A 122076-nucleotide genomic window follows, 5' to 3' on the forward strand; every position below is an offset into this window, starting at 1 on the left:
TCAACCTGGAGCCCGCCCCCGGCTTCTCCGCCAACCCCCGCGCCTGGGGCCGCTTTGACAGCGCGGTCACCGGCCCCAATGGCGCCTGCCTCCCCGCCTTCTGCGACGCCGAACGGCCGGACGCCTACACCGCCCTGGTCACCGCCACCCTGGGCGGCGAGGAGCTGGAGCCGGCCCCTTCCCTGCCCCGCCCACTCCCGGCCACCGTGGGCGTCACCCAGCCCTACCTGGACAGGCTGGGGTACCGTCGGACGGACCACGACGATCCCGCCTTCAAGCGTAACGGCTTCCGCATCAACCTCGCCAAGCCCAGGCCAGGTGACCCCGCCGAGGCCAATGGGCCTGTGTACCCGTGGCGCAGCCTGCGGGAATGCCAGGGGGCCCCGGTGACCGCCAGCCACTTCCGCTTCGCCAGGGTGGAGGCGGACAAGTACGAGTACAACGTGGTCCCCTTCCGAGAGGGCACGCCCGCCTCCTGGACTGGCGATCTCCTGGCCTGGTGGCCCAACCCGCAGGAGTTCCGGGCCTGCTTCCTCAAGGTGAAGATCCAGGGTCCCCAGGAGTACATGGTCCGCTCCCACAACGCAGGCGGCAGCCACCCGCGCACCCGCGGCCAGCTCTACGGACTTCGGGATGCCCGGAGCGTGCGAGACCCCGAGCGTCCGGGCACCTCGGCAGCCTGCGTGGAGTTCAAGTGCAGCGGGATGCTGTTCGACCAGCGGCAGGTGGACAGGACGCTGGTGACCATTATGCCCCAGGGCAGCTGCCGGCGCGTGGCCGTCAACGGGCTCCTTCGGGATTACCTGGCCCGGCACCCCCCGCCGGTGCCCGCGGAGGACCCAGCTGCCTTCTCCATGCTGGCCCCCCTAGACCCTCTGGGCCACAACTATGGCGTCTACACTGTCACTGACCAGAGCCCACGGCTGGCCAAGGAGATCGCCATTGGCCGCTGCTTTGATGGTTCCTCTGACGGCTTCTCCAGAGAGATGAAGGCTGATGCCGGCACAGCCGTCACCTTCCAGTGCCGGGAGCCATCGGCCGGACGACCCAGCCTCTTTCAGAGGCTGCTGGAGTCCCCGGCGACAGCACTTGGTGACATCCGCAGGGAGATGAGTGAGGTGGCACAGGCACAGGCCCGGGCCTCAGGTCCCCTCCGCACCCGCCGGGGCAGGGTCCGGCAGTGACCTGGGCCAGGGCCTCGCTTTCCCGCCTCCCTCCAGACTCCTCTGACCCCAGGAAGTTTTGCCCCTCCTTGTTCTCCAGACAGCCCCCTCCCCAGGTGTCTGGGCCCCCTTTCTCCTCCCCTTTCCAGAACTCAGAGTCAGACAAGAACCCAGAGCATCCGATGGTAGAAACACCAGGGAGACAATTGTTGCTGTGTGGTATGGAATGGAGTTTGCTGTGACTCTGGGGCCAGCACCCTGGGGACGATGTTCAACCCTAGCCTGAAGGGACCTGCTCCCAGCTCAGAAGCCGTCTCTGACTTTTCGTGCGTATTTTGACCCTGATTTCAATCTTCTACCCTTGGGAGTTCTGACGTTCGGCACAAAGTCCGCTCTGCCTGTTTGGAGCTCAGTGCTAGACCGGGTCCCCTGCCCCGAGCTTTGTTTTTGGGGTTATTTATTGAAACAAAGCATGGGGAGCTGGTTGTGGGTGTGAGTGGGGGTGCGGGGTCCAGGATGGGCCCAGTGAAAAGGAGGAAGGGGTTCCCATGTAGGGGAGGCTCTGGGGCTGAGGGGAACAATTCTCACGTGTTTGGTGCTTAGAGACCTGCCCGGGGCGTTGGGATGGATGTTCCTGCCCTCCGGGGGCTCAATTAAAAATGCTTTATTTCCAACTCATGGTGTCAGGCTCTAGGGAGGAAGGATAGAGGCTGGGGCTGCCTGGCCCAGATACACCTTTGCAGGCAGAAACACGCGGAGGCACATGCGGGTACCAGGGGCAAGAAGTGCGGGCGGCGGTGACCGCTGAACACAGTAGCAGCCACTGCTCTGGCCTGGCCTCCTTGGCTGTGCCTGGCTGTGTGCCCCGGGGCTACAGCAGGCAGGGAGGGGCCCTGGCAGGGGAGCCTCTGGGGCAGGCAACAGCGAGCCAGGCCACCCTGGACCTCCTCAGTCGAGTCCAGAGCAGCCCCACCCTGGGCCCCACCCACCTGAACCCCAGCCACACCTCGGTCATGTGGTGTCGGGGCTGCCCGAGGCCAGGGCTTTCTGACCTTGCCAGGACCCTAGGTCCGGAGGCGGCAGAATCACGGCTGGCTGGCGGTCTGTGTGCACGTGTGTCCTCCTGGCGCTCCACAGGCCGGTGCTGTTCTGACCACACCCCCACTGTGCAGACAGAAAAACTGAAGTCCTGGGGTGTGGCATGAATCCCAGCAGGTTTGAGCCCCCTATAGCTCTAGGTGTGTGATTCCCCAGGGTCTGGGGATGAAGGCTTCAATGTGGCAAGACTGGAGTGGCCTCCAGGGCACCTGGGATGGGAGACTTGTCCCTGGCTGACACCCCCCAGGGAGTGGGGGTGTGGAGCGTCCCTTAGCTTAGGGGGCAACCACCCACTTCCTCTTCAATCTCCCACCCATCCACTGGCCCCCCTCCCCAGACCCCCTGATCCCATCATCCACCCATCCAGCATTTAGAGGCATGAGCTCTGCGCTAGCAACTTCAGGGGCCCTGAGAGAGCCTATCTCTCTAGGGGGAGATAGGCTCACAGGTGCAGACCCCAACATGCCCTGGGGCCAGTGCTCCACCCAGAGGGTCCCTGGCTTTTGTCTACTGGCCACATCCCCGCTTTGGCTGAGGTCTTGGCAAATCCGAACCTCCGCACAGCTCTCACCCTTTCAGTCAGGGAAACACTTCCTTTGCCTGAGGGTGGACTCGGGGGCCTGGAGGCACGGGGAGAAGCCCAAAATGCGAGGCGTCACCCCTGGTCTCTGAAGGTGGGCCCCAGGGCTCTGCTGGAGTTTGTTTGGGCAGCCCCAGACATCAGCACCCCAGACTCACCCTCGATAGGCTGTGACAGGCAAGAGAGGCGAGATGCTTTGAGGTCCCTGAGGGAGCTGGCAGGGCTTGGGAGAACACACATTTATCCAGAACTTACTGTCTCTACACCCCTAGCTGATAGGCTCAGAGGCACAGGCCCCCCTCCCAAGGCAACCTAGGTTCCCGGCCTGCCTGACGCAGAGCCCTGCTTAGGGCTGCCTGGTGGGGGTCCTGGGGAGGGGCGGGAATGGGGGCACTCCCATTTGCAGCGGGCAAAGCTGGCTGCAGCTTTCCAGGCGGAGGGTGATGAGGTGTCAGGCTCCAAGGCCAAATACCTTTCACTGAGAAAGTGTTGGGGCCTCCAACGCTGCCAGGCTAGGGCGGCCAGCCAGGCATGGGGCGGGCAGCTGGCCCAGCCCTGTCCCCTTCCCTAGGGTGGGGCAGGGGTGGACGGGCATCCTCCTGAAGCCCCCTCCCCAGTCACCATGCCTGGGCCAGGAAGGGCATTTCAGGAGGAGGACATGGCTGAAGCAAAAGCTGGGCAGGGCACGGGGGCTAGAGTCCAGCTCCTCCCCATCCCTGCTGATAACTCTGCAAGAGGGCAGCGTTTGGCCACAATTTCCAGATGAGGAAACTGAGGCTCCAAGAGAAGGAAGCCATCAACCTGAGTCAACAGCCTTGTGCCTCTTGACACTGCCTGTCTCCCCCAACTGCAGCCCTCAAGCCAGGAATCCCACCCCCTCCCTCCTGGAACCTGGGCTACCGTCCGCCTCCTGGTAAATCCATTGTCTACCCCCCAACCAAATTGGGGCTGCCAGACCACACCCCCTCAGTTTGGGAGGAGTAGGGGGCAGGGGACCCCCCAGAAGAGACCCCCAGCTGCAGCCACCCTGGGTCAGCTCAGGGCACAAACAGGCCCTTAGTCCCGCCCACGGCATTTTAGACTTTTATAATTTTAGAACCAGGGGTTCTTAAAATTCCTAGCACCATGATGGGGAAAAAATCTTGGAACAGTAAAATGTTTAAAACAAGAGTCTTAAAACCACAGAATCCAAGAGGAGGGAGATAAAAATGAACACACATTGAGCGTTGACTGACTGTAAGCCCTCCAAGCCATCCCCCGCAAAGCCTAATTCACTTTAAGGGCATTTAGTGTAAATCTGTTGCCTTGGGATCCCCAAAATATGCTTTTAGGGAGGATGATTTTTACCCCCATTCCACAGCTGAAGGAATGTTCTCAGGGTCAGACAGCAAATGGGGGTACTGTGGGCTGGGGGAAGAGCAATGTTTCCTGGAGAAGGGGACATAAGCACTGGGTCTTGAAGGATGTGTAGGAGTTTGCTGGGTGGCCAAGGCAGGAAGGGCATACCAGGGAGCTGGAAAGGTGAACGTGAAAGCTGGAGGAGGGAGAGCCACGGAGGGCGGCGGTAGAAGGGAGACACAAAAAGGAGGTGAGCAGGGGCTCAAATGCTGAGTGAGAAGCCTGAGTTCTCTGGTGAGCAATAGGGAGCTATGGGTTGTGCTGAAGCAGGAGAGGGTTACACAATATCTCGTGACAAAGCCTCCCCTGGAGCTGGTGCAGGACTGAGCTTCTTAAAACATGCTTCTTTCACGGAACTGGGGTCTTCTCCCTCCCACTTGGGGGCCCCTCCAGGGTCCAAACCCTGCAGACCAGTGCCCTCTCCCCCCCAGCTGCCTCCCGTCCTGGCTGAACATCCCTGGCTCCTCCATTGGGGCCTCGTGGACCTGGCGTGGCCACCCACCACTTCCCCAGCCCCGTCTGTCTCTCTCATCAGCCCTCAGAGTTGGGTCTGACCCAGCCTCAGACCCCAAAGACTGGAGCCAGCCTGGCGGGGAGACCTGGCTTTGGTCAGGTGGGGGAAGTGCTTGTGCTTTAATGGTGGAAACAAAGGCAGGATGCCACAGGGCAAGAGCAGACCAGGCGAATGCCATCTCCCGATGCCTCAGCCCTCCCAGGGCAGGAGCTAAGGCTAGACCCCTGGGCCGAGGGTGGAGGATGTCTGGGCAGGCAGGAGGGAAGAGACCCCAGCTGTCAGGGAATCAGCAGACCCTGATGTTTGGAGGTGGATGCAGAGAAACAAACACTACCCTAGGCAGGGCGAGTGTGTCACACAGAACCAGACACACCTGTCATCAATCTCGAGGTCACACTGCCCTCATCACGCCCCATCTCTGTCCCCTGTAGTCAGGGGCATGACTCCCTCCTTCCCATACTTCCTAGCCAACTTCTCGTCACCTGATTGGTGACACTGTCAACCTCAGGAGAGCCACATAGGCAGTTGCACTCGAAAAGAGCATGAAGCCAGACACACCAGACCCATGGGACACGCTGGACACTGTCCCCCCTCATCATAGCAGCACGGGCAGACAGATGCACCCTCAACACAGAGAAAGGCCCATGCTTAGGGTCAGGTAGCGGTGCTTGCAGCTGTGTGCACCTGTGCATACCTGTGCACACCTGTGCACACCTGTGCCCAGCTCCCCCTTGACCCACCCATCATCACTCCACACATCGGGACACACTTGACCCCCAGACTCCCAGCTGGCCTGAGTCAGGGCCAATCTCAAGCCCCCACGACCCTCCACAATTCAGCCCCACTGGGCACATGAAGCCATGTGGAGCACAGGCAGCACCTCCCACTCTCTCGGGGTTCTGGGGAGCAGGTCGGCCCCGGGGCTGGGGACTGGCGGGAGGCCTCAAGGTCCCAGCCGCTTTTCCAGGGAAGTCCTGAATCCCTTCCTGCTGACTCAGCCCTGGGGGCTGGCTAGGCTGGGGGCTGCCAAACCTCAGGTATGTCCTTGAAGGCTGCCTGGCGGGGCCTCTGAGGCGGGGGCGGGGGCTCCCACTCGGGACTCAGTCCTTCCCTGGGCCCCAGCCTCCCTCCTTGTCCCAGATGGAGCTGCAGCTTTAACCGTGGCGTTCAGGGCATGCGGCCAGCAGGATGGAACCTGAGGCCGGCTGCTCCCACCCCAGTTCTTCCCGGCTGAGGATTGGTGGAAGAATAAGCTCCCAGCTGAGCCAGAGTATCCCAGCCTGACTGTGGCCTCATAAAGACGGCACTGTCTGGTGGGAGATGGCCTGGCTGCTCATCCTGGGGCCCAGCACAGGGACCCATGCACACACAGTGGGCACACACATGCACCCATGTGATGGCCACATGCAGACCTGTGGATACAGATGTGCGTCATCAGACACAAACTCAGCCCCAGGACTGGCCCCCACAGAACCCCAGTCAGGAGGAGGAGGCAGCACTGGCCACAGATACCCCAGCCTGCAGGGCCAAGGTTGGCCCAGCCCAAAGGCCAGGGGCTGGGAAAACCCAGAGGAGGGCCCAGGGAAGGCTTTCTGGAAGAGAGGGCATTTTGACTTGGGCTTTGAAGGGTGAGTAGGAGTTTACCAAACCAAGCTCAGATGTCCAAAAGTCTTGAATGCTGATTTTGAGGTTTACCTTTTGTCTGTGAGGATGTTGAGCAGGGGAGGGAGACAGACAAACCCCAATTCACTACCTCCTTTTAAGGACCCAGCCTCTGCCCTCAGGGAGCTTCCAGTCAGATAGGGGAGGCAGCACTGACTCAGCCAGGAGGGATAGAAGATACCTCAGCTTTGTGAAGCACCTGTCGTGCGTTGGGTTGGATCCTGTCAAAAACCCATAGGGCAAATTCTATTATGATCCCCATTTTATAGCTGAGAAAACTGAGGCTGAGAGCGGGACATACCTTGCTCAGGGCCCACAGGGAAGCAGAGCTGTTCACACACAGCCCTGGTCGCTGACGTGCAATTGTGGCTGCTGACCTGGTTCCAAACTGACTCGAAAGTTTGCGGGCCAGAATGGTGCAGCTCAAAGAAGTCTGCATTGGCAAAAGTTGCATCTTTGCACCTGGAGTCCTGGCCAGCCTGGGAGGCCCCTCCTCCCAGGACATACAAGATCCCCCTGGGACTTTTCAGCGAGATCATCCCCTGTCCTTTGTTATCTGGCTGCTGAGTGGCGTTCACGGGTGGGGGCTTCTAGGCAGAGGGATGTTGGAGTGAGGGCCTGGGGGTGCTTCGCTAGGACTTCTGGGAGGCCTGGGTCCCCAGCCTTGGCCCCGCTTGCCATCTGGCCCAGCTGAACACAAACACTTGGACATGGCCGACCCAACGGAATCTGGGTTGTGGTCAGGCCGTGGCTGAAAAAGCCACTGGAAAAACACGCAGCCCACGGGGCCAGGCCCAGCTTACATTTCACCAGGCAGGAGTGGCCTGCTCGGCACCCAGAGCCGAGGAATGTCCGTTCTCTAACCCTTTGGAACTTGTTGTCTGACTGGGGAATCCAGCAGCTAGGCGGTGCCATCCTCAGTGCCCTCTGGTCAGGCTGTGGCTTACCTCCTGCTGTGTTCTTGGAGAATCAGGCCTCTTGGCATGGCCCCCTGGCCCAGCCCCTGGCCAGCCGCTGCTGAAGACCCCTTGTCAGCTTGCACACCCCTGAAGATGGAGGGCTCACTCTCTTCCAGCTGTCATGCCAGGCAGCCGGAAGCCTGTAATTAGGCTGATTTTTTTTTTTTTTTTTTTGAGATGGAGTCTTGCTATCGCCTAGGCGGGAGTGCAGTGGCGCGATCTCGGCTCACTGCAGGCTCTGCCCCCTGGGGTTCACGCCATTCTCCTGCCTCAGCCTCCCGAGTAGCTGGGACTACAGGCGCCCGCCACCTCGCCTGGCTAATTTTTTGTATTTTTAGTAGAGACGGGGTTTCACCGTGTTAGCCAGGGTGGTCTCGATCTCCTGACCTCGTGATCCGCCTGCCTCGGCCTCCCAAAGTGCTGGGATTACAGGTGTGAGCCACCACGCCCGGCCTAGGCTGATTTTTTATAGGAAATTTGGGCTTCCTTGGCCACACAGATGGGAGGCCCGTGCAGCCTGGGCATTCCCTCCTTTCCCTGGGGTCCCACCTCCTTCTGGATCTCTGGATGTCCCATCAGGCCCCTAGGATTCAGCAGGTCCCAGTGGACCCCAGTATCTCACCACAAAACATGTTCCCCCCTGTGTAGCCATGTCTCAGGGTTATCCATCTGTCTGTCTGCCCTGCGCCGCAGGCAGGGCTGGTGGCCCACACATCCACTGAGCGCCTACTGGATGCTGAAGCACCTTACTTGCATCTCCTCACTGACCTCTCCTGGTGAGGCTGGTCCCATTAGTGCCCCACTTTGCGGGGGGGCGTGTGTGGGGAAACAGAAGCTCAGGGGGTTTCTTTTACGTCCTGAAAATGTGGTGGCAGATTCTGGAAGTAGGAGCCAGTTCCCCATTGGCTCTAGGACAAGGGCCTGGGAAACCTTGCTTGTCAGGCTGGGACGACGCCTGGTGGCCAAAGGGGGAGCTGCAGCCTGGGCCATGGGGGTGCCTGTTGCAGTGTCCCTAGCTTAAGGCTGGCTTGGGTTACTTCTCTGCTCACACACCCTCCATGGCTCCCGTAGTCTCCTCGGCGGGCACAGGGGTGCCAGATGAGCCCCTCCTGGGTCATTACAGAGACTCCTGACTACAAAACCTTGCCTCTTGGGTCAGACCTAAGCCCTGTCCTCACTCAGCCTCACAGCCTGTTTCCCCAGCTGGGGAATCAACCAACAATGGCCTCCGCCTCTTCAGGAATTGGTGACTGCAAGGCAGGCATGGGTTAGGTGCTCTGTAATTGCAATCGTCACCCTCAGTAACACACAGGAGAGGGGCAGGGACTTGAGCTGGGGTGTCCCAGGCAGCCTCAACCCCCTCCCTCAGCAATCGCTATCCGCCCCCACCCAGGACAAGGCATCTGAATCAGGGCCTCAATTTCCTCCCCAGAGTGTGGGGGCCTCCAAACTTTATCGAGGGTCCTACTGTGTTAGGTCTTGAAATGCCCCCTGGAGTGGTAGGGGAACAGAAATGTTCACTAGGGAGTGGGTATAGGGCCTTGACAAGCACTGATGAAGGGGCCCTAGAAACTTCCATCCTTTTTTTTTGAGACAGAGTCTGGCTCTGTCACCCAGGCTGGAGTGCAGTGGTGCAATCTCGGCTCACTGCAACCTCCACCTCCCGGATTCAAGTGATTCTCCTGCCTCAGCCTCTTGAGTAGCTGGGATTACAGGTGGGCGCCACCATGCCCAGCTATTTTTTGTATTTTAGTAGGGCTTCACCATGATGCCAGGCTGGTCTCGAACTCCTGACCTCAACTGATCTGCCCACCTCGGCCTCCCAAACTGCTGGGATTACAGGTGTGAGCCACCGCACCCTGCCAAAACTTTCATCTTAAAACTATGAGGGAGACCTCGACACTCTATGTGGGGGGAATTGAAACTGCATATGGGGGTCTTGAAGCTGCCACTGCACACCTTGCTTGGCCTGAGCATACCTGCAGGTTACTTCCACCTGTGACCCACGTGGGGAGACTGACGCCAGAGACCTCCTCCCCATACATCACGCTTCTCTTCATCCCTCAACCCTCTCCGGGACCCGCTTCCGTCCAAAAAACCCCCATGGGCCAGGCAGGCATAAGGTTGCGGCCCAGGGAGGGGCAGCCCGGTCCCTAGGGCCACACAGCCCAGCCCCTTACCCCGTTACTTGGGGCAGGGGTCGATTCCGGGCCAAGGGTCGGGGCGACGGACCTAGAGTGACTGGAGCTATGCCCATGGCTGCCTGAGTTGTCCCATCTCTATCCCAGGAGAGGGAACCAGTGCCAGGAGGAAGACCAGGCACCCACCCCTGCGGATGCCCCTAGCCCCTTGGCTAACGTCTCAGGACACCGGCTGGCGGTGAGGAGGGGGCAGCTCAGGGGAAAAGAAAGTGAGGGCCGGGGGCTCCGAGAGGTTTTAGGGAGGGGTACAGCAGTTAGCCAGGCGGAGGGAATGCCAGTGCAAAGGCCCTCCCTGCGGTGGGAATGAGCTTATTCAGGGGCAGTGAGGGGTCAGCAAAGAGGGAGATGCCCAGATCCTGTTCTGTTGTAAGATCGCCCCCTGGCGGCCCAGTAGAGAACGGGCGGGGAGATGGGGCTGGTCCAACCTCCCGTCTACCCTCTAGCTCTCCCAGCCCGGCAGATGAGTGGCCCCCTTCTTCCAGTCTGGATGTCCCCACAGGCAAGAAGGAAAAAGAGAATCCCAGACCTTTCGAGAGCACCCCTGCATGGACACAGCCGTCAGCGCCTTTCTGTGCTCATGGGATTGCCACCAAGCCCTTCGGGCAGGAGCACCCATGCCCATTTTACAGAGGGGCAAATGGGCTTAGGGAGAGAGGGCAGCACGCAGGGTGCAGAGGCAGGACTCAAACCCAGGACTCCGGCCCTGTCTGAGGCTCTGGCAGGTTGGGCTGGACCAGGTTGAGGGTGTCTGTTGGGAGCTGGAGGAGCCACTATGGGCCTGTGAGGGTCTCAGGTAGGTGGTCAAGGTGGGAGGCTGGGGAATTCAGAATGCGGGGGCAGGGGACTGTACACATCACCAGGGTTCCCTCTCTGTGCCTCGGTTTCCCTAGCACTTAGTTGAGGGAGGTGAGAACATCACTGACTCCCTCCTCAAATGGTCCCCCACTCGTTTTGGGATCTGCTGGGGATTCTTGCTTGAATTCACGTGCCCATGGGCCACTGGGAGTCCCTACAACGCTGCCAGTGGCCCCATTTAACATGCAGGTCCCAGGTCAGGTGTGGTGGCTCACACCTGTAATCCTAGCACTTTGAGAGGCCAAGGTGGGTGTATCACCTGAGGTCAGGAGTTCAAGACCAGCCTGGCCAACATGGCAAAACCCCATCTCTACAAAAATACAAAAATTAGCCGGGCATGAGGGCGGGCGCCTTAATCCCAGCTACTTGGGAGGCTGAGGTAGGAGAATCGCTTGAACCCGGGAGGCAGAGGTTGCAGTGAGCTGAGATCACGTCACTGCACTCCAGCCTGGGTGACAAAGCAAGACTCCATCTCAAAAAATTAAATAAAATGCAGGTCCCCAGCTCCCTCAGCTGAGGCTCCTACAGGTTTGTATGTGTCTAGAGATTGAAAGCATTATCCCTCACTTTCCAAATTCTTGCTGTTTCAAAATGAGGAAGGCTGAGAGCTGAAAGCCCACCATCCCGTCCCAGGTGGACCCACAATATGGGTGATGCGTGGTCCAAGGGCGGGCAGAGGCGGTTACCCCAGTCAGGATCACACACTCTAGGTGTTTAGCCACCATTTGCAAAACACTCTTGCTAGAGGTAGTGGTGCGTGTCTATAGTTCCAGATACTCAGGAGGCTGAGGCAGGAGGATCACTTGAGCCCAGGAGTTCGAGGCTGCAGTGAGCTATGTCACTGTACTCCAGCCTGGGCGACAGAGCAAGACCCTATGTCTAAGTAAGTAGGCCGACATGGTGGCTCAGTCCTGTAATCCTAGCACTTTGGGAGGCCGAGGCAGATGGATCACTTGAGGTCAGGAGTTCAAGACCAGCCTGGCCAACATGGCAAAACTCCATCTCTACTAAAAATACAATAATTAGCTGGGCCTGGTGGTGGGCGCCTGTAGTCCCAGCTACTCGGGAGGCTGAGGCAAGAGAATTGCTTGAACCTGGGAGGTGGAGGTTGCAGTGAGCTGAGATTCACGCCACTGCACTCCAGCCTGGGTGACAGAGCGAGACTCCGTCTCAAAAAATAATAATAAAAATAAATAGGCTGAGTGCAGTGGCTCATGCCTGTAATTCCAGCACTTTGGGAGGCCGAGGCGGGCAGGTCACCTGAGGTCAGGAGTTCGAGACCAGCCTGGCCAACATGGTGAAACCCTGTCTGTACTAAAAATACAAAAATTAGCCAGGCATGGTGGTACATGCCTGTAATCCCAGCTACTCGGGAGGTTGAGGCAGGAGAATCACGTGAACCTGGGAGGCAGAGGTTGCAGTGAGCTGAGATCGCACCACTGTACTTCAGCCTGGGCAACAGAGCAAGATTCTGTCTCAAAATAAATTAATTAAAATAAAATAAAATAAAAAGAAACACAAAAATTAGCCAGGAGTGGTGGCACATGGTTATAGTCCCAGCTACTCAGGAGGCTGAGGTGGAAGGATCGCTTGAGCGGAGGAGGTCAAGGCGGCAGTGAGCCACGATTGCACCAATGCACTCCAGCCTGGGTGACAGAGTGAGACCCTGTCTCAAAAAAAAAAAAATGGACGTGTTGCCGGGGGGGGTGGCGGCTCACGCCTGTAATCCCAGCACTTTGGGAGGCTGAGGCAGGCGGATCACTTAAGGTCAGGAGTTCAAGACCAGCCTGGCCAACATGGTAAAACCTCGTCTCTATAAAAACACAAAAATCAGCCGGACACGATGGCAGGTGTCTGTAATCCCAGCTACTCGAGAGGCTGGAGCAGGAGAATTGCTTGAACCTGGGAGGCAGAGGTTGCAGTGAGCCAAGATCACGCCATTGCACTCCAGCCTGGGCACCAGAGTAAGACTCCATCCTCCCTCCTCCCAAAAAAAAATCAGGAGGGGAATTGAGACTAAAGGGTACATGCATTCTCATTTTTTATAGAGATGGGCTATCACTCTGTCTCCCAGGCTGGAGTTCAGTGACATGACCACGGCTCACTGCAGCGTTGACCTCCTGGGCTCAAGTGATCCTCCCGCCTCAGCCTCCTGAGTAGCTATGGTGGCCATCACATATGGCTAATTTTAAAAAATGTTTATGAGACAGGGGTGTCACTATGTTGTCCAGGCTGGTCTTGAACTCCTGGCATCAAGCAATTTTCCCACCTTGGCCTCCCAAAGTGCTGGGATTACAGGCATGAACCACCATGCCCAGCCTCAACACGTCCACTTTTAATATGAATAGATTCTAGAAAATTGCCCTCCTGGGCGTCTGTACCAGACTGTACCCACCACCACTGCCTTCAGGCTGGGAGCCCTCCGCCCTAATGCTCCCTCCTATCTAGGGGTTCGGGGTGCAGGTCACAAAGCCTCTGAGCCTCATTGTCCCCACCTGTCACATGGAGATGCCTATCAGCACCCACGAAGCCAGCAGGCAGGTCAAGTCCCTGATGACTCCTGTGTCCCTGTAATCACCTTTATGGCTTGGTTACTATCATGCAGCCAACTTTTAGGCACATTTGAATACTGCAATATAAAATATTAATAAAGTGTGACTTTGTGTGCAGAATTTGACCTGGGTCGGCGCGAGGGGCCGGGCGCAGCAGCTCACACCTGTAATCTCAGCACTTTAGGAAGCCGAGGCGGACGGATCACTTGAGCCCAGGAGGTCGAGACCAGCCTGGCCAACATGGCAAAGTCCTGTCTCTAATAAAAATACAAAAATTAATGCCGGGCGCGGTGGCTCACGCTTGTAATCCCAGCACTTTGGGAGGCCGAGGCGGGCGGATCACGAGGTCAGGAGATCGAGACCAGGGTGAAACCCCGTCTCTACTAAAAATACAAAAAATTAGCCGGGCGTAGTGGCGGGCGCCTGCAGTCCCAGCTACTCGGAGAGGCTGAGGCAGGAGAATGGCGTGAACCTGGGAGGCGGAGCTTGCAGTGAGCCGAGATTGCGCCACTGCACCCCAGCCTGGGCAACAGAGTGAGACTCCATCTCAAAAAAAAAAAAAAAAAAGGCGGGGGGGAAGCTTTATGTTATGTACATTTTACCACAATTTAAAAGAAAAAAGATAAAAAAGGCCTTCTCTTGGAAACTGGCCCTGAACCCACCCCCCAACTTTTGCGTGTGTTTCTGATAACTTCTGTCTGGAATGTAGCTCACAAGAGCAGGGACATGCCCTGTCTGTGAGTCTCGGGCTGCAGGGGGCCATGAGGCAGGCAGACTAGATGTGACAACAGGAACTTAGGGTGGGGACGGGAGTTGCTTTCATCTCCTGGCTGCAAATGGTAGAAAGCCCAGCCACACCACTGTGGGGAGGGAATCCCATGCCAGGGCTGACTTGGTTATGAGCAGGGGGTGGGCAGAGGTACCATGACTCCAGGCTGCTAGTCCCTGGATGCTCTTCCCACCCAGTCACGCCTTGGGCCCTGCAACACCCCAGGCTGCAAAGAGCCCAGGGCCCTGGTTCTTGGCACCATCCAGCACCCAAACACGAACTGGGGGATGCCAAGCTCCAAGCCGTGCATAGCAGTGGGCCAACAGGACCTCAGGCACAGCATGCAGGAAAAGCGCTTGGGAAGTTTATCGTCTTAAATGACATTTCAACTGAAAACAGAAACCAGCTGGGAGCAGTGGCTCACACCTTTATAGGTAATCCCAGCACTTTGGGAGGCCAAGGCAGGTGGTTCACTTGAGGCCAGGAGTTTGAGACTAGCCTGGCCAACATGGTGAAACCCCATCTCTACTAATACAAAAAAAATTAGCTGGGCATGGTGGTGCGCATGCGTGTAATCTCAGCTACTCAGGAGGCTGAGGCAGGAGAATCGCTGGAACCCAGGAGGCGGAGGTTGCAATGAGCCAAGATGGCACTATTGCACTCCAGCCTGGGCGACAAGAGTGAAACTGTCTCAAAAAAACAAAAAAACAAAAAAACAGCAAAACAGCAAATAGAGCAAAACCCGAAAAAAGTGCAAAACTAATTCCCAGTAAAATTGAGCTCCGAACATAAAATAAATATATATAATTGAGACAGGTCTCACTCTGTCACCCAGGCTGGAGTGCAGTGGCGTGATCTCAGCTCACTGCAGCCTTAACATCCCGAGCTCAAGTGATTCTCCCACCTCAGCCTGTTGAGTAGCTGGGACTACAGGCATTTGCCACCATGCTCAGCTAATTAAAAAAATTTTGGGGGGTGGGGCGGGGGTCGGGTGTGCTGGCTCAAGCCTATAATCCCAGCACTCTGGGAGGCTGAGGTGCGCAGATCACTTGAGCTCAGGAGTTCGAGACCAGCCTGGCTAACGTCGTGAAACCCCATCTCTACCAAAAATACAAAAAATTAGCTGGGCATAGTGGCAGGCACCTGTAATCCCAGCTACTTGGGAGGCTGAGGCGGGAGAAAAGCTTGAACCTGGGAGGCAGAGGTTGTGGTGAGCCGAGATCACACCACCGCACTCCAGCATGGGTGACAGAGCGAGAATCTGTCTCAAAAAAAAAAAAAAAAAAAAAAAATCTGAAAGCAGAATTTTTTTGTAGAGACAAGGTCTCACTATGTTGCCCAGACTGGTCTCAAATTCCTGGGCTCAAGCAATCCTCCTACCTCGACCTCTCAAAGTGCTGGGATTACAGGCATGAGCCCCTGCACCCAGCCAGGACATTTTAAAATCAGAACAGAATGATACGATCCCACAGAAGATAGTGTTGGGAGTCGGTGACTGAGTGGCGCAGATGAGTGGCAGAATCACAGCACACATGACACTGCAGCTGTGACCGGTGTCAACTACCATCCAAAACAAATCTGGTGAACAGACATCGGAATTAAAATAAGTCAAAAATTTTAATGGAAAAATCTGTGCCAAATCCTAGAACAGACAATTCATAGCGTTACCATAAAATTACTATCAAAAAAATGAACTGAGGTGGGAGAATGAGTGGCATTTCAGGCCATCTTGAGTCCCAGCAGACACATGAGCCGGCGCCACTGGCCTGGCTGAGGAGCAGGGGCTCATGGGCACCACCACCCACCTGGGTTTTCTGAGGTCATCGGCAGCATGTTCAGTAACAAAGCAACGGCTGGCGATACACGGCAGCTCACACGGCACTCTTTCCTGCTTATCCCCAAAACTTAATTAGACGTACTGGAGTTGATGCTGCCAGGGTCTCCAGCAGGTGAGGCAGCTGCAGGTGGGGGGGTGGCCCCCTGCCAGCTACCCTGAGCCTGAAACGACAGAGACTGAGCATCAGAGTGGGCGGCCGTGAGACTGGTGACTACCTAGCCCACGTGTCGCAGGCGGAGCCTCCAGGGGTCCCTGGGAAGGCTTGGAAAAGATCCACAGATGACCTCCAGCTCAGTGGAGGAGGGAAGGGATGGAGGGGTCAGTCCTGGGTCACAGCTGGCCTTGCCACCTGACATGGGACATGGACGAGCTTCCCCGGCAGGAAAACTGGCCTCTAGTGGCTTCCCTGGGGCTTGGGCAAAGGACTGACTGGCATCAGATACAGCAAGGGCTCCTGCCCGGTGAGGGGCAGGGAGGCAAGGTCAGGCCTGGAGCCCATGATGACGCCCAGAGCGTCATGGTGAGACTCAGGGGGAAAAAGGGGCTCTGAAACCTGGCCCAACACTGGCCTGGCTGGGCAGCAAGGAGGGTGGGAGGCATCCACTTGTCATGAGGGGTGGGGGCTCTGTCTGCAGTGCAGAGATGGCGTCAGGTCCAAGGGTGCTAAGACGTTGGTCCACAGGACCCATCCCTACTATGGTGGGCACGGTACAGGCTAAGGAAGTGGCTGGGACTGCTCTGCCCATGAGTGTGGGAGCAACTCAGAGGGGTGCACCACCCAGGGGCGCTCTGCTCTGCACTGGGGTGGACACACAGCTGCTGGCACATAGTCAGGTCCCAGGGGTGCAAAGGGCAAGGTGAGGCCCCTCACGTGTGTCCCTGGCTGGGGGCTGCATAGTGATAGGGGGCAGCTGCCAGAGCAGGGCAGTGTGGGACATGCACTTCCCAGGACCAGGTGGGACCCCACAGACGGCACAGGAGGCATCTGTTCTCTGAGCCCCTGGGAGAGAGTGGTGAGTTGCGAGGGGCACCCGGCTCTGCAGGGCCCTGGCACACGCCGCACAGACTCATGCCTGTGCTGGGCACATCACACCTGGGCCTCCTGGGTGTCTTCAAGACGGTCCCCACTCGCGGCCTCCCCTGCCACTGGGGTCAGGCCCCTGTGGCCACCAAGGGGGAGTGGGAGGCCACGGGGCCTGGGTGGGGTGGGTATGTCAGCTGCCCCCGACCCGTGGCTCCTTTTCTTCTTGGTGGCCAAAACGAATCCTCACTGTGGTCAAGCAGGGTGACCTCAGTTCTGCATCAGAGCAGCAGGAGAGGAGGTACTGACGCAAAACCTGCCTTCCCAGCCAAGCTGCGGCACTGAGAGTGCCAGGTCTGAGTCCGAGGGAAGGCCCCATCTCTCCTCCGGCCTCCTCTGCTGGCTGCCTCCCTCTCCCTCTCGAGGGAAGGACACCATGTCCTCCCACAGTCCTCTAGGAGGTGCCCTTCCCCTCCACAGCCAAAATCCTCATCTTGGGGTTCATCCCCACTGACTGTTCCCAGCGGCTGCCGTGGTGGCAGGTGGAGGTGGGGGAGGGCACAGTCATTACAGAGTGGGGCCCTGCAGAGCTGTGCCCCAGAGGTGGCCGCGCAGCATGGCCTGTGTGGCTGCTGGGACCTCTGGGGAAGCTGCCCCAAGGTTGAGGGGTGGCTGACAAGATGACCCTTTCTGAGAACCTGTCACCCACCTGGGCGCTGTGGGACAGTGCCTGAGACTCACCTGGGACTGCAGGCAGCCTCCCCCAGGAGGAGGCTGGAGAGAGGCCAGAGTCCGCAGGGTGAGGAAGGCATCCCCAGCACTGGGCAGCGGGAAGGGTCCAGAGGAGCCTGGAAGAGATGGGAGCCCGGGTGGGCAGAGTCGTGGCACCTCCTCAGGTGGGACCCGCCCAGCCCCTCAGCTGGCAGGAGGCCTCAAATGTGGCTCCTGCTCCTCCTCAGCATCTGGCCTCTGCTCCTCAGCCCCCCACCCCAGGGAGGCCAGCAGGGCTCTTCCCACCACACTACTAATGTCCTTTTATGTCTTGTCTTGTCTTTTCTTTTTGAGACAGTCTCGCTCTGTCGCCCAGGCTGGAATGCAGTGGCGTGATCTCGGCTCACTGCAAGCTCTGCCTCCCAGGTTCACGCCATTCTCCTGCCTCAGCCTCCCAAGTAGCTGGGACTACAGGCGACCGCCACCACGCCCAGATAATTTTTTGTATTTTTAGTGGAGATGGGGTTTCACTGTGTTAGCCAGGATGGTCTCTATCTCCTGACCTCGTGATCCACCAGCCTCAGCCTGGGATTACAGGTGTGAGCCACTGCACCCAGCCCATGCCCAGCTAATTTTTTTTGTATTTTCAGTAGAGACAGGGTTTCACCATGTTGGCCAGGCTGGTCTCAAACTCCTGACCTCAGGTGATCCACTCACCTCGGCCTCCCAAAGTGCTGGGATTACAGGCGTGAGCCAATGCGCCCGGCCCTTTCATGTCTTTTCTTATTAGTATCGCCATTCTGTCCCCAAAGCACAGGTATCTGTTGGTTGGGATCATGGCCAAGAGGAACAGAACTCTCACAGTTGAAACAGAGGAAAGAGTTACACAACTGACCACTGGGGGAAGGGCGATGTGGTCCCACTGTGGCCTCCCCAGATGCAGCTCAGTGGCCGTCCACGTGGGTACAGATGACTGTCCCTGGGCCAGCCTCACTCACCGGAGCTGGGTGTTGGCAGGCAGTTGGCATGGTTCCCTGGGACCCCAACTTCCGTGGTATCCACAGCCGTTTTACCCATGTAAATAGTAGCCTCTTCTTGAAACTTCCCCATGTTCTTTTTATACCGGATTCTTTTGTTGCCAAACCAGTTAGAGACCTGTGGACACACAGGAATCACTGGAGGAGCTGACTCGGTGACTTCTGAGACACGACGCAGTCTGTGGGTTCCCTGGGGTGCCCGTTGCTCCCACTGCCTTAGAAGACAACACTGCACCCTGGGGCTGTGAAGAGTCTGGGACTGAGAAGGTGGTGCCCTCTGAACCACGGACCCAGGGAGATGTCCACATGGATTGAGGACACCCTGGAGCCAGCATCTCTTAGAACTCTGCTGCCTAAAACCGGGTGTTGCTGGAACCTGGACCTGGGAAGGGGTTGGAAGGAAAACAAGACTGTCTGAGATGGGCGGGGACAGAGACTCTGGCTGCCATTGCAGCAGGCGGCAGGTTACGTTCTGTGTTCTCTTCAGGAAAAGTGACAGCCAGGGAGACCTGGGGATCCAGTAACTGCGATCGAATCCCAAACTTATCAAATGAAAACAAGGTGAACTCTGAAGGGGTACTTGGAATGTACCAGGTGCTAGGCTAAGCACTCCTCATATATTCATATATTTTTCTTAATTTTAATTGAAAAAATGTTTTTTGACCGGGCGTGGTGGCTCACGTCTGTAATCCCAGCACTTTGGGAGGCTGAGGTGGGGGGATCATCTGAGATCAGCAGTTTGAGACCAGCCTGGACAACATGCAGAAACCCCATCTCTACTAATAATACAAATATTAGCTGGACACGGTGGCGCATGCCTGTAATCCCAGCTACTCGGGAGGCTGAGGCAGAAGAATCACTTGAACCTGGGAGGCAGAGGTTGCAGTGAGCCAAGATCGCACTACTGCAATTTAGCCTGGGCAACAAAGCGAGACTCTGTCTCAAAAAAAAATTTTTTTTTCTTTTTTTTAGAGATAGGGTCTCGCTCTGTTGCCCAGGCTGGTCTCAAACTCCTGGGCTTGAGAGTTCCTCCTGCCCTGGCCTCCCAAAATGCTGGGATTCCAGGCCCAGCCTCATCCTCATGAGGACCTGGGAGGCAGCTGTTATCGTCCCTGCTGTAAGAAAGCAGAGGCAGGAGAAAAAGGAGCTAGTCCACGGCCAAGGTGGAATCAGCCCAGCTCTGACTGCAAACTGGCACTGGAGTCCCCCAGGGAGGGGCTTGTCATCTTTGGTGGCACTGCTGATGCTTGGGCTCCATCTGCTCTGTGGCGGCCGTCCTGTGCACTGCAGGGTGCTGAGCGGCATCCCTGGCCTCCACCCACTGGGTGCCAGGAGCACTTCCCTCCTCTAGTCGTGACAACAAAAATGTCCCCTGGGCAGATTCACATGGGTGAGCACTCCAGGGCCAGTGCCTTCCTACAGGCATGGAGATGTCCTCAGATGCCCATCTAGGGCCACATTTCAGTATCCCAAAGCAAGCAAAATAAACACATAGTGTAATAACACACAGAAATGAAACAGCCGAGGAATGGAGGAGGATTGTGGATGACCTTTGCTACTTCAAACATTTTTTTCTCACTCTGTCACCCAGGCTGGAGTGCAGCAGTGTGATCTCAGCTCACTGCAACCTCTGCCTCCCAGATTCAAGTGATTCCCTTGCCTCAGCCTCACCAGTAGCTGGGACTACAGGCACATGCTACCAAGCCTGGCTAATTTTTGTACTTTTTTTTTTTTTCGGAGACGGAGTCTCACTCTGTCACCCAGGTTGGAGTGTGGAGTACAGTGGCACGATCTTGACTCACTGCAACCTCTGCCTCCCGGGTTCAAATGATTCTCCTGCCTCAGCCTCCCCAGTAGCTGGGATTGCAGGCACGTGCCACCAAGCCTGGCTAATTTTTGTATTTCCAGTAGCCACGGGGTTTCACCATGTTGGCCAGGCTGGTCTCGAACTCCTGACCTCAGGTGATTCGTCCGCCTTGGCCTCCAAAGTGCTGGGATTTCAGGCATGAGCCGCCATGCCTGGCCAACATTTGGTGTACTTACATTATCCTTGCAATGTTAACTATAAAATGAAGGATCCCTGTCTGTGTGCTCTCTGTTCCAAAAATAGTGTCAGCCTACCCCTGGGTTATGAGCAGCCTTCTCTTGATCCACGTGGGAGGCCCCAGAGGCTCCATCCTGGTTGAAGCGGCCCTGGTTGTCCTCCAGACAATTGTTCCTTGAGGGTCAAATGTCTCACGCTTCTCCAGGGGCCTTGAAGACCCAGAGGCGCGGCCCCTTGCTCCAGCTCTGGCCTTGTTTCTGACACCACAGCAGATCCCGATGAGCAAAGTGATATGTGACTATGACCCCAGGATGTTTTGCTGACTGCATGACCCCGAGGGGTTCCAATTGCTCTCTGTCACAGAGACTTGACTGGACTTAGCCTGGGTTGGGGCAGAGCATGGTGGTGAAGGACTAGAAACTCAGCCCCTCCAACTGCAAAGTAGGGAGGGCTGTGGTGACATGCAGCAAGCCACGCTGTGGGTCAACACCTGCCATTCCTGCTGCCATAGAGGCTGTGGGGCTGTGCCTGCCTGGGTGGGAGGGCGGCACCCAGGCCCTGTTCCACACACTCATGCTGCCGAGGGGGTATGGCCTGGACCTGGCTTGCTGCCGTAGGCTGCCTGGACTTACTGTTCCCATGTTAAAACCTTCAGAAATGTTTCTTAGCCTCTTGGTCTTAGTGTCTCCCTCCTTCACCCCCAGTTCCACAGAGGACACTGGTGGCTGCCTACCAGGCTATAGAGTCAGGGAGCTCACACTCTCTACCACGTCACCTCAGGGAGCTCACACTCCACAGCATCCCCCAGGGAACCCACACTCCATCTCAATCACCTCAGGGAGCTCACACTCCACAGCATCTCCCAGGGAACTCACACTCCATCTCAATCACCTCAGGGAGCTCACACTCCACCTCAGGGAGCTCACACTCCATCTGTATCCCTCAGGGAGCTCACACTTTGTCTGTATCCCTCAGGAAGCTCACACTCCGTCTGTATCCCTCAGGGAACTCACACTCCGTCTGTGTCCCTCAGGGAGCTCACACTCCGTCTGTGTCCCTCAGGGAACTCACACTCCGTCTGTGTCCCTCAGGAAGCTCACACTCCGTCTGTGTCCCTCAGGGAACTCACACTCCGTCTGTGTCCCTCAGGGAACTCACACTCCGTCTGTGTCCCTCAGGGAGCTCACACTCCACAGCATCACCTTTGGGACCTTGCATTCCATCTGCATCCCTCAGGAAGTCCCCAGGTCTCTCTGTGGGTACACTTGCACCCCTGCCTCACAGATGAACGGGGAGAGCGCCGGAGTCCCACATTTGTAATGCAGAGCCTGGATCTGAGCTGGCCTGGCTGACTCAGAGCCTGGAGACTTGGCTCCTGTACCACACTTTTTTTGTTTTTCAGAGATAGGATCTCACTCTGTCACCCAGGCTGGAATGCAGTGACGCCACCATAGCTCACTGCAGCCTCACCCTCCTGGGCTCAAGTGATCCTTCCACCTCAGCATCCCGAAGAGCTGGGACCACAGGTGCACACCACCAAGCCCGGCTAATTTTTAAAATTTTTTGTAGAGACAGTGTCTCACTATGTTTCCCAGGCTGGTCTCGAACTCCTGGCCTCAAGCGACCCTCCTACCTCATCCTCCCAAAGTGCTGGGATTCCAGCAGCCATGCCTGGCCTCTGCACACATTTAACAAACTTCCCTGGGTGTCCTCATGGGACCTAGTCATCCACTCCTCCCAGGCGTGGTGAGGCATGGCAGGAGAGAACGTCACCTGGGAGACGGTGATGCCGCCCTTCCTGGCCAGCTCTTCTTTGGCTTCTTCGCTGGGGTAAGGGTTGTTCAAATGGGAGTAAAAATACTCATTCAGCACTTCTGTCGCCTGCTTGCTGAAATTCCGCCGCTTGTGCCTGCAAAAACAGCCAGTCTTAGTAGGCGTTAATATACTGGGACTCCAGTACCACCCCCACCTCTAGTTGTGAGTATGATTTTCCAGTAGTTCTGAAAACAGCAATCACTTGAGGTCAGGAGTTCGAGACCAGCCTGGTCAACATAGTGAAATCCCATCTCTACTAAAAACACAAAAATTAGCTGGGCATGGTGGTGGGCGCCTGTAATCCCAGCTACTCGGGAGGCTGAAGCAGGAGAATCGCTTGAACCCGGGAGGCGGAGGTTGCAGTGAGTGGATGTCGCACTGCACCCACTGCACTCCAGCCTGGGCACGAGAGTGAGACTCAGTCTCGAATAAATAAATAAATAAACAAACAAACAAATAAATAAATAAATAAATAAATAAATAAAAACAAAATAAAATAAAAATGAAAACAGCAATACTTCAGGCCTTCTTCCCAAGAGGCTGTGAGGCCTCCAACCATGACTGCGGACACAGCCTCTAGGGCTGTCTTCAACCCAAGCCAGCACTACTTCCCTCCAGTCCCTCAGAGCTGGCCCTTGAGGTCTTGGGTGCGTACAGGCCCTGACCTGGCATTGAGCAGCCGCGAGCGCAGGGTCATCACTGCCTCACAGGTGCTCTGCTTCAACTGCATCTGGATGGTGCTGAACTTGCCGTGAATGGCGCTGACCATGCACTCAATCTCCTTAGGGGAGACAGGCCTCATCTTGCTCTGCTCCTGGAGGAGGTTGGTGACGTGCGTGGTGAACTCACGACAGGCCTGGGGTGGGAGCACAGACACGCCGGCCTATGACTAGGCAGCAGGGTGGCACAGGGCAGCAGGTTCCACAGCGGAGCGGCCGCCTGCCACCCCCTGTGGCTCACATACCAGCAGGTGACTGTTAAGTAAATGGAAAGGGCTTTTCAGTAACAATCGGCCACCTCTGCAGCGACCAGCTGCATGGACTCCCTGTTCTGCACCACGAAAGAAAGGTGGTTAGCGTTCCGTATTTCGCTTTGACAAATGCGCATTCACATGACAGAAACTCTTACATGCAGAAAGATCACCTGTTCATATTTCTCTAGCTCAGAGTGGTAAATCTGTCGGATCTGGGACAGCTTGGCCCTGTAGTCAGAGTGCTCAATGCTATTGTCATTTGGACAGCCACCTGGTGTTGCTGTGCCGGCCATGGCCACCGCTCCTCTTCTTCCTCTCTTCTCGGGCCTGCACACACCCTCGGCCAGCAGCATGTTATCCAGCCTCATGAGCTGGGCATCAGGGGGATCTTCGTCCTGAATGCCATGGATGCTTACCACTAGATAAGAGAGACGGGGACAAGTCACAGTTCATTTTCTGGAGAAAAAACAAACCATGAGAAAATGTGAGCCCTGGCATTATGTCTGAAGATTTTTGCATAGAACCCTTCGGGAGAAAGGAATACTCCACTTTATCACCAAATTGGATGATGGATACTGAGCACCCCGCTAAGACATGGGTCTAAGTGCCATCCTTAGAGCGCAGTCTGGGGAGGAATGGGGAGAGACAGGTCGCAGTTTGGCATAGCCCATGAGGGCAAACCTTGGTCACAGCTATGTGCACGCAGCAGGGCCAGGCAGGTGCCTGTTGCTGGGGACACCTGAACCCCTGAACCGAGTCTCAAGAAGTGCTGGGGAAGAGGGGGCACCCGAGATGCTGCATACTGATAAAGGCAAGTGGCAGGCTGGCATCGGGGTGGGGGTGCTGTTATAAAACTGGAGAGGAAAAGCCTGATGAAGAAAGTGCCAGAAAAGATGAAATAACCCACTGAAAGATTTTAAGCAGAGAAACAAGATAATGGGCCCTACAATTTGGAAAAGCCATCCCTGCTCTGCAGAGAGGGGACCTGCACAGGGGCAGGGCTGGACTGCAGGGGAAGCAGTCAAAGGGCAGCCACCGTCAAGGTATACATAGCTGTGGGGTCTGCAGGTCAGCTACAGGGCAGTCAGAGAACCCCCAGGATTCATGCCCCAGGACACGGGTGTCAGAGAAGGGAAGAGTCCAGGGTCATTCCCAGATTCCACCATGGGCAGCACAGCCAATGGCACCGCATTCTCCCAAGTAAAAAGCCTGGTGCTGCAGCTTGTGCAGGTATGGCTAGGTGAAAAGGTGGCTTCAAGGCCAGGCACAGTGGCTCACGCCTGTAATCCTAGCACTTCAGGAGGCTGAGGCGGGTGGATCACTTGAGGTCAGGAGTTCGAGATCAGCCTGGCCAACGTGGTGAAATCCCGTCTCTACTAAAAATACAAAAATTAGCCAAGCGTGGTGGTGCCTGCCTGTAATTCCAGCTACTTGGGGGGCTGAGGCAGGAGAATCGCTTGAACCCGGGAGGCAGAGGATGCAGTGAGCTGAGATCTTGCCACTGCACTCTAGCCTGGGGGACAGAGAGACCCTATCTCAAAAAAAAAAAAAAAAAAAAGTGTTCTCTTAGAGTCAGGCTTTTTCTTCTTCTTTTTTTTTTTTGAGATGGAATCCCACTCTGTCACCCAGGCTGGAGTGCAATGGTGTGGTCTCTGCTCACCGCAACCTCCGCCTCCCGGGTTCAAGTGATTCTCCTGCCTCAGCTCCCCAAGTAGCTGGGACTACAGGTGCGTGCCACCATGCCCGGCTAATTTTTGTATTTTTTGTAGAGACAAGGTTTCACTATGTTGGCCAGGCTGGTCTCAAACTCCCGACCTCATGATCCACCTACCTCAGCCTCCCAAAGTGCTGGGATTACAGGCATGACCCACTGTGCCCGGCCAGAATCAGACTCTCTTAACATGGTCAGCTACTAACTGAATTAGTGCTCAGATGACAATTCCGTTTGATTATATCATATAGATATTTAGTCATTTACAAGTGTCCCTTTCTTATTCCCTGCATAACAGTTGAATCTTTTCTGTCAAAAACTCACTAGTCAAAACTGAAGGAGCTCAAGCGATATCCTTGTAAGAATTTTCCTTAGAGATTTCCACTTCAGGCCGGGTGCAGTGGCTCACGCCTGTAATCCCAGCACTTTGGGAGGCCAAGGCGGGCGGATCACCTGAGGTCGGGAGTTTGAGACCAGCCTGGCCAACATGGAGAAACCCCATCTCTACTAAAAATACAAAATTAGCCGGGCATGGTGTCGGGCGCCTGTAATCCCAACTACTTGGGAGGCTGAGGCATGAGAATCGCTTGAACCTGGGAGACGGAGGTTGCAGTGAGCCGAGATCACGCCATTGCACTCCAGGCTGGGTGACAAGGGCGAGACTCTGTCTTGGAAAAAAAAAGAGATTTCCACTTCAACACTTAGTGCTAGTTTATTAAGTACACATGCAACAAATTTTATAAACCAGGATTTTGAACAAAAGACAAAAAAAATTAGCAACCAGATCCAAGGACTGACCACAAACCTGGTGCTTAATATAGGATAGTGTCAGCCAGGTGCGACGGCTCACGCCTGTAATCCCAGCACTTTGGGAGGCCGAGGTGGGTGGATCACCTAAGGTCAGGGGTTCGAGACCAGCCTGACCAACATGGAGAAACCCCATCTCTACTAAAAATACAAAATTAGCCGGGCATGATGGCGCATGCCTGTAATCCCAGCTACTCGGGAAGCTGAGGCAGGAGAATCACTTGAACTCAGGAGGTGGAGGTTTTGGTGAGTCGAGATCACACCACTGTACTCCAGCCTGGGCAACAAGAGTGAAACTCCATCTTCAAAAAAAAAAAAAAAAAAGTATGTATATATACACACATACACATATATATATACATACACATATATGTATATACAGGATAGTGTCCCACCTTCTCCAAAACATTTCTTACTCAATTAAAATTGGAAAAAGCAATATGAGAAAAATGGGAAGATTGCAAGAAGAATCCACACACCCTGTTAAACTTTCAAGGTAGAATAGATGGCGGCACAAAGTTGCAGACATGCAGAGACTTAACCACAAGTACTCAGGCAGTGCAGTGAATGTCCATGGCACAAATTAGTCATGCAAATTAGACATAAATTTGTCTAATTTGATAATAAGAACATAAACTTTAATAGAAACAGCCAAAATAGCTAATACATGAGATTGGTTAAGTAAATTATGATAGAACCATAAAATAAAGCCGCCAGCAACTCTATTTTCTTTTTTCTTTTTTTTTTTCTGAGATGGAGTCTTGCTCTGTCTCCCAGGCTGGAGTGCAGTGGTGCAATCTTGGCTCACTGCAACCTCCACCTCCCGGGTTCAAGCAATTCTTCTGCCTCAGCCCCCTGAGTAGCTGGGATTACAGGCGCTCGCCACCATGCCTGGCTAATTTTTGTATTTTTAGTAGAAATGGGGTTTCACCATGTTGGCCAGGCTAATGTCGAACTCCTGACCTCAAGTGATCCACCCGCCTTGGCCTCCCAATGTGCTGGGATTATAGGCGTGACTCACCACACCCAGCCTCACACCCAGATAATTTTTGTATTTTTAGCAGATATGGGGTTTCACCATGCTGCCCAGGCTAGTCTCGAACTCCTGAGCTCAAGCGATCCACCTGCCTCAGCCTCCCAAAGTGCTGGGATTACAAGCGTGAGCCACCGCACCTGGCCTGTTTCTAAAATTTCTATCACCAAGTCTATGAAAAATCATCACCAGGAATGAGGGCATCAGGATACATCCCCTTGGGAGGCTGAACTATATCAGAGTGGATATTCCTCAAACTGCTTTTGTGAATATCACTCAAGCTTGGCCCTGTCTCTTCACAGATGCCCTCCTCTGCCTCCACATACTTATTTAAGCAGAAACTTCAGGCTATACTTGGTGCCGGCTCCCTGCAGCCCGTGGCCACTGTGGCCCTTGGCCTCAGAGCTTCAGAAAACACCCCCTCTCCCTGAGTGCCAGGCTGAACTGCAGGTTCCCGCCACCTCACACTCAAGGTCCCTCCCCACTGGCTCACTCAGTCTCTTTGGACTGCACCGAGGCTCTTTCTGAAATGGCTGAAGGAAAAGTGTCCCTTTTATTGGCTGGCAGCCAGCCTTCCAGTTTGGTGGCCCAATTTCCCTTTTTTTCTTTCTTTTTTTTTTTTTTAAAGACAGAGTCTCTCTCTGTCGCCCAGACTTGAGTGCAGTGGTGCGATCTTAGCTCACCGCAGTCTCCACCTCCTGGGTTCAAGCGATTCTCCTACCTCAGCCTCCCGAGTAGCTGGGATTACAAGCATGCGCCACCACACCTGGCTAATTTTTTTTTAAGAGAATTAAATTGTTTATTGATTACAACTTTTGTATTTTTAGTAAAGACGGGGTTTCACCCTGTTGAACAGGCTGGTCTCGAACTCCTGACTTCAGGAGATCCACCCACCTCAGCCTCCCAAAGTGCTGGGATTACAGGTGTGAGCCACCACGCCCAGCCTGGAGACTCAATTTTCTAACAATCTTACTTTATCTTCAAGAAGCTCCACCATCCTGGCTAATGCGGTGAAACCCCGTCTCTAATAAAAATACAAAAAAAAAATTAGCTGGGCATGGTGGCGGGTGCCTGTAGTCCCAGCTACTTGGGAGGCTGAGGCAGGAGAATGGTGTGAACCCGGGAGGCGGAGCTTGCAGTGAGCCGAGATCGCGCCACTGCACTCCAGCCTGGGCAACAGAGCGAGACTCTGTCTCAAAAAAAAAAAAAAAAAAAAAAGAAGCTCCAGCTGTCTGTTTTAGTTCCTCCCACTGCCAGCATCCATGAGCGAGGACAGCCCACTTGGAATGATGCTCATGGGGTGCCGTGCCCACAATCTGGGCCTGACAGATCTGGGTGACAGTCACAGCAAGTGGACACCCTTGGACAGCCAGGTAAAGGCCGCTCCCAGAATTGGCCTGTGTTTGCCTATTCCTCGTAATGACCCTCCCCTCTCCTCCTAATCTCTCCTGGCTCAAAACAGACAACGGCTGTCCTCTCTGTGGTCCCTCTGTTTTCAAATCCTATTGATTCCGCCTCAACAATCAACTTTCCACTTACCCCTCCCTGGGCCCCTACTGTGCTAACCCTCTCCTGCCCTTTGTGACCTGTGGAGGAAAGTCTCTCCCCTCTCATCCCTCATACACACCTGCAGGCCAACCCTCCTCAAACACATCATGCCGCTCTTTTGTTCAAAAGAAACCCAGCCTCTAACATCCTTCTGGACCTGCCTTTGGAACCGTTCCCTCACGGAGCCTTGCACGGCCTCTGACAAGCACAGATGTCCCATGTGCCCCTGAATCTTGTTCAGCAGCTCCTTCCTGAGCACCTGTGGAGGTCGCGGCCAGGCGTCATGTGTGGGCGGAGGATACACAGGACCCAGTCCCTCCACAGAGGACCCCGGCATGCTCTGACAGCCGAGGTGAGGAAAGCCACCTCCACACCTTCCATTACAGGCCCAATTGAAATAGGGAAAGGAGCATGGTCAATGTTGGCACATGCAGCGTAATGAGTGTATTCATGTGGGTGTGAAATGCAGGGCTGCTGCAGAATATGTGGCATTCTTTCATTCATTCATTTATGTATTTAGGGGCCGGCAAGGTGGCTTATATCTATAATCCCAGCACTTTGGGAGGCTGAGGTGGTAGGATTGCTTGACCTCTGGAGTTCAAGACCAGCCTGGACAACATGGTGAGATCCTGTCTCCAAAAAAATTTTTTTTTTTTTTCTTGAGATGAAGTCTCGCTCTGTTGCCAGGCTGGAGTGCAGTGGCATGATCTTGGCTCACTGCAACCTCCGACTCCCTGGTTTAAGCGATTCTCCTGCCTCAGCCTCCCAAGTAGCTGGGATTACAGGCACACGCCACCATGCCCAGCTAATTTTTGTATATTTAGTAGAGATGGGTTTTCACCATGTTGGCCAGGATGGTCTCGATCTCCTGACCTCGTGATCCACGCACCTTGGCCTCCCAAAGTGCCGGGATTACAGGCATGAGCCACCGCGCCTGGCCAAAAAAAAAATTTTTTTTTTAAATCATTTACTTATCCAACAACAAACATCTGAGAGCCAGGTACCATACTAAGTGTTGAGGATTTTTATTGTATTTATTATTTTGGGGTCTGTCTTTGTTGCCTAGGGTGGAATATAGTAGCATCATCATAGCTTTCTGTAACCTCGACCTCCTGGGGTCAAGCGATCCTCCTGCCTCAGTTTCCTGAGTAATTGGAACTATACACATGCCACCACACCCGGCTAATTTTTTTATTTTTGTAGAGATGGGGTCTCACTATGTTGCCCAGGCTGGTCTCAAACTCCTGTCCTCAAGTGAGCCTCCACCTTGGCCTCCCAAAGTGCTTGGGATTATAGTTGTGAGTCACCACACCTGACCCGAGGATTTTAAAAAAATATACCAAAACCCACAGGACTTACTGTTCTCCAATTAAAACTCTCAAATTACAGTGAAAGGCTGAGGCGGGCGAATCACCTGAGGTCAAAAGTTCAAGACCAGCCTGGCCAAAATGGTGAAACACCATCTCTAGTAAAAATACAAAAATTAGCTGAGCATGGTGGTGAATGCCTGTAATCCCAGCCACTCTGGAGGCTGAGGCTGCGGTGGGCCAAGATCGTGCCACTGCACTCCAACCTGGGAAACAGAGCGAGACTCCATGTCAAAAAAAAAAAAAAAAAACAACTCTCAAAGTGAGAATACCTGTGCCTTTCCATTTACTCTTCATGGGGTATGCATTGTAGAGCATTTCTAGAGAAGAGTTTTGAGATGCTGGTTAACCTTGAAAAAGTGCATAATCTTTAATCTCCAAATTCCCATTCTGTACCTGGAATTTATCCTATAGGGGTACTGACACCTACAAACAAAGATGTATTTACAGGAGGCACAGTGTTTGTAATCGTGGGCGACCAGAAGGGTGCCGATGTGCACGAGTTTGGGCACAGACAGCATACCTGTCACCCTCGGGCCCTGTGGTGTCACCTGTGAGTCTCTTGAGGGTGCCATTATGAGGCAATCAGATGTGATAAGCCTTATTTCTTTAAGATTACACATTTCTGGCTGGGCTTGGTGGCTCACGCCTGCAATCCCAGCACTTTGGGAGGCAGGCGGATCTTGAGGTCAAGAGGTCGAGACCATCCTGGACAACATGGTGAAACCCCGTCTCTACTAAAAATACAAAAATCAGCCAAGCATGGTGGCGTGCGCCTGTAGTCCCCACTACTTGGGAGGCTGAGGCAGGGGAATCGCTTGGAACTGTGTGAGGCAGAGGTTACAGTGAGCTGAGATCGCGCCACTGCACTCCAGCCTGGCGACAGAGGGAGACTCGTCTAAAAAAATAATAATAATTAAAAAAAAAAAAGATTATGCTTTTGAGGCTGGGCACGGTGGCTCATGCCTATAATTCCAGCACTTTGGGAGGCTGAGGCAGGCTTGAGGCCAGGAGTTCGAGATTAGCCTGGCCAACATGGTGAAAACTCATCTCTACTAAAAAAAAAAAAAAAAAAAAATTAGCTGGGTGTGATGGCACAAGCCTGTAATCTCAGCTACTTGGGAGGCTGAGGCAGGAGAACTGCCTGAACCCAGGAGGTGGAGGTTGCAGTGAGCCAAGATCATGCCACTGCACTCCAGCCTGGGAAACAGTACAAGACTCCATCTCAAAATATATATATATATTCATTTTTACTATATATGTGTTATAAGCAAAAGCAAAACTTAAAAAGCTGTTACCAAGGAGAACCGCTGTGCCTTGGTTGCCACCATCAGTACATGCTGGGGACATCTGCCCTGCCAGCTGCCGCTTGGGTGGCGCCTACAACAGCTCCCTCAGCACCGTGCCTTTGTGCTCCCTGTACACTGCTGCCGGACTAATTATGGTCATTAGACATGCGTTACCATCAATTACAGCAAGCTCAGTTCCGGTGACTGTTCCAGAGCTTCTCAGCTGTGCTCCTCAGCTCCCCCAGGGCCCTTGACTGGCAGGCAGGGAGGCTGGAGGTACCAGAAGCTCGGTTCAGGGATACCATCTGTCGGAGGCACTCATATGGGGAAACAGACCTAAAACAAAGGTACCCCCCTCCTCAAACTGCCAGGTTTCCTTCTGTTCCTAACTTACTGTGTGTGACAGAAACTCCAGTAAATCAAACAATGACATAAAATAAAATTGGGATTATGTTTTTCTAAGAAACAATATGGCAATGCTGTGAGCCGAATGTTTGTGTCACCTCCAAATTCACGTTGAAGCCCTAACTCCCACGTGACTATTTGGAGGTGACGCTTTTAGGAGGCAATTAAGGTTAAATGAGGTCATAAGGATGTGGCTCTGATCTGATAGGATTAATGTCCTGATGGGCAGAGACCCCAGGGAGCTTGCTTTCCCTAAGAGGTCATGTGAGCTCACAGCAAGATGGCGGCCGCCTACAAGCCAAGAGAAAAGGCCTCATAATGGACTCTACCTGGCCAGCACCTTCGTCTGGGACTTTCTAGGCCCCAGAACTGTGAGAAATAAATTTCTGTTTTGTAAACCACCCAGTTTGGGCTGGGCATGGTGGCTCACATCTGTAATCCCAGCACTTTGGGAGGTCATGGCGGGTGGATCACAAGGTCAATAAATCGAGACCATCCTGGCCAACATGGTGAAACCCCATCTCTACTAAAAATACAAAAATTAGCTGGGCGTGGTGGCGCGTGCCTGTAATCTTAGCTACTCAGGAGGCTGAGGCAGAAGAATCGCTTAAACCCGGGAGGCGGAGGTTGCAGTGAGCCGGGATTAAGCCACTCCAGCCCGGCAACAGAGTGAGCCTCCGTCTCAAAAAAAAAAAAAAAATCACCCAGTCGGTGGCATTTTGTTAGGGTGGCCTGAGTGGACTAAGACAGTAACATAACCCCAAGTTGCTTTAATTTTTCTCCTCAGGAACAAAGATGTGGAGAAATGCAGAAGGCTCAGAGGGGACCCTCCTTTGCCCTGACTTCCCCAAGATGCTCACCTGCCCCCTCACCCACTCAGCAGTGCTCTTACTTGGCAGCAGGCTTTGCTCCTGCCTCCTTCCCACAGCAAGTGGGAGCCATCTCTGGGACCCCACAGGGAGAAGACTAACCCATGGATTAAATCAGATGCCCTGACTGACCCCTTGAGTCTGCCACTTTCCAATCATGTGGCTGTCAGTGGTCACTCCACTGGCTGCAGGCCCCAGTTGTGAATGGAGCTGCCCCAGGCACCTGACTGGATGGAATTACATAGAACCCGGCCCGGAGCCCATCAGGGTATGGGACTAAGCAAAACACTCACCTCAAGCTCTCCCTGCTGTCTCAAATCAGCAAGAAGCTGGCCCCTCAAAAGCAGAGGCAGGGCCTCCTGTGCCAATCAATCGATCATGGAGGCTGAGCCTCCTCCCCATCTCCCCCCACCATCCACAGCTGGAATGAACGTTGGAGATGGATTAAATTGTGGAATCTGGAACAGACAGAGGGTTGACGCCTTGTGAGAGGCAGCCAAATCTCTCTCTGAGGAGTCCTTTGGTGACAGAGAGCCCAAGCCTAGTGTGCCAACCTGAGTCGCAATGAATACCTATAGTCACAGCTTGCTCTGATCACACAGGCGCAGGCGCAGACAAGCATGTCCATCTGCCCTCGGGCCCACCCACCGAGTCTGGAACTGACAGTGCCGGTGACTCTGCACAGGTGAGAATCAACATTAAGGAGAAAAAATGGAGACTTCCTGCTTTCTAGAAACCTTTCGAGGCTTTTTCAGTCACTTACTGAGCACCTACTGAGTGCTGGACCTGAGCTTTGAGGATGACAAGTGGCTGCTGCTTGCCCTGGGGGGATAAGAACCAGGGTCTTGCTACTGCTACCGGGGTCTCCTGTGCTACTGGCCTCCTGACCAGTGACCCTTAGAAAGAACAAGGCCACTGGCCACAGTTCTGCCGGTGGGACCCAGCGTGGTAACTGGGACCTAGGCTGAGGTTAACTTTCATGTCCCGATTTTCAGAATGAGAGCTCAACTTCCATCAGCTCCAGCTTATCTTGTAGTCAAAGAGACAAAGGTAATACGGAAATGAGTTCTACAAGGCATTCTAGCAAGGTGCTCACCAGGAGCCACTTTCATTTGTTGTGAGGGTGTTTCCTCCCTAAACAAGGCCTCTGATATTGGAGGACAGGGATAAGGTAGGCAGGTGGTAAATAACCTTCTGTACTTAGATCCCAACTGCTTAAAAGAAAAAACACCAGCTATTGGGAAGGTCACTCAGGCAGGAGTGCAGTGGCATGCTGCAGCCTTGACTTCCTGGGCTCAAGTGATCCTCCCGCCTCAGCCTCCTGAGTAGCTGGGACTACAGGCATGCGCCACCCTGCCCAGCTAATTTTTATATTTTTTGTAGAGACGAGGTTTTGCCATGTTGCCCAGGCTGGTCTTGAACTCCTGGATTCAAGTGATCCTCCTGCCTTGGCCTCCCAAAATGCTAGGATTACAGGCATGAACCACTACACCCGACCAGATTTTACCTTGTTTAGAGTAGGACTCCTAGAAAGGTGATCTGTCCTCTGGGCCAGCACACACCTGTCACCTGCCTACAGCGAGGCCAGCACAGACACCAGCATCTGCACATGGAAATGTATTGCAATTTGACAGAGTAATTTGATGTCTATTGAATTTAACACAACTTTTGGCCTTACTGACTTGTATGTCTGTTTTATTTTTCCTTTCTTTTCCCCAGTAGTTCATCTTGCTTCTGTTTTACATGGCCACCATGCTGGGGTGGCCAAAACCCTGCCTGAGGCTGGAGGGGCCTGAAGGCTGAGCCTGAGCTGCTGCTGGGAGCTCTGATGAGCCTCTGAACCACCCCAGTCCAAAATCCAAACTCTCAGGGCCCATAAGAGCTGGGGTGGAACAGTCCAGAATTGAGAGTAAGCCTATTTCCTCGAACACATCTGTAGGATGCCTGCTTCCCCTCTGCGTCATTACTGTCTTTCGGGTGGTGGTGGCACTGCCACTCGGAAGGATCCGGCGTTCCGCGTTCCTGTGTCAGGGAGGTGATGACACAGGGCAGAGCGCCTGCTCCAGCGCTTCCAGTGGAGAAAACGCCAGGACACCAAATAAGGAAGGGGAGACAAAGGCCACGCTGCAGGAGGAGCAACCTACTCGCTTTGGGAGACCTGTTTGGTGGGAAGCAGGCCTGTCCAACCCCAAGAATGCCAGCCTAGGGGTGTCAGGAAGGCTGCAGGAACCCAGGCCATGCGGTGCTGCCATTGGCTTTGGGAGCTGAGGGACTGGATGAGGTTATTGGCCAAGGAAGCTGTTCCTGCCAAGATGCAAGGTGACAGTGTGGGAATAGGCAGGGGCTTCCAAGTGGCTGGGTGGTGCTCTGAGCAGCAGGAGACGAGACTGGCTGTGAGAGGCCCATGGAGGAAGTCGTACCACCCAATTCCCTAGGAGAGTGCCCTGGGATGTGAAGGACATCGTGGGGTGGCCCCAGCAGGAGGCTGGGGAGCCCAACACAGTGAAGGCAGAAGGCCAGCAGGATTCTTCCATGAGAACCCAAGGCCCCCTACCTTTGGGATCTGGCCTCATTTGCTCCTGGCACCTCCCACCCCCCAAACCTTGCTGCTGCTTGCTCCTCTCACCTCTCAGCTCCAATCTAGCTTCTCAGTTATATGGGAGTGGGGCAGGGAAGTGCTGGGTAGAGAAGGGCGGGGACCCTGGTGAGGGCTCCACCCTCAGGCCTGTGCCCTCGGACCTAAGTGAGAACAAACATTTCTGTTTTTGTGGCCAAAAAGTTGCCTTTTGGCCTGCCACACACCCCATCTTGTGCCCAAATAAGCCTGAGACCTTAAGCAGACACACACAAGCAGCTGGACGTCGAGAGGAACTCACCAGCAGAAGAACATACCAATAGACGCTGGCGGGCCATTGATAGTGGAACGATGCGGACACCGAGGGAAATCCAGGAGAGCCCAGTTGCTGGGCGGCCCAACTCCAGGGCAAGACCACCTTCCCAATCCAACCCCCTTTGGGCCCCACGTCCATCTGCTGAGAGCTACCTACACCACTCAGTAAAACCTTGTACTCGTTCTCCAAGCCCACATGTGATCCGATTTTTCCAGTACACTAAGGCAAGAACCCCAGAATAGAGAAAGCCCTTTGTCCTTGAGATAGGGCAGAGGGTCTAACTGAGCTGATTAACACAAGCCTGCGGACAGCTAAGCTGAAAGAGCACACTGTAACACATGCCCACTGGGGCTTTGGGAGCTATAAACACAACCCTAAGACGCTGCGCTGCCGCTGTGGCGTCGGAGCCTGCGCTCCCTCCACCTGCCTGACGGCATGCTCCCCCTTAGGGGTTTGAGCTTCGGGGCACCGAAGAAGTGAGCCACACCCCTGTCACATGCCCTGCAAAGGGGAAAAGGGAACACTCCTGTTTCACCAGGGCTCCGGGAACACCAAGCTCAGGCCCGCGTCATGAACTCTTTCCCAGCAAGAAAGTGGAGGTGGCCAGGTGCGGTGGCTCATGCCTGTAATCCCAGCACTTTGGGAGGCTGAGGTAGGTGGATCACCTGAGGTCAGGAGTTCGAGACCAACCTGACCAACATGGCGAAACCCCGTCTCTACTGTGATCCCAGCTACTTGGGAGGCTGAGACATGAGAATAGCTTGAACCTGGGAGGCAGAGCTTGCAGTGGGCCGAGATCGTGCCATTGCACTCCAGCCTGGGCAACAGAGCGAGACTCCGTCTCAAAAAAACAAAGCAAAACAAAACAAAGATGCAGAAAGGCCAGGTGCAGTGGCTCACACCTGTAATCCCAGCACTTTGGGAGGCTGAGGTGGGAAGATCACTTCAGCTCAGGAGTTTGAGAAAAGCCTGGGCAACATAGCAAGACCCCATCTCTACAAAAAAATTTAAAAAATGAGTCAGGTGTGGTGGCACACACCTGTAATCCCAGCTACTCGAGAAGCTGACACAGGAAGATCGCTTGAGCCCCGGAGTTTGAGGCTGCAGTGAGCTGTAACTGCGCCACTGCACTCCAGCCAGTTCGACAAAGCAAGACCCCCTCCCCTGCCAAAAAAAAGATACAGAAAATTAACAAAATCAATTAAAACCCTTGGGCAAACCTGGTCAGGCACAGTAGCTCATGCCCTAATCCCAGCACTTTAGGAGGCTGGGGTTGGGGGGATCACCCGAGGTCAGGAGTTCCAGACCAGCCTGGCCAACACAGTGAAACCCCATCTCTACTAAAAATAGAAAAAGCTCACGCCTGTAAACCCAGAACTTTGCGAGGTTGAGGCGGGCAGATTACCTCAGGTTGGGAGTTGGAGACCAGCCTGACCAACATGGAGAAATCCCATCTCTACTAAAAATACAAAATTAGCTGGGCATGGTGGCGCATGCCTGTAATCCCAGCTACTCGGGAGGCTGAGGCAGGAGAATCGCTTGAACCCAGGAGGCGGAGGTTGTGGTGAGCTGAGATAATGCCATTGCACTACAGCCTAGGCAACAAGAGCGAAACTTCGTCTCAAAAAGAAAGAAAGAAAGAAAAATTAGCTGGGTGTGGTGGTGCACACCTGTAATCCCAGCTACTTGGGAGGTGGAGGCTCGAGAACCACTTGCGCCCAAGAGGCGGAGGTTGCAGTGAGCCAAGATTGTGCCACTGCACTCCAGCCTGGGTGATAGAGTGAGACTATGATTCAAAAAAATTAAAAACCCACAGGCAAATCAAAGAATGGAAAGAACCTTCCTTAACCTGATAATGGGCATGTCCTCAAGCCCCACAGCAAATCCCAGTCTTCCTGGAGATATTTTAGAGCCACTGCTTCAAATCAGACACAAGTAGGCAGGGAGGTCCCTCCTCAGCTCAGACCAGCAGGGTCCAGTTAAGGAGACCAGAAACTCGGGAGGGGGACAGACCAGCAGGCAGCAAGGCATGACAAAGAAGATGTGACCCACTCACAGGCTGAAGGGTGTCCCTACAGCTGGAGTCACCCAGAGAGTCATGGATGTAATGGACAACTTCCCCTCCTCTCCACACTGCCCCCAACAGACCTCAAGGTGTGGTCTGACACGACCAAGGGCTGTTTTTTTTTTGTTTGTTTTTGTTTTTTTAAGATGAAGTCTCACTCTGTTGCCTAAGCTGGAGAGCAGTGGCACAATCTCGGCTCACTGCAACCTCCACCTCCAGGGTTCAAGCAATTCTCCTGCCTCAGCCTCCCAAGTAGATGGGACTACAGGCATGTGCCACCATGCCTGGCTAATTTTTGTATTTTTAGTAGACATGGGGTTTCACTATGTTGGCCAGCCTGGTCTCGAGCTCCTGACCTCGTGATCCACCCCCCTTGGCCTCCCAAAGGGCTGGGATTACAGGTGTGAGCCACCTCCCGGCCCAAGGGCTGTTTTATCTTATGGTTTCCTGGGCATCATGGGCACTGAGGTTACTCCTTAACTCTAAACAAGGAGACTTCTGGAGCCCAGCCTGTTTGTATTGAGAACTGCCTGGCTTTAACTTTTAGGCTACGTCCCACAGGTTAGTTCATTTAAGTAACATTCTAGGACAGGCGCTAGAACAGCCTTTGTTCTGTTCTCTGAGGCAGACCAGCCTGGCTAACATGGCGAAACCCCATCTCTACTAAAAATATAAAATTAGCTGGGCGTGGTAGTGCACACCTGTAATTCCAGCTACTTGGGAGGCTGAGGCAGGAGAACTTCTTGAACCCGGGAGGCAGAGGTTGAGGTGAGTCCAGATCGCGCCACTATACTCCAGCCTGGGTGACAGAGCGAGACTCCATCTCAAAAAAAAAAGTAACATTCTAGATAAATCCTTATCTTAAGTCATGGAAGTTTCTCAGATCCATCAGTTTCTGAAATAGTGGCTGCCACACACTAGATATTCACCCAACTGAGGGATTATCACACTAGGCAAATCTCCATCATCTCTAATTAAAATACATCACAACCAGTCACAACTGAAGTGTCAGGCCTCTGAGCCCAAGCTAAGCCATATCCCTTGTGACCTGCACGTATACATCCAGACGGCTTGAAGCCACTGAAGATCCACAAAAGAAGTGAAAATAGCCTTAACTGATGACATTCCACCATTGTAATTTGTTTCTGCCCCACCCTAACTGATCAACGTACTTTGTAATCTCCTCCACCCTTAAGAAGGTTCTTTGAGGCCGGGCGCGGTGGCTCACGCCTGTAATCCCAGCACTTTGGGAGGCCGAGGCGGGCGGATCACGAGGTCAGGAGATCGAGACCACCCTAGCTAACACGGTGAAACCCCGTCTCCACTAAAAATACAAAAAATTAGCCATGCGAGGTGGCGGGCACCTGTAGTCCCAGCTACTCGGGAGGCTGAGGCAGGAGAATGGTGTGAACCCCGGGGGGCGGAGCCTGCAGTGAGCCGAGATCGTGCCACTGCACTCCAGCCTGGGCGACAGCGAGACTCTGTCTCAAAAAAAAAAAAAAAAAAAAAAAAAAAAAAAAAAAAAAAAAAAAAAAGAAGGTTCTTTGAAATTCTCTCCACCCTTGAGAATGTACTTTGTGAGACCCCTGCCCGCAAAACATTGCTCCTAACTCCACCGCCTATCCCAAAACCTATAAGGACTAATGATAATCCCACCACCCTTTGCTGACTCTCTTTTCGGACTCAGCCCACCTGCACCCAGGTGAAATAAACAGCCATGTTGCTCACAGAAAGCCTGTTTGGTGGTCTCTTCACACGGATGCGTGAGAAATGAAAATGCTGGAACCACAATCAAATATGCAAATTAATTTCATTTCCATATGTTTACACATTTGTTAATTAAAACCCTGCAGTTCTGAAATAAACTATTAGGTGATTTAAAAAAAAATTCCTACTGTTCTGTACATTTAAAAAGTAAATAGGCCGAGCATGTGGTGGCTTATGCCTGTAATCCTAGCACTCTGAGGGGCTGAGACGGGAGGATCACTTAAGCCCAGGAGTTCAAGACCAGCCTGGGCAACACAACAAGATCCCCATCTATAAAAAATACAAAAATTCGCTGGATATGGTGGCTTGTATCTGTAGTCTCAGCTACTTGAGAGGCTGAGGTGGGAGGATCACCTGAACCTGGGAAGTCAAGAATGCATTGAGCCATGATCATGCCACTGTACTCCAGCCTGGGTGACACAGAAAGACCCTGTCTCAAAAAATAAACAAACAAACAATTATATGAACTGCTGATGCTGACTAAAAATGATATGCGGTTTAGGCTTGTTTTTCTGTGCTACTGTCCTTGCATGTGGTAACAGGGCAAAAGGAAGACAGCAAAACACTGTAACATATAATGCCGTAATATATATTTTTCCAGATGTGCCAGGCAGCACATCTGGAAAAATAAGCCCCCTGTGAGGAGTTGCAAACATTTAAGAGCCACAGCTAAGAAAAACAGCACTTGGCCGGGCACGATGGCTCATGCCTGTAATCCCAATACTTTGGGAGGCCGAAGCAGACGGATCATGAAGTCAGGAGATTGGGATCATCATGGCTAACACGGTGAAACCCCATCTCTACTAAAAATACAAAAAATTAGCCGGGCGTGGTGGCACGCACCTGTAGTCCCAGCTACTCAGGAGGCTGAGGCAGGAGAATCGCTTGAACCCAGGAGGTGGAGGTTACTGTGAGCCGACATCGCGCCACTGCACTCCAGCCTGGGCGACAGAGTGAGATTCCGTCTCAAAACAAAAAAAAAAGAAAAACAGTACTCACTGATGGCTTCTATCTACCATAAACAATTTTATTTTTCTTTTTAATTTTTTTGAGACGGAGTCTCACTCTGTTGTCCAGGCTGGAGTGCAGTGGCGCAATCTTGGCTCACTGCAACCTCTGCCTCTCAGGTTCAAGCGATTCTCCTGCCTCACCCTCCCGAGTAGCTGGGATTACAGGCACCTGCCAACCCACCCAGATAATTTTTGTTTTTTTGTTTTGTTTTTGTTTTTTGACTACCAGAAGATAAACACGAACTTTATTAATAGCAATAGAAAGGGTTTCCAATTTCTCAGAATGAAAATAACATGACACCAGCACAAGTGTTAAAACAGTAGGCCGGGAGCAGTGGCTCACGCCTGTAATACCAGCACTTTGGAAGGCCGAGGCAGGCAGATCACCTGAGGTCGGGAGTTTGAGACCACCCTGGCCAACGTGGTGAAACCCCATCTCTACTAAAAATAAAAAAATTAGCCGGGCGTGGTGGCGGACTCCTGTAATCCCAGCTACTTGGGCAGCTGAGGCAGGGGAATTGCTTGACCCCGGGAGGCGGAGGTTGTGGTGAGCCAAGATCGAGCCATTGCACGCCAGCCTGGGTGACAGAGCAAGACTCCGTCTCAAATTAAAAAAAAAAAAAAAAAAGAGTAAATGCCTACATTTCTTGTTCTGATAGCTCCCCACCCCACACTGAAGGTTCCTCAAGGACAGCTGCCACCAGAGCTGCTGCAAGAACATGTTTTCCACTGAGTGTAGTTTCATAGTCAACTACTCAAGCAGAAGACTAAAATATTATTTCTTTTTAGAAGATCTTGGTTGAGGGAGCACATACCAATATGGAGAACAGATCTTTGCTTCTCGAATTCAAGAAAAACCATTAATTAATCTATCAATTTTTCTCCGATACAGTGTCCCAAAGTGCTCTGTGAAGAATCCTTTTCCATCCCTACTACATGTCTGTGTGAAGGGAGAGGAGGGGGTGGCAAGCTGCCAGTACACCAGCAGGCACTCCTGGTGATGCTCTGGGCTTTGCTCCTTTCTGCTGGTAATAGTAGACATCTTTTCTGGCAGCTGCAGCAGCTTGATGTGGGGTGGTGGGGAGGAAGGGGCCACCCACCAATCACTTCTTTTTTTTTTTTTTTTTTTGAGACGGAGTCTCACTCTGTCATCCAGGCTTGAGTGCAGTGGCGCGATCTCGGCTCACTGCAAGCTCTGCCTCCCGGGCTGATGCCATTCTCCTGTCTCAGCTTCCTGAGTAGCTGGGACTACAGGCGCCCGCCACCACACCCGGCTCATTTTTTGTATTTTTAGTAGAGATGGGGTTTCACTGTGTTCGAGGGTCTCGAACTCCTGACCTCGTGATCTGCCCGCCTCGGCCTCCCAAAGTGCTGGGATTACAGGCGTGAGCCACCGCGCCCGGCCAATCACCCCTTCTTGAAGCCATATTTTTTGCGTTCATAGAAGAGGTCTTAGAGCTCCCCAAATAGACGATCTTCCGGCAGCCATCCCTATTCTTCTCCCGGATGGTGCACTCCTTACAATAATAGGCATCAGAGACCCCAGGACCTCCACAGATCACACAGCGCCCTGGTAAGATCCATAGTTACACTCATCACATATGCGCACCAGAGTGCAGGGAGGCACATAGGAGTCACAAATAACACATTTGCCATCAAATTTTTCACACAGTCATCTGATGGCAACACCAGCCTGCTTGCAGCAAAAGATCAAATCAGGATGATGTTTAGCCATAGTTCCCAACTAAGCTAGCCACCACACAATTTTTGTATTTTCAGTAGACACGGGGTTTCACCATGTTGGCCAGGCTGGTCTCGAACTCCTGACCTCGTGATCTACCCGCCTCACCCTCCGAAAGTGCTGGGATTACAGGTGTGAGCCACCGTGTGGCCCAATTTTTTCATCTGAAGAAATGCTCTAATTTCAAACAACAACTAATGAGAGCCATGGGGGAAAGGTCTAGAAGCTTCAGGAGCTGGGCTACAGTCACCATGAGATGTGGTGCTTCTTTGGCTGAGTCTCATACAGGGAGGTAACCAGCCTAGCAACACGCACACTAACCATGACCAACCAATTCCCAACCTGTGAATCAAAGAGTTTTAGGCCATCCAATGCCCTGACTACTCTAAAAGGAATTTCCCAAGGAACTGATCTATCAATAAGTTCACCAGGGCTGGACAGGTTGGCTCATCTCTGTAATCCCAGCACTTTTAGAGGCTGAGAAGGGAAGATTGCTTGAGGACAAGAGTTTAAGACCAGCCTGGGCGGCCGGGCGCGGTGGCTCACGCTTGTAATCCCAGCACTTTGGGAGGCCGAGGCGGGCGGATCACGAGGTCAGGAGATCGAGACCACGGTGAAACCCCGTCTCTACTAAAAATACAAAAAAATTAGCCGGGCGTGGTGGCAGGCGCCTATAGTCCCAGCTACTCGGAGAGGCTGAGGCAGGAGAATGGCGTGAACCCAGGAGGCGGAGCTTGCAGTGAGCCGAGATTGCGCCACTGCACTCCAGCCTGGGCGACAGAGCGAGACTCTGTCTCAACAACAAAAAAAGAGACCAGCCTGGGCAACACAGCAAGATCCCATCTCCACAGAAAAATATCCAGGCATGGTGGTACCCACTTGTAGTCCCAGCTACTCCAGAGGCTGAGGTGGGAGGATCACTTGAGCCGGGAATTCAAGGGAGCAGTGAGCTATGATCACACCAGTGCCTCCAACCTGCATAACAGAGCGAGATCGTGACTCAAAAAATCAAAAATAAAAAGAGGCTGGGCGCAGTGGCTCACGCCTATAGTCCCAGCACTTTGGGAGGCCGAGGCGGGCGGATCACGAGGTCAGGAGATCGAGACCATCCTGGCTAACACGGTGAAACCCCGTCTCTACTAAAAATACAAAAATTAGCGGAGTGTGGTGGTGGGCGCCTGCAGTTCCAACTACTCGGGAGGTGGAGGCAGGAGAATGGCATGAACCTGAACTCGGGTGGTGGAGCTTGCAGTGAGCCGAGATCACACCACTGCACTCCAGCCTGGGCGACCGAGTGAGACTCCGTCTAAAATAAATAAATAAAGACAAAGAAAAAAAAAAGTTCTGGTCAGGCATGGTGGCTCATGCCTGTAATCCGAAGCACTTTGGGAGGCCGAGGCGGGTGGATCACCTGAGGTCAGGAGTTCGAGACCAGCCTGGCCAACGCGGTGAAATCTCATCTCTACTAAAAATACAAAAATTAGCTGGGCCTGGTGGCGGGCACCTGTAATCCCAGCTACTCGGGAGGCTGAGGCAGGAGACTCGCTTGAACCCAGGAAGTGGAGGTTGCAGTGAACCGAGATCGCACCATTGCACTCCAGCCTGGGTGACAGAGCAAGACTCCAGCTCAAAAGAAAAAAAGAAGTTCCCGGTATCTATGGTGTGCCAAGCCCACAACAGGGCAGAGATGAACCACAGATCTGCCCTGTGCTTTCTTGATGCTGGTCTTCCAGGAAAAGAGAGGTCAGAAAACAACCAGAAAAGTACAAACGCACAAGACAGTTTCTGTCAATAGTTAAGCCCTAAGAGGCAGCAAAAAAGTGCTAATTCATAAGAATGTGCATGTGCACTAAGGCCTTAAGCTACAGGCACACTGGTTTAGATACGGCCCCTACCAAAGACTCTCAATCCTTGAGGTGAGCTTTATTGAGATATAATTCACATGCCATATAATTCACCTGCTTAAAGTGAATAATTCAGTGGTTTTTAGTTTATTCCCAAGGTTGTGCAACCACCACCACTAGCTAACATTCTCATCCTCCCTAAAGATACCCCGTCTCTATGACTGCTCAGTCACTCTCTATGCCCCCTCCCTAGCCCTGGGACAACCACGAGTCTTCTGGTCTCTATGGATTTGCCTGATCTGGACTCTTCATATTGATGGAATCACACAGCACGTGATGTGACATTTCACATCTGGCTTGTCCTACCCAGCATCATGTTTTCGGGGTGCACCCACATTGCAGCCTGTGCCAATACTTCATTCCTCTTTACGGCTGAATAATACTCCATTGCATGGATGGACCACGTTTTGTTTTGTTTTCTTTGTTTTTTTTTTTTTTGAGACAGAGTCTTGCTCTGTCGCCCAGGCTAGAGTGCAGTGGCCTGATCTCCGCTTACTGCAACCTCCGCCTCCCAGGTGCAAGTGATTCTCGCGCCTCAGCCTCCCGAGTAGCTGGGATTACAGGCATATGCCACCACGCCCAGCTAATTTTTATATTTTTAGTAGAGACAGGGGTTTCACCATGTTGGCCAGGCTGGTCTTGAACCCCTGACCTCAAATGATCCACCCACCTTGGCCTCCCAAAGTGCTGGAATTACAGGTGTGAGCCATGGCGCCTGGACACACATTTTATTTTTCTAGTTATCATGGACATCAGGTTGTTTTCAGATTCCTTAATCTGTATATTTATCTACACTGATCCACTTCTCTGTCCAACAGACACTTTGGCAATGATGGGATGTTCTAGACCTTTCTATCACAGGAGGCACCAGCCCTGTGTGGCTGCTGAGACTTGAAATGTGGCTGGTGTGGCTGAGGAATGCACTGGTTAATTGCATTTGGTTTTAATTAATTCAAATGTAAACAGCCCTGCGGTGAGTGTCTGGAGCCACTTGGCTGATGAGACTCAAGGGCTCAATTTCTGAGTTACCCTGAGACTGAGGGGAGGAAAGGATACTCCAATCAACCTGGAGAATAAGTCCCCCAGCTGCCGGGGTCTACTCCCACAAGAACCCTAAAGAAATGTACATGGGACTTAGCCCCAGGGTACAGCTAATTAGAAAAAGGATCTCAGTTCCAGAGAGATGACTCACAGGCCTCAGGGTGACTGCTAGGACCCAGGAAAGCCCCATGAGCACCATGACACCCCAGCTTCCTGGCTGAATTTACAGAACCCGATTCTGTAATTGCAACAGACCCGACCTGCTGACTGCTGACGAGGAAGGGAAAGAATGAGAATGGCTTATGCCTGCCAACTAGCAAGGCCAATCATTAGGAAGACAAAAAAGCATTCCCTAGGCCGGGCGCGGTGGCTCACGCTTGTAATCCCAGCACTTTGGGAGGCCGAGGCGGGCGGATCACGAGGTCAGGAGATCGAGACCGCGGTGAAACCCCGTCTCTACTAAAAATACAAAAAATTAGCCGGGCGTGGTGGCGGGCGCCTGTAGTCCCAGCTACTCGGAGAGGCTGAGGCAGGAGAATGGCGTGAACCCGGGAGGCGAAGCTTGCAGTGAGCCGAGATTGCGCCACTGCACTCCAGCCTGGGCGACAGAGCGAGACTCCGTCTCAAAAAAAAAAAAAAAAAAGGAAAAAGGCATTCCCTGATGTTATGCATTATTTACATTTACTCCTCTGAATGGGGCTCTGTGCGTTCCTACAGCACAGCAAGGGTTCCTGCAGCACAACAGGCCTGGCTGAGAAACTTCTCGTTCCCCAGAGACACAGTCACAGGGTGGAGAAAGCAAAGCAGGCTCCTTCTCAAGAACCGCCCAGTATGGGATGGCCGGGTGGGTCTGCAAGGGGCCTCTGGGGCTCAGCACGCCGTCTCGGAGCTGCCTACCCACTCGAGATCTGAGATCCGAAGCTTTTCACACAAGCTGTCACTCATGCTCATGTGGAGGTAAAGCCTGACCCATTCCAATGTGCCAGGCTGTCCCTGCTCTGGTGCCAAACACCACTGTGTGAATTCAGGCCACGCCTCAGTCCTCACTGGGAACATCAATGTGACAAACCTTATTTTTTATTTTTATAATTTTTTAGAGGCAGAGTCTCACTCTGTTGCCCAAGCTGGGGTGCAGTGGTGTGATCTCAGCTCACTGCAACCCTTACATCCCAGGTTCAAGTGATTCTTCTGCCTCAGCCTCCCGTGTAGCTAGGATTACAGGCACCTGCCACCATGCCCAGCTAGTTTTTGTATTTTAGTAGAGACGGGTGGGTGAGGGAGGTGGGGGGGTGGTTCACCATATTGGCCAGGTTGGTCTCGAACTCCTGACCTCAGGTGATCCATCTGCCTCAGCCTCCCATAGTGCTGGGATTATAGGTGTGAGCCACTGTACCTGGCCAATGTGACACTTCTTAAATCCAATGCTTTTGAATTCTGCAACATACCTAGTCCCAGAGTCTCAGCAAAGGGACTGTGGCCAGTATCTGGTCCTCCCAGCTAAATTCAAAGCTCTGCAACTAATCAGGGTTTATTTTGTTCTCAGAACAGCTCCTCTAGACACCGAGGAGGACAGCTGTTTCTGGGAAGGAGGGTTTGGGAGGAAATGCATACGCTGAGGGTGTCCTTGCCTTCAGAGACCACCGCAGGGCAGGAATGCCCAGACACTGTGGTGTGGTGAAGCTGACCCCAGGAGACAAGCTTTGAGGGACCTGCCTGCATACCTCCGACAGGCCATTCCTGGGGTTCGCCAGGGAGTGCTGCCAGTGCATCCGGTGATGCCAGGTTTACATGGAAGACCACTTTCTTTTCAGGCTGCTGTGAGTGATAAGCCCTGTGTTCTAAGTCAGGCCCCCAGACACTGAATCTTCTGAACCTCATAAGGGGAACCGGATGAAAGTGATTTCAGTTAATATGTATCAGTCACCAGAAACAGTTTTTCATCAACAAAAACAGAAAGGCACCAGGACAGACCCTGAGAACACAGTGCATCCTAGACCCTGCGCTGGCCAGGAATGATCATTGTTCAGATGACACAGGTGGGTGTGTGGGGCCCATGAGTGCCGGCCATGAGGGACAGGCCCTGGGTCCCTTTCATGAGTGAGGACAGCATACGGGGTGGGACGGCATGCAGCCGGGCCATGGGTGACTGGCCTGCCCTGGGGAGGCCCTTGTCTCTTAGAGCTTCCCACTGCCCATCTGTAAAACAGAAGAAACAGGGTCTGCCCAAGGCTATGCAGGGCTCTGGGGAACAACTCGAGGAAGCCTGTAGCTGCCTGCCCAGGCTCCATCAATACCCACCAGACTTAATCTTTGTTGTTGCTGTTGTAGAGACGGGGTCTTACTGTGTTGCCCAGGTTGGTCTCATACTCCTGGGCTCAAGCGATCCTCCCACCTCGGCCTTCCAAAGTACTGGGATTATAGGTGTGAACCACCATGTCCTGCCCCACCAGGCTTTAAATGCTCTGTGGAAGTTTGGTCTTTACTATAAGGCCTGCTGCAGACTTCAGCCAGAGGGCAATGTGAGAACCGTGGGTTAAACTGAGAAGCACGCCAGGACCCCGGCTCATGGGATTCCCCTTCGAGAGGTGGCCCGTGGATACCACAGGGTGCAGGATCAGGACCATGAACAGTTTCCTCTGGGCTGAGACTTGGCCATTCCTGGTCACGGGATGGGGACAGATGGAGCAGAATCGAGATCCTGTTTACTTTCCTGCCACTGGCTGGCTTGTCTCCGAGACTAGAAGGCTGAGGTGTTCCTCACATCAAGGCCGGTGGCCCACAGGTGGGACCCACAGCACTCACTGACTGCATTTCCTGATGTAAAAAGATACCTGGACACTCCAAGTGACACTCAGGAACAGGCATCCCCCAGCTCCAGGCTTGTGCATTTTGGGGAGGAGCAGTTGCTGTCTCATCCCTGTCCTACTGTACCCCAAAACATACCCTGTACCCAGATGTTTGAGCCAGTCAGTAGGAAGAAAGCATTAGCTTCCAAGGAAATGCCCAGGTGGCCTGTGCTCTGAGCCCTGCAGTGGCCTTGGGACTCAGCTTGGAGGAATCAAAAGTCCTGGGTGGCCGGGCACAGTGGCACATGCCTGTAACACCATACCTTGGGAGGCTGAGGCAGGAGGATCACTTGAGCTCAGGAGTTCAAGGCCAACCTAGGCAACATACTAAGACCTCATCCCCCCAAAAAATAGTCCTCAGCGACCCCTGGACATGGTGGTGTGTGCCTGTGATCCCAGCCACTGGGGAAGCTGACGTGTGAGGATCACTTGAGCCCAAGAGTTTGAGGCCAGTCTGGGCAACACAGTGAGACTCTGTGTCTTAATTTAAAAAAATTAAAAAATTTAAAATGTTGCTGGGCGTGGTGGCACACGGCTGTAATCCCAGCACTTTGGGAGGCCGAGGCGGGCAGATCACCTGAGATCGGGAGTTCGAGACCAGCCTGACCAACAGGGTGAAACCTTGTCTCTACTAAATACAAAAAATTAGCCGGGTGTGGTGGCAGATGCCTGTAATCCCAGCTACTCGGGAGGCTGAGGCAGGAGAATTGCTTGAACCTGGGAGGCAGTGAGCCGAGATCGCGCCATTGCACTCCAGCCTAGGCAAGAAGAGCGAAACTCTGTCTAAAAAAAAAAAAAAAAAAAAAAAAAAGTCCTAAGCATGGCCCTCAAAGCCTAGGCGGATGGGGGTGGGGAGGCGGGGCCACGCCAGGGGTTGAAGTGGACAGACATCTCAGCTGCACTGGCAACAGTTGGTATCAACTCTTGTTTTCCCTCCTGAAACTGCTGAATTTGAGACTAACAGACTCATGCAGTAACATCCACACAGGGGCAGATGGAATTATGAAGAGGCGTGCCCAGGCTGAACACCCACACTCTCAAAAACTGGTTTCTCATCAGCTCCAGCAGCTCACTGGTAGGAAGGTCAAGAATGACAGCTTCCCGAGACTACAGTTGATTAAAGTACTTTTTTTTTTAGACAGGGTCTCACTCTGTCACCCAGGCTGGAGTGCAGTGGTGCAATGTAATCTCACTGCAACCTCTGCCTCCCGGGTTCAAGTGATACTCCTGCCTCAGCCTCGTGAGTAACTGGGATTACAGGTGCACGCCACCACGCCCAGCTAATTTTTGTATTTTTAGTAGAGACGGGGTTTCGCCATGTTGGTCAGGCTGGTCTCGAACTCCTGATCTCAGGTGGTCCAACCGCCTCGGCCTCCCAAAGTGCTGGGATTATAGGCGTGAGCCACCGCACCCAGCCTTAAAAAAGTACTTTTTAAAATAGCTTTTTATTATTACTAAATTCCAGATGTTGCATTGCTAAACACCCGCTGTGGGCAGTGGGGAGCCCCCAAAGGCTGCTTCCTGGGGTCAGGGTCAGGGGTGAGCAAGGGATAACTTGGGCTGCCTGTGCCTAGTGGTACACATGCCTCAGCAAGTGGTCCTGATACTGGCTTATTTTTATTAGGTGAAAAGTGAAAGGGACCAACATTGCACAATTTCACAATACTAAGAAACACGTGACCACAGCCAGTGTCTCCAGGGGATGGATACACACTGGCTGTGTCCTTCTGAGCAGTTTCCCTCAGCTCGCAGTACTTGGGGCTCATTCGGGTGCAGGGCCTCCACTTGTCCAGCTCACCATACGAATGCTGAAGCACCATCAGGGAGTGCTGCCAGGGAGTTGAGGGCAAATTTGCTTAAAACCAGTTCACTGCTAACAAGAAACTTGTGTGTCTGGTTCCCTAGGAAAGCCTAACCTTTGTGTTTCCATTTCCATAGCATCTGCTCCCCATAATTTAAATAAGGAACAGAAAAGACAGGTCATCAGATATTCACACACCCGTGAGAGGCATCTGAGGTGGGCAGGAAGCCAGGGGCATCAGAGCCCAGCATCTGGCCCCGTCGGGAGGATGATCTGGCACTGGGTGTTGGAGACCAACAGGGGGCGTATCATGTGGGGGCTGTCAGCAGCAGCAGTCTGCTGGGGGGTGGGGAAAAGGAGGGGTCTGCTTGGCTGGGGGATTAAGTATACTTCGGGGTGAAGGAGGTGGGAGATTGATTACACAAGCAAAAGTACCGAGGACAATAGGAGCAGGCTCTCACTGTTGGAGGAAGGAGTCACAAACCTGGAAAGAGAGAAAAATAGTCGGAACCCTGTGGTGAACTAGAATTAAAGATATTGGAATGGGCCAGGTACAGTGGCTAATGCATGTAATCCCAGCATTTTGGGAGGCCAAGGTGGGAGGATTGCTTGAGCCCAGGAGGTTGAGGCTGCAATGAGCTGTGACTTCACCACTGCATTCCAGCCGGGTGACAGAGTGAGACCCTGTCTCAAAAATAAAAATAAGCTGGGCGTGGTGGCTCTCATCTGTAATCCCAGCACTTTTGGAGGCTGAGGCGGGTGGGTCACTTGAGGTCAGGAGTTTGAGACGAGTCTGGCCAACATGATGAAACCCTGCCTCTACTAAAAATACAAAATTAGCCGGGCGCGGTGGCTCAAGCCTGTAATCCCAGCACTTTGGGAGGCCGAGGTGGGCGGATCACAAGGTCAGGAGATCGAGACCATCCTGGCTAACACGGTGAAACCCCGTCTCTACTAAAAATACAAAAAAAATTAGCCGGGCATGTTGGCGGGCGCCTGTAGTCCCAGCTACTTGGGAGGCTGAGGCAGGAGAATGGCGTGAACCCGGGAGGCGGAGCTTGCAGTGAGCCGAGATGGCGCCACTGCACTCCAGCCTGGGGGACAGAAAGACTTCGTCTCAAAAAAAAAAAAAAAAAAAAAAAAAATACAAAATTAGCCAGGCATGGTGGTGCACACCATAATCCCAGCTACTCAGAGGCTGAGGCAGGAGAAATGCTTGAACCTGGGAGGCTGAGATTGTACCACTGCACTCCAGGCTGGGCAATAGAAGTGAGAATAAATAAATAAATAAATAGATAAATAAACAAAAATAAAGATATCATAATGAACTCATGGTTTTTAATATATACAGACATGGGAAAACAGATGTGAATGTGTGCGCACGTGTGTGTGTGTACACACGCATCTGTAATAATCCACAAATATTCCTTAGCTCTGTGTCCTAAGAGTGTCCAAGAGCAGCAACACCCCAACAGCAATGAGCACATCAAGGGCCAAGATTTACTGTGAAAGGAATCAGGGCTCCTTAGAGAATTGGGTGAAGCAGGCAGAGGCAGAACAGAATATGAGCCTGGTTGGGCACAGTGGCTCACACACGTAATCATCTCAGCATTTTGGGAGGCCAGGAGTTTGAGACCAGCCTGGGCAACATGACAAAACCCTCTCTCTACAAAAAATACAAAAATTAGCTGAGCAACGTGGCTCGTGCCTGTAATCCCAGCTACTTGGGAGGATGTGGTGGGAGGATCACCCACCCAGGAGGCTGAAGTGAGCCAAGATTATGTCACTGCCCTCCAGCCTGGGTGACAGAGTGAGACCCTGTCTCCAAAAAAAAAAAAAAAAAAAAAAAAAAGGCCAGGTGTGGTGGCTCACGCCTGTAATCCCAGCACTTTGGGAGGCAGAGAGGCAGGCGGATCACCTGAGGTCAGGAGTTCAAGACCAGCCCAGACCCGGCGCGGTGGCTCACGCTTGTAATCCCAGCACTTTGGGAGGCCGAGGCGGGCGGATCACGAGGTCAGGAGATCGAGACCACGATGAAATCCCGTCTCTACTAAAAATACAAAAAATTAGCCGGGCGTGGTGGCAGGCGCCTGTAGTCCCAGCTACTCGGAGAGGCTGAGGCAGGAGAATGGCGTGAACCCGGGAGGCGGAGCTTGCAGTGAGCCGAGATTGCGCCACTGCACTCCAGCCTGGGCGACAGAGAAAAAAAAAAAAAAAAAAAAAAAAAACCATCAACATGTTTCTCATTTACTGGGTGTGGTGGCAGGCGCCTGTAATCCCAGCTACTCGGAGGCTGAGGCAGGAGAATCACTTAAACCCGGAGGACGGACGTTGCCATGGGCCAAGATCGTGCCATTGCTCTCCAGCCTGGGCAACGAGTGAAACTCCATCTCCAAAAAATAAAAATAAAAATAAATTTACACTGGTGAGGGTTAGGGACATCATGTCCTCATAGCATTTAGGCGAAACTTAAATGTAGATTTAAACTTGGAATTTCGCCGGGCATGGTGGCTCATGCCTGTAATCCCAGCACTTCAGGAGGCTGAGGTGGGCAGATCACAAGGTCAGGAGATCAAGCCATCTTGGCTAACATGGTGAAACCCTGTCTCTACTAAAAAATACAAAAAATTAGCCGGGCGCTGTGGTGGGTGCCTGTAGTTCCAGCTACTCGGGAGGCTGAGGCAGGAGAAGGGCATGAACCCAGGAGGCGGAGCTTGCAGTGAGCCGAGATAGCGCCACTGCAGTACGGCCTGGGCAAGAGTGAGACTCCATCTCAAAAAAAAAAAAAAACAAACTTGAATTTCTCCTTTAGTCACCAGATTCCTTCTGACGGCTGGGCACCATGCCCACAGCCTTACATATATGAATTCACACAGCCCTCAACAGTCCTCAGTAACCATGAGCTAAGTATTATTATTGCCCCCCAAATCAGAGGAGGACCAGGAACAGAGAAAGGTTCAGCCAAGGACCAGGGTCATGCAGCCAGAGGTGGAGGCAGAATTCATACCCTCTTGCTGTTCTCAACCACTATATATGTCAAGTACACATCAATCTTGCACCAAAACAGTGTTCAGAAAGAAACACACTTCTGTACAACATATACACACACTTGCCACAAGCCTCAGCAAATATGAAGTGCTATGTTCCAAAGTGACACACAAAATTCAAATAATTGACCTCAAGAGACCAACTCACTCTAAGAAATCAAGTGACACTTTGTGTAGAAGACTCTTGGTTTAAATATCTTCACCTTATTTGGTGGCCCCACTTATAAGCTATTTTCAAATTGTTATTAACCTTGACCAAGTGATCAAGGTCAATGGTAGTAGTGACAGGACATATTGACAGCATGTTTTCCCTGACACAATGTGCCAAGGACACACACATCGCCTCTGTGGGACTCTGGCCACAAACGCACTTCAGTCCAATCTAGAGGAAACATCAGACAAACTGCACTGAGGGATGTGCTACAAAATGACTGAGCACTTCTTTTTTTTTTTTTTTTTTTTTTTGAGACGGAGTCTCGCTCGGTCGCCCAGGCTGGAGTGCAGTGGCGCAATCTCGGCTCACTGCAAGCTCCGCCTCCCGGGTTCACGCCATTCTCCTACCTCAGCCTCTCCGAGTAGCTGGGACTACAGGCGCCCGCCACCACGCCCGGCTAATTTTTTGTATTTTTAGTAGAGACGGGGTTTCACCCTGGTCTCGATCTCCTGACCTCGTGATCCGCCCGCCTCGGCCTCCCAAAGTGCTGGGATTACAAGCGTGAGCCACCGCGCCCGGCCGGCTGAGCACTTCTTAAAATGGTCAACGTCATTCATGGATGACAAGGTCACAGATCACAGGAGACCAAAGAGACATGGTGACTAAATACAACGTGGGATTCAGGGCAGAAAAGGGTATTAGGGCAAAAACTGGGGAACTCCAAATGAGGTCTGTAGTTCAGTTAAAGATCATTGTACTCAGTGTAATTTCCTGGTTTCTATATTTGTACTATGGCTCTGAAGGTGTTGACGAGACAGGAAGCCCGGAGAAGGAGATATGAGAACTCTCTGTACTATTTTTTCAATTTTCTTTTCTTTTCTTTTTTTCTTTCTTTTTTTTTTTTTGAGACGGAGTCTTACTCTTGTTGCCCAGGCTGGAGTGCAATGGCGCGATCTCGGCTCACTGCAACCTCCACCTCCTGGGTTCAAGTGATTCTCCTACCTCAGCCTCCCAAGTAGCTGGGATTACAGGCATGCGCCACCACGCCTGGCTGATTTTGTATTTTTAGTAGAGATGGGGTTTCACCATCTTGGCCAGGCTGGTCTTGAACACCTGACCTCATGATCCACCTGCCTGGGCCTCCCAAAGTGCTGGGATTACAGGTATGAGCCACTGTGCCCAGCCGACAAAATTGTTCTTATTCAATTTCCCTAAGTCTGTCATTTTTCCTTTTTCTATATAACTGAATGCTAAGCACCTCTTAGGTCTTCGACCTAGAATGCAGCCACTTGTTACTGATTTGCAACAGTATTTCTCAGTTATAAACTACAAAATAAATCAGTGTGCATACCAGAAACCAGGGCAATGATAAGGCAGAAAGAAAACATCTTAGCCGTCTTCTGCGAGACAGAAGGGATGAGCAAAATGGTCCACCATGCACATAAGGGCTGAGACAAGATCAGAGGTGTGCTGCCGCAGCTCTAGACACACACAGGAAGTGCTTTTTTATTTTTTATTTTTTTGAGACGGAGTTTCACTCTTGTTGCCCAGGCTGGAGTGCAATGGCGTGATCTTGGCTCACCGCAACCTCCGCCTCCCAGGTTCAAGCGATTCTCCTACCTTAGCACCTCGAGTAGCTGGGATTACAGGCATGCATCACCACACCTGGCTAATTTTTGTATTTTTAATAGAGACGGGGTTTCTCCATGTTGGTCAGGCTGGTCTCGAATCCAACCTCAGGTGATCTGCCCGCCTCGGCCTCCCAACATGCTGGGATTACAGGCATGAGCCACCGCGCTCAGCCAGAAAGTGTCTTCTAAACAGCCTACCTGTCTTTTCCTTGATCTCACAGAGCACGCTGAACAGAGCAGGCTTCATCCGATGGCAATTCAGAGCATGCTTTCTGAAAGGGAGGTGACAGAGGGGGGTGTGAGAAAAGAATAGTCATCATCTTGTCCCCAAGAGTAAAGATCTTCCATATTGAGAAATCAAACCAAACGAGATCTGCCATTCTGACTGTAGATAAGCTGCCTATGAAAATGCAGTACAGGCCGGGCGTGGTGGCTCACGCTTGTAATCCCAGCACTTTGGGAGGCCGAGGCGGGCGGATCGCGAGGTCAGGAGATCGAGGCCACGGTGAAACCCCGTCTCTACTAAAAATACAAAAAATTAGCTGGGCGTGGTGGCGGGCGCCTGTAGTCCCAGCTACTCAGAGAGGCTGAGGCAGGAGAATGGCATGAACCGGGGAGGCGGAGCTTGCAGTGAGCCGAGATTGTGCCACTGCACTCCAGCCTGGGCAACAGAACGAGACTCCGTCTCAAAACAATCATATTTCATGTGAATTTGATTTGCACAAAATCAATATAAAGGCCAGGCGTGGTGGCTCACACCTGTAATCCCAGAATTTTGGGAGGTCGAGGCGGGCGGATCACTTGAGGTCAGGAGTTTGAGACCAGCCTGGCTAACATGGTGAAACCCTGTCTCTATTAAAAATACAAAACTTGGCCGGGCACCGTGGCTCACGCCTATAATCCCAGAACTTTGGGAAGCCAAGGCGGGTGGATTGCCTGAGGTCAGGAGTTCGAGACCAGCCTGGCCAGCATGGTGAAACCCTGTCTCTACTAAAAATACAACAATTAGTCGGGCGTGGTGGTGCCCCCCTGTAATCCCAGTTACTCAGGAGGGTGAGGCAGGAGAATTGCTTGAACCTGGGAGGCAGAGGTTGCAGTGAGCCGAAATCATGCCACTGCACTCCAGCCTGAGTGACAGAGTGAGACTCCATCCCAAAAAAAAAAAAAAAAAAAAAATTCGCCAGGAACAGTGTCATGCACCTGTGCTCTCAGCTACTCAGGTGGGTGAGGCAGGAGAATTGCTTAAACCTGGGAGGCAGAGGTTGCAGTGAGCCAAGATTGTGCCACTGTACTCCAGCCCAGGCAATAGAGTGAGACTCTGTCTCAATAATAATAATAATAATAATAATAATAATAATAATAATATAAAGCAATATACAAATATTCAAAACATTTCCCACTATATGTAAAAGTTTAAGCAATGCAAATAACTCATCAAAAACTACGGCAAGGCATTAGTGGCTCATGTCTGTAATCTCAACACTTTGGGAGGCCAAGGCAGGAGGACCACTTGAGCCCAGAAATTTAAGATCAGCCTGGGCAACATGGTGAGACCCATTCTCTTCAAAAATTTAAAAATTAGCTGGGCGTGGTGGTATGCCTGTAGTCCTAATCCCTCGGGAGGCTGAGACAGGAGGATGGCTTGAGCCCATGAGTTAGAGGCTGTAGAGAGCGATGAACACGCCACTTTACTCCAGCCAGCATAACAGAGGCCTTGTCATTAAGAAAAAAAAAAAGACCGGAGGCAGTGGCTCATGCCTGTAATCCCAGTACTTTGAGTGGCCAAGGTGGATGGATCGCCTGAGATCAGGAGTTTGAGACCAGCCTGGCCAACATGGTGAAACCCCGTCTCTACTAAAAGTACAAAAAAGCTGGGCGTGGTGGTGCACTCCTGTAATCCCAGCTACTCGGGAGGCTGAGACAGGAGAATTGCTTGAACCAGGGAGGCAGAGGTTGCAGTGAGCTGAGATCGCACTAGTGAACTCCAGCCTGGGCGACAGAGAGAGACTCCATCTCAAAAAAAAAAAGAAAGAAAAAAAAAGAACTATGAAATGTCAAGGTCCAATGACTTGAAATCTGTGTTCACACTATGGTCCTGCAGGGGCATATCCTGGTGCATAAGCAGAAGCACCAATCATCCTCTTCCAGTGTCACTTGGCAGGTGTTTACTGAGTACCTACTATGTGCCACACACCATTCTGGCATCAGAGACACAGACAGGTGAGGTTTTTACACATGTGGCAGTTAAGAGGGAGGGAGGGAGACACCAAAAATACACACCAACAAGAAACCCATCAGCCGTGGCAGTTGCTTTGGGGCGACTGGGCTCACATGACAGTGATGGTTAGAAGGCTTTTTGGAATTTCCATGTCTCCGAGGTGACATCAAAGCTGAGATCAGAATGAGAAGGAGAAATCAACCAAGAAAAGGGCTGGAGAGAGGTATGGTTTAGGCAGAAGAAACAGCCAAGCGCAAAGGCCCTGTGAGAACACATTGGGTTCAGTACTGGCTCTTTGAGATCAGGCTGCTGAGTGTTAGGGGTGAGGGAGAGAGCTACGAGAAGTTAGAGTGGCAAGTGGAGATTGACTCTAAGGGCCTTGAAAGTCATGGGGACAACTCTGGCTTTCGCTCACTTGGGATGGGAACTGTGGTTGGCAGGATAATGGCTCCCAAAAGGGTCCACATGCTTATCCTCAGAACCCTAAATATGGTACTTTACAAAAAATGGGAAAAATAATTCTGCCAATGTAATTAAGGTTATAAGGACCTTGAGATGGAGAGATTAACCCAGATTATCTGGGGGGACCTACTGTCATCACATGACCCTTAAAGGTAGAGAACCTTTCCCAGACGTGGGCAGAGAAAGTCACGATGATGTAAGGGTTGGAGAGATACTATGTTGCTGGCCTTGATCACGGAGGAAGGGACCATGAGCAAGGAATGCAGGTGGCCTCAACAGTCTGGAAAAGGCAAGGAACCAGCCCATGGGCTCACTGGGCAACACCTTGATTTTAGCCCAGTGTGCCCATGTGGGCTTTCTGACCTATGGAAATGTAAAATCGGTGGCTCATGCCTGTAATTCTAGCATTTTGGGAGGCCAAGGCAGGCAGATCGCTGGAGCTCAGGAGTTTGAGACCAGCCTGGGCAACATGGCGAGATAATGAGCTGGGACAAGAGGCATGCGCCAACACACCTGGCTAAATTCTGTATTTGTTGTAGAGACAGGGTCTCGTTATGTTGCCCAGGCTGCGCTCAGCCAAGAGAAGAATTTCATGGAGAGAAGAGTAATCTGTGAGAAATGCTGCTGAGAGATCAAGCAGAATAAGAACCCAGAAGAGAATCTGAGGCTGGGCACGGTAGCTCATGCCTGTAATCTCAGCACTATGGGAGGCTGAGGTGGGAGGACCAGTCTGGGCAACATAGCAAGAACCTATCTCAAATAAATAAATAAATAAATAAATAAATAAATAAATAAATAAATAAATAAAGAGAATTCGGATTTAGCAACATGAAGGTCATAGGTGACTCAGCAGAGGGGAACAAGGTTGGGAGAGAATGTGGAGGTGAAGAGGAAGCGGAAGCAGCAATCACAGTCTTTGATGTTTATCATAAGGGAGATCAAACAAACATAACAGGAGCTAAAAGACAGGGTGTGTGTTAATCATGTTTTTTTCTTTTTCTTTTTGATACAGGGTCTTACTCTGTTGCCCAGGCTGGACTGCAGTGGCCATGCTGTGCCTGAACTCAAGCAATCCTCCCGCCTCAGCCTCCTGAGTAGCTGGGACTACAGGTGGTGCTACCACACCTGGCTAATTTTTAAAAAATGTTTTTGCAGAGCTGAAGTCTCACTATATTGCCCAGGCTGTTCTTAAACTCCTAGACTCAAGAGATCCCCCCACCTTGGCCCCTCAAAGTATTGGGATTATAGGCATGAGCCTGGACTATTAATTATGTTTTTTTTATCTTGCTTCGACATTCTGGGGCTTGGAGGGACTGCCCTTCCCAGGGCTAGCTTATTACTACAGACAGCAAACAACTTGCCAAAGAACATGCCATTCATATGCATATCAACCAATCAAAAGCCCACATTCCCAATCTTCTTCTTCATTTAATGCTCACACACAAAGCCAGTAATTTCCCAGCCCTAAATCACCCCAGGGCCAGGTACTGACCAACTAGAGACCACTCCTCTAGCACAGAGCCTGCCAAAATTATTTAAACTATCTAACCTAAGCTTGCTTAAACTTGTCTGCCATGCTATGCCCACTCCTTCCTGAGGAAATCATTATAAAAGTTCTGGGCCGTGCTTTCCCTCCCTCCACTGTCGCCCACTGACCCAGGTGCTTCCCCACGTGGCCCTGCCTGGCATCGTGTGCCCCCTCCACTGGAGCTGTAAGTAATAAACTTCCCTTTCAACAGGGCAGTTGTCTCCATGTTTGTCATCTTACCATATCTGATTAAAACAAATCCTGGGTACAAAGCAAGGCCAAAGGGTAAGTCAAAGGAGGTTTTTTCTCTTTTTTTTCTTTTTGAGACAGAGTCTTACTCTATTGCTCAGGCTGGAGTGCAGTGGTACAATCATGGCTCACTGTAACCTCCACCTCATGGGTTCAGGTGATTCTCCTGCCTCGGCCTCCAGAGTAGCTGGGATTACAGGTGCCCACCACCACACACAGCTAATTTTTGTATTTTTAGTAGAGATGGGGTTTTGGCATGTTGGCCAGGCTGGTCTTGAATTCCTGGCTTCAAGTGATCCACCAGCCTCAGCCTCCCAAAGTGCCAGGATTATAGGCGTGAGCCACTGCGCCCAGCCTGTTGTCTTTGACTGTTCTTAAAGATAGGAGGTACTAGCACATGTTTCTATGCCAAAAAGCCAGTCTAGAGAGAGAATTTGATAATACAAGGATAGGGTAACTGGCCAGGCGCAGTGGCTCACGCCTGTAATCCCAGCACTTTGGGAGACTGATGTGGGCAGATCACTTGAAGTCAGGAGTTCGAGACCAGCCCGGCCAACATAGTGAGACAACGTCTCTGCTAAAAATACAAAAACTAGCTGGGCATGATGGCATGTGCCTGTAATCCCAGCTACTCAGGAGGATGAGGCAGGATAATTTAATTGCTTGAACCCAGGGGGTGGAGGTTGCAGTGAGCCGAGATCATGCCACTGCATCCCAGCGAGTGAGACTCCATCTCAAAAAAAAAAAAAAAAAAAAAGAATAGGGTAGCTGGTATGTGCATGTAGCAGAACTTCTGTGAACAACTTTGATGAGGGCCGGGCACGGTGGCTCACGCTTGTAATCCTTGCACTTTGGGAGGCCGAGGTGGGCGGATCACGAGGTCAGGAGATCGAGGCCACAGTGAAACCCTGTCTCTACTAAAAATACAAAAAATTAGCCGGGTGTGGTGGCGGGCGCCTGTAGTCCCAGCTACTCGGAGAGGCTGAGGCAGGAGAATGGCGTGAACCTGGGAGGTGGAGCTTGCAGTGAGCCGAGATTGTGCCACTGCACTCCAGCCTGGGCGACAGAGCGAGACTCCGTCTAAAAAAAGAAAAAAAAAAAAAAAAACAACTTTGATGAGTACTATGCTATTAATATTTACTATTATGATGATTTTAAATCCTATAACTCTGTCATCCAAGCGTCCATTATTAAAAGATCCATTACTAAAAGCCACAGCTGAATAATGTATCTGAAAATCAATAACTTCACAACAGTAATCAGATTTGATTAACACCATGAGAGGCCGGGCACAGTGGCTCATGCCTGTAATCACAGCACTTAGGGAGGCCGAGATGGGGGGATCACTCGAGGTCAGGAGTTTGAGACCAGCCTGGCCAACATGACAAAATCCTGTCTCTCCTAAAAATGCAAAAAATTTGATGGGCATGGTGGTGTACACCTGTAATCCCAGCTACTTGCTGAGGCACAAGAATCGCTTAAACCCAGGAGGTGGAGGTTGCAGTGAGACAAGATCACATCACTGCACTCCAGTCTGGGCAACAGAGCGAGATTCCATCTCAAAAAAAAAAAAAAAAGGAATACAACTGGTGTGCAGAACTAAGATCTTTGTCTCTGAACTTCAAATATAAAATGTTTGTGGGGGATGAGATGACATATGAACTTCCGAAAATCTAAACCTGAACATTAGTCTTTCTTATTTATTTTTTATTTTTATTTTTTGAGACGGAGTCTCGCTCTGTCACCCAGGCTGGAGTGCAGTAGCGCGATCTTGGCTCACTGCAACCTCCGCCTCCCAGGTTCAAGTGATTCTCCTGCCTCAGCCTCCTGAGTAGCTGGAACTATAGGTGCATGCCACCACACCCGGCTAATTTTTTATATTTTTAGTATAGACGGTGTTTCACTGTGTTAGCCAGGATGGTCTGACCTCGTAATCCACCTGCCTCGGCCTCCCAAAGTGCTGGGATTACAGGTGTGAGCCACCATGCCCGGCCATGTTAGTCTTTCTTATAAGGTATACAGTCATTGATCACATGAGATATTCAACTTAAAATATTAAACATTTTCTTTCCATAGAAGGAGTATTAACATTAATTAAAATGGACTCTGGTTATAGCTCATCTTCTGGAAATTTAACTTTTTCTCTTTAAAAAAATATATTTTAGGGCCGGGCTCGGTAGTCCCAGCTACTCACGAGGCTGAGGCAGGAGAATGGCGTGAACCCGGGAGGCGGAGCTTGCAGCGAGCCAAGATCGCGCCACTGCACTCCAGCCTGGGTGACAGAGCGAGACTCCCTCTCAGAAAAAAAAAAAAAAATCGCTTCTTTTCCGAGAAAACACCAAATGGCGGATGACGCCGGTGCAGCGGGGGGGCCCGGAGGCCCTGGGTTGGGGGAACCGTGGTGGCTTCCGCGGAGGTTTCGGCAGTGGCATCCGGGGCTGGGGTCGCGGCCGTGGACGGGGCCGGGGCCGAGGCCGCGGAGCTCGCGGAGGCAAGGCCGAGGATAAGGAGTGGATGCCCGTCACCAAGTTGGGCCGCTTGGTCAAGGACATGAAGATCAAGTCCCTGGAGGAGATCTATCTCTTCTCCCTGCCCATTAAGGAATCAGAGATCATTGACTTTTTCCTGGGGGCCTCTCTCAAGGATGAGGTTTTGAAGATTATGCCAGTGCAGAAGCAGACCCGTGCCGGCCAGCGCACCAGGTTCAAGGCGTTTGTTGCTATCGGGGACTACAATGGCCACGTCGGTCTGGGTGTTAAGTGCTCCAAGGAGGTGGCCACTGCCATCCGTGGGGCCATCATCCTGGCCAAACTCTCCATTGTCCCCGTGCGCAGAGGCTACTGGGGGAACAAGATCGGCAAGCCCCACACTGTCCCTTGCAAGGTGACAGGCCACTGTGGCTCTGTGCTGGTGTACCTCATCCCTGCACCCAGGGACACTGGCATCGTCTCCGCACCTGTGCCTAAGAAGCTGCTCATGATGGCTGGTATCGATGACTGCTACACCTCAGCGCGAGGCTGCACTGCCACCCTGGGCAACTTCGCCAAGGCCACCTTTGATGCCATTTCTAAGACCTACAGCTACCTGACCCCGACCTCTGGAAAGAGACTGTATTTACCAAGTCTCCCTATCAGGAATTCACTGACCACCTCGTCAAGACCCACACCAGAGTCTCCGTGCAGCGGACCCAGGCTCCAGCTGTGGCTACAACATAGGGTTTTTATACAAGAAAAATAAAGTGAATTAAGCGTGAAAAAAAAAATCTATCTATCTATATATTTTAATATAAAAATAGAAGAAACCTGGGGAACATGGTGAAACCCCATCTCTATAAGAAATATAAAAAACTGTCAGACACAGTGGCTCTCGCCTGTAATCCCAGCACTTTGAGAAGCCAAGGCAGGTGGATCACGAGGTCAAAAGATCGAGATCATCCTGGTCAACGTGGTGAAACCCCGTCTCTACCAAAAATACAAAATTCAGCTGGGCATGGTGGCGTGCGCCTGTAGTCCCAGCTACTCAGGAGGCTGAGGCAGGAGAATCACTTGAGCCTGGGAGGTGAAGGTTGCAGTGAGCTGAGATCACGCCACTGCACTCCAGCCTGGTGACAGAACAAGACTCAGTCTCAAAATAATAATAATAATAATAAAACAAAAAATAAATTATCTGGGTTTGGTGGCACATGCCTGTAGTCCCAGCTACTAGGGAGGCTGAGGTGGGAGGATCGCTTGAACTCAGGAGATCAAGGCTGCAGTGAGCTGTGATCACACCACTGTACTCCAGCCTGGGTGACAGAGTGAGACACTCTCATAAATAAATAAATAAATAAAACAGACGGGTTCTCCCTATGTTGTCCAGACTCGTCTCAAACTCTTTGTCTCAAGTAATCCTCCCACTTTGGCCTCACAAAGTGTTAGGATTACAGGCGCGAGCCCCTGTTTCTGGCCTGGAAACTTAATTTTAACAATAAGAGGAAAGAAAATGAAGTTGGCTCTTCTGCTTCTGTAAAGGCTCTAGGATTTTTTTTTTTTTTTTTTTTTTACCAGTTTTCTCCTTATAAAATATTTTACTTTAGATACAGTAGAAAGCACTTTTTAACGCATACAAAGTAATTTCATAGTTTCTGTGGCTTATTATAAAAAGAAAACAAGTTCCCAAGCTTTGAGCATGTCCTTGAGCTAGCAGTGATCAAGCAGCTGCTGCAAATCAATGAGGAAAAGGGGACTGACTAGTGAGACCTTCCCCAAGGGGATGAAATCACTTACTTGGCAGACATACCCTAAGGTAACCCCCAGTGAGTCATGTCCTTATATAATCCTTTTTCCTTGAGTTCAGGAAGTACCTGTGACTTGCAATGTGCCAAAGGTGATGGTATCATCTCTACCATGGTTATGTTGTTATCTAAGACTCCACCTTAGATGACTAGAGAGTCACTCACTGGCACCAGCTGCCATGTTATGAGAGCTGGTGGCAGGAACTGCAGGCAGCCTCTAGAGCTGAGAGCAGCCTCAACTGACAGCCAGGAAGAAAGCAGGGACCTTTGTACTTCAACTGCAGGAAGTGAATTCTTCCATCAACCATGTGACATTGGGAGAGAACCCCATGCTCTGGATAGGAACATAGCCCAGCCAACACCTTGACTGTAGCCCCATGAGACCCTAAGCAGAGGACCTAGCTAAGCTGTGCCCAGAATCCTGACCCAAGGAAACTGTGAGATAATAAATATCTGCTGTTTTAAGCTGCTAGGCTTGCGGTGATTTGTTATAAAGCAATAGAGATAATGAGATAGACTGGAAGACAGAGAATGGGGACTGTGGGGAGAAAAATGGGGTTGGTGCTGGTATGTCTAACAAGTACATGACATGTTATGGCCGGGTGTGGGGGCTCATGCCCGTAATCCCAGCACTTTGGGAGGCTGAAGCGGGCGGATCACCTGAGGTCAGGAGTTCAAAACCAGCCTGGCCACCAGCCTGGCCATCACGGTGAAACCCCGTCTCTACTAAAAATACAAAAATTAGCCACGCATGGTGGCACACGCTTGTAATCCCAGCTACCTGGGAGGCTGAGGCATGACAATCACTTGAAACCAGGAGGTGGAGGTTGCAGTGAGCCAAGATCGCGCCACTGAACTCCAGCCTGGGTGACACAGCAAGACTCTGTCTCAAAACAAACAAACAAACAAAAAACACAAAAAACACAAGTATATGACATATTCTACCAAATCCACATATCTGAATTTTTTTGTTTGTTTTTGAGACAGAGTCTTGCTCTGTTGCCCAGGCTGGAGTGCAGTGGCATGATCTCAGCTCACTGCAACCTCTGTCTCCCAGGTTCAAGCAATTCTCGTGCCTCAACCTCCCGAGTAGCTGGGATTACAGGTATACGCCACCACTCCTGGCTAATTTTTCTATTTTTAGTAAAGGCGGGGTTTCATCATGTTGGCCAGACTGGTCTAGAACGCCTGACTTCAAGTGATCCACCCACCTCGGCCTCCCAAAGTGCTGGGATTATAGGCGTCAGCCACTGCACCTGGCCACATATCTGAGGTTTTTAAAATGCTAATGTTTATGCAAAAAATTCCAAAAAAAGGAAGAACAGTAAATCTTTTAAATTGACTTCCGAGGAGTCTTCTAACCTAAACAAAAATAAAAAAAGCCCAAAACCAAAATTCTGAATATCATTTTTAAACCAAGATTCAAAATCTATAGCAAAACAATTGACAGTCATATAGAAAATGCCAGAAAGTGAAAGCATAGAGCTTTCTTTATCCCCCTTCAACCTCATTTATTCAATATTTATAGGACAAACGTTTACTGTGGAAGTACCATATGCTGGTCCTTGTATAAGGGCTAAGGAACATGAAAATGAATAAAAACATAATCCACATTCGGGTATCTACCAACAGTATGTTTTAGCTGATAATTTTAGCTATAATTTACTTTCCCAAATTATGGAACAATCTGCTTTCCTCAGCAAGGTACCATTTTAAATTACTTGGGAATTTCATTTAAAGATATATTCATGGCCGGGCGCGGTGGCTCACGCTTGTAATCCCAGCACTTTGGGAGGCCGAGGCGGGCGGATAATGAGGTCAGGAGATCGAGACCACGGCGAAACCCCGTCTCTACCAAAAATACAAAAAATTAGCCGGGCGTGGTGGCGGGCGCCTGTAGTCCCAGCTACTCGTAGAGGCTGAGGCAGGAGAATGGCGTGAACCCTGGAAGCGGAGCTTGCAGTGAGCCAAGATCGCGCCACTGCACTCCAGCCTGGGTGACAGAGCAAGACTCCGTCTCAAAAAAAAAAAAAAAAAAAAAAAAGATATATTCAGAGATTTCAGTCCCTATGGAATAGCATACTTCTTGAAAAAGTCTTCCTGAAAGCAACAATGATTCTAACGCCTTAACCAAGGATACAGTAGATTATCCTTGATTATTCTCAGTTCTAGAAGGATTATTTCAGCTGACAAAAGCAGTCAGCAATATTATACATCTCCTGGAGACAAACCTAGGTACAAACAAAAATTTAGAACTTATGTTCCCTGCTCTTAAGAAGTAAAACTGCGGGCTGGGCACGGTGGCTCACGCCTATAATCCCAGCACCTTGGGAAGCCGAGGCAGGCGGATCACTTGAGGTCAGGAGATTGAGACCAGCCTGACCAATATGGTGAAACCTTGTCTCTACTAAAAATACAAAAATGAGCCAGGCTGTGCTGGCGAGCGCCTGTAATCCCAGCTACTCAGGAGGCTGAGGCAGGAGAATCGCTTGAGCCTGGGAGGTGGAGGTTGTGGTGAGCCAAGATCGTGCCACTGCACTCCAGTCTAGGCAAGTGAGACCCTGTCTCAAAAAAAAAAAAAAAAAAAAAGAAAGAAAGCTGAACTCCCACCTGGGCAACAGAGTGAGACTCCGTCTCAAAAACAGAACAAAAACAAAAACAAAACAGAACAAAACAAACCAGGACAAATACCTTAGAAAGGTCAGAATACTTTGCAAAGTACTTACACTCTACAAGTCTGGAACAAACCGCGTGCTCACTCCTTACCTGGCAAGGAGTTCAAGGCCATGCTTGGTCGGACAGCAGCTGAGGCAGGCAGTCACCCCACAGTCTCCCTTCCAAGGTCACGCCCACCACTCATGCCCTATGGAACCACAACGCATGCCTTCATGCTCCATGCCTGCCTTGCATGCATGCTTGCACCAAGCCTACAATGCCGCATCGATTTTCGTTGCCTAGGTAAAGCCTCAAGTCCAGATCTTGGCCATCTCCTCAAGGCGCCTTGTCCCCCGCCCGACTTCAGCTAGACTCCAGAGTCATGCACTCCGATTGCCCATGCTCTACAAGCTCTAGTCTTGCTGAAAGGCTAACTCCTCATTGCTCTCTCTGGTCCCCGTGTCACCGCACTCTCCGTCTGCCTCTCCAAATAATGAATCTCCTTTCAGAACTCACTGCTGCATTCCCATGCCCAGCACCAGACCTGGCACAAAATACATGTTTATTGAGTAGATGACATTTAATTTGCGAGAATGTACTTTTAAAAGTGTCCTGTAAAGCCCAAGCCTGTAAAAGTGTCCTGTAAAGCCCAAGCCTGACTGTCTGATCGCCCACGGCACCCAATCAGCTGGGCTCCTCTGAGCAGGAAGCGATGTCAGATTTCAGTGAGTTTTGTAGGATCCCTGGGAAAAGCAGAGACAGGTGGCAGGCAGTACAGCCTCAGAGTTCAATAGAGCATGCCCAAATCTCCATCCAACTACCTTCCAGTTATCGGGCCACTTGATTCCTTACCTAGAAACACAGTGAAGAGCCAGGTGCAGTAGCTCACGCCTGTAATCTCAGCACTTTGGGAGGCTGAGGTGGGCGGATCACCTGAGGTCAGGAGTTCGAGACCAGCCTGACCAACATGGAGAAACCCCGTCTCTACTAAAAATACAAAATTAGCCAAGCGTGGTGGTGCATGCCTGTACTCCCAGCTACTTAGGAGGCCAAGGCAGGAGAATCGCTTGAACCCGGGAGGTGGAAGTTGTAGTGAGCCGAGATTGCGCTATTGTACTCCAGCCTGGGCAATAACAGCAAAAATCCATATGAAAAAAAAAAAGAGCCGGGTGCAGTGACTCACACCTGTAATCCCAGCACTTTGGGAGGCCGAGGAGGGCAGATCACGAGGTCAGGAGATCGAGACCATCCTGGCTCACACGGTGAAACCCCATCCTAATAAAAATACAAAAAAATTAGCCAGGCGTGGTGGCGGGTGTCTGCAGTCCCAGCTACTCGGGAGGGTGAGGCAGGAGAATTGCTTGAACCCGGGGGGCGGAGCTTGCAGTGAGCCAAGATTGCGCCACTGCACTCCAGCCTGGGTGACACAGCGAGACTCCGTCTAAAAAAAAAAAAAAAAAAGAAAGAAAGAAAATAAAAACAAACAGTGAAAACCCGCCCACTTCCTAGGGTTCTGGGGAGGTGTAAATGAGGGAAATCCATACTGTCATCATCATCAACCACTGTGTTCTGATAGAGGCACTCGGTAACTGTCATTTAAAGGAGTGAGTGGTACTTGCTCTTTTGCGAAATTCTACATGTGGCTTTACTTTTCATTAATAAAGCTATTACAAAGGGGATTTTGCCAAGAGCCTTTTAGATAGCTTCAGGAAATTGTTTTAAAACCAACACAATTCGCCAGGCACGGTGGCTCATGTCTGTAATCCCAGCACTTTGGGAGGCTGAGACAGGCGGATCACCTGAGGTTGGGAGTTCGAAACCAGCCTGAACAACATGGAGAAACCACGTCTCTACTAAAAATACAAAATTAGCTGGGCGTGGTGGCACGTGATGGAATCCCAGCTACAAGGAAGGCTGAGGCAGGAGAATTGCTTGAACCCAGGAGGCGGAGGTTGCGATGAGCAGAGATTGTGCCATTGCACTCCAGCCTGGGTAACAAGAGTGAAACCTCATCTCAAAAAAAATTAAAAATTAAAAAAAAAGAAAAGAAAAGAAAAAAAACACCACAATTCAAGCTGGGCAAAGTGGCTCACACCTGTAATCTCAGCACTTCGGGGAATCTGAGGCAGGATGATCAATTGAGGTCAGGAGTTCAAGACCAGCCTGCCCAACATGGTGAAACCTCGTCTCAACTAAAAATACGAAAATTAGCCGGGTGTGGTGGTGCACGCTTGTAATCCTAGCTAATTAGGAGGCTGAGGCATGAGAATCACTTGAATTTGGGAGGTGGAGGTTGCAGTGAGCCGAGATTATGCCACTGCACTCCAGCCTGGGTGACAGAGCAAGACTCCGTGTCAAGCAACAACAAAAACCAACACAATTCAACTCTTAGGAAAAGTACACCAAAGACAGCAAGACTCCTCTGGCACTAGACCAAGTCAAGCTAAGCCTGCAAGCAAGCTAAGGAGAAAGACTACAAGGCACGAAGTCAACTGGCATCTAATTTATCTCTTTAGGGATACTGAAAAAGAAAATTTCAAATATGAAATCCTACTTCCCAGGTTTGGACTGATAGATCCTCTCAAGCTAATGCTATCTGGCTCTGGGAAATTCCACATCATAAATTCCCCCTAGAGCCCTTGCATTCTTTGAATGGGTGTGCGGAAGGCTGAATGCTCACTGACATGCTTTATAACTATGTATGAATATAAGGTCAGAACATACATAAGTATACATACTTTATAAGTATATATGTTCTGACCTTATATTCACTATTGCAAAAGTACCAAGCCGGCCGGGCGCGGTGGCTCACGCTTGTAATCCCAGCACTTTGGGAGGCCGAGGCGGGCGGATCACGAGGTCAGGAGATCGAGACCATGCTGAAACCCCGTCTCTACTAAAAATACAAAAAATTAGCCGGGCGTGGCGGCGGGCGCCTGTAGTCCCAGCTACTCGGAGAGGCTGAGGCAGGAGAATGGCGTGAACCCGGGAGGCGGAGCTTGCAGTGAGCGGAGATGGCGCCACCGCACTCCAGCCTGGGTGAAAGAGCGAGACTCCGTCTCAAAAAAAATAAATTAAAAAAAAAAAAAAAAAAAAGTACCAAGCCTAGGGGAACACATTTCAGGTATCAGTTCACGCCTTGCCTCTTCAGTAAGTTTAAAGGATAGTCAAAATCACTTCATTATCTCCCTTTCATAATAGGAATTTAATCCATATCTAGGCAAAGTCAATCTGCAGAAATATTGGAGGGACTAAGAAAGTTATGCAAATCTCTACTAGTTGAGGTCATATTAGTAAAAACCAAATTAAAAAGAGAAGGCTGGGCACGGTGGCTCACACCTGTAATCCCAGCACTTTGGGAGGCCGAGGCGGGCAGATCATGAGGTCAGGAGTTCGAGACCAGCCTGGCCAAGATGGTGAAACCCCGTCTCTACTAAAAATACAAAAAATATCCTGGTGCAATGGCAGGCACCTATAATCCCAGGTACTCGGAAGGCTGAGGCAGGAGAATCACTTGAACCCAGGGGCAGAGGTTGCAGTGAGCCGAGATCATGCCACTGCATTCCAGTCTGGGTGACAGTGAGATTCTGTCTCAAAAAAAAAAAAAAAAGTTCAGAGATATGTTTTCTTCCTAAGAAAAGCTATGCAGGCACTGTTGGGTTGCCTAAAACCAACTTCTAAATACATTTTTGGTTTTAGGTATGCCATCTCACACACCACACACTCTTGCTTCTAAAACATTATAACAGTGAGCATTTAGAATGGGTGGGATGGCTCATGACTGTAGTCCCAGCATTTTGGGAGGCTGAGGCGGGAGGACAGCTTGAGCCCAGGAGTTCAAGACCAGCCTGGGCAACATAGTGAGACTCTGTATCTACAAAAAAATTTTAAGGCCGGGCACAGTGGCTCATGCCTGCAATCCCTGCACTTTGGGAGGCTGAGGCGGGCAGATCACCTGAGGCCAGGAGTTCTAGACCAGGCTGGCCAACATGGTGAAACTGCGTCTCTACTAAAAATACAAAAATTAGCCAGGCATGGTGGTGCATACCTGTACACACCTGTAATCCCAACTACTCGGGAGGCTGAGGCAGAATTGCTTGAACCCAGGAGACGAGGGTTGCAGTGAGCTGAGATAGCACCACTGTACCCCAGTGAGGGCAACAGAGTGAGACTCTGTCTCAAGAAAAAAACAAAACAAAACAAAAAACCCAGGTTTGAAGAGAGAGCTATATTTTCCTTCTGAAAACAAACTGATGGCAACAAAACATGTTGAGAGGGCCTCACGACTGAGATGAAAAATTCCTTCTTGCTAAACAGTTGAGTTCAACTGACTGCTGGGGTGATGAAAGGGGTGATTGGCACATTGAGAGTGGGCAGGATCAGAAAGATTTGCAAAAGCCTCACAGGGTCAGTTGATCAGAAGAGATAATCTGCTTCCCAGTCCAAGTTGGTAATCTACCAGGCTGCAGGGTTTACTGTGAGGAGCTGTATTTCCTCCAGAGGGGTGGAAATGGCCCATTTGAGGATGGAAGATTTTTGTCTGGACTTGAGTGAACTTTAAGGCTTTGAGTTCATCTAAAGGCTAGGTCCAAAGAAATGAGGGATATTTGAAGCTTCAAAGTCTCAAAATAAAAGCCCCAGGGGTCATCCCAATTCAGAAAGAGGCCAGAAACCAGGAACCAGCTACCTAACACCTGTGTTATCAAGCATGAATAATGCCCACCACCACACCATTTAATTTCTTTTTTTTTTTTCTCTGTCATCCAGGCTGGAGTGCAGTGGCATGATCTCGGCTCACTGCAACCTCCGTCTCCAGGGTTCAATCGATTCTCCTGCTTCAGCCTCCCCAGCAGCTGGCACATACTACAGGTGGGTATCACCATGCCCAGCTAATTTTTGTATTTTTAGTAGAGGTGGGGTTTCTCCATGTTGCACAGGCTGGTCTCGAACTCCTGAGGTCAGGTGATCCTCCTGCCTTGGCCTCCCAAAGTGCTGGGATTACAGGTGCAAGCCACTGCACCCAGCCTAATTTCTTAGCCTTAAAACAAAAAGAGCTATCTTTGAAAATGGTAAAGAAGTAACTGGCTGGCAGGGCGTGGTGGTTTATGCCTGTAATCCCAGCACTTTGGGAGGCTGAGGTGGGCGGATCACCTGAGGTCAGGAGTTCGAGAGCAGCCTGGCCAACATGGCAAAACTCCGTCTCTACTAAAAAAATACAAAAATTAGCCGGGTGTGGTGGCAGGCGCCTGTAATCTTAGCTACTCGGGAGGCTGAGGCAGGAGAATCTCTTGAACCCAGGAGGCAGAAGTTGTAATGAGCCAAGATCACACCAGAGCGAGACTCCGTCTCAAAAAAAAAAAAAAAGAAGTAACTGGCTACATTCCATTCTAAATCTAAAGCCTATCTAGGGAAACTAGAATCTCAGGAGATTGTTGCAAGGAAAATGCAGCAGCCTTGGGGCTGTGCTGGGCCTGAGGAAGGCCACATCTGAGCAGAGCTCACCCCTTAAGCAGCAATATCCCAGTCTGGAAAGCACAAAAGTAGCTTCCAGGACACACCCAAAGCTCTGCCTCTGTGGTGACATTCCTGGGTGTGTCAAATCCATCTTCCCCCTTTCCCAACTCCTACTAATCCCTCTAGAATCTCCTCAGTGTCATGAAACTACTGAATGCAAGGTGCTAGGCACGGATCCTGGCTCTGGGAACACAAAGTATAATAAAGCCACTGCTCCCCGACTAGCCTAACAGACATCAGGGAAGGCACCTTCTCCTGGCACAGCTCTTCTGTGCTAGGAATTACCTCTACACAGCACATTCCTGTTATAACAATTATTTACAAGTTGGTCTCGCACACACCCTACTTGTCAGTGAGCTCCAAGAAGGCAGAGAACATCTTAGCCATCTTGGTTTCTCTAGCACCTGGTACAATGCTCCAAAAAGAATAAAAACACTGGTTCACGTCTGTCATCCCAGCACTTTGGGAGGCCAAGGTGGGTGGATCACTTGAGCTCAGGAGTTCAAGACCAACCTGGACAACATGGTGAAACCCCATCTCTACAAAAAATACAAAAATTAGCCAGCCATTCATTGGTGGTTTGAGGCTGTAGTCTCAGCTACTTGGGAGACTGAGGCTGGAGAATCACTTGAACCTGGGAAGCAGAGGTTGTAGTGAGCTGAGACTGTACCACAGCACTCCAGCCTGGGTGACAGAATAAGACCCTGTCTCAAAAAACAAACAAACAAACAGACAAACACGGCAGGGTGCAGTGGCTCACACCTGTAATCCCAACACTTTGAGAGGCCAAGGCGGGTAGATCATCTGAGGTCGGGAGTTTGAGACCAGCCTGGCTGACATGGTGAAACTCCATCTCTACTAAAAATACAAAAAACTAGCCAGGTGTGGTGGTGCACACCTGTAATCCCAGCTACTTGGGAAACTGAGATGGGAGAATTGCTTGAACCCGGGAGGTGGAGGTTGCTCACTAGCTGAGATTGTGCCACTGCACTCCGTCCTGGACAATAGAGTGTGAGACTTTGTCTCAAACCAAACCAAACCAAACCAAAACAAAAAACAGCCAAACAAACAAAAACAAACAAACAAAAAAACACAATGAAAACAGTTGGAGGGGCCAGGCGCAGTGGCTCATGTCTGAAATCCTCGACCTTTGGAAGGCTGAGGTGGGAGGATTTAACTCAGGAGTTTGAGACCAGCCTGGCCAACATAGGGAGACCTAAAAAAATAGAAAGATTAATCTAGGTGTGGTGGCTCAGGCCTGTAATCCCAGCACTTTGGGAGGCCGAGGTGGGTGGATCATTTGAGGTCAGGAGTTCAAGACCAGCCTGGCCAATATGGTGAAACCCTGTCTCTACTAAAAATACAAAAAACATTAGCCAGGCGGTAGTGGCACACGCTTGTAATCCCAGCTACTCAGAAGGCTGAGGCAGGAGAATTGCTGAGCCTGGGAGGCAGAAGTTGCAGTGAGCTGAGACTGCACCACTGCACTCCAGTCTGGGTGACAGAGTGAGATCCTGTCTCAAAAAAAAAAAAAGAAAGAAAGAAAGAAAGATTAGCCAGGCATGGTGGCACAGGCCTGTGGTCCCAGCTCCTCAAGAAGCTGAGATGTGAAAATTGCTTGAGCCCAGAAGGTGGAGGCTGCAGTGAGTCATGATCACACCACTGCACTCTAACCTGGGTGACAAAGCGCGACCTTGTATCAAAAAAAAAAAAAAAAAGCCAAAGAAATAGTTGTATAGTGACAAGGACTCTAATTTCTCAAATAGAGCATCTGAAACTACAAAAAGTGTCAACATTCCCTGAGAAGCAAAGGAAAGAAAGTTTGGGCCGGGCGCGGTGGCTCACGCTTGTAATCCCAGCACTTTGGGAGGCCGAGGCGGGCGGATCACGAGGTCAGGAGATTGAGACCAAGGTGAAACCCCGTCTCTACTAAAAATACAAAAAATTAGCCGGGCGTGGTGGCGGGCGCCTGTAGTCCCAGCTACTCGGAGAGGCTGAGGCAGGAGAATGGCGTGAACCCGGGAGGCGGAGCTTGCAGTGAGCCAAGATTGAGCCACTACACTCCAGCCTGGGTGAAAAAGCGAGAATCCGTCTCAAAAAAAAAATAAAAAGAAAGTTTGAAGAACAAATTTACTTTCTCTCTCCAAACCATGAACTTGAGAGCTATGTCAGAACCCAGTTCAGTACCCAGATATTGTAAAGGTCCAATAAATATTGGCCAAATTTGTTAAAAATTCATTGAAGAACAGGCCAGGCACAGTAGTTCACGCCTGTAATCCCAGCACTTTGGGAGGCTGAGGCGGGCAGATCACCTAAGGTCAGGAATTTGTGACCAGCCTGGCCAACATGGTGAAACCCCATCTCTACTAAAAATACAAAACTAGCCAGGCGTGGGGGCGTGTGCCTGTAGTCCCAGCTAGTCAGGAAGCTGAGGCAGGAGAATCGCTTGAACCCAGGAGGCAGAGGTTGCAGTGAGCTGAGATCGCACCACTGCACTCCAGCCTGGGCAACAGAGTGAGAGTCTGTCACACACACACACAAAATTCATTGAAGAACAAATGCATGCATTATCCACCTTTTTCTCTGCCTCTTCCTTCCTAGGACTGCTGTTTACCTGGCTTTGTAACCCCTCCCCACTACAGGGCTCTAGTGGGTACACAGTCCAGTACATAGTCCCATACCCAGAGACCGTCCCTCACCTTACAACAGTCCCCATTGAACAAGGCCTCATCCTCCAAAAGGACTTCAGTCCTTTCCTTTCCTTTTCTGTAATAATCACTGCAGGACCCAGACACAGTGGGCTGCCTTGTGAAGCAGATTCTACGGATCCCGGCGGGCTGACAAGTGGTGAGTGGAGGTAAACGGGATGGGAGGTCTTAAAACTCCTTTATTTTTCCCCATTGCAACTGGAATAAATAGTCCGAACTCCCTACTGATTGTTACCCAGATGACAAAAACAAAACTATTTTTTTATTGAGACAGAGTCTCACTCTGTTGCCCAGGTTGGAATGCAGTGGCACTTGAACCCAGGCGCCTCCTGGGTTGAAGTGATTCTCCTGCCTCAGCCTCCCAAGTAGCCTCCCAAGACATGCACCACCACGCCTGGCTAATTTTCGTATTTTTAGTAGAGATGGGGTTTTGCCATGTTGGCCAGGCTGGTCTCAAACTCTTGACCTCAGGTGATCTGCCCACCTTGGCCTCCCAAAGTGCAGGGATTACAGGTGTCAGCCACTGTACCTGGCTGAACAAACAAAACTCTTTACTGAGACTCGTAGGCCCCATGTAATTGGGTTCCAGCCTCCCTTTATTATTATTACTATTTTTTGTTCAGATGGAATCTCGCTCTGTCGCCCAGGCTGGAGTGCAGTGGTGTGATCTCGGCTCACTGCAGCCTCTGCCTCCTGGGTTCCAGTGATTCTCCTGCCTCAGCCTCCCAAGTAGTTGGGATTATAGGTGTGCACCACTACACCCGGCTAATTTTTGTATTTTTGGTAGAGACTGGGTTTCACCAAGGCTGGTATTGATCTCCTGACCTCGTGATCCACCTGCCTTGGCCTCCCAAAGTGCTGGGATTATAGGCGTGAGCCACCGTACCTGGCCCCAGCCTCCCTTTAAACTCAACTCTTTCCCTCCCTGGCTAGGAACTTTCTCTTCCCAGCCAGACTCCGCTTTTTACATCCTCTTTCCCACCTCAGGGCCTCTGAAGGTGCTGTCCTCTCCAAAGATGTTCTTCTCCACCTGGCTTCCTACAGCATGCAACCCCTGTCCCTACAGCTTTTATTGCCATTTATTTTATTATTTTCTTTTCTCAGATTGGTACAGGATCGTCTCACTATGTTGCCCAGGCTGGTCTCAAACTTCTGGACTCAAGTGATCCTCCCACTGGTAGGCAGCTGGGATTACCTACCCATGCTACCATGCCTGGCTTATACTTTTTTGCTTTTGTTTGAGATAGGGTCTAGCTCTGTCACCCAGGCTTGAGTGCAATGGCTTGATTCGGCTCACCGCAGCCTCAGCCTCCTAAGTAGCTGGGACTACAGGCTTGCATCATCACACCTAACTAATTTTTTAATTTTATTTTTGGTGGAGACGAGGTCTTACTACATTGTCCAGGTTGGTCTCGAACTCCTGAGCTCAAGCAATCCTCCTGCCTCAGCCTCCTAAAGTGCTCTGATTAGAGATGTCAGCCACTCCACCTAGTCCTTATTTTTTGCTATTTACTTTCCCTCCCCTCAGTCATGTACTCGGGAGCAGGGACTATGTCAGCACCCGGTTCCCTACCCAGTTATTGTAAGGATTCAATAAAAATGTGCTGAATTCATTAAAAAGAAAATAGGTCTTCCATCTCCACCCACTCCTCTACTAACCCTTTTTCCAAAAGTTCTCAATGGTTCCCACACCAAGTTACCCCAGTTCAATTCTTCAGTCTCCTGCAGACATTCCTGAGTCCCATTCCCCATCACTCACTCTCCATCATCTGCCCTGGAAACTTCCCACCCACAGGCCGGGCTCGGTGGCTCGCGCCTGTAATCCTAGCACTTTGGGAGGCCGAGGCGGAATGATTGCTTGAGCCCAGGAGTTCAAGCAACTATAGCGAGACACCTATCTCTACAAAATATACAAAAAAATTAGCCGGGCGTGGTTGCACGTGCGCCTGTGGTCCCAGCTACTCGGGAGGCTGAGGCAGGAGAATCAACTGAGCCGGGGAGGTGGAGGCTGCAGTGAGCCATGATCACGCCACTGCACTCCAGCCTGGGCGACAGAGCGAGACCGTGTCAAACAACAACAAAAAACTTCCCAGCCGCAGGAGTCCCATTAACGTACCCATTTAATCATTCACTCGTCAAAAGTCCCGTACGTGACCATTTCTCAGCCCTACTCCCTAAACCCCTAAACCCAACTTTCTCGCCCCAAGATGAGCTGCTGAAAATCCTTCACGCCACTGCTCGGTCCCATAAGGCCTGTCCAGCCCGTCACGTTTGAACCCCATACATCCCTTCGTCCTCGGGACCCCCCTCCAGCCCTCCTCAAGTGCCCCTCGTCAGTCTGGCCTCCCCGCCCCGTCCCCTTCGCCCGCCAACCTCACTGCCACGACCCTGCGTGGCCCCTGTCGAGCCCGCGGGCAGCACCTGGCCTGCGCCTCGTCCAGGCTCTGGTCGGTGATGGCCATGATCTGCTGCAGGACGTCGCTCGTGTCGGGGCACCGCGGGCGGCGCGGGGCGGGGGGCGATGGCGCGGGGCGCGGCGGGGCGGCCATGAGCGGCAGGGCCGGGCGGGCGCTGTGAAGGAGCCGTGGAGCCTGGAGCACTAGCGCGGGCGTCGCAGCCAACCGCCGCTGCCTGAGTGCCGCGCCCGCTCGCGCTGGCGCCTAAGCCGCGCCCACCGCCGCCACAGCCAGCCAACCCGTGTATTGCACCGCCTACAGACACGCCCCTTCATCGCCGTCAGCCAACCGGCGCCACGCACCGCCCCCGGGACTCGCCCCGAACTTCCCCCTCCCCAAGCTTGGACTCGGTTTGGGGTTGCCGAGGCAACGGCACTTCTCACAAGCTCCCTCCTTCCCCCTGAGAGAGGGCAGCGCTGGCTCTGCTCCAGCCGGAGGCCCCCATCTCTCACATCTCGCGCGGTGCACGGCTCCTTCAGCCCCACTCGTATCTCCTCAGAGTTCCTGCTCCTCCTCAGAGCCCCCTTCTCCTCAAAGCCCTCGGTCCTCAGAGACCCTCACTCCCCAGAGCACCCCAACTCTTCCTCCAAGCCATCCCCTTCTCCTCAGAACCCCACACCTCTTATAGCTTGATCGACAGCCCCCATTCATTTCCAGAAGCCCCAAGCCCCAGACCCCTGCTCAGTCCCCCTAATGCTCCCTGCATCCTCAGCCCCATCAGGTGGGCCACTGGAGCCCCTGGCTCTTCCTCTAGAGCTTTCCACGGCCCCTTCACCTGGCCAAGGCGGGGCGCAGGCGTGCGTGGTTGATGGCAACGAGGTCAGAACGCAGCGCTTTTCTCCACTGCAGAAATTAATTCCAGTCACCTTTCAAGGTCCAGCTGAAGAGTGACCTCGCTTGTTTATTCATCTTTGCAGATTACAGTTCTGGGCATAGAAAATGCTACCACGTGGTTACCGAATGAAGGAAGGATGTTTACTGAGAGACTCCCCTGCAGTGCACCCCAAATCAGAGCGAATCCTCACATCTTTGTTTCTAGCCCTTAGGACACAGCATCGGAGGCTCCTAGTGCACAAGAAAAGGAACTGGGCGGTGGCTAATGCCTCATGCCTGTAATCCTAACACTTTGGGCGGCGGAGGCGGGAGGATCACTTGGGCACGGGAGTTTGAGACCAGCTTGGGCAACATAGTGAGACCCCGTGGTGGTGCACGCCTGTGGTCTCAGCTACTTGGGACTTGAGAGGCTGAAGTGGGAGGATCACTTGGGTCCGGGAATTTGAGGCTGCAGTGAGCCATGATTGCACCACTGCACTCCAGCCTGGTTGATGGAGACCAGGTCTCAAAAAAAAAAAAAAGTAATGGACTGGACCTGAATCTCTTCTCCAAAGTCACAGAACCTCCTGGAGCCTATTTGCTATGAGGACAGGCTCCAGATGTGGGCTCAATAAAAGGTCCTCAGCCTGCTGGCTGGGAACCCTTCCAGGGTGGGGCCCATGTTCTCTCCGTTGCTGCTGGGGAGGAAATTCAAATACCATCTGGTATGGCTGGATTGGAGAGCGTCGGCAGACTCCAAAGGGGACGGCAGGGAGTGAAAATGAAAGACATTGACCGAGTGTCTGGACAATAGGGAAAGCTCTCTGATGAAGGAAACCGACACTTAGCTCCAATGACAGTAAGTAATAGATTGCATGGGAGCCACGGAGACCAGTGCCTGTTCAAAAGGTCACCCACAAGCACAGCACTGCCCAGGAGGGCTGAACAGTAGTGGCCTTCAGGCTGGGTGCAGTGGCTGACACCTGTGATTCCAACACTTTGGGAGTCTGAGGCGGGAGATTACTTGAACCCAGGACCAGTCTGGGGAACATAGCGAGACCCCATCTCTACAAAAATAAAAATTAAAAAAATAGCTAAAGTAGCTGGTCATGGTCCCAGCTACTTGGGAGGCTGAGGCGGGAGGATAAGTTGGGCCCAGGAGGTCGAGGCTACAGTGAGCTGTGTTTGTGCCACTGCACTCCAGCCTGGGTTAGAGAGCAAAACCCTGACCCCAACCCCAACAAAGTAGTATCCTTCAGAGAACCTGGAGGAGTGGGCACTGAAAGCTTCAGGGACCAGCAGAGACAAAAATTTGAAGCCACTTGGTGGAGACGGGAGATCGACAAGAGGAAATGGGACAAGGTCTCGAAGGAGGCCCACGGGGTGCAGGTTAAAACCTGGAAGAGCTGATGTGAACAGCCAGCACAGAGCACCTGAGACAGAGTTGCCTTTTTTTTTTTTTTTGAGACGTTATTCTTACTCTGTTGCCCAGGCTAGAGTGAGTGGCACGACCTTGGCTCACTGCAACCTCTGCCTCCCAGGTTCAAGTGATTCTCCTGCCTCAGCCTCCCGAGTAGCTTACAGGCACCTGCCACCACACATGCCTAATTTTTGTATTTTTAGTAGAAATGAGGTTTCACCATGTTGGTCAGGCTAGTTTCAAACTTCTGACCTCAGGTGATCTGCTTGCCTCGGCCTCCCAAAGTGCTGGGATTATAGTCATGAGCCACCTCACCTGTCCCACTGTTGCCATTTGGAGGTCATCAGGGGTCTCTACTGCATAGAAATTAGTTGGCAGCCTTGGCACTCAAAGTGCCCGGCCAGGGCCATTTAATATAGAAGGACCTGGGAGTTTTGGGTTCTTTGACAATGCATATTTTAGTGGTTTAAGAATTTGGCGCAGGTGGCCGGGTGGGGTGGCTCACATCTCTGAGTGACCTGGGTTCAAATTCTAGCTGTTATTCAGCATGGGATTCAAAAGTAGGGACATAACCCCACCTCCTCACTGGTGAGGTGGGAGCAGAGAATGACATCCTGGCACACACTGTGCCTCGGAAGGGGCCTCCCTGAGCATCTCAGAGGGGGCTCATCATGGGTCTGGCACTCATGGGTTGGGTGCTGTGGGGTGAGGTAGGGAAAGCCCAGCTGAGCTTGGGACCAACTCTGGGCTTTGTGGGAATCTGAAGTCCCTTTCCTAGGGGCCTCTCTGGTCCCTCTGGGCATGTATGTGACATCTCCAAGCTGTGTAACCATGGGCCAGATCACAACCTGTCTGAGTCAGTGTTCTCACATAAAAATCAGTAAGACTGGCCAGGCATGGTGGCTCACACCTGTAATCCCAGCACTTTGGGAGGCCAAAGCAGGCGGATCACGAGGTCAGGAGTTCAAGACCAGCCTGGCCAATATGGTGAAATCCCATATCTATTAAAATACAAAAAATTAGCCAGACATGGTGGTGCATGCCTGTAGTCCCAGCTACTTGGGAGGCTGAGGCAGAAGAATCGCTTGAACCTGGGGGGGCAGAGGTTGCAGTGAGCTGAGATCATGTGAGACTGTCTCAAAAAAAAAAAAAAAGAAAAAAAGGCCAGGCATGGCGGCTCACACCTATAATCCCAGCACTTTGGGAGGCTGAGGCAGGCGGATCACCTGAGGTCAGGAGTTCGAGACCAGCCTGGCCAACATGGTGAAACCCTATCTCTACTAAAAATAAAAAAATTAGCTGGGCGTGGTGGCATATGCCTGTAATCCCACCTACTCGGGAGGCTGATGCAGGAGAATCACTTGAACCTGGGAGGCAGAGGTTGCAGTGAGCTGAGATTGTGCTACTGCTCTCCAGCCTGGGCTACAAAGTGAGACCCTGTCTAAAAAAAAAAAAAGGAGATGGAATAACAGCCAGCCAGACTGAAGAAGATTGAGCACAGGGCCAAGGAGATACCACGTTGAAGGATCCTTTCTGGACCTGGGCCAAGGTAGACAATTCCAGGACACAGGGACAGATACACTGAATTGATAACAACAAATGTTTTGGAGACCTCAGAGTGAAAAGAAAGGTTTACTCCTTGTATCATCCCCTCCCCGTGGACTGCTTCAATTCTATCGGGGACAGGCCAGCCCCTGGAGGCTGCAAGGAGCCACAAACCTTTCCCAGCTCACACTCTGCACCCCTCAGTCTCTGCTGCTAAAGAATCAGCCTCAGGCAGATGGGGCGTCCACAGTCTGTCCTCATTACCCAGTCACACCGGGTAGCATGGCCCGAGAGAGCCCTTATCTCTCCCCACCTTAAAACCCTCAGCATCACACAGCAGGAACCAGTCCACAGGGCTTACCAAGGATACGCAGTGAAAACAGCAAAATGTCTGTTATAAACCCCCTAAACCTGAGATGGCTGAAGAGCCAGATTCCTGCACCCCATCTGACTCCCCCAGGCAGTGGGAGATGACCCGAAGCCCCCATTCCCTGGGCAGAGTGGTGTGCCTGGGGAGGCCTGGCAGTGGTGCTGTGCTGTGCCAGACCTTGGCCTGCTAGTCAGTCAGTCCCGCTGGTTGGGTTGAGCCAGGAGCACCCACAAGTCATCAGGGGCTGTGGATTTGATGCTTGCCGCATACCGCTGAAGTTCAAGGTAGCTAAAGGGTGGAGTCCATCAGTGGGTGGCCGTTCTCGGGAAGCATGATGCGAGTGCTGGCACCTCCCTGGGCAGAGGATGTATAGTGGACAGACTCGCGGGTGGACCGGCGGAGGCACGCACAGCAGAGGAGGCGGCGGAAGGTGCGGCGCATCTCAGCATCTCGGCAAGAGTACACAGCAGCATTGACCAGTGAGTTGGCCTCGGCCAACAGTAGGAAGTACTTTTCTACAGCCAGGACATTGCAGGACTCACAGCCTAAACCATCCAGGAGCAGTATCACCTGGCCTGGTGTCCAGCAGACCACGAACGCCCCTGTGGGACAGAGGCGGAAATGAGCAGGGCAAGCTGTCAGAGGCCTGGCACCTACAGCTCTCAGTTTGGGGTTGGAGTGGTCCCCAGAGCTCGAGCAATAGTGGTGAAGTTTGCAGTGCAAGAGCTGCCTGTTTTGCTGATTCTGCAGTGTGACAGGAAGACCTACTAAGATGGGACATCTATGCTAATTGGTACACAGTGGCCAAGGCACTCGACATTTTGTGTGTGTGTGTGCGTGTGTGTGTGTGTGCGTGTGTGTGCGTGTGTGTGTGTGTTTGAGATGGAGTCTCGCTCTGTCGCCAGGCTAGAGCGCAGTGGTGTGATCTTGGCTCACTGCAACCTCTGCCTCCCAGGTTCAGGCAATTCCCCCACCTCAGCCTCCCAAGTAGCTGGGACTACAGGCGTGTGCCACCATGCCCGGCTATTTTTTTTTTTTTTTTGTATTTTAGTAGACATGGGGTTTCACCATGTTGGCCAGGATGGTCTCGATCTCCTGACCTCGTGATCTGCCCGCCTCGGCCTCCAAAAGTGTTGGGATTTCAGGCGTGAGCCACTGCGCCCGGCCTGTGTGTGTTTTTTGAGACAAGGTCTCCTTCTGTCACCTAGGCTGGAGTGCAGTGGCACGATCACACCTCACTGCAGCATTTGACAGGCTGAGGCAGGAGAATCGCTTGAGGCCAGGAGTTTGAGACCAGCCTAGGCAATATAGTGAGACCTCGTCTCTACAAAAAATAAAAAATTAGCCAGGTATGGTGGCACATGCCTGTAGTCCCAGCTACTCAGGACACTGAGGCGGGAGGATCGCCTGAGCCCTGAAGGTCGAGGCTGCAGTGAGCTATCATGGAGCCACTGTAATCCAGCCTAGGCAAGAGTAAGACCCTCTCTCTTAAAAAAAAAAAAAATTGAAATTTAAAAATATGGGCTGGGTGCGGTGGCTCATGCTTGTAATCCCAGCACTTTGGGAGGCCAAGGTGGGTGGATCACGAGGTCAAGAGATTGAGACCGGCCGGGCGCGGTGGCTCACGCTTGTAATCCCAGCACTTTGGGAGGCCAAGGCGGGCGGATCACGAGGTCAGGAGATCGAGACCACGGTGAAACCCCGTCTCTACTAAAAAACACAAAAAATTAGCCGGGCGTGGTGGCGGGCGCCTGTAGTCCCAGCTACTCGGAGAGGCTGAGGCAGGAGAATGGCGCGAACCCGGGAGGCGGAGCTTGCAGTGAGCCGAGACTGCGCCACTGCACTCCAGCCTGGGCGACAGAGCGAGACTCCGTCTCAAAAAAAAAAAAAATTTAAAATATAGATTAAAAAACAATTTAAAGGCTTTTTGTTAAAACAGGCTTAGCACTGCTAAAAACTCCTTTTTTTTTTTTTTTCTCTGAGACAGAGTTCTGGAGTTTCGCTCTTGTTGCCCAGGCTGGAATGCAATGGTGCGATCTCTGCTCACCACAACCTCCGCCTCCTGGGTTCAAGTGATTCTCCTGCCTCAGGCTCCCGAGTAGCTGGGATTACAGGCACGCACCACCATACCCAGCTAATTTTGTATTTTTAGTAGAGACGGGGTTTCTCCATGTTGGTCAGGCTGGTCGTGAACTCCCAACCTCAGTTGATCCGCCCGCCTCAGCCTCCCAAAGTGCTGGGATTACAGGCGTGAGCCACTGTGCCCGGCCAGCACTGCTAAAAACTCCTAAGGGCTTCCCATGAAACTCACAATAAGACTCCTGTTCGTGCCCCTTAAGGCCTTGCTGAACTCTCCTCCTCACAAGCCCGCTTTCCTCTTTAGAGGCTCTGGCCTGGTACTGCCTCGAGGTTTTTACTTTGTTTCCTCTGCCTGGAACTCTCTGTTCCTATCCTCAGCATTCAGGCCTCTGCTCACATATCACCTCCTTGGAGAACATTCTCCACCTAAGTCATCCCCCTATCGCCCTCTATCAGTTAGCTTGTTTTGTTCATTGCTTCGCAGTGTCTTGTGGGAGATAGGGGGAAGCAGGATCCCTGTTGCCCACTGAGGGCCCCACTTACCCAGGATGATGACAACAGTCTTGACCAGGCTGAGCGTGGTCTCTCGGTAGCGGGGGTGGCAGCTGACGTGCTCTGCCATGCGCTGCACTCGCCGCCGCACGTAGAAAAAAATGCGGGTGTAGACGGCCACCATGAGCAGGAAGACAAGCAGGCTCGACAGAGCCCAGACGGCCAAATAGGAGCGGCTGAGCAGGGGTGCCATGCGTGAGCAGCGGTCCAGGGCACAGAGGCAGTGCCAGGAGTGGGCAGGCAGCAGCCCCAGGCCTAGGGCAGCCACCCACACGCCCACAATGAGCATGACCACACGGCCACGGGGCAGGCGGCTGTGCAGCTGCACGGCCATCACACTGCGGTGCCGCTCCACGGCGATGGCCAGCAGTGTGGCCACTGACGCAGTGAGGCTTGTGTCCAGCAAGCCCTGCCGCAGGAACCAGCCCTCAAGTGAAAGTCGAGCTGTGCGCGGACCAGTGTGGAACATGAGGAAGAGGTAGGCCACGCCCGCGAAGAGGTCAGCCGCGGCCAGGTTGCCGAGCAGGTAGTAGATGGGCTGGTGGAAGCGGCGGTTGGAGGCGATGGCTGCTATGACCAGCAGATTGGTCAGCAGCACCAGCACGCTGACGGTCAGCCCCAGTGCCACCACGACCACATCCTTGGGCCGCCAGTGGGAGCTGAGCTCTTTGCCACTGTTGTTATAGAAGAAGCCGATGGTCTCGTTGTAGTAGCAATGGCTCATGGTGACCATCTGGGGATACAAGAGATCAGTGCATGTGGCACTTCTTGGAAAGACACAGGGAGGGGCGGCAGCTGCAGAGGAGGGTCAGCGCAGGAAGGACAAGGGTCTCGAATTCAGATGCCTCAGAGCAAAGTGGCAGTGGTGACGACCACGGTGGCCTGGAAAAAGCAAGCTCCATGGGGCTAGGGTGGGGGTGGAGGAGCAGCTGTTTCTTACCTACTAATAAGACCTGTGTGCAAGACATCACCCAAGTCAATAGGTTTTTGAACCAGAAGAAGTGAAACAAAACCCATCTATCGTCGAATCCCAGCCCACCTGCCGCCAATGTGTGACCCGGTTTGGGTTGTGGGGAGAGGAGGGTTAGGGCAAGACAAAGGGGTGTGAGCTGCGCGAAGAGATGAGGGAGGGTCACTTTGGTGCCGGAGTCAGTGTAGGGAGCAGAGACCCGGGAGCGTGTGCACACAAGGGTGAGGTCACTTGCTAGAACCCTGCGAGGGCGCGATGCCGAGGCGTGGAGGTGATCGGAGTGGACAGAGAGGCGGCCCCAGAAGTTGGTCGGCGGGATTTGGGCGCGAGTGCTTCCCAAGCGGGCGGGGCAATAGGCTGTTCCGGGTGGGACGGAGGACACTGGCGGTCTCCGGGACAAAGACAGCGGTTGGGGAAGGGACGGCTGGCCGGGCCTCCAGGCGTCTCCAGACTGGGGAAGGGGTAGGGGGTTAAGGGATCAGAGGGCGGCGTCCTGGCCCCGCAGGCACGTGCCGCGCCCTTCCCCCGGGCCCAGGCCCGCACCCGCCCGCCTCCCGTCCATGCAGGCCTCACCTGGGCCTCCCGTCACGCCGCAGACAAGGCGGGCTCGCGGGGGTTCGGGGCGGGCCCGAGGCCCATGGCCCGGCGACTGCGGCGGGAGCGGTGGAGCGCCCGGGTGCGCCGGAGCGTCCGGGTGCGCCCTGTGCGGGCTGCTGAGAGGCCGCGGGAGGCGGGGTCTCCCCGGCGCCCCGCCCCCGCCACCTGGGGGAGCCCCGCCCCGCCCCACCACCTGGGGGAGCCCCGCCTCCCCGGCCGCGTCGGGGGCGGTGTCGCCCGGAACCGCAGCCCCCCTATTTCCTCCCCGCCTCGCGGCCCCTCGGTCGCCCCTATTTCCGGCGCGGGACCCCCACCCCGGTCCCTGCACACCTCACGCGCCCGCAGTTTCGAGCCTGCGGGGCTGAGTCACTCGGCGACCCGAAAATTCCCTCCGTGACCCCGCGCTGCCCGGACGGAGCTCCAGGTGGTCTTGGGTCCGCGCCCCCGCTCCGGACCCCCAACCCTCCCAGCCCCACCCCGCTCTCTTCTTCGTGTCCAATCGGCCGCCGAGTTACAAGCCACTCCCTGATCCGACTTGGCTCCCACCGCCCGGACCCCCGCCCAGCCTCGGCTTTCCCAGCTCGCAGTAACAGCGAGCCGAGGCCTCCAGTGCGAGGCCCACCTCTGTGGCCCCAGCTGATCATCGGGCGCACCCTAGGGTTTTGCAATCCCGCCCTCGTACCCCTCACCCTGGGACAGCGCTGCCCCCTGCAAAGCCCGGCCCTGCCCTGCCCTGTGGCTTCCTCCCTCGGCCTCCCTGCGGTGGCCCCGGGCTCCCACGGTCCGGAGCACACAGCCCCATTGTCCCGGTTATCTGTACTTTGTTATACTGTATTTGATTATGCAGGACCGGATCGGGGACGCAGAGCTCCGGGAGGGCCGGGCTGGCGTGACTCAGCCGGGTGCTGCGACCCAGCCCCAACTGCCTTTAGGTAGGTGCTGCAGGGTGTTTGATGATGCAAGAAGGAGGCCTTGAGGCCGGGCGCAGTGGCTCACGCCTATAATCCCTGCATTTTGGGAGGCCGATGCGGGCCGATCACGAGATCAGGAAATCGAGACCATCCTGGCCAACATGGTGAAACCCCGTCTCTACTAAAAATACAAAAAAATCAGCTGGGCATGGTGGCACGCGCCTGCAGTCCCAGCTACTCGGGAGGCTGAGGCAGGAGAATCGCTTGAACCCGGGAGGCGGAGGTTGCAGTGAGCCGAGATGGCGCCACCGCACTCCAACCTGGCGACAGAGCAAGACTCTGTCTCAAAAAAAAAAAAGAGGCCTTGATTCCCCTAATCTGTAACATGGGGGCAAGGAGTGCTACCCATGCTGGCCTCTCCCCTAGCAGAGATGCACCCAAGGGCATACAGGACACAGTTTATTAGAGGCCATCAGACCTCAGGCACCACCAGGATGTGGAGTCTGAGCTGCCCACCTCCTCCAGGAAGGTCACTTCGAGTCTGCGAAGGAGGCAGGCAGGTGTGGGGGAGTGACCACAACCAAAGTAGCAAAAGCACCCCTGTCCCAGGGGTCAGAGACTAGAGTGGACCCCAAGGATCTCATAACCTGTATTGACCCTGAGTATTGACCCTGAGTGACCTCTGAGCCCGAGCAGCCCTGATGCTTGGCAGTGACCTGTGTCTAGTGGGGGGACTCTGGGACATTATCCCCAAAAGCGTTTTAGGCCTCCCCTAGGCCATGTATTAAATAGTTTTTCCTTATAGGAACCCTGGACCTCTCCCAACACTGAACTCCTGGCGGGGTGTTTGGCCACTAGGTGGTGGGAGGTAGGAAGATATGGGTCCGTCTTCACAATCTGGGCCTCTTATTTAAGGTGCCAGGGTGGTCAGAGATGGTCCTCGGCTTCCTCAGCCTGGACGTCCGGGCAGCAGGTGGCCCTGGGCACAGCCTCACTGTCCAGTTTCGAGAGTAGCCGGGCTGTCTCCTGGGTGATCTCAAAATGCTTGGGCAGCGGGGTGCGGCGCAGGGGGCTGCCCTCAGGGGAGGCAGCTGCAGGGCTGGGTCCCCGCCTCCGCAAACTCCCTCTGGGCACTGATGTGATGGGGGTCTCCTCGCACAGCTTGGAAGCCACCAGGGCCAGACTGGACAGCTGGTGGGTTACAGGCCTCACACCGCCCCGGGGATACTTCACTGGCTGGCGGCTGAAGTGGCCACGAGACTGTGTCCCCAGGAGTGAGTCCTCTGGGCCTTGGCTGGACACTGTGTGTGGAGTGGGTGGTCAGTGCAGAGCACCTCCAAGTTCTCTGGATATCCCCCCCAGGAGTCACCTTTTAGCCAAGCCACCCTGGGGCCAGGGGACCCCCAGAACTCCTGAGCCTCTCCCTAACATACTCACCTTCCCCTCCCCCATCTTTGGTGTCTTCAGCCACGTCTTCTCTCTGGTCACTCTGTGGAGTTGGAATCTGCAGGGAGAAACCCAAGAATGAGACCCCAACACTAAAATCCCAGTTCTTTGAGATTCCTGGAGAGCCGAGGGCTTATTCCTGGAAATGCAAAAGGAATAGCCAGTGCAAAAGCCCTGAGGTAGGAGCGTGCCTGGTGTGTTAGGACGCAGCCCCAGCCTGTAATGAATGAGGGAAAGGTGGTAGGAAGTGAGACCAAAGAGGAGTGGTCCCAGGTGGCTCTGCCAGCCACCTCTGACTTCGCACCTACTCTGCACTGGGTGTGGACCACCACTGAGCTCCTCCTAGGCACAGGGCATGGACCACCACTGAATGTGCACCTGTCATCCTTTGCAGTTTTGGTGTTTGGGGATAGACGATGCCCTTATAAGTGTACTGCTTGGCCAGGCATGGTGGTGCATGCCTGTAATCCCAGCACTTTGGGAGGCCGAGGTGGGTGGATTATCTGAGGTCAGGAGTTCGGGACCAGCCTGGCCAACATGGTGAAACCCCGTCTCTGCTAGAAATACAAAATTTAGCCGGGCGTGGTGGTGCATGCCTGTAATCCCAGCTACTAGAGAGGCTGAGGCAGGAGAATCGCTTGGACCTGGGAGGTGGAGATTGCAGTGAGCTTAGATTATGCCCCTGCACTCCAGTCTGGGCGACAGAATGAGACTCCGTCTCAAAAATAATAATAAGTGTACTGCTTGCCCTTCCAGCATAGAGCAGTGTCATTCATTGAGTCTGGACCGTGGGCTCCATGAGGGTGGGAAAATCCTTGTTTAGCAAATGGCCAGCCCAAGGAGTGGCTCAGCCCTCTCCACATTAGGACCAGGCGGTGCCTCTGAACTACCATCCTGGACTGCTCTCTGCAACCTTACCAACCTTACTGTTCCATCCTTAGCTAAATGGTTGGCAGTGTCTACACATTAGACACTGTCCCGAGCACTTTATGAGCCATTCCAGCTCTCAGAGACCCACAGTTCACCAGCAGCCGCTTCCCAGCTCTGGGCTGCTGCAGGAGAGATCCTTGCTCTCAGGAATGGCAGATGCAGCAAGATACCAGCAGCACAGGCCTTGGGCATGGACTGTTCTAGCAATCCGGAGTGGTGGGTGCTGCTGTCTTCCTGGTTCACAGCTGAGCTCTGGATCCAGACTGGTGACCTTTGTTAAAGATTCTAGGCTGGGCAGCTGGGCGCGGTGGCTCAAGCCTGTAATCCCAGCACTTTGGAAGGCCGAGGCGGGTGGATCATGAGGTCAGGAGATCGAGACCATCCTGGCTAACATGGTGAAACCCTGTCTCTACTAAAAATACAAAAAAATTAGACCGGCGTGGTGGTGGGCGCCCTGTAGTCCCAGCTACGCGGGAGGCTGAGGCAGGAGAATGGCGTGAACCCAGGAGGCGGAGCTTGCAGTGAGCCAAGATCGCGCCACTGCACTCCAGCGTGGGCGACAGAGCGAGACTCCATCTCAAAAAAAGAAAAAAAAAAGATTCTAGGCCGGGTGCAGTGGCTCATGCCTGTAATCTCAGCACTTTGGGAGGCCGAGGAGGGTGGATCACCTGAGGTCGGGAGTTTGAGACCAGCCTGGCCAACATGGTGAAACCCCTACTCTACTAAATTACAAAAAAAAGTAGGCTGGTGTGGTGGTGCATGCCTGTAATCCCAGCTACTCAGGAGGCTGAGGCAGGAGGATCGCTTGAACCCAGGAGGTGGAGGTTACGGTGAACCGAGATCACACCATTGCACTCCAACCTGGGCAACAAGAATGAAACTCTGTCTACAAAACTAAAGGATTCCAACTGTGGCCGGGTGCGGTGGCTCACGCCTATAATCCCAGCACTTTGGGAGGCTGAGGTGGGTGGATTACTTGAGGTCAGGAGTTGGAGACCAGCCTGGCTAACATGGCGAAACCTTGTCTCTGAGGCATGAGAATCGCTTGAACCCGGGAGGCGGAGGTTGTGGTAAGCCGAGATTACACCACTGCACTCCAGTTGGGCGACACAGTGAGATTCTGTCTCCAAAAAAAAAAAAGATTCCAACTGCTTACAGTCCCCTTTTAGGGCCATTAACTACTCAGAGCCTTCATTGTTTCATCTGTAAATGATTTTCACTAACACTATCTACCTCTCAGGACTGTGGAGAGGACAACAGGAAGTCTCTATAGTGTCCCCTGCACAGCAGGTGCGCATTCAGTGGTGGTCTGTGCCCTATGCATAGGAGGTGCATTGTGGTGGTCCACATCCTGTGAATAGCAGATGCAAGTTCGGGATAGCTGGCAGAGCCACCTGGGCCCACTCCTCTTCAGTGTCACTTCGTACCACCTTCCCGTCATTCATTACAGGATGGGGCTGCGTCCTAACACACCAGGCATGCTCCTACCTCAGAGCCTTTGCACTGGCTATTCCCTTTGCCTGGAACACCCTTCACCTGATCTCCATGTGGCCAGCTCACTCCTTCATGTCTTTCCAGTCTTTGCTCAAGTCCATCTGCTCTCTAAGACTTGCCCCCGCCATGCTTAGTGCTACAAACTGCCTTCCACCTCCCACCGTGCTGCTCCCTGGTGTCGTGTGTCTTACTCCACTTTTTTTTTTTTTTTTTTTTTGAAACAAAGTCTTGCTCTATTGCCCAGGCTGGAGTGCAGTGGCATGATCTCAGCTCACTACCTCTGCTTCCTGGGCTCAAGCGATTCTCCTGCCTCAGCCTCCTAAGCAGCTGGGATTACAGGTACACACCACCACACGCGGCTAATTTTTGTATTTTTAGTAGAGACAGGTTTCTCCTTGTTGGTTGGGCTAGTCTCGAACTCCTGACCTCAGGTGATCCACCCGCCTCGGCCTCCCAAAGTGCTGGGATTACAGGCGTAAGCCGCTGTGCCCAGCCATTACTCTACCTTTTCATGATCCATTACCCTTATCATCGTCACCTCATCACATTCCAGATAACTGACTTTTTGTCATGTTTATGGTTGGTCTTTCCCCACTAAAACGCAGGCACTGAGAGGGCAGGGTCTTTGGATATTTAGCTCGTGGATGTATCTGCAATGCCTATGACAATGCTTGGCCCAAAATACGTGTTCAATAAATATTCTGTTGGAGGAAAGAATGATCACCCATGTTAGTACCTCTGCAGGGCTGTCCCCTTTTGTTACATCATCACTGCCCACTGCTTATTCCTCACTATTCCTTCCAGAATGAACACAAGTTAAATGAGGAAGGGAGGAAGAGAATGAAGGAAATTTTAAAAGGAAAGGAAGGAAGGTGAAAGAGAAGGTAAGAGAATTGAACAGAGATAAGGCCCTCTCCATGGCTGTGGGCCCAGTGGGTTCCTACCTCGGTAGGCATGGCCGTGGGATGCTGCTCCAGGGTACTGTGGTGCTGGGGGTCTGGGCTGGGGTCCGAGGCTAGGACTGGGGGCTGGGATTCCGGGTCAAGGTGCGGGGGTGGCAGTTGGGAGCTGGTTGTGAGGGGCCCAGGGGCTGGGCTGGGGTCTTGGGGCGGGGGCTCAGTGGCCTGGGGGAGCTCATCCATCCCAAAGATCTGCTCGTAGTGCACGATGAGGAACTCCACAAGCTGGGCCTGATGCCCGGAGTCCAGCAGGCAGGTGACAGGGATGGCGCCGGCTCCCCGCGGGCCGTCCAGCGGCCGCAGCAGTGTCGGCCCAAACACAATGCCCAGGTTGTTGGCAGACATCTTGTTTTCCATAAACCGTGCAGCCACCCTGGGGATGGTGTGAAGAGAAAGGTCAGAGTACAGGGTGCAAGGTCATTGGTCTGAGGGTAAGGGTGGGACCCTCAGGCCAGCCTAGTGGTGACTTGCCCATGTCACAGGTGTAAGTTGTCTGAGACCAGCAGCCACATATCCATAGCTGGAGGTCAGGGGTCAGTACCCAAAGTTATGAATCATGGATTAAGGTTCAGAGTTCAGAAAACACAGGTCAAAGGTCAGAGCTCAGTGTCAGGGGTCAGCCAGGGAAGTCAGTAGTCGCATGTCCAGGGAAGAGGGTCGCATTTCAAGGCTCAGGGACCCATGCACACCTGAACAGATGGGCCACCAGGTGCCGCAGGGTGTTGTAGTTAGAGTCAGGCAGCTGTACCAAGAGGGTCTTCAGCGAGCGGATAACCTCAGGGCTGGGGCTGGGGGTCCCAGGGTCGTCCCCAGGGTCTGCATGCAAGGTCTTAGCCAGAGAGATGAAGGCATCGTAGAGGTGGAAGGGGATCACGGGGTCGGTGAGCTGGGGGTGGAACGGAGGGCGCAACACGAGTGTGGGTGGGCTGTGGAGGGCCCCTGCCCACATCCCCCTCAGTGTCCTAAGCACCCACCTCCTGAAGAAATCGCTTGAGGACACTCGAGACGTCATGAGGCGAGTTCCCCGACAGCTCCACCAACGCTCGGCCATTCTCAAAAGCCTGGCACAGCCGCTCCACACGGACCCGGGACCCGCTGACCCGGTAAATGCCCTGCAGGGTGAGGGTGAGAAACAGATGCCCGGTTCGTGATAGTCCATTGATTCGGTCAGGTCACTTCTGGGGATGATGAAGGGTCAGGGCAGCACCTGCACATCCAGGGCACGGTGTTCTATCTCAGCCGTGCACTTCGTGACCACAAAGGGTACCTCCTCCGGGAAGTCCCTGGGTAGCTGCAGGAAGTCAACCCCAAAGAGGGGTGTCCGGGCTGGGAGCCGCCTGTGTCCACAGAGGATCAGGAGTGTCTCCAGGCAGCGCTTGTGGCAGGTCAGAAAGCACTGTGGGGAAGGTCACAGGGACAGGGAGGTCATTAGGTACCAGCAGGGGAAGAGAAGGTTACAAGGATCCTCAAAGAATGGGGGCTCATGGGAGACATCAGGTTAGGGTGGGTCCCGGGGGCAGAAAGGCTGTAGGAATCTCAGGTCAGGAGATGATCAAGGGTCAGCAAAGGTCATTTGGTCATTAGCCCAGGCCACACCTCCTCACACTCCGTCCCGCTGACCATGAAGGCTTCGCACTCGCGGCACTTGGCTGGGCCCCGCAGTCGCCGCAGCCGGTGGGTCTGAGCCGCGCTGGACAGCGTCCACTTCCTGAAGGGGCTGCCCAGCCCATTCTCCAGCCCGTCTCCCAGGTCTGCAGGGAGACAGGGTCAGGAGTGCCTGGTGCCCTGCCCTGTCCCATCCTGCCCTACCCTGCTTCAGCCTCACCAGGGTCTCGCTCCTCAAAGTCATCTGAGGACTCAGTGCCTGTGGACGAAGCCTTCACCAGCCGCCTCGTGCCAGCGCCTGGGGTCAGAGGAATCATGGGAGATTCCTGGGCTATGGGAGGCACTCCTGGTTTTTAGGGCTTCCAGAACCACCCACTAATTCCCAAGGGGTCAGAGGTCAGGAGGGGGATTGGACAGGTCAGTGGTTAAGGGTTGGAGAATTGGGTCAGCAACCTGCGGGGGTGGTTCATAAGCTGGATCAAGAGGTTGAGGAAATAGGCCGGGCACAGTGGCTCACACCTGTAATCCCAGCACTTTGGGAAGCTGAGGCAGGAGGATCACATGAGGCAAGGAGTTTGAGACCAGCCTGGCCAACATGGCAAAACCTCGTCTCTACTAAAAATACAAAAATTAACCAGGCATGGTGGCAGGCACCTGTAGTCCCAGCTACTCAGGAGGCTGAGGCATGAGAATCGCTTGAACCTGGGAGGCGAGATTGCAGTGAGCCGAGATCATACCACTGCACTCCAGCCTGGGCAACAGAGCAAGACTCTGTCTCAAAAAAAAAAAAAAAAAAAAAAAAAAGAAAAGGCCGGGCACGGTGGCACACACCTGTAATCCCTGCACTTTGGGAGACCAAGGTGGGTGGATCACCTGAGGTCAGGAGTTCGAGATCAGCCTGGCCAACAGGCTGTAAAAAATACAAAAATTAGCCGATGTGGTGGTGCACACCTGTAATCCCAGTTACTCCAGAGTCTGAGACAGGAGAATCACTTGAATCTAGGAGGTGGAGATTGCAGTGAGCCGAGATCATGCCACTGCACTCCAAGCTGGGCGACAGAATGAGACTGTCTCAAATAAACAAACAAATAAAGAAAGAATTTTGAAAAAGGTAAAAAAAGAGGTTGAGGAAATAGGTCAGGGGTGTGGGGTAGGTCAGAGGTCAAAGATAGTTAAAGATTGAGGGTCAGAGCTTGGCCAGGGGCTGGAGGATGGTCACAGGTGGAGTGTGGGTCAGGACCAGGTCCTATCCCTACCTGGGCTGGAAGTGGGAGAGTCCAGGGACCGAGACTCGCTGCTGCCACCCACGCTGTCCACATCACTGCCTGGAGTGGGGCCTGGAGTCCCTAGGTGTCACAGGTCAATAAGGATGGTCCCCTGCTCCCGAACCCCACTCCTGCAGCCCACCTATGTGTGGGTGGAACGAACTCCAGGCACCACTCCCACCCGGCCCTCATTGCACTCACCTTGCCAGCGCCAGCCTGTGCCTGGATCCTCCCAAGGGCCTGGCTCAGCTGAATTCTCATCCAGCCTTGGAGGTAGAGGCCCAGAAAGCTTCTTTCTGATGTCCAGAGGGGAGCTGAGAAGACAGAAGTTTGAAGGTTTGAATCCCAGGAAACTGGCCTGGGGTGATGGCACCCAGGCATCATGTCTAGGTACCAACTCCAAGCACTTGGGTCTGCAAGCCCTGACACCCATGGGCATTGTGGCCCCTGAAATACAGTAGCCCCATATTCCTGCCCCTGCCCCTAGGACTGGGACAACCCATTCACCCTCCTAAGACCCCCGAGAGCCTGGAGTACTAAATTCCACTAAGGCTTTGCGTTCTCTAACCTCGAGTAACCAGCCTGCGGTGCCAACAGCCTGGCATCGCGATTCAGGGGCTCATTCCCGACTTCCTGCTCCAGTGACCCACCTGTTCGCAGAGGGAACGAACTCCTGGAAGGAGAAGGCGGGCGGCGGGGCCTCGGGCCGCAGGGCCCGTACGAACTCCTGGTAGCGCTGGCCCGGCTCAAAGGGCGCACAGCACTCGGCCAAGGCGGCGAAGGCGCGGGGACCACGCTCCGCCTGCGCCCCACGCAGCCCGAAGAGACTCAGGGTCACCTGCCGGGTAGAGACAGCAGGTTGGGGAGGGGCGGGGCCTGGGAGCCTGGGGGCAGGGCCAGAGCTGGGGCGGGGCTTGAGAGAGATGCGAACGTGGTCAGGGTTTGGGACGCACCTGGGCGGCCTTGGAACTAGGGCAGTCGGCCAGGGGACCCAGGCGTGGTCAGAGCAGGGGCTTGTCATCCAGGGGACAGGACCCCATGGGGTGGAGCCGAGACAGTGGGTCTGGGGGCGGGAACTGGCTGTCGAGGGAAATGGCCTAGTCGTGGTGTCTCCAGGGTGGCTTAGGGGCGAGGAGTGGGGCAATCAGTCGGGTCCCCAACGGGGTGAGGGGAGGATGGCCTTGGGGATGGGCCTCACCCGCCTCAGCACTTCATCCCCCTGAAACACCAGCTTGCGCACGTGCGACACGATTCGCTGCTTTGCGATCTCCAGGTCCTGCTGCCGCGCGTTGGCCTCGCGGACACAGGCCTGGTACAGCGCCTCGGCCTCCTGAGCCTGGGGAAACGGGAGGCCAGGGGCGGGGTGGGGCGCGTGTGGGCGAGAGTGGAGGGCAGGGGGCGCCAAAGCGCTACAGGGGCTCGGGGCTGGGTGCCCACCTTGGCGTGGGCCTCCTCTCGCGAGCGCCGCCGCCGCTCCTGCTGCTTGCTAGGTCCCAGCGAGGCCTGGGGGGCCGGGTCCTCAGGGGACCCCTGGGAGCGCGCCCGCAGGTCCTCGCTGCGTTGCACATACTGCAGCTGGGCGCGCCGCAGTGCCTGCACCGCCTCATTCTGGGGGATGATGAGGAGGTCAGCCTCCCGCCGTCTCTCTCAGCCTACCCCTCCACCCATTCCAAGCCTCACCATCCGCTTCTGCTCCTTCATCCACTGCTCCTTGAACTCCTTCCGCCACTTCTCAATCTCAGTCCGTTTGGCGGCGAGGGGCTGGCAAGGGTTGGGGATGGGGATGGAGACGCTGCCTTAGGGCCACCCCAGAAGCAGCCACCCAGTCCTTCCATTCCTGCGCCATGTGCTTTGCCACCTCTGGACTCTTTTTTTTTTTGAGACGGAGTTTTGCTCTTGTTGCCCAGGCTGGAGTGCAAGTGGGCAATCGTGGCTCACTGAAGCACTGAACTTGAACTCTTGAGTTCAAGCAATCCTCCAGCCTCAGCCTCTCAGTAGCTAGGACTACAGGCATGTGCACTAGGCCTAGTTAATTTAAGAAACAATTTCTTTTTTTTTTTTGGTTGGCCAGGTGTAATGGCTCATGCCTTTAATCCCAGCACTTGGGAGGCCAAAGTGGGCAGATCACCTGAGGTCAGGAGTTTGAGACCAGCCTGACCAACATGGCCAAAACCCGTCTCTACAAAAATACAAAAATTATAAAGATGTGATGGCACACTCCTGTAGTCTCAGCTACTCGGGAGGCTGACGCAGGAGAATCACTTGAACTCAGGAGGTGGAGTTTGCAGTGAGCTGAGATCATGCCACTGCACTCCAGCCTGGACGATAAAGTGAGACTCTGTCTCAAAATATAAATAAATAAATAAATTTTTTTGGGCAGATAAAGACAGGGATCTCACTATGTTGCCCAGGTTAGTCCTGAACTCCTGGCCTCAAGCAATCCTCCAGCCTCAGCCTCCTAGTAGCTAGCACTACAGACATGCGCACGAGGCCCAGCTAATTAAAAAACTTTTTTTTTTTTTGTAGAGACAGGGGGGTCTCACTATGTTGCCCAGGTTGGTCTCAAACTCCTGGGCTCAAGCAATCCTCCCTCCTTGGCCTCCAGAGTGCTGGGATTACAGGCATGAGCCACTGTGCCTGGCTGGACCCTTTTCTGAGTCAGTATTCTCCTCCTGGGGTCTTCTCCAGACCTGCTCTTTCCTACCCCTGAGTCCAGAAGTCTCATGTGGTCACCCCATCCTTTCTGCTTGGAAGCAGAGACACCAAGCACTCAGCACCTCGTGCCCCTCCCCACAAACAAAAACGAAGTTTTTGGCTGGGCGTGGTAGCTCACGCCTGTAATCCCACCACTTTGGGAAGCTGAGGTAGGTGGATTACCTGAGGTCAGGAGTTGGAGACCAGCCTGGCCAACATGGTGAAACCCCATCTGTACTAAAAATACAAAAATTAGCCAGGCGTGGTGGCAGGCGCCTGTAATCCCAGCTACTCAGGAGGCTGAGGCAGGTGAATTGCTTGAACCCAGGAAGCAGAGGTTGCAATGAGCCGAGATCGCACCAATGCACCCCAGCCTGGGCAAAAGAGCAAGAGACTTTGTCTCAAGAAAAAAAGTAAAGTGAAGTTTTGCAATTGCACAGGAAGCCCAGCTTGAATCTTTGCTGGGTAACCTTGGGCAAGTTCCCGAGCATCCCCGGGCCTCAGCTTCCTCATCAGTGAAATGGCGATGTTGGTAGTGGTGCCTTCCTCCCAGCTTTCTGGGAACCGAGGGGATCAGGCCTGAAGGACAGCAGGACAGCAGGGTGCCCTCTGTAACATTCCGCCCTGCCCCTCTCACCTGGTAGTAGTCTCTTTTCTGCTGGGCCACTGTCTCCATGGCCAGGGCTCCCAGGCTGAGATCGTGCTCCAGAAACAGGGTGTAGATGTACTGCAGAGGCATGTGACTCTGGGGGAGACACAGTGGTGTAGGAGGATACTGAAGATCTGTGGGGGACAAATGTGGGGTTCTGGGGGGGGCTTGGGCTCTCCGGGGGGTCTGGTCATGACTACCTGCTGTTGAATGGACACCTTGCCAGCTTCAGCGATCTTCATGGTGCTCTTAGCAAACTCCAGCTCTAGGGGAAGAGAGAGAAGGGCTCTTGGTCTAGCTGGGGTCTGGGGACTGCCTGGTGACTGGGGCTGGGTGGAAGAGGTCCTCACCATAGCTGGCTCTCTTTTCAGTCCAGGCAAGCAGTTCCTTGGCATAGCGGCTCCAGGTCTTGGCATATTCCAGGGCTGCGTCCACACCCCCCTTTGTCCGAATGAGCCGCAAGTCCAGTTCCTTCTCTGGGGAAGATGGATGGACCTCTGACCTTTGCACCCTAGTCGGCTATGGATGTCTTCCCTAAGCCCCCAGACCAGAACAGTGGCACCTGTCCTACAGCCTTACAGCTCCCCAAACACTGCTTTGGGATCACTTGTTCTGGTTGCAATTTTACAGATTCACTGTTTTTTGTTTTTGATTTTTTATTTTATTATTTATTTATTTATTTATTTTTGAGACTGTGTTTCACTCTTGTTGCCCAGGCTAGAGTGCAATGGTGCGATTTTGGCTCACCAAAACCTCCACCTCCCGGGTTCAAGCGATTCTCCTGCCTCAGCCTCCCAAGTAGCTGGATTACAGGCATGCGCCACCACGCCCGGCTAATTTTTTGTATTTTTAGTAGAGACGAGGTTTCTCCGTGTTGGTCAGGGTGGTCTCGAACTCCCAATCTCAGGTGATCTGCCCGCCTCAGCCTCCCAAAGTGCTGGGATTACAGGCGTGAGCCACCGCGCCCGGCCTGTGGTTTTTTTTTTCTTTTTTTGAGGCGGAGTCTCAATCTGTCGCTCAGGCTGGAGTGCAGTGGCCCTATCTTGGCTCACTGCAAGCTCCGCCTCCCGGGTTCACGCCATTCTCCTGCCTCAGCCTCCCGAGTAGCTGGGACTACAGGCATCCGCCACTGCGCTCGGCTAAATTTTTTTGTATATTTAGTAGAGACGGGGTTTCACCGTGTTAGCCAGGATGGTCTCGATCTTCTGACCTCGTGATCCACCCACCTCAGCCTCCAAAGTGCTGGGATTACAGGCATGAGCCACCGTGCCTGGCCCTGTGTTTGATTTTTTTGGACATGGTCTTGCTCTGTCATCCAGGCTGGAGTGCAGTGGCGCAATTGTATCTCACTGCAGCCTCAAAGTCCTGGGCTTAATCAGTCCTCCAGCCTCAGCTTCCAAAGTAGCGGGGACTACAGGCACACACCACCACACCCAGCTAATTAAAAAAATATTTTTTCTTTTGGTAGGGATGGTGTCTTACTGTTGCCCAGCACGGTCACGAATTCCTGGCTTCAAATGATCCTCCTACCTCAGCCTCCACCCAGCCTGGGGTCTCCCTGAGGGCTGGGACTGAGATCTGTTGTGTGTACTGCCATATTCCCAAAACCTAAACGATGCTTTGCATGGAACAGGGGATCAGTGGTGATTTGTTGAAGAAAAGACTCCTGTCTGTCCCCACTGTCCTGGCCTCCAGATCCCCCTACCTGTGAGGGGTACAGGACCCTCTGGGGAGGGGTCGCTCCAACAGCTGGCTTCGTTGGTCTGTGGGGGAGGGAGACAGTATTCAGAAGCAAACAGGGCAGGGACCTGGCCTTTCTAAGACCCCCTCTGCCTGAGGCCTTCCTCCCTATTCCCTTACTCCCCACTCACAACAGTGGCTGTAGGGGTCTTGTCAGGTTCTGGGTCTTCTGAGAGTAGAGGGTCTCCAGCCAGCATCTCAAGGGTCCTGGGGGATAAAGGTGTGTCAGGATGCCACCTTACACCCAGTCTGTCCTGCCAAGGGGTGCTGGGGACCTTAGGGTTGTTTGTGGCAAACATCACCCCTGTGGCATCCCTTGTGTCTGGGAGGTCCGAAGAATGGTGTTTTGGGGGAATCAGGTGAGTTTTTTTTAGATAGGACTTGAAAAAGGGTCTGAAGGGCCCCAGGTAACTTTGGGGTTCATAGAGTGGGATTATAGGGATCGCAAATGTTTTAAGGGGTTACAAGGATATGTAGGGGTTCTAGGACCACTTTGGGGATTTCCAGTTTATTTAGGGGGACACTTTTAGGATACCCAGGCATTTTGGAGGTCCCATCCTAGACTTCTCTGGTTATTAGGTATGTAGGCCCAGATGTTACAGGTTCCAAATGGGACTTCAGGGCACCTAAATGGTTAAGGGCTTGGGGCATCTTGGCAGGATTTGGGGGTGATCCAGGCTCAGACTCACACGTTCTCCAGTGAGATTTCGAGGTTGTCCAGGCTCCGGAAGATGTCACTGTACCTCTTCCTGCCCTCAGGAGCTGGGGGAAGTCCTGGGGGAGGTGAGTGTAACACATGGGCTAACCACTGCCTCCCTCCACCCACGGCACCTCAACCAGTCTCATTTGGAGGGGGTGGAAGAGAAAGGGAAAGAGAGAGAGAAAGAAAGGGCTGGAGGGGCTTGGTTGGGGCCAACTCGAGGCAGGCAGATGGACTCACACACCACCAGAGACCAGAGACAGCTGCTCGGGGAACAGAGACACCCACACGCTGGGTCTGCCTGCACCCAGAAGCAAACCAACAAAACAGATGCCCCAGATGCAACCACGCTGTCCCGAGAAGAGAGCCGGCCTGACAATGGAACCACAGGCTAGACAGATGGAAATACACAAGGGACAGCCAGGCAGAGCCTGGGACAGAAACACACATGGAGAGACTGAAGCCATGAGGGACATAAAGACCGAATGACACTCCACATACACAACACAGACACAAAGACGGCTGGAAACACCAAGTCGGACCCTGCCACATTTCTGCTGCTGCCCCACTGCCCCCTCTCCTAGGGGGCCCAGACCAGCACTGCCGGCTCCCCAGGGCTACAGAGGAGCCCTCTGGGGATCCTACCGCGTTGCCCTCTCCCTCAGCAGTCGTGGCACCCTGCCCCCATCACAAAAATCAGAAGCAGAAGCAGCCACTTCCCCTTCCTGGGCCCCCTCCCCCAGGCGTCTGGGGTGAGGGATCAAAAGGGGGAGGGGGAGTGAAGGGCTGGCGTCCCGAACTCATCCAGGCATAGGGCTTCCCACAATGGAGGATCCCTGGGTCCTTCCGATTCAGGAACTCCTCTCCTGGCTCTCAGGACGGAGTGGGGCAAGTGTGTCCCCTCAATGTAGGAAGCAGGGGATGGTCGGAGGAGGCCCCTCCCGGATCCCCGACCCCCTACCCGGGTCTGCTGCGTCCATGTCTGGGCCCAGGGATCGCTCTGCGGGGACCAGGATGGGGATGGGGTCGCGCGCCGGCGGGGCCAAGCCCCGATTTCCTGCCGCCGCAGCCGCCGCCGCCTGGGTTCCGCGTCGCCCTGCCCAGCGGAGACCACGCCCCCGCATGAGGCCACGCCCCCGTAGCCCGGAAGCCTTGATAGTGCCCTTCTCTACCTGAGCCGCCTGAAACTGGGTCGGCCCAGGGCCCCCTGAGCGACCACTCGAGGCTACAGTGCCCCTGACCTGGGCATCCTAAGACTTCATCTAGGCCATAGTTTCCCTCCCAGATCTTTGTGCTACCCCAAATCCCACGGAACCCCAGCCCCCTCCTCCCTGAATGGTTGCAGAGTCCACCCGTCCCGGGGAGCCTCTCCCAGGAGCTCCCACAACCCGCGACCCCGGTGATTCCCCTTGCCCGGGTTGTCTCTCGGAGCCCTGAAACCACCTGGGCCTCGCTGGAGCCATGGCGCCCCCTGGTGGAGGCCTGATATTCTGTCCGATTCCAACCAAAATTCTAATACTCGGGCTGGGGGACGCCCCTTCCGTGACCCTCAAAGCTGGATCAGGCTCAAGACCCCATTTACAGCACACCAGGGAGCAGCCCTTTTAGGTAGGGAGTGGAGGTTTGTCCAGAAGCACCAGTTCTGGGGTTGCCACAAGCCACTTGTCAGTTATAAAAATGCTCCCACACCCAGCACAGTGGAATTTTGGGGCTGGAAATAGACTTTAGTTTGTGAACTTTGTGTCCAACGGTTTTGGCTGTTAAGGAGGCAAGGATTCTCCGACTGGCTCCGTGCTGCCTACTCTGCAGTTCTTGAGTTGTGATGAGTGAGTCCATTGAAAGGAATAACACTATCGACCTAAGAGCCAAGCCAGGTTTCCAGGTCACATCCTGGCTGATGCTCAGCCAGAGCTCCGACTGTGACATGAGATGGTAGAGCAGTGCCAGGCCCCAAAGAGCGTGACAGATTCAGTACTTGTTTTGTTTTTTTTTTTTTTTGAGTCGGAGTCTCGCTCTGTTGCCCAGGCTGGAGTGCAGTGGCGTCATCTCGGCTCACTGCAAGCTCCACCTCCTGGGTTCACGCCACTCTCCTGCCTCAGCCTCCCGAGTAACTGGGACTACAGGCGCCCGCCACCACACCCAGCTAATTTTTTGTATTGTTAGTAGAGATGGGGTTTCACCGTGTTAGCCAGGATGGTCTCGATCTCCTGACCTTGTGTTCGGCCCGCCTCGGCCTCCCAAAGTGCTGGGATTACAGGCTTGAGCCACCAGACAGAGTCAGTACTTGTAATGATACAGATCATATTCCTCAAGTCTCAGACACCACCCGAGAGGAAGGCGTGCTGTTACGTATTATGGGAAAGAAAAAAATACCACACATCCTAAGGCTTCTCTCAGCAACTGAGTTGTTAAAATGTGAAACAGACCTCAAAAATATGGGGGTGCTTGTTAAACTAGAAAATATGCACTGAATTTTCTGGGCAGGGACAAGTCCATGTTCAAGTGCTGAAAGTGCTGGAAGGTTTCACCAACATCACACAGCCTGTGGGGAGGGTGCTGGGACCTTCCTCAGTGACCCTCTGTCCCCGAGCCCCCAGCAAACACCGTGTGGCACAGACGAGGTGGAGGCAGGGCTTTTTAAAATCTCAGATGCTGCTTTATTTACCAAAGGTGCTGGCTTGGGGCTGGTTCTGCGGGCCAAGCCAGCGGATGGCTGTGGGGGTCCCAGCTCAGTCTTCCAAGGGCGAGACTGTACAGCCTTGCTGTGGGGGGTTGGGGGCAGGGTTCCCTCCCGGGGCCCTGGTGGGGTTCCCGCCCAGCGGCAGCCAGGGTGGGCAGTGGGTACCAGCACTGCCATCTCAGGAAGGCACTTTCAGCTTCGGGGTCCCCAGGAAGAACTGCAGGACGCGGTCGGCCAGGAGCGCCAGGCAGAAGTCCAGGAGCAGGACCTGGGCGATGACCAGCTTGAACTGTCGGGGCAGGGAGGGATGGTGAGCTGGAGACCTGCAGCCCAGCCCAGGGTCACCGCCAGAACAGGGACCCATCAAGCTGAGCCCCAGGGTCACCTCCACAGGGCCACTGACCTCCACAGGGATGTCCACGAGGCCAAACTGGCTGTTGAAGTCGGGCGAGGAGCCGAGGAGCAGGCCGATGATGGCCAGGAGTGAAACTGCCAGACTCCACACCAGGGGCTTGTTCTCGGGCAGGCTCTCCATGAAGGGCGGGCCCTGTGGGGATGAGGGACAGATGGCTTCATGGGCTGGGGCTGGGTGGGCAGACAGGGAATGTTCGGGCGGGGCCCAGGCCTTACTTTGTAGTTGATGGCGAAGGTGGCCATCTGCATGGCCATGGCCATGATGTAGACGGTGCTATTGACCAGGCTTGGCTCAAACTCCTTGTACAAGTCCACGAACTGCTCCTGCCTGCAAGGACACATGGGAGTCAGGGCCCCCTCTCCTGCTCCGGCTCACACACACTCTGTGGCTTCCTGCTGCCCTGGCGCAGAGCTAAGGCTCTGCCTGGCCTAGTGCCCCTCCCTGGGCACCCTGGACAACCCCCAGGGTCTCCTGCTGATGTCTGTGGAGTCATCCTCCTGCTATTCTCAGCTGCAGGGACATCACCTCCTCCAAGGCAGCACTTACTTCTCAGGGCTCCGGGCCTGGGCCTCACGGTACAGGTAGACGAGGCTCAGGAAGTGCACAAAGAACTGGAGCATGACGGTGAGGATGGTGTACAGGTTGAAGATGTTGGGCAGGGGCCGTTCTCGGGAGAGGGTCTTGAGGGGCTGCAGCAGCAAGGCGGGTGGGGGAGTCAGGACCTGGGTCACTCGGGGCCACCCTGCCCACGCAGCAGGCAGTAACATCCCCTGCCTCCTGGGAGACCTTGTGTAGAGCCACCACCAAATTCTGGGGGATTCCATGGGTCGGCACTAGTCCCCGGAGCCCTGCCTGCCTCTCACCCCTGAGCCCAGGGCTGCCTCCCTGGCCCTGGCTCTGCCATCCAGGCTCCCTGTGGCAGCGACAGGGGCCTGAGAATCATGAAGCAGATCCTGCCCTCCCTGGAGCCCACGGGACAGGCACAGTCCCGCCCAGCCGATCTCCCAACCCCTCCAGCCACCGGGGCCTCCCTGCGTCAGCCCATGCCTGTTTGGGGCCTTTGTGTTCAGTTCCCGGCCGCTGGCCCCCCTGGTTCTTTACGCCTCGGCCTGAGTGTCAGTGTTGCACAGGCCTCCCCAGGTGTCCACCAGCCTGTCCTGTGTAGCCTGTGACCCACTTAGTTGTTTTTTTACCCTCTTGATGATTGTTCCTTGTTTGTGGGGCTCTGTGGGGCCCACCCCTGGGACCCCTGCCTGTGGACAGGTGTGGACCCTAAGCTGTGTCACCTGGAGGGGTCTGGGAGCCTCAGTCCGCACCTGCCCTGCCGGCATTTCCTGAGCCATCCCAGCTACAGCCCCCACCTCTGGGGCCCTGGGTCCTGTAACTTGGGGATGACAATTCCCGTGCCTATATCAGCCTGGCCCTGGCAAGCCCATGCATCCCTGGACTTCCAGCACCTCTGGGGCCCACCTTGGAACGGGAGATGAAGAGGAAGCAGCCGGCCAGCAGCAGCCCCTGTAGAGTGGCCTGGAAGTCACTGAACTTGACCCCCTCCAGGTAGAGGACGCTCTGGCTGTAGGCCAGGATGAGGGCATTGAGCGCCAGGATCTTGAACATCTGTAGCGTGGTCACCAGTGTGCAGCGGCCCTGCTTGATCACGTGGCAGACTGCAGGGTGGTGGGGACGCAGGTGTGGGTGTGGGTAGGGGTGCCAAGGGGGGAACGAAGGGAGGGGGAGCGGGGGCGGGCAACTCACTGCACTGGATGGACGAGAGCTTGGAGGTGAAGGGTGCTGCGATGCTGGCATCCCCCAGTTTCACAATGGGTGTGTTCTCGTCCTCGAGGTCTCGCAGCACCTGGCTCAGGCGGTCCTGCAGGGTAGGCAGCAGGCTGTCAGCCCTGGCCAGGATGGGGTGCAGCGCCTCCCCTCTTGGAACTCACCCTCTGGGAGGTTGGCTGCTCCTCGGAGGGAGGGAGCCCCGACCGCTGCTTGGCTGTCCTGGAGGTGGCTCTGATGCCACTGTTGCTCAGGGTTGGGCTGTCCCGGGGCCGCCGTCGCCGCTCGACAACCCGCTCAGGGGCATTGGCCAAGAGCGCCACACCTGGGGGGACAGGAGGGTGTCAGACCCGGAGGAGCGGGCTCCACGGAGGGGCAGATTGCTGGCTTCAGAGCCACTGGTCCTGAAGTCCCCAAGCTGGCTCCCGTGAAGACAGTTCCCAGACTTCCCCATTTCACCTGACACCCCAAGGAGACCTCAGAGAGTGCCCGTGTTGCTTTCTACAAACTACTTTAAGAAAACAAACCAGCAACAACAAACCCCCGCAACAAATGCAATGAAAAAACACACAACACAAGATGGGTCAAAACTAAACTCATTTTGGCTGAGCGCAGTGGCTCACACCTGTTATCTCAGCACTTTGGGAGGCTGAGGTGGGCGGATCACCTGAGGTCAGGAGTTTGAGACCAGCCTGGCTGATATAGTGAAACCCCATCTCTGCTAAAAATACAAAAATTAGCCAGGGGTGGTGGCAGGTGCCTGTAATTCCAGCTACTCGTGAGGCTGGGGCAGGAGAATCGCTTGAACCCGGGAGGCGGAGGTTGCAGTGAGATGAGATCACACCACCGCACTCCAGCCTGCGCGACAGAGTGAGACAGTCTCAAAACAAAACAAAACAAAACAAAACAAAAAAACCTAAAGTGATTTCAAAAGAAATAGCTAAGGAGCATGATTCTAGGAAGCAAACAACACTCAATAAATGCTTTAGTAGATAAAAGCAGATAAATATTGGAAAAGCAAAAAAACAACGTAAGATTGATCTTTAAAGTTCAATTTAACACCTGTGTTCTTGCAAAAAAAAAAAAAAAAAAAAAAAAAAAAAAAAAGGCCAGGTGAGGTGGCTCACGCCTGTAATCTCAGTATTTTGGGAGGCCAACGCAGGCGCATCACCTGAAGTCAGGAGTCTGAGACCAGCCTGGCCAACATGGTGAAACCCCGTCTCTACTAAAAATACAAAAATTAGATGGGCATGGTGGCTGGTGCCTGTAATCCTAGCTACTTGGGAGGCTGAAGCAGGAGAATTGCTTGAACCCGGAAGTAGAGGTTGCAGTGAGCTGAGACCGTGCTATTGCACTCCAGCCTGGGCAACAAGAGAGAAACTCTGTCTCAAAAAAAAAAAAAAAAAAAAAAAAAAAAGGGGGGGAATTGGTTGAACCGAGCCGGAAGGTTTGGGTGGAGGGAGGTGCGCCCCTTCTCACCCCCCCCCCGGCAAAAAAAAAAAAAAAACCTCGAAAAAAAAAAAAAAAAAAAAAAAAAAAAGACAGGGTTCGGTGGGATGCAGTGGTTCACACCTGTAATCTTAGCACTTTGGGAGGCCAAGGCGGGTGGATCACTTGAGGTCAGGAGTTGGAGACCATTCTGGCCAACATGGTGAAACCCCATCTCTACTAAAAATACAAAAATTAGCCAGGCATGGTGGCACGTGCCTGTAATCCCAGCTACTTGGGAGGCTGAGGCAGGAGAATCGCTTGAACCCAGGAGGTGGAGGTTGCAGTGAGCCCAGATCGCGCCATTGTACTCCAGCCTGGGTGACAGAGCAAGGCTCCATCAAAAAAAAAAAAAAAAAAAAAAAAAAAAGACAGGGTCTTGCACTGTCACTTAGGTTAGAGTGGATCACACCACTGCCTTGAACTCCCTGACTCAAGTGATCCTCCCACCTCAGCCTCCCAAAGCACTGGGATTTTAGGCAGGAGCCACAGTGCTCAGCCATCTGTGTGCTTTTGACAGAGAGTTGGGGCTATGAACCCATGGCTTCAGCTCTGGGTTTTCTGAGTCACTCTCCCAACTTGTTGCCTCTCTCCTGGCCTCTGGCCTTCACCCTGCTCTGTTCCTGGGATATTCGCATCCCTTCCTGCCCTCAAAGCCCCTGACCTTGCCACCCCCTCCCATCCCCTGCACTGCTTCCTCACAGGAATTAGTGCCCCCATGGCTGTCACCAAGGGCCGGGTCTGTCTTTCTAGCTCAGTGACATGTCCTCAACACCTGGTCCACAAAGGAAGGAACCACCCTAGCCCACAGCACTCACCCACATCAGCGTGCTTCAGGGCGCCCACGTCGTTGGTGCCATCCCCACACATGAGGGTCACGTAGCCCAGCTCCTTCAGGCTGGTGATGACAAACTCCTGCGTGGGCAGAGACAGGCTGAGCAGGGTCTGCGTGCCTACCTCTGTGCCCGACCCCTAGGGCTGTGCGCATACCTTCTGCTTGGGGGCTACGCGGGCGAACACCTGCACGTGGGGGATGAGGTGGAGCAGCTGCTGGGGGTCGGTGGCCTGCAGGTGGGCCAAGCCGTCGCCTGTGAGGCACAGTGCATACTCCAGGGCCAGTGCCTTTGGGGAGCCCCGGGCCAGGGGCAGCACGATGCTGCCGTCAATGGAGCGCCACTCGCACTGCCGGCCTGCGGGCAGCACCTAGGGTTAGGGCTGGGGGCTTGGCTGCCCGGGCTCAGAAGCACCCTCCCTCCACTCGGACCCCAGCACCGGCCAGTCTCTCCTCTCTGGAGCCAGCACCTCCCTACCCACCCAGGTGACCCCCAGCCCTTCTCTGGGGACTCCATAAAGAACGTCCCTCAGGTACGCAGGGTGCAACCAAGAGCCTGGGGCCTGAGCTACTTGCCTGAGAGCACAGGACACAGCCAGATTAGAACCTGGGCAGTCTGACCCCAGCTAAGCCATGCCCCCACCTCATGCAAGGCCCCCCAACCTGAAACACACAGAAGGGGGCTATTGTGCTCTCCTTGGGAAACCCCATACCAGGCCCTCACCTCATTTATCCCTGTGCCCGTGGCCTCTCTGAAATCCTGTTTTCTCGGGGGTGGGCCCCCTCCCCACTCTGACAGGGCCCCTGAGTTCTCAACATCCTCTTGCTCCACTTCCCCTTTCTTGCTGGCTGGCCCTGGCTTGGATGCTGGGCGCTAAGGATGGCCAAGGGTGGCCCACCAGCCCTCCTGACACTGGCCTGCTCACCCTGGACCGTCTCAAGCTGAAGGGCAGCACACCTCCACCTGGCTTGTGCTGCAGCTGTTGCTAGACCAGCTTCGCTTGTCAATCAACAGTCCTGCTCATCCGCTCCATGCCACCTGCCCACAATCCCCAGGCCCTGGAAGACCCCGGTAGCTGGGGCTGGGACAGGGGGAGGGCTGGGACCAACAGAACAGAGGGAGGGCAGGGACCGAGTCTTCTGAGAGGTGGCCTGGAGGTTCTGGAAGCCGCTCTGGCCCAGACCTGTGAATGTTTGCTGCCAGTAGCCCTGAGGCAACCCTGCTCCATGTGGTTCTTCTTAGGGCCCTGTCAACACTCATGCAGGCCCTGAACTGCGTGCGCCCACGGGGGCTTCACCTCTAGCCCTGGGGCAGGTATCTGGTAAGCCCCACACCTCTAGCTGGGAGGGGCTGGGTCTCTATGTCTGCCTCTTCATCAATCTGAATCCAGGGCATTGCTCAAAGAGGTCACCGGGGAGAGGTTGGAGCCTTGAGCTCTGCTGTCAGGCTGTCTGGATTCCAATTCTTAGCCATGGGGACATCAAGTGACCTGGGCAAGTGGGTTCACTTCTGAGCCTCTGTCCCTTCTCTACAAAGCAGGGGCCCCGAGAGCTGACCCAGCCAGCTTCCTCCTCTGTGGCATGGGGAAGGCAAGCCACCCCGTGTGGTGCAGGATGGGGTGGAGGGACCAACGCAGTAACACGCATGGAGCGCTCCGCCTGGGGTCTGGTCAGGCTGAGCACTGGGCAAACTGTGCCATCAACTGTGGCTGAGGATGACAGCTGTCCCTGTGCTCGGGAAGGGAGCACTCGGTACATGGGCAGCTTGCCGGGCCAAATAGGGTGGGAAATCAGGATGACGCTGAGGATGGGGAGTAAGCATGGTAGGAGCAGTATCTGCCCATGAGTGCACAGGAAACCTGAGCTGGCAGTCAGACTATCGCCTCATTATGGTAAACACCTACATGCCGCACATCCTGGGACCTGTGACCCAGTGAAGGCTCACATGCTGTCTGAGGTGCCCAGTGGGCCAGGGCTGTGAGTAGTGGTGCCACCGTGGTGCCAGGCATTTGCAGACACCGTGCTGCTGAGGCCTGGCACACAGGTGGGCTGTTACGATGTGAGCTGTTCTTGGACTCAGGGTCCCCCTTCCCCCACCGTGGGCCGGGCTAGGGCCTCACCTTTCTCGGAAGGAGGCTGCAGGATCAGCGTGTGGGCCTTTTCAATGAAGTGCAGCTCCTGGGCCACGTGGCATGCAGTGAGCGGGTTGTCTCCCGTGATCATGACCACCTTGGGGAAAGAGGGGCAGATGCTCAGTAGGGCACCCTGGAGCCAAGCTCTAGGCCAGAGACAAGGCTGCCAAGTCTCCTTCTAAGGCAGGCCACGGTGGGAGATCCTGGGCCTCTAACCGAGATGCTGAATGGGCTTCCAAGGGCCACAATCCACCCCAATCCAGGTCATTTTACACAAATGACATGTGTATGTGTGTCCTTCTGAAGACACCCTTAGCTTGGATTTGCAATACAAATGAGCAACCTGCCCCTGAGCTGGACCCTCTTGGCTTGGTAGCTGCCCATGGGGGTAATATTTCAGCAAAGAGGAGGATGGGACCATGACCTCTGGGCTTGGTGGGGACTAATCACATCACCCATCTGACCCAGAGTCATCATCCTCTGAGATGGCTCACTCACCCCTTATACCCTAAAAAAACACCCTAAGTCCCAAAATATAAAACACAAGCCACCAAGACAGGCAGACAGTGCCCCCCACCCCTCAACTCCCCAGCCTCAGCTTCCTTCTCTCTAGGATGGCGGTGGATTGGGGAAGTGGAGAGAAGCGCCCCCACCTTTCCATGATGCGGGGGGTGAGGGGAGTGGTCTGTGGAGGTGAGAGGAGCCAGCACAGGCGGGTCCCAGAGTGTCCTCGGGCCAGCGGCAACGTTAGCACCTGAGCTATGATCTTGCTCAGCTAAAACATGCAGCCTGTGAGACCTGGGTGCCCTCCCCACCACGAAGCTGTAACTGTCATCTCCTCGCCTCTATTTCCCATGGAGAGGGTGGAGCCCAGCACCATCCCATACCCGGTGGGACGCATTCTGGATCTCCCGGATCACGGCCTTGGAGTCAGCCTTGAGCGGGCAGGAGACGACAATGAAGCCGACGAACTTGAGGCTGCACTCCAGGGCCTCCCGCTTGACCTCCCGGGCCTGTGGACAGACAGGGGCACCCTCACCATCTGTCCCTCCCTCTGCCCACACTCTGCATTTCCTGAGCTCTGACCATGCGCTGGGAGCCATGGGGACGATGGAAGGCCCTGTTCCTGTAGTGGGCACATGTGAGGGTTGGGAGGGGAGAAACGCCAGGAGGGTACCAGGCACACTCGAGGGGTGGGATCTGGCAGTGACTGGGGGGTCTGGGTCCCCCAAATGTGGCTCTATGTCCTGGTTGTGGACATGGGCACATCACAGAGTCCCTTGTGGCTCAGTTTCCGAGTCAACAAAGTAGGGACTCTCCCAGTAATATTGGAGTTTAGCCATGAACTTTTACTCACTGGGGCTCCACCACATACCAGAGACTGGGCACAGACCCCTGGCCTTAGGGAGCTCACACTGCACCAGGGAAGATGCATGATCGAGAAAGTCACAGAAATCGGAGTGCTGAGTGCCATGAGAGAGGAGGTGAGAACGGAATCCAGAGAGGGGTGGAAAGGCCTCAGAAGTGGCCACTACGAAGGTGATGAGGACCTGTGTCACCGGGAAGGGGGCTCCGGGTGCAGGAACAGGGCAGAGCACGCAGGCTGTGAGCTGTGGCCTGGGCTCTGCACACAGCACTGCAACCTGAGGCTAAATTCTGGAAGGATCCGCAGCTGTAGGGTGCAAGCAGAACGAACGAGAGCCCAGGAAGAAGCCAAGCGGCAGACGTGCTGGTGGTGGAGGCGGAGGGTGGGCTTTGTGGAGGATGGATGGGTGAGAGGGCTGAGGATGCCACCAAGCCCTGCCCAAGACCAGGGCAGAATAGTAGAGCTAGGGACACACCAGGACTAGGGCAGGTAACGCCTGCGTGTGCTCTGCGTGAACCAGGACTGGGTGGGTCCCCACAGCAGGGGACAGACTGAGTGTCATTTGGAGTCTCCAAAGGTAGAAGCTGGAGGTAGGGCAAGTAGGACAAAATCACAACCATTCAACCTGGCACTGTAGGACACAGAAGATGACTCAGGGAGTAGCTGACGGGCCAGGCACATGGTGAAGGCGGTGGGGGAGCCTGGGCCCGTACCTGCTGGTGAGTGAGGTGTCCCAGCTCCTTGTACCCCAGCGCCAGGACGCGGGCTCCTTCCCGGGAGATCTCGGTGTGGATGTGGTGGTAGTCGGGTGGGCACTGGGAGAACTGCAGGGAATGCAGGGGGATGTCACGGGCTGCCCCGCGCCCCCGCCCTGCACCCCAGGCTGGGGCCAGCTCACCATGGAGTGCAGAGTTTCGGGGGCCCCCTTCACGGCCGCGATGTAGCAGAGGTCAGTGGAGCCCAGCTTCTCATACGAGGCAAGCACGGACATTCGCTTCAGGGCACTGGCAAAATGAAAGCGCTGGTGAATTTTCAGCCCCTGAGTTTTAATACTTCGGGGGAATACTTTCTCATCTGGAAACAAATAAGTACGAGTCCTGAGGGGCTTTGCTCCAAAGAGGCAGCCAAGCCCCTACCTCTCACCCCGGCCTCCCCCACCTCCCTCCTGCCTCCCCCAGGGCCTGATCCGGGGCTCTCGGCTAGAGCAGGGGTTGGTCCAGAGCTAGTAGACCTGGGCTTGGAGGACCCTGGCACTGTGGCTTCGGCCAGGGCAGGGCAGATTCCAACCCAGAGGGACACCCAAGGACGTGGCCTGTCCTGGGTCTAAAGTGAGCCTCTGGCCACCCACCTCGGGGAGCTTCAGAGCTGTAGGCCTGCCTGTCCCCAAGATCCTCTGAGCAGTGCAGCCCACCTGCCTAGGGCTATGAGAGCCAGTGGCTCCCCCTTGCTGGGCCTGAGGCCCCAGCCCCTCACCTTTGGTCAGCGTCCAGTCCACGGCCGTCAGCATGGCCTTCTCTAGAGGGTCACCCACGAGGGTGCCGTCGTCCAGCTGCATGAGCGAGTGGCACGAGGCCAGGGCCCGGTGTGTTTCTACAGGGATGCTGGACACTGGGGTCACCTCCTTCCCGTCTCTGCAAGGACGGGGAACAGCTGGTTACAGAGTGCAGGTGGGTAGGGCGAAGCTGCATCTCCACCAGCGGAAGGACCCCCAAGGCCATTCATTCTGTGCCTGTCACTGGGGGGCCTGGGAGCCAAATGGGTCTTTGTGAGACCCACACCTGCTTCACAGATGCCCCCAGAAGCCAGGCATTGTGCATGGGGGTCATGCGGTCGCACGGCTGGTGTGGGATGTTCCAGGCCTGAGCTGAGCCCCCGTGCTGCTGCCATGGCTGACAGCCAGGACTTTGTGGGGAGCCCCTGGAAATGAACCCCTGAGGCAGGGCCTCTGAAGGGCCCTCACTGCAAGGGCTTGGGGTGGATGGGCCACCTGTCTCTCGACTTCCCAGAAACCCCATCTGGGTGACCTTTGCTACAGGGCCCCTGACGCTTACCTCAGCCCGGCCACACCGCGCACCACCAGGCTGTCACTGGTCAAGGTCCCCGTCTTGTCAAAGCAGCACACCTCGACCTTGCCAGCAAAGGGGATCCGGAAGGGCTCTGTGCAGTACATGTCTAGGGGTGGGAGTGAGGTCAGGGGTCCTGCTTGGCCCCAGCCCACTCAGCACCCCATCCCATTTGACACACTCACAGAGCTTGGCCAGGGCGATGAGGGAGGTGTTGACGGCCAGGGACAGCTCGATGGGCAGCTCAGGAGGCACGACCGAGGTGAGGATCAGGGTGCACTCCAGAAACAGCTTGTAGCGGTTCCGGCTGGGGTCCTTGGTACCTGTGGAGACAGGGCCTGCCAGCCTGGAGCCTCGGAGGGCGGGCGCAGGGGACCACGGAGGCCGTGGTGCTTACCTTCAATCCATACATAGGAGGCTGCAGCGATGGCAAACACCAGGAGGAAAAGGATGAAGATGAAGGTCTCCAGATTGTTCGCAGTCACCCTCTTGACCCCGAAGAGGATGGTGCGCAGCAGCTTGCCCTGGAGGAATGGAGGGACAGCCTTTCTGCTGTGTGGACTCCCTCCAGCAGCTCAGGCCTGGAAGCGTGGGCCTGATCTTGGGGTGGCCTCTGCACCCTGGCTCAGGTCCAGAGCTGTGCTGCCAGAGTCAGCCCGTGGGGCAGATGTTCTGGGGTCGGAAAGGGCTGATACCTTGGCTGTCCAACTGCCCTGGGGCCCGCCCTCCCCAGACCCGGCCCTGCACCTGGGATGTGTTGAATCCGGTCCGCAGGACGTAGGCCACGCATCCGCTGTCAACCGCTGGGGAGTGAAGCAGAGTCACCGTCATGCCTGTCTCCTCATCCTGACTCCCTCACGATCAAGCAGACAAGCAAAGGGGGTGGGAGCCCAGATACCCCCAGACGCCCATGAGGCACCTACGCTTCAGGCCCGTGGTGGCTTTCTGTGGGGGGATGTGCTGCACCACCTTGGTGCCCCCGAAGATGACGTGTAGCCGGGAGTCGGCCTGGAGGTCCAGCACCCGGTCTGGGCTGAGGTCTTCGATGGGCTCCTGGGGAAGATCGTGAATCTGGATGGCCAGGCCTACCTTGCTTCCTTCTCCATCTGAGTTCCTGGACAGCTGGACCTTGAGGCTGGAATGAGCCAGGGGGCTCCCCACCCAACCAGCACATCCCACCCAGCTCCCGGGTCCTCACCCTCGCCCCGTCCTGTCTTCTCCCCATTGCACTCACAGTGCCTGCTCTCTGGGGCCTGCACTTGGCCTCGTCCGGGACTCACCCAATCTGGGCTGCTCCCAGCCCACCTTGGTCTGATATCCCAGGGCACCAATGTACCCTGGATGCCCTTGGCTCTCTCATCTCCTTCCTCGCCCCCACCACCCAGCTCCCCAGTCCACAAAGCCCATCCGTGCCCACACTGCCTCCTCCGCACCCACACTGCCTCCTCCGCCTGTGCCTGAGGGGGATCCCCGCCACCCCCTAGGCCTCCACCTCTTGGCCTGTTTCCTCCTGAACAGCTTGAGAATCCCCATCCTCCACCAAGTACCTTCATCTGTGGCACGGACTCCCCCGTGAGCATGGCCTCATCTACGATGCAGCGGCCTCGCAGCAGAAGCACGTCACACGGCACCAGGTTCTCCTGTGGGGAGCGGCCTGCAGGGCAGAGGCAAGAGGGTTGGCCAGAGGCCCTGAGGCTGGGGCTCCCACTGGGACTGAGCAGAACCTGGCCTCACCGATGGAGACGATGTCCCCTGGTACGATCTCGTCACTGGCAATGGGCCTCCACTTGCGGCTTCGGTAGACCTGGGTGGGGCACGGGTGTCAGCACAGAAGCCGCATCTGTGCCGCAACCCCCACCTGGGTCTCCCCGGCAGCCACACCTGGATCATGTGGGGCTTGTTGCCCATCTTCCGGATCTCCGACATGTTCCGCATCTGCTGCTGCACCAGCGAGGCCTCGAACGCCACCAGCATGGATAGCGTGAAGACGCTGTAGTACCAGTACTCATCCAGGCACCAGAGCCCCACACAGAACACCTGTGGGATGCCAGCCTGTCTTGTCCTTGCCCTACCCGCCCTGTTCCCATGAGCCCCTTCTGCCCGCCAGATCGGATGTGTGAGGATGGGGAGAGGCTTCCAGGTTTAGAAGTGGTGGGCAGGCTTGATCCGGCTACGAAAGCCCCAAGGCAGGAAATGGAGAGATGGGCCAGAGCTGCTGCCTTACCTGAAATACAAAGAAGGGGGCTGTGGCTCTCTCCTTGAAAAGCTCCGAGAAGTCAGGCACCACCATCTCGGCCCTGCAAGAGACCAGGCCCCATCCTGTTCCCAGGGCAAGGCCTCTGGGGTATGGAGTCTCCACCCTGACCCCTCCAACCTGAGCATGGCAGGCCGCTCTCAAGAAACCAAGAGCCATATGTGGGTGTCGGGAGCCCTGGCGAGCTTCCAGGTAGGAGGATCCATTTGACTGTGGCTCTCCCTCATCCTGGCTGCGCCTGGGGTAGACAGGCTGCCCGCCCACAGCCCTCGGCTCTGCATTAAACAGATGAAGCTCCTGAATCTGCAATATGCTCTTCCCGGCAGCCTGGGGCTGGTGTCAGACGAGAGCCCATCATCTGGTCGAGTGATGCAGCAAGTAGAGAAGGAACCTCTGATTGAAGGATGGAGGCCCTGAAGCTACAGATAGCAGAAGACACTGAGACCCAGCCCCACCAAAGCTGAGATTTTCTACGATTCCTGAATTAAAGCCCCAGAATGGGTCGAGTAGGGTGGTTCACGCCTGTAATCCCAGCACTTTGGGAGGCCGAGGCAGGAGGAGTGCTTGAGCCCAGGAGTCAGAAACTAGCCTGGGCAACACAGTGAGACCTTCTCTTTACAAAAAACTTAAAAATTAGCTGGGGGTGGTGGTATGTGCCTGTGATCCCAGCTATTTGGGAAGCTGAGGCAGGACGAATGCTTGAGCCCAGGAGTTCAAGGCTGCAGTGAGCCATGATTACACCACTGCACTTCAGCCTGGGTAACAGAGTGAGACCCTGTCTCTAAAAAAAAAAAAAAGCTCGAGAATGCAAGGACTCGGGCCTAAGGGTGTGTTCTGCAGTACTCTGTGCCATGGTCCAATCTGATCAGGGCACCAGTCATGTCAACGAGGGTCATTCTCGCTCTGCCCTTTAACTGCATGGACGTCTTATGTACGGGATGTGAGAAGAGGAAACCAAAGAGCAACCCCACTGCTATCAAACAATAAGCCCTTCCGTTGTATCTTGCTGGATACCTTTGCGTGAGTAAGAACAGCATGAAAGGGAACGTAGTTGCCACAGGCCATTAATGTGACTGGCCAACTTGGGGTAGGGGAAGTCGCTAAATGTTTCTTATAAATCCTTGTATTAGATTGATAGTTGTAGTCAACATATTTGTAATCTCTGAACAGTGATTAAGTCAGGAAAGAGCTCCCTAGGTGTTCTGTGGGTTTCCAGGTTGAGGACCACCGTAACAAGGCCATGACGGGGTTTGGAGCCCAGTTCTCTGGCTCCCAGCCATGTGTCAGCATTTGCAGTTTTGGTGAAGATGAAGGGAGAGGGTGTGCACCGCACACTGGCCATTGTACTCAGTACAAAAGGGCAGACATGGTCACTGTGTTCGTCACCATTCCTGAAGCGCTGAGATGCGTAGACTCGAAACAGTGAGGACTGAAACGTTTAGGTTGGGTGCAGTGACTCATGCCTGTAATCCCAGCGCTTTGGGATGTTGATTTAGGAGGACTCCTTGAGGCCAGGAGTTTGAGACAAGCCTGGGCAACATGGCGAGACCCCATCTCTACACAAATAAACAAACATTTTAAAAGAATTTAAAATGAAGCTGTTGCTGAGGAGGGGCCACAGACTAGACTCCTGTGAAGAACCTTACACTCAAGGTCTCACACCCCAGGGCACGGGCTTCCAGCTGCAGACCCTCTGGGGTTCCTGCCAGCAGGCAAGTTCAGGGGAGACTGGACTTAGAGCACGTTGCTCAAACGGCATCACGGTCACCTGGGACATTTGGCTAAAAGGGCAGATTTGGCCGGGTGCAGTGGCTCATGCCTGTAATCCCAGCACTCTGGGAGGCCAACATGGGAGGATCACCTGAGGTCAGGAGTTCAAGAACAGCCTGGCCAACATGGTGAAACCCCCGTCTCTACTAAAAATACAAAAATTAGCCAGGCGTGGTGGGGGGAGCCTGTATTCCCAGGTGCTTGGCAGGCTGAGGCAGGAGAATCCCTTGAACTGGGGAGACGGAGGTTGGGGTCAGCTGAGATCGCGTCACTGCACTCCAGCCTGGGTGAGAGTGAGACTCAATCTCAAAAATAAAAAATAAAATAAAAACAAAATAATAGTAAATAAATAGACTCACTTGTTGCTCCCAAATTTCTTCTCAGCTGCTCGGATCTCTGAGTCTTCCTGGAAGCCTCTGTTGCTCTGATAGTATGAGAAGGCGTTTCCCACAGGAAAGGCCACGGGGAGAAACTGCTTCTTCTCCAGGGCATCGTAGGAATACTTGATCTTCTGGAATTCGAAGGACAGCACCTCGAGCCCGTCTTCGCCCTGTGGTAGAAGGTGTGTTTGCTTTAGAGGCCCCTGACCTTGGGGTGTCAACGCCTGGGAATCCCACTCAAGCCCCTCCTCCAGGAGCCCAGCAGGCAGTCCCTACCTCATTGCGGTGCAGGGCCACAAGCTCCGTGGAGCCATTGTTGGGGGTTGGCACCACCTTCACAAAGGTCGCTTTGCTGGGATCGTACTCCTGACAGAGACAAAGAAAGCACTGCGGCTTAGCTCTTCTCAACCTACAGTTCCAAGACCTCCCCGGGAGGTTTTGGGTATAGCAGCTCTATGGGTATATTCTGAAATGCCACTGGGCTCTGGTGCTGCCTCTGTCACTCCCTCGTCTGTCATCAGGACAAAGGAGACCACCTTGCTGTGCCTCTGGTGCCACACTTAAAGCTGGGAGAACAAGGCTGGGCGCGGTGACTCACATCCATAATCCCAGCACTTCGGGAGGCCAAGGCGGGCAGATCACTTGAGGCCAGGAGTTCGTGTTCAGCCTGGCCAATGTGGCGAAACCCTGTCTCAACTAAAAATACAAAAATGAGCCAGACATAGTGGTGCACACCTGTAATCCCAGCTACTTAGGAGGCTGAGGCAGGAGAATCTCTTGAACTGGGAGGCGGAGGTTGCAGTGAACTGAGATTGCAACACTGCACTCCAGCCTGGGTGACAGAGTGAGATCCTATCTCAATTAAAACAAACAAAAAAAAAACCAAAAAAAACCAGCCAGGCACAGTGGCTTGCACCTGTAACCCCAGCACTTTGGGAGGCCAAGGTGGGTGGATCACGACGTCAGGAGATTGAGACCATCCTGGCTAACATGGTGAAACCCCATCTCTACTAAAAATACAAAAAATTAGCTGGGCGTGGTGGCAGGCGTCTGTAGTCCCAGCTACTTGGGAGGCTGAGGCAGGAGAATGGCGTGAACCAAGGAGGCAGAGCTTGCAGTGAGCTGCGATCGCCCCACTGCACTCCAGCCTGGGCGACAGAGAAGGACTCTGTCTCAAAATAAAAAGGCTGGGCGCAGTGGCTCACGCCTGTAATCCCAGCACTTTGGGAGGCCGAGGCAGGGGGGGATCACGAGGTCAGGAATTTGAGACCAGCCTGGCCAATATGGTGAAACCCCGTCTCTACTAAAAATATAAAAATTAGCTGGGCATGGTGGCAGGCACCTGTAGTCTCAGCTACCCAGGAGGCTGAAGCAGAACAATCACTTGAACCTGGGAGGCAGAGGTTGCAGTGAGCCAAGATTGTGCCACTGCACTCCAGCCTGGGCAACAGAGCCAGACTCCATCTCAAAAACAAAACAAAACAACAACAACAACCAAAAAAAAAGCTGGGAAGCTGGGTGCACAGATAGCACCTAATGCCCAGGGCTCTGCTCTGCTGATGGTGACATGAACTCAAATAGGAAGAAGGCTGCCAGGCACCCACCCAGTACGTCCTCACATGAGCCAAGCCCCTGCCCCCATCACAGGCCCCCTGGCCTCCTGCTCAGCTCTGCCTCTTCCACCAACCCTGCTCACTACACTCCACAGCTCCACACGCACATGGGGCTCGACCCTGCCTCAGCAAAGGGCCTTGGCATGTGCTGTTTTCTCTGCCCGGAATACACATTCACACAGCTCCCTTGCTGCCTCAGGCTTTTGCTGAAACATCACCTTCTCAGGAGCCCCTCCCTGGCTGCCCCATCTAAAGTTCCTCGCAATGTCCCATCCTGTCCTGATGTTAGATGTCATCTCTCTTCAGCATCAACTGCTGACTATGAGTTCTCCCTCCCAGTAATACCACAAAGGCAGGGGGATTTGCCTGTTTTGTTCACTGCTGTTTCCCCAGCATCTAAGACACAGAAATGTTGAATGGAGCTCATTCAGTGCTCCCTGGATCCCGTGAACCGCATCCATCCCTCTGCTGCTCTGCTAGACCGAGCTGCATGGAGATGGGGGGAGCACAATGATGACCCACAGAAACAAAGCGCCACCGCCACCGCACAGGTGGTTCATGGGCCTCCAAAGCAGGCAGCAAATAACAACAATCATATAACTACAAACGTGATGTCACGGAAGAAACGTACAAGAGGCTATACACTGTGATGGCCCCAGGGCGGGCACTTTGCAGATATCATTTTCGCTTCTCACGATGGCAGCCAGTAGGTGTTACGGTTCTCAGTTTACAGAAGGGGAAAATTGAAACTCAGAGAGCAGAAGCAGCCCTTTCTGAGATCTGAATCAAACCCAGATCCACCTCTCCTGGCTGATGGCTGTTCAGCTCCTCCCACTTCTCCATCCCTGGAGAGGAAGTTAAGAGCTAAGCTGCTTAGCTGCAGGTCAAAAGGCAGCTGAAGTTTGAGCGGTGCCACAGTCCCCTTAACCCCTCCTCTATTTTGTCCCTCATTGGTGTCTTTCATTGTACTACCTCAAAGCCACCAAGTTGAGCTCCTCCCCTGGGATAGTCTCTCTGAAGGACAGAACAGCTTCAGTCTCTCAGGAGAGGAGAATGAGGATTCTACCCACATTCAGAGCCAGCCAGGGTGGGGGGCTTCTGTCTTTCTGTCGCCCTTGATGCTGTTCCCTTTTCCTCTTCTTGAGGCAAACACACTCCTGGGATCAGAGGGGAAGCTTCCTGATATACCTCAGTGTCCATGGCTCCAAACCTACTGGTGTCACCTGACGCAGGCCCAGAGAGAGATGACACAGTCACTGCTTCAGGCCCAGGGAAGCTCACAGTCACCAACTCCTCCTCCGACACTTGGTCACTCAGAACTCTAAACTGTGGGTCAGGAGCGCGACCTTGCTTGCTGTTGTATCCAGAGCAGAACTCACTATCACCACCCTCATTTTGCGGAAAGACATCATGTAAGTGACTCGCTCATAAACACCTCTGCCTCTCTTCAACATTGTAATTAACTGCATTTCATGCTCCTTTCCATCACAGTATAGAAGACCACTAAGCACTAGACAGCAAGACTTGGTTCAGTCTAAGAACCAACTAAGCTTCATAGATGGGGGAAACCTATCCCAGTGGTCTTGCCTTACACTTTGAAAACCAAGGTAGGAGACAGATGAGATGGAAGGTAGGGCCGTTTCCAGAACAAGAGTAGTCGCTAATATGGGAACTAGCAGTAATAACTCCTACCTGACCTGGGCGACGTATGCTGGGCCCTGCGCTAAGCCTTTTACAAGTATTACATTACTGAATCTAAATAACCATAACAAGGAAGACTTCAGAAAAAGGAAATAACCCGCACCAGGCATGCAGCAAGTCAGCAGAGGAGTCATGATTAAGCCTGCGCGAAGTGTAGAGGGTGCCCCTGGGAACCCAGGCCAGGCAGATGAGTGGCCCAGGTCGCGATGGTGACCGACAGGAAGGCCGCAGCTGGGACCCACGGCGAGGCCCGACAGTGCTGGGGGTCGGGCTCGCGCGTACACACTTACCGGGGTGCAGGTGAGCGCGCAATGCGCGTGCACAGACCAATGCCCCGAGAGGACAGTGAGCGCGTGCGCGAGGCAGATGGTGGCAAGCACGAGCAGCGCGGCTTCGGGGATCTGCACCCAACTGCTGCCCCAGCCCCAGCAGCCAGCGGCTGCGGCACCCAACCAGGCCGGGTAGAGCAGCCCCGCAAATGGCAGCACCGTGAGGCGCCGCAGCAGCGCCAACCGCCGGTACGGCCACACGGCAGCGACCAGCTCGTCACCGTTAGCTATGAGCGCCGGCCCGGCGGCAAGGAGCGCGCGCGGCTGCGGCCCGGGCTTGGGCTGCCCGTCAGGCCGGGCCCCGCAAGGCCGGGCCCCGCAGGGCACCGCGTTGCCCACCGCCGCCGCTGCCGCCATCTTTCCTAGCGCCGCGCTCACTTCCGGACAGAGGAACGCCTCACTTCCGAAATCTTACTTCCGGTAAGCCCTGAGCGCCGCCATGGCAGCCTGGACTAGGAAGAACCAGGGCAACAGAAAAGGCTGGTCCCAGCAGGGACTACTTCGGGTGCCGCCATGACAGGCTGTGGCCGGAAGAAGAGGCAGGGCGTCGCCATGACAGAGAGGGACTGAAAGACCTAATGCTGCCTGCCTCCGCTGCCACGCCAGACTGAGACCGGAAAAGACAAGGCCGGCAAGGCGGGCTCGGCGCCACCATGACAACCTGAACCAAAAAAAGCGAGCCCTCCTCCTTAACTACACCAACACCACCTGTCACGAGGGCGAAGCCTGGACTCTGCGGAGGCGGGGTCGGAAGCACCGAAGTTCAGGAGGCGGGGCCTGTTGCGGGGGCGGGGCTTGTGAGGGGCGGAGTCAGGGACCGCCCCAGAACACAACCACACTGGACAAGAGCCTTAATGTGATAGATAAGAATTACAAAAGCTAGCCGGGCGCGGTGGCTCACACCTGTAATCCCAACACTTTGGGAAGCCGAGGCGGGCGTATCACCTGAGGTCAGGAGTTCAAGACCCAACATGGTGAAAACACGTCTCTACCAAAAATACAAAAATTAGCCGGGCATGGTGGCACATGCCTGTAATCCCAGCTACTCGGGAGGATGAGGCAGAATTGCTTGAGCCCGGGAGACGGAGGTTGCAGTGAGCCAACATTGCTCCACTGCACTTCAACCTGGCCAACAGAGCAAGACTGTCTCAAAAAAAAAAAAAAAGAAAAATGAATTACAAAAACTTACCACTTTAGGCCGGGCGCCTGTAATCCCAGCACTTTGGGAGGCCGAGGCGGGCAGATCACGAGGTCAGGAGATTGAGACCGTCCTGGCTGACACAGTGAAACCCCGTCTCTACTAAAAATACAAAAAATTAGCCGGGCGTGGTTGCAGGCGCCTGTAGTCCCAGCTACTCGGGAGGCTGAGGCAGGAGAATGGCCTGAACCTCGGAGGCGGAGCTTGCAGTGAGCCGAGATCGCGCCACTGCACTCCAGCCTGGGCGACAGAGCGAGACTGTCTCAAAAAAAAAAAAAATTATATAGTTCCATATTATTAACTGTACTGTTGCATAAATGCTATTTGAACAAAACCACAATAGGACTACTTAACAGTACCAATTAGTAGGATTAAACAGTATGTGTGACAAACAGTAACAATATTTTCTTTTTGTCCTCTGATACAGCAAATTTATTTAAACTTAAAATTTATTGGATATTTAAATTTTGTAGCTTATATTGTTGCATATTCCTTTTTAAATTTTTTGAGAGGAAGTCCCACTCTCTGTCACCCAGGCTGGAGTGCAGTGGCGCGATCTTGGCTCACTACAAGCTCCGCCTCCCGGGATCACGCCATTCTCCTGCCTCAGCCTCTCCGAGTAGCTGGGACTACAGGCGCCCGCCACCACGCCCGGCTAATTTTTTTGTATTTTTAGTAGAGACGGGGTTTCACCGTGGTCTCGATCTCCTGACCTTGTGATCCGCCCGCCTCGGCCTCCCAAAGTGCTGGGATTACAAGCGTGAGCCACCGCGCCCGGCCAAGATGGGGTTTCACTGTGTTGGCCAGGTTGGTCTCGAACTCCTGACCTTGTGATCCTCCCACTTCGGCCTCCCAAAGTGCTAGGATTACAGGCGTGAGCCAGCGCTCCCAGCCTAATGTTTTGTGTTTTTAGTAGAGATGGGTTTCACCATGTTGGCCAGTCTGGTCTCAAACTCGTGGCCTCTAATGATCTGGCCGCCTCAGTCTCCTAAAGTGCTAGGATTACAGGTGTGAGCCATGGTGCCCAGTCCTAGTCTTTTGTTTTGTTTCCTTGGGACGGAGTCTCACCCTCGCCCAAGCTGGAGTGCAGTGTGGCAATCTTGGCTCACTGCAACCTCTGCCTCTTGGGTTCAAACGATTCTCCTGCCTCAGCCTCCTGAG

The 122076-nt window shown here is 53.6% G+C and overlaps 5 protein-coding genes and 2 pseudogenes across 11 annotated transcripts in view; 2 read left to right on the forward strand and 5 right to left on the reverse strand.

The window, feature by feature from the left end:
- The window catches only part of CILP2 (cartilage intermediate layer protein 2), an 8382-nt gene extending 6545 nt beyond the window's left edge, over positions 1 to 1837 (forward strand). Inside the window, exon 8 of the mRNA XM_032170245.2 lies at positions 1 to 1837. This exon is cut by the window's left edge and continues 1152 nt beyond it. Within this exon, the coding sequence (XP_032026136.1) occupies positions 1 to 1184 (1184 nt within the window). The 3' untranslated portion in view covers positions 1185 to 1837.
- Positions 1838 to 15391: 13554 nt separating this feature from the next.
- Positions 15392 to 76334, reverse strand: PBX4 (PBX homeobox 4). Its single transcript, XM_032170246.2, has 8 exons — positions 76145 to 76334; positions 54315 to 54388; positions 23360 to 23607; positions 22882 to 23072; positions 22175 to 22310; positions 18319 to 18475; positions 17351 to 17457; positions 15392 to 15749 (listed from the first exon to the last, which is right to left on the reverse strand). The coding sequence occupies exons 1-8, from the start codon at positions 76270 to 76272 to the stop codon at positions 15657 to 15659; spliced, it is 1134 nt and encodes a 377-aa protein (XP_032026137.2). The 5' UTR covers positions 76273 to 76334; the 3' UTR covers positions 15392 to 15656.
- Positions 41359 to 41686, reverse strand: LOC116479539 (PHD finger-like domain-containing protein 5A; annotated as a pseudogene).
- Positions 60916 to 61828, forward strand: LOC116478748 (small ribosomal subunit protein uS5-like; annotated as a pseudogene).
- Positions 76335 to 79979: 3645 nt separating the features above from the next.
- LPAR2 (lysophosphatidic acid receptor 2) lies at positions 79980 to 84623 on the reverse strand. 2 transcript variants are annotated; one of them, XM_058425405.1, is made up of 3 exons: positions 84502 to 84623; positions 82950 to 83691; positions 79980 to 80929 (listed from the first exon to the last, which is right to left on the reverse strand). In XM_058425405.1, exons 2-3 carry the CDS (start codon positions 83689 to 83691, stop codon positions 80616 to 80618), a joined length of 1056 nt encoding a protein of 351 aa, XP_058281388.1. In that variant the 5' UTR covers positions 84502 to 84623; the 3' UTR covers positions 79980 to 80615. The 2 variants fall into 2 exon arrangements, 1 of the variants encoding a protein (XP_058281388.1); XR_009209003.1 differs by lacking the exons at positions 79980 to 80929; positions 82950 to 83691 and adding an exon at positions 83698 to 84379.
- A 1210-nt stretch (positions 84624 to 85833) lies between these two features.
- Positions 85834 to 100023, reverse strand: GMIP (GEM interacting protein). 6 transcript variants are annotated; one of them, XM_032170251.2, is made up of 21 exons: positions 99880 to 100023; positions 98908 to 98992; positions 98350 to 98425; positions 98184 to 98241; positions 96829 to 96954; positions 96679 to 96743; positions 96467 to 96574; positions 94816 to 94896; positions 94573 to 94743; positions 94334 to 94471; positions 93786 to 93973; positions 93337 to 93449; positions 93127 to 93216; positions 92091 to 92168; positions 91862 to 92016; positions 91473 to 91661; positions 91240 to 91377; positions 90955 to 91151; positions 90251 to 90638; positions 86874 to 86940; positions 85836 to 86737 (listed from the first exon to the last, which is right to left on the reverse strand). In XM_032170251.2, the coding sequence occupies exons 1-21, from the start codon at positions 99896 to 99898 to the stop codon at positions 86364 to 86366; spliced, it is 2904 nt and encodes a 967-aa protein (XP_032026142.1). In that variant the 5' UTR covers positions 99899 to 100023; the 3' UTR covers positions 85836 to 86363. The 6 variants fall into 6 exon arrangements, with proteins under 6 accessions (XP_032026143.1, XP_032026145.1, XP_032026142.1 ...); XM_032170253.2 differs by having other exon boundaries at positions 98908 to 98980; positions 99880 to 100000; XM_032170252.2 differs by lacking the exon at positions 99880 to 100023 and having other exon boundaries at positions 85834 to 86737; positions 93127 to 93207; positions 98910 to 99596.
- Positions 100024 to 101552: 1529 nt separating this feature from the next.
- ATP13A1 (ATPase 13A1) lies at positions 101553 to 120084 on the reverse strand. Its single transcript, XM_032170258.2, has 26 exons — positions 119679 to 120084; positions 116351 to 116440; positions 116054 to 116244; positions 113895 to 113967; positions 113552 to 113707; positions 113405 to 113474; positions 113218 to 113324; positions 112594 to 112723; positions 112418 to 112473; positions 112068 to 112194; positions 111856 to 111993; positions 111659 to 111779; positions 111081 to 111238; positions 110506 to 110681; positions 110321 to 110431; positions 109129 to 109254; positions 108230 to 108338; positions 106268 to 106467; positions 106096 to 106192; positions 103954 to 104114; positions 103769 to 103883; positions 103484 to 103680; positions 102560 to 102702; positions 102229 to 102340; positions 102002 to 102145; positions 101553 to 101887 (listed from the first exon to the last, which is right to left on the reverse strand). Exons 1-26 carry the CDS (start codon positions 120072 to 120074, stop codon positions 101777 to 101779), a joined length of 3615 nt encoding a protein of 1204 aa, XP_032026149.1. The 5' UTR covers positions 120075 to 120084; the 3' UTR covers positions 101553 to 101776.
- Positions 120085 to 122076: the final 1992 nt, after the last annotated feature.

This window comes from Hylobates moloch, unplaced genomic scaffold (assembly GCF_009828535.3).
Source record: "Hylobates moloch isolate HMO894 unplaced genomic scaffold, HMol_V3 SCAFFOLD_12, whole genome shotgun sequence".
NCBI lineage: Eukaryota > Metazoa > Chordata > Mammalia > Primates > Hylobatidae > Hylobates > Hylobates moloch.

Bases quoted from the DNA above. Each gene is read 5' to 3' on its own strand.
- PBX4 (XM_032170246.2), bottom strand. From the start codon at position 76,272: ATGGCCGCCCCGCCGCGCCCCGCGCCATCGCCCCCCGCCCCGCGCCGC. The intron at 23,608-54,314 runs GTAGGCTGTTTA...TCTCTTATCTAG, and splicing joins TGAGATCAAGGAAAAGACAG to TGGTAAGCATCCATGGCATT. The intron at 18,476-22,174 runs GTGACGTTCTCT...GTGTGTCCACAG, and splicing joins GCGGCATCACCGTCTCCCAG to GTCTCTAACTGGTTTGGCAA.
- LPAR2 (XM_058425405.1), bottom strand. From the start codon at position 83,691: ATGGTCACCATGAGCCATTGCTACTACAACGAGACCATCGGCTTCTTC. The intron at 80,930-82,949 runs GTAAGTGGGGCC...TCTGTCCCACAG, and splicing joins GACTGTTGTCATCATCCTGG to GGGCGTTCGTGGTCTGCTGG.
- GMIP (XM_032170251.2), bottom strand. The intron at 94,472-94,572 runs GTGGGCACCCAG...CCGTTTCCCCAG, and splicing joins GAGAGGAGGCCCACGCCAAG to GCTCAGGAGGCCGAGGCGCT. The intron at 93,974-94,333 runs GTGAGGCCCATC...TCTACCCGGCAG, and splicing joins GGGATGAAGTGCTGAGGCGG to GTGACCCTGAGTCTCTTCGG.
- ATP13A1 (XM_032170258.2), bottom strand. From the start codon at position 120,074: ATGGCGGCAGCGGCGGCGGTGGGCAACGCGGTGCCCTGCGGGGCCCGG. The intron at 116,441-119,678 runs GTAAGTGTGTAC...TGTCTCTGTCAG, and splicing joins GCGCGCTCACCTGCACCCCG to GAGTACGATCCCAGCAAAGC. The intron at 112,195-112,417 runs GTGCAGGGCCGG...CCATTCCTCCAG, and splicing joins CCGGATTCAACACATCCCAG to GGCAAGCTGCTGCGCACCAT.